The 144,179-nt window shown below is 36.6% G+C and overlaps 6 protein-coding genes and 1 long non-coding RNA gene across 19 annotated transcripts in view; 5 read left to right on the forward strand and 2 right to left on the reverse strand.

The window, feature by feature from the left end:
• Positions 1-4,964: 4,964 nt before the first annotated feature.
• Positions 4,965-12,082, forward strand: slc25a55a (solute carrier family 25 member 55a). Of its 3 annotated transcripts, none has more exons than XM_051896414.1 (10): positions 4,965-5,110; positions 6,297-6,406; positions 6,814-6,939; positions 7,337-7,392; positions 9,516-9,606; positions 9,774-9,892; positions 10,156-10,348; positions 10,440-10,594; positions 10,692-10,767; positions 10,883-12,082. In XM_051896414.1, exons 2-10 carry the CDS (start codon positions 6,390-6,392, stop codon positions 11,040-11,042), a joined length of 993 nt encoding a protein of 330 aa, XP_051752374.1. In that variant the 5' UTR covers positions 4,965-5,110; positions 6,297-6,389; the 3' UTR covers positions 11,043-12,082. The 3 variants fall into 3 exon arrangements, with proteins under 3 accessions (XP_051752374.1, XP_051752375.1, XP_051752376.1); XM_051896415.1 differs by lacking the exon at positions 4,965-5,110 and adding an exon at positions 6,084-6,204; XM_051896416.1 differs by lacking the exons at positions 4,965-5,110; positions 6,297-6,406 and having other exon boundaries at positions 6,808-6,939; positions 8,273-9,606.
• Positions 11,439-39,738, reverse strand: tspan2a (tetraspanin 2a). The gene is made up of 8 exons (XM_051896417.1): positions 39,462-39,738; positions 31,043-31,145; positions 22,733-22,830; positions 20,175-20,249; positions 20,003-20,080; positions 19,854-19,910; positions 13,936-14,019; positions 11,439-13,452 (listed from the first exon to the last, which is right to left on the reverse strand). The coding sequence occupies exons 1-8, from the start codon at positions 39,528-39,530 to the stop codon at positions 13,387-13,389; spliced, it is 630 nt and encodes a 209-aa protein (XP_051752377.1). The 5' UTR covers positions 39,531-39,738; the 3' UTR covers positions 11,439-13,386.
• Positions 39,739-42,097: 2,359 nt separating this feature from the next.
• Positions 42,098-49,695, forward strand: LOC127514745 (uncharacterized). The gene is made up of 3 exons (XR_007930697.1): positions 42,098-43,035; positions 43,175-43,280; positions 48,927-49,695. It is a non-coding gene; the product is annotated as an uncharacterized LOC127514745 (long non-coding RNA).
• On the reverse strand, positions 45,596-85,182 carry ngfb (nerve growth factor b (beta polypeptide)). Of its 4 annotated transcripts, none has more exons than XM_051897889.1 (5): positions 85,077-85,182; positions 68,278-68,360; positions 67,939-68,173; positions 48,540-48,652; positions 45,596-46,636 (listed from the first exon to the last, which is right to left on the reverse strand). In XM_051897889.1, exons 4-5 carry the CDS (start codon positions 48,613-48,615, stop codon positions 46,026-46,028), a joined length of 687 nt encoding a protein of 228 aa, XP_051753849.1. In that variant the 5' UTR covers positions 48,616-48,652; positions 67,939-68,173; positions 68,278-68,360; positions 85,077-85,182; the 3' UTR covers positions 45,596-46,025. The 4 variants fall into 4 exon arrangements, with proteins under 4 accessions (XP_051753849.1, XP_051753850.1, XP_051753848.1 ...); XM_051897890.1 differs by lacking the exon at positions 85,077-85,182 and adding an exon at positions 75,979-76,014; XM_051897888.1 differs by lacking the exons at positions 67,939-68,173; positions 85,077-85,182 and adding an exon at positions 75,979-76,019.
• Positions 85,183-100,259: 15,077 nt separating this feature from the next.
• On the forward strand, positions 100,260-111,587 carry kcna3a (potassium voltage-gated channel, shaker-related subfamily, member 3a). 6 transcript variants are annotated; one of them, XM_051897578.1, is made up of 4 exons: positions 100,260-102,042; positions 106,567-106,684; positions 110,491-110,608; positions 111,168-111,587. In XM_051897578.1, the coding sequence occupies exon 1, from the start codon at positions 100,438-100,440 to the stop codon at positions 101,983-101,985; it is 1,548 nt and encodes a 515-aa protein (XP_051753538.1). In that variant the 5' UTR covers positions 100,260-100,437; the 3' UTR covers positions 101,986-102,042; positions 106,567-106,684; positions 110,491-110,608; positions 111,168-111,587. The 6 variants fall into 6 exon arrangements, with proteins under 6 accessions (XP_051753538.1, XP_051753539.1, XP_051753535.1 ...); XM_051897575.1 differs by having other exon boundaries at positions 100,261-104,828; XM_051897576.1 differs by having other exon boundaries at positions 100,261-103,257.
• Positions 111,588-121,498: 9,911 nt separating this feature from the next.
• Positions 121,499-130,576, forward strand: LOC127514598 (potassium voltage-gated channel subfamily A member 2). Of its 3 annotated transcripts, XM_051897580.1 has the most exons (3): positions 121,499-121,707; positions 122,696-123,067; positions 124,193-130,576. In XM_051897580.1, the coding sequence occupies exon 3, from the start codon at positions 124,331-124,333 to the stop codon at positions 125,807-125,809; it is 1,479 nt and encodes a 492-aa protein (XP_051753540.1). In that variant the 5' UTR covers positions 121,499-121,707; positions 122,696-123,067; positions 124,193-124,330; the 3' UTR covers positions 125,810-130,576. The 3 variants fall into 3 exon arrangements, with proteins under 3 accessions (XP_051753540.1, XP_051753542.1, XP_051753541.1); XM_051897582.1 differs by having other exon boundaries at positions 121,499-123,067; XM_051897581.1 differs by having other exon boundaries at positions 122,696-130,576.
• Positions 130,577-142,649: 12,073 nt separating this feature from the next.
• Positions 142,650-144,179, forward strand: part of LOC127514963 (potassium voltage-gated channel subfamily A member 10) — an 11,246-nt gene continuing 9,716 nt past the window's right edge. Inside the window, exon 1 of the mRNA XM_051898254.1 lies at positions 142,650-143,189. The gene's annotated coding sequence lies outside the window, so the exon portion shown is untranslated. The remainder of the gene's footprint in view (positions 143,190-144,179) is intronic.

Here is a 144,179-nt window from a genome sequence, read left to right on the forward strand (position 1 = left end):
GCATACAGTCAACAATAATGTTAAAATGATCCCCGTTGACACGGATCTGCGAAAACGACTAAAAATGCTGCATTATTCATGCCAGGCCAGTAGTTGGCGATGTCACTTTGTAAAGAAACACTATGCGGCTATAGACTGAACAAGTACTATGCATGTGCATGTCACCTTTTCACAAATTCGTGTTTTTGTAGTTTACACAGAAAAGATAACAGTATCATTTATAAAAAACTTGCACTTTGAAATCTGATTTCAAAAGTTTGCATTCTCAGGCCATGGATGGCCAAAATGCATGAACATTTTTTTGTTCTTAGTTGAAAATTGTGTCATGTAAATGGCCCCTAAATGACTAAACGATGATAAACCAGTTCCTCAAACATTCCCCCTGTCCGCCATTAGTCATCAAACAAACAGTCCCACCTTGCAAATCAACAACATGTATGCTAGACCCCATACCGACTAAGCTATTGAAAGAGATGCTTCCAGAGGTCATAGATCCTCTTCTTAATATTGTTAATTCATCTTTATCACTAGGATACGTACCGAAAACTTTTAAGCTGCTATTATTAAACCTCTTATTAAAAAACCACAACTTGATCCTAGGAAATTAGTCAATTACAGGCCGATCTCAAATCTCACTTTTCTGTCAAAAATACTAGAAAAGGCAGTATCATCACAACTATGTTCCTTTTTAGAAAGAAATAGTATCTGTGAGGATTTCCAGTCAGGATTTAGACAGTACCATAGTACTGAGACTGCTCTCATTAGAGTTACTAATGATTTGCTCTTATCATCAGATCGTGGTTATATCTCTCTATTAGTGTTACTGGATCTTAGTGCTGCATTTGACACTATTGATCACAATATTCTTTTAAATAGACTCGAAAATTATGTTGGCATTAGTGGAATTGCACTGTCATGGTTTAAATCATACTTATCTGACCGTTATCAGTTTGTAGTAGTAAACGAAGAGATGTCATATCAATCACAAGTTCAATATGGAGTACCGCAAGGCTCAGTACTAGGACTGTTGCTGTTCACTCTGTACATGCTACCCTTGGTAGATATCATTAGGAAGCATGGCGTTAGTTTTCACTGTTATGCTGATGATACTCAGCTCTATATTTCTTCGCGCCCTGACGAAACTTACCAATTCACAAAATTAACGGAATGCATAGCTGATATAAAAAATTGGATGACCAGTAATTTCCTACTACTAAATTCAGAAAAAACAGATTCTAATTTTTGGACCAAAAACTTCTTCACGTAATAACCTAGAATACTGTCTAACACTTGATGGCTGCTCTGTTAAGTCTTCGTCGTCAGTTAGGAACCTGGGTGTGCTCTTTGATACCAATCTTTCATTTGAAGGCCATGTTTCTAGCATCTGTAAAACCGCATTCTTCCATCTTAAAAATATATCTAAACTACGACATATGCTTTCAATGACAAATGCAGAACAGTTAGTTCATGCGTTCATGACCTCAAGGCTAGATTACTGTAACGCTCTACTGGGTGGTTGTTCTGCTCGCCTGATAAATAAACTACAGCTCGTACAAAATGCAGCAGCTAGAGTTCTTACTAGAACTAGGAAGTATGACCATATTAGCCCAGTTCTGTCAACACTGCATTGGCTTCCTGTTAAACATCGTATAGATTTTAAAATCGTGCTAATTACTTACAAAGCACTAAATGGTTTAGCTCCCCAATACCTAAGCGAGCTCTTAATGCATTATAGTCCTTCACGTCTATTGCGATCTCAGAATTCAGGCCAGCTGATAATACCTAGAATATCAAAATCAACTGCAGGCGGTAGATCCTTCTCCTATTTGGCACCTAAACTCTGGAACAATCTTCCTAGCATTGTTCGGGAAGCAGACACACTCTGTCAGTTTAAATCTAGACTAAAAACGCATCTCTTTAACCTGGCATACACATAACACATTATCAATTTATTTTTTCAAATCCGTTAAAGGATTATTAGGCTGCATAAATTAGGTCAGCCGGAACCGGGAACACTTCCTATAACACCAGATGTACTCATTACATCAGAAGAAGAATGGCATCTACGCTAATATTAGTCTTTCTGTTTATCCCGAGGTTTACCGTAGTCAACCGGATCCAGGCCGTATCCAGGTGAGATTGAGGACCTACGCCTTGACACGACCACAACGCACCCCTGAAGTGTCAGCAGAGATTGAGTCAACTAGATCATCTATTGTGAAGGCCTCATCGACACGACAGCCAGTGGCACAGCTCCTCAACAAACCGTCCATACCGGCGTGATGAATACGATGGATTGAACTGGAATGAATACTTTGAATGTTGCGATCCTATCGGGCTTATGATAGCTACCTGAATCGTAACAAAGCACTGTTTGCCAGAGGAGAACTGGCCCTCTGACTAAGCCAGGTTTCTCCCAAGGTTTTTTTCTCCATTTTAACACCTATTTGCCACCTGTTTGCCACCTGATGTCACCTGTTGGAGTTTGGGTTCCTTGCCGCTGTCGCCTTTGGCTTGCTTAGTTGGGGACACTTGACATTTGACATTTGATATTCAACAGTGCTTTGCATCTGCATACATTGACAGCATTTTGTTTAAGAGTTGCTGTGCAGCCAAAATTATATACCATTTATCACTGTAAAGCTGCTTTGACACAATCTGCATTGTAAAAAGCGCTATATAAATAAAGGTGACTTGACTTGACCTTGAAAGCCTTTGGCTAAACCGATGTTGCTATGCTGAGAGAACCATTTGAATACTGATTCTGAGATTGTGCCACTTGGTAAAACATTATTTTGCCTAAGTGTTGTTCATTAAACGATCTGCTTTGTATTAAACCACCATACAGTGTCATTGACTTTTAATTGTCTCAGAAGCAGCCGTCAATGTGGTGTGTTTGTGTGTAGTAAATGAGCAATCATTGCTGGATAATGCGTATTTAGAGAGGCAAACAGCTGTGGGTTATTTATATTACAAACTCAGAGGATTGTTAATCCAAGTTTGCATTTATTCTAGACCTTTTGTTTCTGTCTTTATAGGACATATTTTACTTTATGAGTAACTGTAACCAGCCGTTACTATATCTTTCTTTTATGGCTGTCACGCAACAATATATTTTTCTTTTTTTACGTGTAAGAATATAGAGAAGGGTTACAAGGGAGGGTGAGGAGAGAATTGCCTAGAGGTGGATCAAGAACTGACACCATGGTCACATGCTTGGGGTTCATAACAGGACAACAAATGAAAAATGTCATGTCCCGCCTCTTGGTCAGTGTCCTGTCAACCAGTACAAACATAACCTACTCCAACTTTGAAACAAATGAACGGTACTGCATGTCCTATAATTAAGAGAAAACATAGAGTATGTTCCTTTTGTTCCTGTTCAAATATGTAACAGTAGCAAATCAATCAATTTTAATTTGACATGTAAGAATTACACAATGGCATAATGTGAAGATGTTCATCTTTCAGTTGTTATTTCATTATTTCTCCTTGTTAATTTTCCTTTAATGTTCATTCACATGTAGAGATGGCCTGTGATCCCCTTTATATTATTCAAGGATTCCTGTCGGCTTGGTCACAATCTGGCCAATCTAATTAGAATGGCGCAGAGGCTTTCTTGACAATAGCGCATGAGTCTGTGTTGTGATAATCCAATGCCCTGATATAATAATACATCAAACAATAAAGCTGGTGGAATCTGGCTGCTCAGCAGTCTTTTACAGGGTTGGTGGGACTAGAATACCTTACCCATGTGTTCAGTGTCCAGTGGAATTTTTCTGCTGCATTCCTCCTGCTAAAACTGGCTAGACTTGAAACATAAACCAAAGGTTGAGAAGCCAAAGGCTGAAATTCAGTGGGGGTTTTGTTGCTGAAGTTCAATAGTGTTGCATTCAAATTTAAGGTATATTCCAGTCGGTTCTTTGATGACTTTTCAGATGCCATTCAGGTCTCAACAAGTCACTCATGTTACTCAAAAATTTTTTGAAAAAAGCAGCATGACAGAAGAATACAGCTGTGAAATATAATAACAAACAATGTTTGCTTTTAGTATATCAGTATCTAAATTAGAACTGATCGATAGCTATGGATCACATGCAATGAGTCAATGAGCTAAATAAAGCAGTTACTGTGACTGTTAACCACCAGCTGCAGGCTTCATCATTTTAATGTAACACCTATAAGTTCATTATCTGTTATTTTAAGCATATCGGACAACTGTTTGTTTAATTTAGAACTGTATTTCAGTCTCAACCAGAGAAACAAAGATTAACATGTTGATCACTGATCTTTCTGGAGTTTTACTTAATCTCACTGAGAAGAAGTGTGTTAGATTAGTAACTTCCTGGTATTTACCTTCATCATGATCTGTAGAAAGAGGGTGGCAGTGTTCTACATCTCTTAGGCTACTTAAACCAAACAAGTAAACACACTGTGCTTCATAACAGATTATAATAACGGGGTTTCAGGGGAACTTGTAGAAGCTTGTTTTCATGTTGGCCTTCATACAGTGATTAGCATTTCTACACAAGCATTCTAATGTTAATCAGGGCAATCGAGAGAATTAGCTAACTAATGAGCTAACTAATGTCTGTGAAAGTATAGTTTATGTAATCGCTGTAGAACACATCTACTCTGGAAAAAAATGTACGATGTGTTAATGTTTTTGTTATGATTGTATATAATTTAGATATTACAGGATATAGTGGCATATATTTAGTTTGTAAGGGGTAAGCAATGTCATTTTCCTATTGATTTTTATATAAATTATTATTCACGCATATTGTGTTTAGCACAATATTATTCTGTAAGCGTCATGAACTGAAATACCCCATAGCCTTCCATATGGCCGGTGTAATTTGACACCGTGGCTACACGCACCCACTCAGCTTTGACTCATAGGAGGAGGTCCTTAGAACTGAGTGGCGAATGAATGTGGGTATGCAAATATATTGAGGCATGATTGGACAAGTAAATTTACACCCGCACAAAGGGCCCGCCTCCCATTTTAAAGCTAAAAGGAATTTTCCATTCAAACATTCATTCAAATTGCTTCGTCGTGGAAGGTTCTGGTACTGAATCTCATTAAAACATTTGAACGATTTCTGAGGTAAGTGTTTATTTAGGAAAAGCCTAAACTAGCTTTATGTTCTGGTAGTAACATAGAAGTTAAAATATAACATAGTAGAAATATAAATGTGATGCAGCAAGCTCTCCGCCTAAACGTTTACCAGTAATATTTACGTTTGTTAGTTGACTCACAATATCTTAACATCTTCATGGGTGGAGGTGTGTTCTCTTAAGTGTTTTACTTATTTAAACCGGCTTTAGTTTGCTTTGTAATTAGCCTGCAGTTTAGACGGTTAGGCGAACGCGGGTAATTCATTTCCGCTTTTCTAGAAATTTCCTTAAACGGCGTGTTGAACTTTCCGCTTTTTCATTCATTGCATTAGATACTTCGTTGTCTTGTTAGTACTGTATTTATTGCATTAAATATATAGACAATCACAAAAATGTTAAGAATAGGGAAGCGCATTTGTTGTAAATTGCCGAAGAAATAACATGCAGAGACTTCAGTTTGTTTGCAAGCCTGAAGCAGTGACCGTGTGTCAGAGAGGAATGTCACTGAAACATGTCAGGTCTTGAGTAATCTTGTTAAATTCTTGTAAAGTGAATTTGACTCATTCTTTCGGGCGACTCTTTTCGAGCCACTTCACAAAACTGGTTTGAATGATTCGTTCACGAAGCAGTCCGAGCGTATATCGAGTCAACAACAAATACGCTTTAAAAAAAAAAAAAAAAAACTATATATAATATATAATATAATATAATATAGCTTCATTGGAACGTTTTAGAACATCTAATCTGCACTTAGTCTGCAAAATGTTAGGGACAACGTGATGGCGTAACACGTCAGGACGTAAAAGAACTGCCCGCCCTTTGCAACAAACTGTTCGAAAGAACCGATTCGCGGAAATGAGTACTGACTACCACTATCTCTAGTCACCAGCAGAGCAGAGATCCAATTACACGCCACAAAGCCAAACCCCTGACTAAACGCATGCGTAGTGTACAGGCGTAGTATACATGCGCGCGCACTTACACGCTAGCCGCTAGTGACTCAGTGTCATTTGACCTTTATGGGTCGGTGTTTTAGTTAGTGGATTAAAGCGTCATGAGATGCGTAGGAAGAGCTTAATGACAGTGAGGTCTAAGTTATTTTTTCCGGTTGTAGAGTACGTGTAGACAGGCTTATATCAGTCAGCTAACCCTCATCACTGTCTCTTTACTTCCAGGTCTCATCACTCGTGGTCTGTACTTACTTCACTGATCACTGCGAGAAACTCTCATCAAACTCTCAATCTTTATCACGTCGCTGAAATTTCATAATGTCTCAACAGATCAGGTAAAGAAGAATATAAATGAGATATATATATATATATATATATATATACACACACACACACTTTAACGTTTTATGTAATGAATTAAATAATTGTTTGAGTGATTTTTGAAAGATTTCTTCTGTTGTATGTCTATTTGATGTTAATGAATTGACAAAAGCCACTTTGAATATATTGATTAAATTCAATAAATTAAAGGTGGTGATTGTTAATTCTTTAACATCAAATAGACATTCAACATGCCATTTTGAATGTAATGAATTTGATAAAAGACCCCTTGAATTTAAAGTAGCTCTTTAAGAATTTTGTAAAGCATTTTAGCTGTATTTTAATTTAATGTGTTTTCAACTTGGATATGCTTTTATTCATTCTTTTTTTTTTTTTTTTTTTTTTTTTTTTTCCCTCCTAGCCTCCCTGCCAAACTGATTAATGGTGGCATTGCTGGCATCGTTGGGGTCACTTGTGTGTTTCCCATCGATTTGGCCAAGACCAGACTTCAGAACCAGAGACCAGGCCAGCAAGTCTACAAGAGCATGTAAGGGCTCTCCACTTCTTTTTCTTTACACCTCTCAATGCTGCAAATTCTGTAACTTTTACATTCTATTTCAATTCACAAACACATCATTTTAGTGGTATTATAAGATACTCCTGTGTCAGCCCCCACTTTGATTTGATAAGCTGCCTTGCATTGGTAGCTAATCCTAGTGGAATGTGTGATGCATGGTCAGGCGTCAGGCGTTAGGTTCTATGTTCCTAGCCACTATGTTCACTGCAAAGCCTTATAAGGATTAAGGCCAGACCATGTCCCATGCGTGATGTAAACAGAAATGCATACATAGTGAACCAAATGCACATACCTTTTGTTGTTAATAAAGGATAATTTGTGGAAACCGGTAGTCTGTTCCATGTTAACATTTTTGTTTGTCCTTCAGGATTGACTGCCTCATCAAAACGGTACGATCTGAGGGATACTTCGGCATGTATAGAGGTAAGATTCACTCATTTATTTATTCGCAAGTGCCTTAAAATGTGTAGTATGCCCTTTTTAGATTAGTAGAGTTTCTTATATGGCATGATGGGTACACCTGAATAGACTTGTGGAATCCAGTCCATATGACTTTGGAGAATGAACTAGAATAGTTTGGCTGGTGATGGTAAACTCAAACTCAGACATTTTTGCTATTTGTAGCACTTATAGCAATATTTAAGCATTTCTCAACATCTAAATTGTTTTTTTTTTGTTTTTTTTAAAGACTGTTCAGAGTATACTTTGGTTGAAAAAATGAACTCACTCTCAACCTAGAGTATTAGATATCATTTATTTTTAACCCTCTGATGCATGTTGTTCACTATAGTGGCATTTTAACCATTCAGGGTGTGACGTTACATCTAAACCACAATGTGGTGAGTTATTCACCCTTAGCCATAATTCTACATGACTGTCCTTATTCATATATTAAACATAGCTCATGAAAGTGATGCACAAAGTACATCTGCAATATTTACCGTTATCTTTTTTCATTTTAAATGGGCCAGTCTTTCAAAATGCAGATTTTATTTTAAATTCAAGAAAAATATGTATTCAAATAATAATTTGGGAAAGATTAGATGCTGTTTTAAAGTCTTAAGACATGTGATTTTTAAATTTAATGCATCAGAGGGTTAATTTTAAATTTAGCCAATTAAACATGTTGCAATTACTACATTTGGTAGATCGGTTGTTTGGCTTCAGTTATTCAATAAACCAATATAAGTATCCTTGAAGAGTGTTATCTGTAGTTTGGAGGAGAATGGAGTCGGTGTTTTGTGCCGGGTCTCCATTTTTGTGAGGAATGCTGTTGTTTGCATCTGTGTTTTTCATGTTACAGACATGGGTCCCCGCTGGGATAGTGAAGGCTAGCCGATAAGGCGCAGCCACGCTGGAGGCAAATCATTTATCATGGTTCTTACCTACTCTGCTCTATTACAATTAGGCACCAATTTTTTTTTTTTTTTTTTTTTTATAGATAATTGTTGAATCATTTTGATATTTACTTTTTTTGCTTCTTGTTTCTTTGTAGATTATTTCTTTATTATTTTTTCCACTTTCTTCACTGTCCTTGCTCTTGTCTCATTCGGTACTAACCCATCTTGCCATGTTCTGTTAACATCTAGAATGTTTTGTTGGATATTATCACTTACATCTGTTTTCTTTTTCTTTTTTCTTTAAGATCAGTCTGATCATGTGAACAACTGCTGTGCTTCTTTTAAACACAGTGGTATCTTAAAATAACATGGTCCCAGTTAGGGGTGGGCAGTATGAACAAATTCTTACATCACTGTAAATGTATATCTCAATATTTTTGCCTGAATTAAAGTAAAAATATTTTTATATTACATAATCATGTATTAATGCCTGTTTTTGATGATAATGTGAATCTTAATCTTTTATTTTATATTAATTTTCTTTATTTAAACTTGATTGAAAAAGAATATTCACCTGAATTCATAATTCTGGCATTGGTGTAAAACAGATTATTTACTTCATTTAACGAGTTTAAAAACATCTGCGCAACATTTGAAGCTGTTGTAAAATAGCTGTGACCGCACATCAGATTTACTTTATTAATGCTACAGTTAGCACATGCAACACCAAATCTACACATCAAAGCTGTCTTCATTGGAAGCGACGTGTTTGCAGATTTAACGCTGCATAAACAGCATAGCAAATTCTCATTTCTACACTTGCACAGTATATACTGTCATACTGCACAACCCTACTGACAGTTTCTTCTGGAATGTGCCTGCATTCTTTTGTCTCACTAAATTGAATATTCTATCTTTTATTCCTATCCTCTGTTTGTTTATAAATTAGTTCATTTGTTTATTTTCATTTTGCTGAATTTGTTCACATTATGTAAAATCCCCCTCCATCATCATCTCACAGTTTTCTCATAAGCTTTGCTTATGTTCTTAGTCTTAGTGGCATTTTTCTTATCTGCTTGAATAGTACTTGATAAGGTCATGGTGTAGATTTATCTACTGGTTTGATGGTGGTGGGGAATGTGTGTTTGCTGATCTGTGATCAGTTGTGGTGTGGTTTTCTTAACCCTTTGTTTGTTTGTCTTTTAGGTGCTGCAGTTAATCTAACACTGGTCACTCCTGAGAAGGCCATCAAACTGGCAGCCAATGACTTCTTCCGGTACCACCTCTCCAAAGATGGGTATGTTTGCTTCTGCTGCACTTAGTGCTTATTCAACTCCTTTTTTCCTAACAATTACAATATAACACATATATATAACACATGATTATTATATGGTGTGTATATATAACATATAATGATTATATAACATCTTCTGTGTTATATAATCATTGCATTGTTTGTTACAGGAGAGGGCTGACTGTATTTAAAGAGATGTTGGCTGGATGTGCTGCTGGCATGTGCCAGGTTGTCATCACTACTCCAATGGAGATGCTGAAAATTCAACTACAGGATGCTGGGAGACTAGGTAGGTTTTCCTTTATGTGTTTATTGGAGCAGTGAAAGCTTGCATATGCCGTACTTGAATCGGATTGGTTAGTTGCATCATTTTCTTGTAAATTTATTTACTTGTGATTAATGTACAGTCAGTCGGTCATTATTGCAAAATAAACCCCAGTGCTGAAGGAGTTTATTTTGTGATTATGACCAACATTATCTCTTCCTTATTTACTCCATGTGCATTGTAGTTGTATTACTCACTCGTAACAACTTTTCTGATCGTCTTCACAGCTGCACAGCAGAGAAAACCAGGCATCATCCCTCCAAATAGACTGGCGACCACAAACGCAGTGTTGAGTCGCTCCTACAACGTGGTACCCAACACCTCACCCAGGGCAATATCTGCCACCCAGATCGCAAGAGAGTTACTACACACTCAAGGCATTCAGGGGCTCTACAAAGGCCTTGGAGCAACTTTATTGAGGTAATGCATTGTAAAATCTTTACAGTGGTGCTAAATTCAAAGATCCACAAGACCATAAATGCAACTTTTGCTTTCTCTTTCTCTTATTTAGAGACGTACCTTTCTCTATTGTCTACTTCCCTCTCTTTGCAAATTTAAACAAGTTGGGCAAGGCCTCCCCTGATGATGCCGCACCATTTTATTGGTCATTCATCTCTGGATGTGTTGCGGGCTCCACAGCTGCTGTTGCTGTTAACCCATGTGATGGTAAGCTTTTTTTGGCCCCCTCAAGCCTCATCTCATTGGTGCACTTTTAAAAGGAAACGCACATGCTCACCGGGTTTATTTATTTATTTTTAAACAGTGGTTAAGACCAGGCTGCAGTCTCTGAGCAAAGGAGCCAATGAGGAAACCTACAGTGGCATAATCGACTGTTTCAGGTGACACATCACTCTCATTACTTGTTTTAAATGTTACGATTTAACTGTTCTGTAATTCTGGAATGTGAGTATATCATCTACTTGTGTGTGACCTTTGCTCGTCTTCATCCTACAGCAAGATCTGGAAGCGAGAAGGGCCGTCTGCTTTCCTGAAGGGTGCGGGTTGCAGAGCTCTCGTCATCGCACCGCTGTTTGGCATCGTGCAGGTCATGTACTTCATCGGTGTCGGAGAGTTTATCTTGAGCCAGTCCCCGCTAAAGCTAATCTCTGACTGAACAGACACCAGTACCTTTGAGTCAACCAAGACTGTGGCAGCTACGCAACCAACTGTACATTTACAAAAAAAAAGATAAACATTAATCAAGATGGTCAAGTTGTCGAAAGAACGACAACGTCTACTCTTGTTAAGTTACTGTGAGTTTATCCAGCCTTACCGCACTTCCTCTATGGTTTACATGCTTATTTGATGGGCTGTAGCCAGTGTTTTGCACTTGTTGGTAAGGATATGTCTGGAGGAGAGCGCTTAAGACGTGCTTACATTTTCTAGAAGCATATATGGAAGTTTCCCCTCAATGAGGGAGACTGGTGTCGCTGTAATGACACTAATTTTGACTTTTTCTTTTTTTCTTCATCTACCCACTTTGTACAATTCTTTTTGTATTAATACTTGCTTTCTTTTTTTTTTTTTTTTTTTTCCTCCAACTTGGAATTCATTTCTTTCTGTTCGTCACTGTTTTTAGTGTCTAAACAATTGGGTTACTTAATGCTTTTGAAGCCTTCAGACCTTGTAACTCTAAATTGTTAATAGTTTTAAGGAATGTCATTGACTTTTATTCCATTTTGTTCCATCAGATGCACATGCCCTCCATCGTGCTCAATTTTGTTTTTGAACTGATTTTGGGGATGTGAGGTGCAGTCTAAAATTCAAGATTATCTTGATGATTACCTAAAAACAGACCAACATTTGATGCATATCGTATTTATGCAATATTTTGCAATTTTGTAGACTTGCATTTATTTTTCCTTCCATTACATGGACCAGCATGTGTTACAACTGTAGCTTCCTGAGATTTCTAATCCTAAAGCATAGGTCATTATTTTCAGGTCATGTGTTTGCCTTAAATTAACACAATTTACAAACTTTTCACAAAGGGACTTGGCCTTGAGCAAAAGGCTGTATATTTAAGTGCTATAATGTTATGACTACAGTATTAACATCAATCCACAATGACACTTCAATGCAACTTATTAATTTCTGTTCAATGGAAATTGTTTATTCAACATTGCAAAAATAAAAACGAATGTTTACTTGTGAGCTGTTTTAATATTGTTCAGGGGTTATTGCCCTGTGCCCATATTTTCTCATTCCAAAGCTATTTACATGCAGCACAATGCTATAAAAGAGTAAAAAAAAAAAAAAAAAAAATCTGAAGTTGAGAGGAACTACAAACACAAATGTGCATATTACTGTAACTGCAAATGGGACTTTGTCAGTTATAAAGGCACATAGATCAATAAAACTAGTGGGTCGTATTCCTGAACAGATGACTAAAAAGAAGCAATGGTAGAATAGTGGTAATATGTATAAACCAGGGTAGCATACTTAAAAATTTAAACAAATGCCACACTTGGAAAAAGTCAACATGAATCAAACAATTTTGAAGAGCGGAACATGGAGTCTGAAGGTTGAGTTTCCTCTCAGCAATAACACCATTTTTACAAATATATATTTGCTATTACTGCTGTAATATTTATTACATTACCATTAATCAACATTAAATTATTATTTGCAAGATTTTAAAAAGGTGGCCTACAACAGTAGCCTAATTAGGTATTTGTTTATTGGTTAACATTAACCAATAGCCTACAAAATAGCAGCAAACTCAAAAGGTTCCAGAAAAAGAGCATTTTGATGAAAAATTATGAAGCTAATTGTTTTTCTTTGGAATATCACGCATTCATGAATCTTTCACAATAGAACCAGAAACGTTACTAAATCAAGTAGGTTTAATTTTGAGTTCATGCTGACTTTAAGCGTGACAATCTGTTTGTGTCAGAGGTTTTTAATCATACACATCCACTCCTTGGCTTCATTCAGTATCTATATGATGTGGCAAAATTACAATAACCAGCAAAAAACAATAAGCATATGACCCATTATCTATCAGCACTGGTCTAGTTCACACAATAAATAACATTAAAAATAACATGAAAATAAGTTGATCAGTAAGAGGCATCAGAGAGCTTATTTACATCAGTAAGTAAATGCCCAATTCACTGTGAAAGTCTGGACCAAAGAAGGACTCAAGATGTGAGAACTCTATTACAGGAGATCAAGTTCAAGAGATGTACACTACGTACCCCTTGTGATGATTCAGTAATAAATAAATATAAAGGTTAATGGTGTTACAGTAGCAGTCCATGCAGTGGAGGTCATCTTCAAACAATGCAAAGAACAGAAAAGAGACATAATGCTTTTCACAAAACAGTACCACAAGACCCACACTGCCTCATGGGAGTTCCTCCACCCTGCTCCCAAGCCTGAATGTGATGGTCTGATGAGGTCAAAGAAGGTGGGCTTTGAAACAGTCCAATTGGGCGAGGGGAACTGTGAGGTGCCTAAATAACTTCTCTGCTGTTTCGAATAGCACAGCAAAGAACCATGCTGAAGATCATGCCAATTATCTGTTAAAACAGTGAGGGAATGTTCAAAAGTTATACATGATAAACACAGGCTACGGTGTTCCCAAAAAGCATTTGAACACAAACCGCACTTAATGTAAGAAAGGCAATGCATTACATAATATCAAACAAAGAGTCTTCTGTACTATAAAGCAAATCTCATCTTCCTTTTTTTATTTAATCGCAAAATTAAGCGATAGCTCTTTATATAAAGTTGCATATATAAGTATGTCCAACTTTATCCGCATATATATATTATTATAATAATATTATTATTATTATTATTATTATATTTGCGTAGGGCAACATACACTAGACAGCATATCTCAACTGCTTGATTGCTTGTATCTTCACAAAATGTAAAATAAAAATCATGTTTTTTTGTAAAGCTGCGTTTGTGCATTGTAAAAAGTGCTATACAAATAAATTTGACGACTTTAAGCAAAAGATTTCACAAAAAGAAGTTTGTTAGTGTCATATTCTTACCATAATTCCAGCAATGCCAATCCCAACGTATCCAATTATGAAGAGTTTTTCATTGAAGAACTCTTCTATAGCTGTGTCACACTCCTTGAAAATATTCAAAAAGAACATTAGTTGAGAGTGGCAAACTGATGTAGTGTTAAAACAATAAATGCACAACATCTGTCCACTTCTACTAATTTAGCTCTCATAAAAATATATCTCTGGCTCTGAAATCTGATTGGATGAGCTGTCAAAGCTGTTGTAAAATAGCAGAGATATGCACACCCTTTATAACTAACAATTATGATAAATTAGGTTATTGAAAATTAGTGTTTTATATCACATCTTGGTTACACTTAATTTTAAGGTGTCTTTGTTACACTGTAATTATACATTTAAGTACTGAGTAATATTAAGTAACTGCATGTACTTACTCTAGGGTTAGGATTTGGGTTTGGTTTAGGGTTAGCTGCATGTAATTATGCATAATTTATATTTATTACTATAGTAACTACAAGTAACAATGACACTGTAAAATAAAGTGTTACCCACATCTTTATTGCCAAAAAGCTTTGCTGTGTTGTGCATAAAAACAAATCATTTTGTATGTTATTTGGTAGGAATCATGGTTATGCATTACAATGATTCTTTTTTTCTTTTTTTTTTTCATAATTTAGGGATAAACAGGTTTGGGGTCAGTTACAAAGAAATGAACTTTTATCAAAGATGCATGTCACAAAATATTTCTATTTCAAATAAGTGTTGATAAAAAAAAACACCGGATCGGAATGCCAAAATGAGCATAAATTTAAAAAAAAAAATGTGCATGCTCAATTGAGGTGGATACATTTTTTATCCAATAAGAAAAAAAAGCGCATAAACTACGAAGGAAACATTTGTCGAATAAATCCCTCGATGCACAACAAAAAAAACTCATGTGACTTTGCCTCAACAGAGGATGTAATTGGATAACTGGCTAACCAGTGGACCAATCTCATCGCAAACACCAGCATCTGCCATGGTGAGCATAAGGGGCTTCTTTTAAAAACATTAAAATATCTTATCAACCCAAGACTTTTGAACAGTAGTGTGTATGTACAGCATATTCACACACACATATAAGGGGCTGCAGCTAAACAGAAGTCATTTTTATAGGCTATAGCCACTGTTAACACGCTGTTGCTTGCTGTACCTTTTTTCTAATGTGCTTTGCTGATTGGGATCAACTGACAGTATGAACTTGACAACTGAAGCACAATGTGACATCATGTTTCTCAGTCGATCAATGTCCCTTCGTGTCTGCTATAAATAAAAACCTGGCGCCTTTGTGCCCCTGTGGGCTTATCGGATCAAGTGACTCATGGGACATCTTGCCGCTGTCTGCTTCATTTCTCTCTCTAAGCCCCTCTTACCTTCTCACTCCACTGGTCTGTGCCCCTCCCTCCCTTTACACCGTACAGAGCAGCATGGCTGCCACCTAATGGTCTGTGTCAGAATTTAAAGGATTAGTTCACTTCAGAATTAAAATTTCCTGATAATTTACTCACCCCTATGTCATCCAAGACAAGCTCTTCAGTCAAAAAGAAATTAAGTTTTTTGAGGAAAACATTCCAGGATTTTTCTCCATATAGTGGACTTCAATGGTTACCAATGGGTTGAAGGTCCAAATTGCAGTTTCAGTGCGGCTTCAAAGGGCTCTACACGATCCCAGACGAGGAATAAGGGTCTTATCTAGTGAAACAATTGGTCATTTTCTAAAATAAAATAAAAATGTACAGTGGGTACGGAAAGTATTCAGACCCCCTTAAATTTTTCACTCTTTGTTATATTGCAGCCATTTGCTAAAATCATTTAAGTTCATTTTTTTTCCTCATTAATGTACACACAGCACCCCATATTGACAGAAAAACACAGAATTGTTGACATTTTTGCAGATTTATTAAAAAAGAAAAACTGAAATATCACATAATCCTAAGTATTCAGACCCTTTGCTCAGTATTTAGTAGAAGCACCCTTTTGATCTAATACAGCCATGAGTCTTTTTGGGAAAGATGCAACAAGTTTTTCACACCTGGATTTGGGGATTCTCTGCCATTCCTCCTTGCAGATCCTCTCCAGTTCTGTCAGGTTGGATGGTAAACGTTGGTGGACAGCCATTTTTAGGTCTCTCCAGAGATGCTCAATTGGGTTTAAGTCAGGGCTCTGGCTGGGCCATTCAAGAACAGTCACGGAGTTGTTGTGAAGCCACTCCTTCGTTATTTTAGCTGTGTGCTTAGGGTCATTGTCTTGTTGGAAGGTAAACCTTCGGCCCAGTCTGAGGTCCTGAGCACTCTGGAGAAGGTTTTCGTCCAGGATATCCCTGTACTTGGCCGCATTCATCTTTCCCTCGATTGCAACCAGTCGTCCTGTCCCCGCAGCTGAAAAACACCCCCACAGCATGATGCTGCCACCACCATGCTTCACTGTTGGGACTGTATTGGACAGGTGATGAGCAGTGCCTGGTTTTCTCCACACATACCGCTTAGAATTAAGGCCAAAAAGTTCTATCTTGGTCTCATCAGACCAGAGAATCTTATTTCTCACCATCTTAGCAAACTCCATGCGGGCTTTCATGTGTCTTGCACTGAGAAGAGGCTTCCGTCGGGCCACTCTGCCATAAAGCCCCGACTGGTGGAGGGCTGCAGTGATGGTTGACTTTCTACAACTTTCTCCCATCTCCCGACTGCATCTCTGGAGCTCAGCCACAGTGATCTTTGGGTTCTTCTTTACCTCTTTCACCAAGGTTCTTCTCCCCCGATAGCTCAGTTTGGCCGGACGGCCAGCTCTAGGAAGGGTTCTGGTCGTCCCAAACATCTTCCATTTAAGGATTATGGAGGCCACTGTGCTCTTAGGAACCTTAAGTGCAGCAGAAATTTTTTTGTAACCTTGGCCAGATCTGTGCCTTGCCACAATTCTGTCTCTGAGCTCTTCAGGCAGTTCCTTTGACCTCATGATTCTCATTTGCTCTGACATGCACTGTGAGCTGTAAGGTCTTGTATAGACAGGTGTGTGGCTTTCCTAATCAAGTCCAATCAGTATAATCAAACACAGCTGGACTCAAATGAAGGTGTAGAACCATCTCAAGGATGATCAGAAGAAATGGACAGCACCTGAGTTAAATATATGAGTGTCACAGCAAAGGGTCTGAATACTTAGGACCATGTGATATTTCAGTTTTTCTTTTTTAATAAATCTGCAAAAATGTCAACAATTCTGTGTTTTTCTGTCAATATGGGGTGCTGTGTGTACATTAATGAGGAAAAAAAATGAACTTAAATGATTTTAGCAAATGGCTGCAATATAACAAAGAGTGAAAAATTTAAGGGGGTCTGAATACTTTCCGTACCCACTGTATATACTTTTTAACCACAAATGCTCGTCTTGCACTGCTCTGCGATGCGCTACGCATTACATTAGAAAGGTCACGCGTGACACAAGCGGAAGTACCACAGTAGGGCGAAAAACTCCATCTCATTTTATCCTCCAACTTCAAAATCATCCGACATCATTGTTTTACCTTTTTTTTTTTTTTTTTTTTTTGTAAAGGGTGTTTGGCTTAAAGGGATAGTTCACCCAAAAATGAAAATTTGATGTTTATCTGCTTACCCCCAGGGCATCCAAGATGTAGGTGACTTTGTTTCTTAAGTAGAACACAAATGATGATTTTTAACTCCAACCGTTGCGGTCTGTCAGTCGTATAATGCTTGTCAATGGGAACTCCATCTATAAGAGTAAAAAAAACATGCACAGACAAATCCAAATTAAACCCTGCGGCTCGTGACGACACATTGATGTCCTAACACACGAAACGATCGGTTTGTGCGAGAAACCGAACAGTATTTATATCATTTTTTACCTCTAAAATGATATAATCCGGTTGGTGAGGTCTGAAAACGCGTTCTGATGACGTAAGTGATGTATCGCGCTTATACTTCAATGAGTGTGAGCGATCACTTCCGTTGTCAGAGCGCGTTCAGACCTCACCAACCGGATGCGCAAGGCAGATGGACATAGTGGTGTTTTAGAGGTAAAAAATGATATAAATACTGTTCGGTTTCTTGCACAAACCGATCGTTTCGTGTCTTAGGACATCAATGTGTCGTCACGAGCCGCAGGGTTTAATTTGGATTTGTCTGTGCATGTTTTTTTTACTCTTATAGATGGAGTTCCCATTGACAAGCATTATACGACTGACAGACCTCAACGGTTGGAGTTAAAAATCATCATTTGTGTTCTACTGAAGAAACAAAGTCACCTACATCTTGGATGCCCTGGGGGCAAGCAGATAAACATCAAATTTTCATTTTTGGGTGAACTATCCCTTTAATCTTTGCACATTCGCTTTGTAGACAGTGGATCTGTACTTTCACCTACATCACGCATGACCTTTCTAACGTGATTACGTCATGCGTGGCGCATCGGAGAGCTAGTGCAAGACGAGCATTTGTGGTTAAAAAGTATATAAATTTTAATTTTTTTTAGAAAATGACAGATCATTTCGCTAGATAAGACCCTTATTCCTCATATGGGATCATGTAGAGCCCTTTGAAGCTGCACTGAAACTGCAGTTTGGACCTTCAAACCGTTGGTAACCATTGAAGTCCACTATATGGAGAAAAATCCTGAAATGTTTTCCTCAAAAAACCTAATTTCTTTTCGACTAAAGTAAAAAAGACAAACATCTTGGATGACATGGGGGTGAGTAAATTATCAGGAAATTTTAATTCTGAAGTGAACTGTTCCTTTAAGTATGAAAGGTGTCCTTCCTATGAGTCTAACAGTGCTATGATGAAAAGCTTGTTAAAAGTAAAATAAATAGAAAAAAATTAAGAAAAGCTTAGCAAGAGTAAATAAAACGCATTTACTAGTCAATCTAACCAGGTGTGAACAAGTAGTTTATCTGTCTACACTTTTCCTGCCATTGACAAGTTTTTCTGGCAATCCGTGTTTTCACTGTTATACGGTAGGGGGCGCTGTTACACATCTTCTGAAATAGTACAGCATCTCTAGATCCAAAAACAAGCAAAGATGATCTGTGTAAACTAGAAGTCTTGGATAGACTTTGGTTGCGCACAAGTAAGCTAACGTGATCATCAAACATTCAACAGCATATAAATCAAAACTGCCTAATGTTACCAAATGAAATGTCGAGCCCAAAACTTATACTTTTAGTTAAAAAAACTTTTTGTTCTAAATGCTGTTTTTTTACCCACATTCAAAGTGTTAAAAAAAAAAAGAAAAAAAAAAAATGAGTGAAGCTAGAATAAAATGTGTTTTTGTTGTTGTTTAAAAGCTTGGCGGCCATGAAAGTTTTGTGAATATGATAAAAAAAAAAAAATGCTGCTGTTGGCTGGCAACTTTTTTAGAAAATGCTGGCAGGGAAAGACCTAAAAGCAATGCAGAGAGCCAACATTTACAGCGAATCAGAACACATCTGATATTTAATAAACATGTGCAGTGGAATTTTGCACCAATGTGATTTAACTGTGGGCGGGGCCACAGTTAAAATGTCCTGTTGCTCATTGTGGCTGGTTAGAACAAACACTTTTGTTTGCTTTTATCGCATTTTGCCTGGTTAGGTCACACTATAGATTGCACTGCAAATATAAATGAGAAAAACATTAAAATAATATATATATTTTTTAAACAAAATAATGCAAAATAATAGAGCTTCATGGCCTATACATAAATAATTATGGATGGCAAATCATCTCAAATCACCTGGCATTGGAACATGTGTCAAAGAGTTGAATTATATTTCACTTCAACTAATTCAAGAGATTCCTTCAGAATAGTGAACTGAATTCCAATGAAGCAGATGAAGCGGAAGAGGTGAAATGATATTGAGCATAAGCAATAAACATAAGCAATAAAAGATCAGATGGTGCATTTTAACATACCTTTTTTTCAGTGCACAGTTCAGCAGAGAGAGAGGATTTAGAATCACAGCACTTCAGCTGTGAAATAAGAACAGACATTACGGCCACACAGTCACTATGGCCACAGATCATTTACTATCAGTGTGTTTGTAACAAAATGCTTGACTGACCACATTGTGATACGTGGAGGCAATAGTCCCGTTACTTCCCATAGCATCCTTATAGTAGATTTTTACATCCTGAATGATCTAGAAACACATGTGCGATTATCAGCTCATCATTAGATGATAATTAATTTCATATTTATGCTCAATAAAATGATTGACACAGTGCATGAAATACCTGTTCCTTATTCAAAAAGCCAAAGACTCCAGCAGCGACCTCTGCGCCAAAGATCACCAGAAGGCAAGCAAAAAACTAGACAGTACAAAAGAGACTTCACTTTAGTTTTTCAATACTAATTGCAATTCAACAGGATATCAAGAAGGTTATTAATTCTAACCCAAATTAAATCACTATAGAATCATTTAAAGTCAATATAAAGTCAACATGAAATTGTAATTATGATATATTTTAAATTATGTAAACATTTTATTTTATTTTAACACTGTGCACTGATGGGTCATGCACAGTGAGACCAGGAACATGTATCCAGAAAGTAATTCCATTTTGATTTCATTTTGACTTTAAATGCATCAATGTTGACAAGAAAGTGCTCAAGACAGTGTTGGGTGTAACTCATTACTAAGTAATTAATCACTGTAATTTAATTAGTAAAAAGTAAGGGATTACTCTTAATTTTTGTGTAATTTAATTACAGTTACTTCTGATGTAATTGCATTAAATACTGTAGAACAATTCTATATAAAACAATAGCAGATTTAACATCAAAATTCAACGTCTAATGTTAAAATATACAGGAATTTTGTGGTCAGTTCAAGAATAATTTGTGCAATTTTATATAATTTATTTGAAAGAATTAAAAGAGCAGTTTCATGTCTATCCTTGTATTGTTCAAATGGTCATGCTTGATGTGGGTTTAAGAAAATAATTAGTAATAAGTAATGCAATACTTTTTAGAGAGAGTAATCACTACAGTAATCTAATTACACTGTTGAAGATGTAATTAGTAGCTAGTAATTAATTACTTTTTTAGAGTAACTTAAAAGGCCAGTAGGCAGAAGATTGGGTTTGTGAAACAGTATTTCAGTGCATTTCTTCATTTGCATAGTTCATACTAGAGGTCTTCATGGGTCCACTTTGATCCGAAAACCCGAGCTGGTTCGAGTCCAAACTTTGACAAATGCCTCGGACACGGTTCGGGTGTGATATTACTAGCCTCGGGTCTTGGGTACTTTTAAATAAATGTGCTTTTACAGATAGAACCTGAAAGGACCTGAATTCTTTCTAAATATGCCAACTTTTCATTATTCATTTTGGGCATTCAACAATATTTTATTATTTAAAACAAATACATATTAAATAATTCAGTTATCCCAGGCTTATATGTGTAACCAAACCCTCCTAGATACTGTCCTCTACAATACCTGAGGCATTCAAGAGAATGACAAATATTAACATTCATATAAATTTGGAATCGCTTGCCCCAGAGGAAAAACTATTTACCGTAAGTAACCAGACATCATTAACAGAAATCATCTATATGCAGCACTTAATCAAATTAACAAAAATGAAACCATAACTTTATATTTTGGTGTTTTTCCTCAAACAAAACAATTCGTGAAAATTTTCAGAAAACATTTTCACAAATTTCTGACATACTCAGGGTGTGTTCACACTTGTAGTTTGGTTCTCTTGGTTCTTTTGGTCTGGACCAAAAAAAGAAAACAATACATTTAGTCTTGGTTCGCTTAGTGTTCACACTGTCTTTTTTAACACCGAACCTAAAGAAACTAAACAAAAAAACCCAGCTTTTATGACATATTTTGTGACGGAACATCCAAAACGATGCTGTGTGCTGGGCTAAATGCGCTCGCTGTATGTGCGTTCATATGATAGTACTGAATATGATGGAGCTGACAACTCGTGAAGAGCTTATAAAATGAGTAAAGGAGTCAAAACAGCGGCAGGAATCCCTCCATCACACACACAAATGAAGATCCGCTGTGAGGAGAGGCGGTTCTTATGCCTGTACCGAACTGTGATGGGCAACATCGTGACTATGACAAGAAAAGACTGGTATGCTTGAGCATTCTGTCCTTTTTAGGGTCGCATCTTGTGACATCATGTCATCTTTGGTCCATGTTGCGTTCATATTTCATTCAAACCACACCAGAGTTTGTTTGGAAGAGGACCGAGACCCATTTTTTCAATGGTCTCAGTCCACTTGTTTGGTGCGCACCAGGGTTCAGATGGCAGCTTTCACACTTGAACCACATTAACAGAGCAATTGCACCAGGGTTCGTTTTAATCGAACCAAACATGCCAAGTGTGAACACATCCTTAAAGAAGCTATAGTCTACATTAGAGCTGCACGATTCTGGATAAATTGAGAATCACGATTTTTTGGTTTCAAATAGAGATTGCAATTCTCCCATGATTCTGAATATACAACTAAATAAAATAACATGTAATTTATTAGAGGTTCTGACAAGGATCAGAGGATCTACAAAATAAGAAGGAAGACTGGCATATTTTTAAATCTACGCCTGGCCTGGTGTTTCTTATTTGTTCGCTCTTATTTTGGTCAGGCATCGCTGACTCTTTTACATTCGGGTCCAGTCAGGTTTGAAAAAAATTGCCATCGGGTCTGTCTTGGGTCAGGTTTTTTTCTTTTCTTAATTAATTTATGCACGTCGGGTTTGGGTAAGAAGTGACTCGAGTCGATTCAGGTCTGGTACAGATCTTAGGACCCGAGAAGACCTCTAGTTCTTACCCACCGATCCCAGAAGACACTGTGACTCTCTCATGGCCCCAAAGCATCCGAAGAACCCCACCAACATCATGACACCTCCTGCTCCGATCAAGATGTACACCGCTGCGGAAAGAACAGAATATAGTGTAATGTTCAAAGTAAGTCCATTTTTAGTTTAACTTGAATCCTAGAAAATCCCAGCATACAGTTCACTATATGACCAGATGATGGCAGAACATGAATAGGTAATTAAATCATTTAGTAATTTTTAACTGTAAGTGTGCTCATATACTGTAAATACAGATGTAAAAATAAATGAATGTGGACCCAGGTGTACTTTTAGATGACTGAGAATGAAAGCAACTGATTCTAATTTCTGTAGGCATTTCCTGACAGATGTTCAAAATCAAAATCACCCTGCATTAGGTACTTTCCCACTCAATGTAAACTACAATCCCACACAAAAACACAATTCTTGTGTTTTGCATCGTCTATGCAGGGAAGTGAGAAGATTGAAAATGTGTGAAATGCACCTCCTCAAGTATCTCCAACAACAACAGTGTCAAAGGCCTCGGCTCAACAGAAACAAACAGTCTTTGTGTGCACAACACATACAGACACCACAAGCTCAACCATTGCTCCAAGGCCCTAATCGTATTTGCCGGTGCATGATTATTTTTCTTAAAACTGTTTAGCGCAAACCTTGCCCTGCAGCTGATTTCATTGGTCGTCTCGATTACACAGTCACCTGTGAAGAAAGGTTTAGATTTTATGGATTCAGTTCAGTGTTCAGAAAAATAATGGGCAGATCTGACTAAGATCAGGGCCATTTGCACTTAACTGGTTTTGTCCACTTAATGCTCTAAGAAAAGATGCATTCTGCAGAAATGCTATATGTTTAGGGAACAAAATCTAAGATCTGGAATGTGAACAAAACAGCCTGTTTTTAGAACAATATTATTGTTATTGCCATTATATTTATGCATCTAAATGAAGTTGTTTTATGATCTAAATATTTTAAATTGATAAAAAAAAAACAGGCCAGATGTTATATTTATGTATGCTTTTTGATTAAATGATCAGTAGAGTAATACAACATAATATACATTATGAATATTTTATTATTAATAATAAATAATAATCTAACTAACCAATAGACTGCATTATTATTAGACAGCAAAACAACTAATTATATTATATTGTATTACATTATATTATATTTATGTAAACTTTTCACAAAAAAGTTTATAATGTAATGTATAACAATAATATTTCACAATATAACAAAAATAATAATTGAAAATTACAAAAACAATTGATTATATTATTTTAGATTGCAAAACAACTTTGCACAAATATAATGTAATAAAATAATAATACTTCTATTATTATTATTCATTACATTACATTTGAGCAAAGTTGTTAATCATTTTTAAGTTTCATAATAATAATAATAATAATAATAATAATAAGTATTATTATGAAGTCATTACAGTTACGTTACTGTGTGTGTGTGTGTGTGTGTATACAGTCAAACTAAAATGTATTCAGACACCTTGAACATTTCATTCATTATTACAGTTTATTCACTATAGTTTAAAAAATATGATAATAAAATATGACAAGATCTCAGAGTTAAACTGTGTCAGAAAAAAATTTATCTTAATTATGTCAGATAACACTTAAGCAAAACATGGTCAGGTCAAAGTGTCTGAATAATTTTTGGTCCCATATTTGTATCAATTTTACTGGTAGTCCACTGTATGAAAATTTTTTGGGTATAATATGTCAGAGTTTACTTTATTTTGCTATCCTCACTTACATAAATGAACTATAGTGTCCTGCACCCACTAGTAAAAAAAATATAAAAAATTATATCTAGTGTCTGAATAATATATATGTATGTATATATATATATATATATATATATATATATATATATATATATATTATATCAAAATGGTCTTTCATACAAAAAATGGTCATATTTTCATATATAAACTGATAAACAGCCACCTAAAACAGTTACGCATTGTGGCGGAAGGTTTTGCATGAGCAAACAGCGCTCTAATTTTCTTCAGAGAATGTGAAACTGTAGTTAAAGACATAACATTTCAGGTCTATTTTGGACATTCATGATTACGGGATCTTCATGATCCTGTTGTCATTCTCCTCTTCTTGCCAATTATCTCACCATAGCAACAATTCAGCCACCCCAGACGCAGGGCGCTGACACGTCTGCTGTGCCACACTCACTTGAGACTGCCGTTGCTAGGATGGCGCAATCTCCCTCGTGAACAACTGCTTTCCCTTGCCACTTTAGGCAAGCTAGAGCCATACTAATTAATGGAAAAAGATAAACTACAGCAAAATCTGAGGGCCTGGTGAAGCTAAACGCAGCTAAATATGCAACAATCCCTGTTGTTTAATGCCAGACTATGAATTAAAAGCCAACTGCACATAGTGTTTAAAACAAGTTTCCACTCTTAAATACAGGTTTACATTTCAGATATGACTCCACTGACATTTCCATCCTCAAACGAGTCAAGAAGGCCAAAAGGCTTGCCAAAAACCACAGTGCTGCTTTGCTGAGGTTTTATTAAGGCTAAAGGAAGGCAAGCATCACAACCCACAATAATTAATCCCCAAGGGAGAAAATAATGTTGTTTTCCGAGGACAGGACAAAGGAGATTTGACATGAGTCCTCTGTGAGTTCAGCCAGCTAAAAACACCAAGCCCCCACTACTCTTGACTTCCTAATTGCCAAATGGATGGAAAACATGCTGGCATTTCATATAAACAGCCCTCCTGCTCTCCTTATACTATAAACACTGAACATCTCTAAATGTGCAGAGAGCTCTCTCTTCAACATGCCAGGACTCAATTCAGCTGGTCATTGCTTGAGAGTAGAGGTCGACCGATATATCGGTCGGCCGATATATCGGGCCGATATTTGTCTTTTTTTTAATATATCGGCATCGGCCGATATCCGTGTTTAGTAGCGCCGATTTAAAGCCAGGCACGTCCGCGGGCAGCCTTGTGTTATTGGTGCGGTAGAATGTGCTGCTGCCGTATGTGAATTGAAACTTTTGGAAGATTCAACAACAGTCCTGGGAGATAAAGGTAGCCTAAGGCTTAAATTCTGATATTTCAAAGTCCTATGGCCATATATTTACTATATATTACTAGTAATCTATGAAGTGTTGCTTCACTTAGTGAAAGAAACAACGGATAGCATAGAACCGTCGGGAACTGGCATAATGCTACAGCTGGTTGAAGGTTCGCTTACTTGTAGTTAACTTTAAGGACTGTAGTCCAAAACTACCAGCAGCTTGCTTGCTAACATATTAGCCCCAATGTTATAAGTTCTGTTTTATTTATCCTGTATCGGAGTCGGAGAATTTCACTCTGTGCTTGGGCTGGAGAAGGCGGCAGCTCTGACAAACACTGCAGCGTGATTGAGGGCTACGTTACTCCGACAAATATTGTCAATATTAAGAGGATTTTGCATTTCCAATTAATGTAAGCCTGTTACATTCTTCTAGTCTATTATTATTACTATTAGGTAAGCTACTTTTATTATTAAATTAATATTATAATAAATATGCCCCGCAATAATTTCACAGCGCATCACCGCATAACTGACGTGCTGTAAGGATAATAAAAGATTAGGCTATCAGCTCCTCTTTGAAAATGTTTTAAACATTTTTTAGGTCTATTATACAATGAGCTGTTTAACACGAAATACTGTTCTTCTCATTTTTTTCACTATATGTACGGGCCACAAAGGAAATTATGGAATAAATTAAGACAGTTATATACCGTTATCAGCATATTATGCTGAAATTCGTCTCTGAGAGAAAATGCTCCGTTAATGCAGCGTCATGCAGCTCCGTCACTTTTACCTTCACTTTGAATACTGACCGAGGTTAAGCTTTTACCGGCATAACTTTTCCGCAAAGTTTGCACGTTGCTTCTTGTGTGATATCCATTGGTTCCCCTTCTTGGTTGAACCTTCCTTCGGGGGGCCTCGGACTTTCGGCTCGCGGGGGGGAGCCGCGGATTTGTGCTACGCCACTGCGCAGAAGTGTAAGACATTTGTTCAGAAGCATGGTTTGATGCAGACAATAGCCGGGTTTCCATCCAACTTTGCATTAATGAAAATTCAGCTCAAGAATATGCGCATCTGCGAGTGTTTCCATCAACTGTGTAATGCGAATAAAAATGGACATCAGCCTAATAAAGTGATGTGTTCCGACCAATGCCTATATATATATGTTGCACAGTTATTATCCTCATCAAACCTGTCTAACGTTAACCATCAAGAATGTCAGAAATCACTAAGAGTTTAGCACTGTCCTTGCATACAAGGCTGTGCAACATGACAAAGTTTTTAATTGATTTTTATTTATAAAGTTTATTTATTTTATTTAAATGTATAGTAAAGTTTACATTTATGTTCCAACAAACTTGAAAAATTCAGCTTGATAAACCCTCTAAAACTTTTATGTAAATCAAGTCAGTGTTCAATAAATGATGTTAAGTTTAGAAATGTTGTGCATCCACTTATTATTAGTGTGACATTTTAGCATGCAAATGAAGGGGAAAACTTCAAGATATCGGCCCTAAAAATCGGCAGCACATATCGGTCATCGGCTGACCCTGACCTCTAAACATCGGCATCGGTTATAGAAAATCCCATATCGGTCGATCTCTACTTGAGAGCACGGAAAATGGGCAATTGTCAACAGCAAAAAGATGAGCAAATGGAAAGCCTTGAGTCTTCTGCAAAGATGTTTACTGGAAGATCACATGCTGTCAACTGGAATTATAAAATGGATTGTTACAGGATGCTAAATAGCACAATAAAGCAACCGCTATGATATGATGCAAAAAAGAAAAAATACTTTTCACCCAACTACAGCACCCATAGGAACTATTAACCTTAGCACTAGGCAGAGTATAAAATAACTACTGTTTGGGGGTGCTTGATTTCACTTCCATTATTAATAAACTAATAATACAAAAGTAAAATGCAAAAAGTATACATAATAAAAAAATTTAAACGTGACAATTTTCACATACAGTATAAAGTGAATTTTATCAGAACCATTTAATCAGGAACTCTTTACTTAGACAGTATATATGGGTCAATGGGTCATTTTTTTTGTCCAAAGGCCTTAATAATAATAAAAAACAAAGATATGACATTCAAAGTATATGTAAGGTAGTACAACTTGATCTCTTTTATTGAACCCAAAAGGTTTTAATTATATTTTGCTACATATAAAGGTCTTTTAAAGATTCTGAAATGTCAAAAGGTCATTCGGTTTAACCGTCCAAAGGCAAATACAGCCATTTCATTTGTGATTAAAATATCTTAAAATGTAATAAATGTATATATTTTTTTATTTTGCCATGATTTTATAACATCATATATCAACATAGTGCAAAATGGTATTAAAATTATGTGTAGAAGTCATTGCTTTGTTATGAGAAAGAATGTCATGAAAAATGATGTCATTCGGAGTAACCAATATAAAGGGATCATTTTGGATCAAGTCATGCGGTCAGTATCATGTGACAGGATGTCACATCATTCAGACACGTGCAAAGGAACATATGGTCATGAAGCAAAGTAACTAACTCTCTTTTAACTATTTGAAAAATTAATGTTTTCACTTGCTCATACGCATGTCCCGAAACATCAGGTCATTCGGTACAACCGCTATAAAACATGGAAAATGTTGTAATATTTTAAAAACTTGTACTAAATATAAAATGTTTAATTGTCCTTTTGCTACCTAGCTAGATATCAGCCTGTTAGCATTGTTTGAAAATATCGTCATTCGGTATAACCAAAAGTGTCATTCGGTAAAACCGAAATTTTGATTAAATTGAAGGACTGTTTTGGTGACAAATTTTGTCCATTTTGTAAAAGATGTTAATTAATTATAAAAACCACATAATCTCATTGTTAACACTTAATAAAACTTCAAAATTAATTATATCTCCATTATGTTTTTTTACACTTCTAAAAACCTTATTCGTCCCATATGTGTGTGTGTGTGTATATATTACACACACACAGTAGAAAACACATAGGCTATAACTGTATTTTTGCTGAATTCTTCATCTTGCTTCCTGTTTTTGTCTCATGCATCTGCTACATTAGCTTCATAGCACATAGTTGTTTGCCAAGGGATATTCTTCTGTTACTGGGTAGAAACTGTTTGTTCCAAGTATAAGCATATTGCCAGGAAATGCTTGTTATCTTATGGTGTACTAGAGATGAGTCTACAGAGCATCTCTCACTTCTTCTTTTTCATATTGGCTCTGTCGCCGAGACATCATTGAAAGCTGTCTGCTTTAGGTTATACCAGTGCTGATCAGCATCAGTGTCTGGGTATCTCAGCATATGATGTCAAGTCCCATTATTGCAATTTGTTTCATAATGGTTAGCACTTGCAAAGTAGTTGTTTGTCCATTATGAGAGTTTAAATGTAGGTCAGGACAGCAGTTCACATAGATCATCTCATTGCTGCCACAAGTGGAAAAACAGCAGGAAGCCAGGTTATTAATGTGCAAATAAATGCCCTTAAATACCGTTCTACAACCAGTGACACCTATCAACACCCTAACCATTCTAAATAAACGAATTACTGCACCACTCCTCTACAAGACCAATGAGGTATATGGAAAGACCAGCTTTCCAACCAACAGCAGCTCAGCAAACGGCTTCTCTGGGGACTAATCCAGAGCTAAAGGGGAAATTACGTTTTTATAATTCACCGACGCCAGTTACACACCTTCCCCTATGAGAAATCAGGTTTAGCCATTAGCAAGAACTATCAGTGTCCCTGCTCATTCATCACAGCCAAAACCAATATCAGATACGCCATTACAGAGGCCATTAGGGCTCTGTGACGCAGATGGGAAATTTCAGCTGAAATTGCTGTTGGAGCCTGGTGCTTTGTTAATAGCTATTGGTGTTGTGCTTATTTATGAAACTGTTAGGTATGGGTTTCTTTATGACAGTTTCTGTACATTGTTATTGATAATATAGATAACGTACCATAGTAGAATTAATGCTGTCTTCACATGCTATCGGAATTATTCTTAAATATGAGTTTCCTAGTTTAAAATTGGATATGAAAACCCTCTCATGTCGTATTTACCACTACGAAGCTCGGGGATCATTTTGATACCCAAGTTGGGCGGGCCACAAACTATAAACATGGCGGAGAGGAGAACGATTGCTGCTGTGACAGGTATGCTTCATTTGCTTTTTCCACAACAGCTACATTGCCTTGTCTTGTCCTTAAAATAGTGCATATTTACATATATAAATAATCATTTGAAGTTTATTGTATGTTTTATAAACAGCGAAAATAGCCTGTATTTGACTGAAATTCCAGAATCTAGATAGCGTGCAGGTGAATGTTTATATAGTTGTCAATGAATGGGATGCTAAAAAATCATTTTGGCTTTAATAAGATTTTCCCAAATAGGCCAGAATAAACCTGGTGTCCTCCATGATTCCTGCTCTTTCCAACAATAAAGCACTTGAATGCAACGAGCTCTAAATCATGACTTCAGAAGTGGGAAATAGGACATTTCTGATAGCACATGACGGCAGCATAATAAATGCCACATGAGCATAACAACACATACTATTTGTCCCTTGATGTAGTGCATATGGCATATATACAGCATGTTCAACCACAAGAAGCATTTAATGACTATTCACTGTCCTTCTGATCTATATAGGATCTATAATCTGACTGGCTGGCTTTATGCCAGGGTGCAAAGGTTTATTCAGTCTGCCTTTGTCACGTTTACAAAGTATTTTGCTCTGTTTTCTTAGTTTTTATAAGGACAGAAATTCTGATTACAAAATACTAAATAAAGTACTAAAACAAAATAAAGCTAAATATAAATATTAAAGTTAGAATAAAAACTGAAAATATATAAATAAAAGCTAATTAAACAATATTAATAAATCATACTATAATAGTATATAAATAATACTAAATTAACACTGGCAATTATTTTTCTTGCATGTTTTTTTCTTTATCTCGATCTACTATTGTAGTATCAAACCCACTCCTAAATGGTACAGAAAAAGAAAAGGAAACTGTAGTTGGTCATTTTATACGTTGGTCACATGGTCCCTTTTAACAGTTTCTCCTATTCATATATTTACAGGCCAGTTTCCTCTCCTAAAAACCCCTAAGTCCGCTTTAAACACTATATTTTGGCTTAGGTTTATAAAACCTGCAAAAACTGTTATGTAAACATTTGATGTGGGCTTTAACATTTTTTTGCGACTCACCAACGAAGAAGTGATCAGGGGCACCACTTTCGGCTAAGAGGTTGACCGTGTCTGGGTCAAACCTCAACCATAATCCCACAGCCAACACCAGTGAGCCCGACAGCTGGAAACAAGAGTGAAACAAATCAGGAACACATGTACGGAAATAAATTCACTTCATACTGTTTCTGTGACCTTTGCTGATCCTTACTCCATGTCTTTGATTTCAAATTCTGCACAAGTCTATTTAGTTACAAACACATGAATGCAGGGTTTGACTTTTAGAACAGGATACTTTATATTTTGCTCATCGCCGTAACTGGAAGAATAACCTTAACTAAAATAGAGCATTGATTGTAATTCTGTAAGATAAAGTGCTTTATTGTGATACTGGAAACAACCTTTTGTCCATCTATAAGGTCACCAGAGAAAGTCCCTTTGCCTCCTAGTTATCAAGTCAAAGGGAAACCTACTAGACATTTAGATTTGCAAATTTTAGTAGTGTTGTAGTCAAGACCACCTAAACTGAGACCAAGACCAGTGTGTGTTGAAACTAAGACAAAACCAAGACTTATGGGGGTTAAGACCAAGGCAGGGTGAGACCAAGTCAAGACCAAGACCAGACTAGCTCTCCTCAAAAAACACTATATAGAGAAAGAAATAATCTTGAGAATAAAATTGTTTATTGAACATTTGTAAAATATGATATTGTGCTTATATTTGTGAAAACAGCCCTCTTGCTCGTAATATTGCTTGATTATATAATATGTTATAAATATCAAGATCTAATACAAGTACTTTTTTGCAATCATATCTTGATTTTTGTGGACATTTGTATTCATTTTGGTGACATTTTTGACACATTCCTTTGAAGATATCTGACCCGGCACAAAAGTAACAAAATAAATTAAATTAGAAATAAGTTATTGATTGCATTTGAAACAGGAAGTTTTACACCCAATCACATTAATGATGTTAACAAATAAATCAAACAACGCAATGGCAATCCGGCAGTATCCCCACAGCTGTGGTCTTGACCGGTCTTGAAATAAAATCCTGAGCCCTCTCAGTCTGAGACCGAGGCAAGACTGAATACAAATGCAGTCCAGACCAAGGCAAGACCAAGACCTTCAAAAAATGGCCTTAAGACCGGTCTCAAGTACTACAACATTAATTTTAGCCTTAAAAATATTCACCCTTTTCAGTGAGTTAGTTAATGTTTGCTTAGTTAAATCAGCCTCAATCTGCAATTTTGAAATATTAAGCCATAATTATGACAAAAATTATGAGATAAAAAGTCAGTTGATATTAAAAGTCAAATTACATTACTACTCAGATACATTTTTTTCATATTATGACCTTTTTATCTCATCATTTTGATTGCTAATGTCAACTGACTTTTTAAATTTCATAATTTCTAGTTTTTATGACTTTTTTCTTATGTGGCGGAAACGGGCTTCCATTGAAATGACTGCATAATCTTTGTGGACCAGGTGATTATTGCAAAGGGAACTTAAGTACATTTTGACAAAAGGTCTCGCATCATGAAAGTTATTTGTGTGTAATTACATTTTTAAGTGTAACTTGAGAATCTAAATAGTTTTTCAGGTCACTGTGGTCTACTTTGGTGCCCTTCTCTATGATCAACAGGCAGGCTGTGCCAGTCTGACAGGCTTGTCCTGCTGGCAACCACCATCCCCCGGTGCCATTCCCTGCCCCCTCATACCCACCCTATGCAACACCAGGACATAAAACTGCACAGGACAACGACCCACTTCTTTTTTTGCCTGCCCTCTCAAAGACAAAGGCCTTGCTGTCCAGCGCAGTGAAACCACTCTACAGATAACCAATGACTGACGCCACTGTGCCCTACATTACATCTTACACTAACCATTTAAGCCAATCTAATGTGACCATTAGCGCAGTAACAAAATCACAGTGTGATGTGGTCTTTGAATGGTTCCTATAACTTTTGTGTGGTTTTGAGCAACTGAGACAAAAGAACGAAAAGAGGCTTTAAAAGAACTTCATTTAAACCCTTCATTAAAATAAAACTGAAATCCAAACTTACCTAAAACATTTTAAACGCAAATTAGACATTTGGCCTTGGCAATTAACTGAAATAAAATCAGTTTTATTTACAGTACTAAAATCACTAAAGCTGAAATAAAACTAAATTAAAGCTAAAGAGAAAAATAAAAATAAAAAACAAATTAATAAATGCACATAACATTACTAAAACTTATAAAATTAAAAATAAAAGGCAATTAAAAATATTAATAAATGATACAATAGTATATAAATAATACTTATATAACATTAATTTTAGGGTTGCGCCGATATTTATCGGCCGATTTTTGCTCAATTTACAACCATCGGCATATCGGCTGTAGCAGGAAAAAGGCCAATATAACAAACCGATGGTTTATAATTAACTGTGTGAAGGCCTGAGCTGTATAATGACTGTTGCATAATCCTAGCGCTGCTGTCTGTGCTTTAAAGTTAATCAAATAACAAAAGATCGCACACTATTCTTGACTAAATAACTTTTGTAACTTTCATAAGTGTAGCGGACCCCATCCGAACGATGACCAAACCTTTACTGATGTTTTATTAAGTTTATTGCGTCCGTTTTCACTCTAAACAAATCACCACAAAAGCTGAACATTACAGAGCACAAGAAGGGCGCATTAAACTCTCTCTCTCTCTCCACTGCATTATCATCAACATAAAGCGAATTACTCAAAACACTTATTACAACTAACAGTTAACAAATACATACAGATCTTATGCCTTTTCGGGGGATGCTTAATAAACGGACAAACTTTAAATCTGCAAAATATCTCTGAAGAACTGCGTGCTCTCCATTACCTGTATTAAAGCTTCGTAGACTAGAAAACCCATCAAAATAAGAGTCCCGCCTTAGTAAAGGAGATAGTGCAGATCTCATACATATTTAAACTTACAAAAAATATTAAAATGTATACAAAAACAAATTAGAAGATCAATCACAATAGTCTGTTACAATAAAGAAGGATTAATATGTATTTAATTTATACAGTGAAGAATATGCAGTGCTATTTTAAATTTGTTTACTTTATTTCTGTACCTGAAAACTTTTAAACCTACCTAAAAAGCACTGTTTATTTCATATGTATCTTTGTTCTGTTGTCTTTATGTAGGCCTGCTGAATGTTAAATGGATCCAATCCATGTTCATTAAAAATTATTTTATGATGCAGCAATAAACCTGCTAGTATATTTTAATGCAGGTGTTTTTGAACTTTGCTTATTTAAAACATGATCAAAATACTATCTATTTTGATGACAATATTTCAAATAAGAGAGGAAGTGACAAATACCGGTATCGGCCAGTAATTGTTTGTTAATAACGGTATCGGCCCCAATTACTTACATCCATATCATTCCAACTCTGTAAAACAAAACTAGCAACACCAATGTCATTATATGCATGACCAGATAAAATATAAACTTCCTAAGTCGCTTTGGATAAAAGCATCTAAAAAATGTAAATCATATTTCTTTACCACAAAAAACAAAAGTACAGTGTTTGAGGCTGAGTTTCATTTTTCCATTCAGCAAAACAGGATGGTGATTTATGCTAAAAAGGATAAAAAGCACCATAAAGGTATAAAAATAGTATTGTCTACTCATAATCTTTCCTTAGATTTTAATATGCGGCCATGTCTTGAGGCATAAAAACTGGTCAGGTGATACGTGAAAACCAATGGCACTTATGTCAATGACATCATGCAGCAGTAATGGAAGGCACAATATTTTATTTGAACATAAGCACAAATTAGGAGGTGAAGATTATGAGCGAATAACGGCTTTCAGTGCGTTTCTCACAAAAAGCTGACTTCAGAAGACTTGGAACATGATGCAATAATTGCATTGACAGAATAACATGGGGTCAGTGTGTCTCATTTATGACTCATCTATCCCTTTAAAGGGTTAGTTCACCCAAAAACTAAAATTCTGTCATTAATTACTCACCCTCATGTCGTTCCACACCTGTAAGACATTCGTTCATCTTCGGAACACAAATTAAGATATTTTTGATGAAATCCGATGGCTCAGTGAGGCCTGCATTGCCAGCAAGATCATTCCCTTTTCCAATGCCCAGAAAGCTACTAAAGACGTATTTAAAACAGTTTGATACGCGCTCTGAACCGCTGATTTGAAACAAAAGATTTGTAATGCTTCAAAGCTTCACAACGCAGTGTTTTGAAATCGCCCATCACTAGATATTGTTGAAAAAAGTCGTTATTTTCTCTTTTTTTTGGCACACAAAAAGTATTCTCGTCGCTTCATAACATTAAGGTTGAACCACTGTAGTCACATGAACTGTTTTAAATACGTCTTTAGTAGCTTTCTGGGCATTGAAAGTGTTAATTGTCTTGCTGGCAATGCAGGCCTCACTGAGCCATCGGATTTCATCAAAAATATCTTAATTTGTGTTCCGAAGATGAACGAAGGTCTTATGGGTGTGGAACGACATGAGGGTGAGTAATTAATGACAGAATTTTCATTTTCAATTTTGGGTAAACTAAACCTTTAAGTATCAGTAGTATGCAAGGAAAACCAATGATTTAGACAGTGGTGAATTTATGTGCTTATAGCACTAGGCTGGATTGTACTTTTATCAAACAAATAATAAAACGAAATGTAAAATGCAACCGAGACCATTAAATGATAAAATACTGACCTGAGTTCCACCTCACAGGACATGCTGTTAAATTATTATCTAAGGACACTTACTAGAATTACTTATCTCTCCACTTTGCATGTGACAAAACTTAATCATCAATGTGGCCTTGTCTTTGAAGAAATGACAGCACCATTATCTAAAAAAAGTTCAGTTTCAATGCACCCTTCAGAATTCAGTGCAGCCCAGTGAATAAAGGAGTGTTGAATGCAGCACAAGGGGGTGGTACACATTCAATAACTTTCCATAGTAACCCAATCTTTGAGAACTAGCTTTGAAGGTTTGCCCATTCAGCATGTGCAGCTTGCATCTTAAAAACAGTTTGAACAGCCACAGAGGAATTTCAAAGCCACTTATGATGGATTATGTATGTTGCTTGCTTCTTACGTACTGCAAGTAACAAGGTAAAAAGGATACTTTTAGTAAACTTGTCACATTCATGTGGAATGATGATTAATAAACTTACATATGAGTCATTCTATAATTTTAGGGTACATTTCACATCATCATAAAAGTGAAAAAACAATATGCTTTCTTAATAAACCAACTATTGGTTTCAGTTTATATATTTTATTTATCAGTGTAACTTGTCTGCTAGCTGTCAAGCGTAATTGTTAAACACCATTTTGATATTACAAATAAAAAGATGTCCCTGGTGAGTTTGCCAACTATGTTATGGACAAACTGTATGCCACTACATACACTTATTGAGTGTTACACTTTAAGTGACTCAAATATTCAATGTTTCTTTGGTCTGTTCTGCCATTTGTACAGTGATTATTTTAAAAGACTTCTTAGAGTTTTACTTTTTGCATTTATTTCTGTATAATTCCCAGCATGATCATTAAGGACAAGAATATTTTTTCATCAGAAATCTACCTTGAGGATCATTTTGATAGTTTTAAGAAATGTTATGCAAAACTCCAGTCTATGTGGATGTAATATATACTCTGAAAGAATATCAGAAACAGCATTCTAGATATTTAAAATGTAAAAAAAAAAATAATAATAAAATAAAATAAAAAAAACAGTTGACGCAAGTAACATTGACAAGTCATTTACATGTGAAGATCTCTTACAATCTAAAATAATGTGTTGGCTCAACACAAAAAATTAACGCAACAGTTTGCATCAATTTTTTTGAGTTATGACAACTTTAAGTGAATTTACGTTCCACCAACAAGCTACGTTGTAGAGGAACTTAATAATTTGTAGCATAAACACACACTTTTAAGTTGATTACTCAAAAAAATTAAGTCGGCCCAACTACCAGAGTTGTAGCCCTGGAACCAATTAATCATATCTGTTTCAGTTCAAATCAACAGCTATCATAGCACATGCTAACATAACTTATTTAACATGTATATTTAATGAACAAGTAAGATATTACTTGTCACTGGCATTAGCACAGTCATCGCTTATAGAGTCAATGTAGTGTTTACCTTCATGTATCTACTCTTCAGCACAATGATAACCACAAAAACTTTAACATTACAGAAACTCTTTTAAATATCAAACATAACAGCATTAAACACTAACAGGTCTTTCCCTTCACTAAAAAAACACATAAAATAACACTTAATTTCAACATTTATTCTCCTTATCCAGTTCTGTGCAAAGCATGCAGGGAACTAGAAACCCACTGCCTAATTTCCAAAGTTATCAAGACAATTTTATTATGTTACAACTTAGAAATTTGAGTTTGAATTACAGACGATATTAAGTTGATGTAATGATCAACATTATTATGTCAGCAGAACTTAACAAAATAATGTTTGCAACTTGAAATGTATTGTTTTTTAATTAAAACAATAAATTAGAATTTTTAATTTGCAACCATGCATATATTTAAGTTGTGGTAACAGCTCCCCTGAATTACTTTTTAGAGTATATGTTTTCATTTGCAAATAAACAATAGTTAATTTAGTAAAATTTGTGAAAAACCCCTTAATCCTTCCTCATTTTGATTCACCCTCATGCACGTACACACATGCTCATGTTCACATAAACACGGTCTCCTCTGACACATACAGGCTTAAATTATGATAAAAACTAATCAATGCAAATAATTCATTATCATCAGAGTACACAGTTACACAGTAGGGCCATAACTATTTATTCAAGAGTTGGCTCTACAGGCCAGGGTAACTTAGTTGACAGGTAACATAGTTGACAATTTCACCATTTTCACTCATAATTTCAATAACAGGCCTTGTCTGGTTCTGCTAGTAACATAGTTAACAGAATTTTTGTGGACATGAGTAAAATGAAATATTTTCTTATTTGAAAGAAAATTCAATTTAGCGAACAATGCAAAAACTGTCATTTAAGGGACATAAAGGCAATTTCAAGCACACTGAAAAACAGGGTGCACAAAATATGTGTGTGTGATTATAATATGTAGTCTCTTGATGGATAAAATATGATAGGGGTGAATTCAGAGTGATTGGGACACATTTTCCCATTGAGATGACTTGGAAAAAATAGTCCCAATCAACCTGAATTCACCCTATTTCTGAAGAAAATTGTTAGATATGTAATCATCATCAATGGACATGAACTAAGACTTGACTTGAAATCACATCACATGCTCAAATTATCCTAAACAAATAAAAGCAATTCTGTTTATCTGGATATTACATGAGTTTCGTCGAAAATGTCACAACAAACTGACAGCCTGTTAAATATTTGTCACTCTCAGCTGCTGGGGTGTAGGTGACTCTAGGAGCCAAATAAAACACACTGGGACTCTATCCAAAATGTGAGTGGATTGATGAAGAGCCAAAAAAAAAAACAAAAAAAACAAAAAAAAAAAACAACAAGCAACAGTTTTTCCTGTTATTTACAGTATACATACAGGGGAGACTGGGCCTATTCTCTAGGAGTGTGGTTTTTGTATGTTATTTTCAAACACCTATAGTTAAAAAACTGTCCTAAACTAAAATAATTTTGTAAATCCAAATTAAAATGCAAAACAAGTAAACACAATAAAACCACACCAGAAATTATTCAATCAAGAGTCAACTAATCAAGGTTTTACTATTTGCATTTTGCTTAAAAGACAATAAATAATACATGAATTAATAATGAACTAATTCATATTACATATAATTACGATACATATTATTCAAAAAGGCTTTTTCAAAATAAGGAACTCCTTTAAAATCTGTGTCAATAAACAACAAGTTCTTATTGTGACAACATGCGGTCACAAATCTAAGCTAAAAAAAAAAAAAGAGGAAAAAAGAGTGCAACTTGCCCCATAAACATAAAAACATAGCTTTCCTCTAAAACAAAGGCACATGGTGGCTGTTTCAAAACCTACTGAGTCTATCTAGCACAGAGTATTTGGGGGGCTTCAGAGGTGCTTGATGCACATGTGATGCTCAAAATGTCTGCACGTGCCTATGAGGCTCAAAATGTTGTCCAGATAGTCGGCTCACTAGGTATTGAGACAAAGCCAACATCTGTCATCTGCTTGTAGTTTGCAAAAACATCGGCATCCTAAATGTGTTGCTGTCGCTAGAGTCCATAGAAACCTGCACCATGCGAAATAAAAACTAAATTATCCCGAAACAGAATAAGCATCCTACAGATCTCCTAAAAACCAGGCGACAGCAAATGAACGTACATTTGCGTTAGTGTGTTTCATTATACATCAAAGCATGAATGTGTGACATCATATCATATCATCAGTACTGTTCGCACTTACCCAGAATATGAAGTTGAAGACGAACAAAAGGTATTTGACACATTTCATGCCGCCCTGTACTTTGCTCATCCTGCCTGCAGTTTCGTTTCGCGCGCTCACCGTTTCGACCAAAATTTTTGCTCAAATGTGCAGGCCTGTCTCGGAGATGTAGGTCAGTAATATTATTCAAGCAGAATCCACTCACGGACCGTCAACACCAGCGCTGCTCTCGTGTGCACTTCGCCAATGACAACGCGCGCGCGCGGATCATCACCGCCCATTGGTCCAGCAGGACATGGGGGGCGAGGGCAATGCTTTTTTCCCGCGCGTTTTCCTCAGACCTGAATGTCTATTAGATAGATAGATAGTTTTATTTAACCCAACTATTGTTTAAAAATTACTATATGGCTGGCTTAAAATGAACACAAAAGGGGAACATTTATTAATATGCAATTTACTAACAGTTTATTATTTATTATTCATTAAACTTATGAATAAATGTTGATTTATTAAACATATTAATAAATATACATTAAACATTACATTGGGTTCATTTTAAGCAAACAATACAGTAATTTATAAACAATAGTTGAGTTAAATAAAACTACCCAGCAGGTTGGGCAAACATTTAACCCAGCTGTTTGGTTAAAACAACCCATTCGCTGGGTAAAAACAAACCAATCACTGGGTTAAAACAACCCATTTGCTGGGTTAAAACAAAACAATCGCTGGGTTAAAACAACCCATTTGCTGGGTTAAAACAAAACAATCGCTGGGTTAAAACAACCCATTTGCTGGGTTAAAACAAAACAATCGCTGGGTTAAAACAACCCATTTGCTGGGTTAAAACAAAACAATCGCTGGGTTAAAACAAACCAATCGCCGGGTTAAACAATCCATTCGCTGGGTTAAAACAAACCAATCGCCAGGTTAAACAACCCATTCGCTGGGTTAAAACAAATCAATCGCCAGGTTAAAACAACCCATTCGCTGGGTTAAAACAAAGCAATCGCCGGGTTAAACAACCCATTCGCCAGGTTAAAACAAACCAATCGCCAGGTTAAAACAACCCATTCGCTAGGATAAAACAAATCAGTCGCCGGGTTAAAACAACCCAATCGCTGGGTTAAAACAACCCATTCGCTGGGTTAAAACAAATCAGTCGCTGGGTTAAAACAACCCATTCGCTGGGTTAAAACAAACCAATTGCCGGGTTAAACAACCCATTCGCCGGGTAAAACAACCCATTCACCGGGTTAAAACAAACCAATCGCTGGGTTAAACAACCCATTCACTGGGTTAAAACAAACCAATCGCCGGGTTAAACAACCCATTCGCTGAGTTAAACAACCCATTCGCTGGGTTAAACAACCCATTCGCTGGGTTAAAACAAATCAATCGCCGGGTTAAAACAACCCAATTGCTAGGTTTGTCCATTTTCAACCCAACTTGGGTTGTTTTTAACTCAGCATTTTTTAGAGTGCAGATAGATAGATAGATAGATAGATAGATAGATAGATAGATAGACGGACGGACAGACGGACAGACACACACACACACACACACACACAAAATCCAATGACTGCCAGTTTTAGAATTGCTTTTAGCCATTATGTTATGGTGTAATTTACAACGCCTTCATGATGTGGTCAGACATTCAGGGTATTCATTATTGAGTCTCTTTCATAAGGTTTGTCTCACTACACAATACATCAGTCACAATCACTGTCATCTCATCGGTGAGAGGATGCCATTGTCTGCTGGTTTGAGGTCAAACTCAGGACACGCTGAGATAATCTTGAGATAATCTTTCTCACATTTTCAGAAGAGACTGTCATTTCACTATATTTATCCAAACCCGTGGGTGTTTATGTATATTTACAATGCAGGCTTTATATTATATATACATTTTATACTTCCTTATATTTAGTTTTGTATAGGGTCTTTGACCTTCCCTGTTTTGGGTATAAACTTTAAAAATGCTTTAATACAATGATGCCAAAACACAAGTTTCGTCAACAAAGAAGAGATTGACCTTTTTGCATTCACTGAAGTACAGTGATGAGCTTGGGTTTATAAAACATTATTAAGCTTGAGTTCATGATCACACAGCCAGCAAAATATTAATAAAGTCTTCAAATACTTCAAGGACAGAGTTTGTTTGATAGGACTATAGAAGAAGAAGAAGAAGAAGAAGGAATATGTTTTAAATTTACCCAGACATAGTGGTAATGTTTTATTTATTTATTTATTTTTAAGTTTAATATATCTTAATCTATATGAATGAAGCATTGAGTTATGGTCTGAGGACAGATGGTTTTATGGATAATGAGTGATAATTATAATGCCATCATTCAATAAAATAAAACGAAAATAAAATGTGTTAAATGTACACTGTTAAGGGCACTATTGTGGTCATCTCTTATTGATTTCAAAGTGGAAATGCTGCTGTTTTAAAAGATTCATAATTATCTCTGGTTTAGTCAGGAAAACAGCTGCAATAAAATCATGGCATGGGTGATTTATATATTTTGTATATGAGCAATATATAACGTTACATTCATTTAAACAACACTAATATCATAGAGATAAACCATTTAAATTCGTTCTGTAAGAGCAGTGCTCCCTCTTGTGATAAAATATGTATAGGCCCTACAAACATGTGTGCTTTCAGTATTGTACAACAATATAACGTAAAATTGAAAGTAACTGGAAGTAAAAATGAGTGAAAAAACATTTAGAATAGAATTTTTGCATTAACTTTTCACTCGTTCATAATACTATTACTTACTACATAGAAAAATGCAAACAGTTCATCCGGGAAAAGCGTAAATTAGCGAATGAACCACTAGGGGGAGACAGTTGTTTGTTTTTGAATTGCTCCACCAGCGCTGTTTACTTTACACCAGTTCTCACTTTACATAGCCTAGCGTAATGCACAGTTTTATCTTGATTAAGACTTTTAGACTTTATCTGAATGTAATTGGGGAATTTTTAACCTTTCTAAATACGATAAATCCTACATTGGAGTACGCATGCTGAGGGGTGGCCGTAGCCTTGTTTGAAATCTCCATATTATGTCAGTACCATCCACAGTTCATTAATCTCATTAATATTCTTTGTGAATTAAACAAAGGGAGCTCTTTTGGATTTGTCACAGCAGACTCTCCATAGGGAGCTGTCCTACAAACAATCAGAGACACGCTTGTTTGTTCCATTTACATGAGCTTGAGGAAAAACCTCTCTCATTATTCATCGAGTACACAAAACTGTTTGAAATAGCCGATGACCGCAAAACATTATCTAATGAGAGCAAATGAGTGTGTGAAAGTGACTTTGTTTGAAATGACGACCCCTTTACCACTCCTTGACCCGCTCTATATCACTAAACAAACACGTGCTGATGAAGGACTCGCCCGTGGGTGATGTGATATATAAACCTAACAATCCTGTTGATTATTCCACCTGAACTTTGACGCCTAACCTCGCAGACTTAAGCCTGTGGCTTTCAGGCTTCCAGACATGACCTCATCATTTGGCCATGCACCTGACCTTTGGCATGTGGTCTCCTTCTGTTTACACAATCAAACCTGAGGTGGGTCTCGCAGGCTGCGGTCCATCTGTTTTTTTAAGACTTCCACATGCTGCGTAAACAAATGTATTCAAAGTCTGATTGGAGTGACACACCTGTTTGTGGTTGTTAGAATTGCTTTTTAACGATTTTCACTCTCAAGGCCAGTTCTCTAGGCATCATGTGGAAGCCTCTGGAAGGAGAAAATCTAATGCATTCCAGCGTAGATCTGTTTCCATGTGTGAGCAGCACATCTGTTGAGACGTGAGGTAAGCCCCACCAACACGTTCAACAAACTCTCCAGCTTACTCAAAGCGTCTGACAAAATTTGCCCTAACCGTTTAGTTTTTCTGCCACATGGCTGAAGGTCATGTCTGAGTCAGGTTTTTTTTTACACTACCAAAACCAGAAAAACTCCTGAAAGCTTAAACGGAGGCCTTTCCGGAAAGTTCAATAGTTTTTTTGAGCTTCAAGCACAATGGAAAATATTTAAAGTAATATTCTAAATTCAATTTAGGCTCTGTCAACATGCGGCATGCGGTCAATGACCACAGAAAATAAACTGGACATTCCTCAATGTTCAAAAAAATGATATAAAATATTTATAGTAAAGCGTTTACAATGGAAGTCTAGTGGGCCAACATTTAAAAGAAAAAGATCGTTTATGTTCCAATAACTTGCATGAAGTAACCTGTAAAATGGCCAAAAATCCACCAATTTAAGGTGGAACTACTTTTCTTGGTGGATAAAGTTCTGGTTATGCCCTACCAATATAATTCCTGGTTTCCTTCTATGTCCATTACTGGAATTCTTGTGCAAATACCAAAGTTTAACTGGGTTTAACTTTTTGATAAGCAATTCGATCAAACCAGTGTCATGCTAACATGTAATGTTTGGTGTTATGATTATACTTCTGAAATAATTGTGCAGGATTTTCACTAAATAATAAATTAAATTTTGATGTGTTTTTGACCAAACCCATATGCCCTCGGAACACTTGGAAAATATGACATGAGTCGTATGGGGTCTTAAAAAGAAAAGATATATGGCATTATAATGCCAACAGGGTGAATAAACAATGACTGAATTTCTGTTTTTGGGTGAACTATGCCTTTAAGCATTCCCTTTAAAGGATTAGTCCACTTTCAAATAAAAATTTCCTGATAATTTACTCACCCCCATGTCATCCAAGATGTCCATGTCCTTCTTTCTTCAGTTGAAAAGAAATTAAGGTTTTTGATGAAAACATTCCAGGATTATTCTCCTTATAGTGGATTTCAATTGGCCCCAAACGGTTGAAGGTCAAAATTGCAGTTTCAGTGCAGCTTCAAAGGGCTTTTTTTAACGATACCAGACGAGGAATAAGGGTCTTATCTAGTGAAACGATCGGTCATTTTCTAAAAAAAAAAATATATATATATATACATTTTAACCATAGATGCACGTCTTGAACTAGCTCTCTTCTTCTTCTTCTTCTCTAAAATTCCAGCAGTGTAGACGCTGCCAAGTGTATTACTGCCCTCCACAGGTCAAAGTTTGAACTAAATTGTCATATACATTATGCTAGTGCAAGTATATAACAATTAGTTCAAACTATAATTCACTTGGCAGCGTCTACACTGCCAGAATTCTAATAGAGAAGAAGAAGAGAGTTAGTTCAAGATGAGCGTCTATAGTTAAAACGTATATAATTTTTAATTTTTTTTAGAAAATGACCGATTGTTTCGCTAGATAAGACCCTTATTCCTGTTCTGGTATTGTTTAAAGCCGTTTAAAGCCCTTTGAAGCTGCACTGAAACTGTAATTTTGACCTTCAACCGTTTGGGGCCAATTGAAGTCCACTATAAGGAGAATAATCCTGGAATGTTTTCATTAAAAACCTTAATTTCTTTTCGACTGAAGAAAGAAGGACATGGACATCTTGGATGACATGGGGGTGAGTAAACTGTCAGGAAATTTTTATTTGAAAGTGGACTAATCCTTCAGGCATGCTTATCTACTAGGCTTCAGTAAGTGTCTCACAGAAAACATGTTTTGTTAACGTGAAATAATTTTCTTTGGTAACCAACTGCACAAATGCTGTCGAAAGACCTTAAGCTTAGGTCAACATGAAACAGATTTGTTTCATGTTCCATTTCCAAACCAATTTAATTTGATATGGTGACGTATTTTAGAGTCAAGTTATTCAACAAAAACAAAATGTAGGCCAACTGTTGGTTGCAAGAAATCCCTTAAAATAAGAAAACCCTTGACAATACACTTCTTGCAGCTGAGCCCAGGACTTTTTGAACTACTGGAAATTGACTGGCAAGTTCTATGTGAGAATTTGTGGACTGGTGGTTGGAGGGGCCAAAAATGAAAGTCATTCAGTAATTTTTTTTTTCTTTGAAATAATGTGCACCAGGAAAATGTATCAGGAAGTAATTTAAGTCACGTTTGTTAAGTTCATCCAAAAATGAAAATTCTGTCATCATTTACTCACTCTCATGTCGTTCCAAACCCGTATGGCTTTTTTCTTCCACAGAGAAAAAAAAAGGACAAAATGTCAATGCAATTACAATGAACATAGACAGAAGTTCTCAAGTAAGAGTAAATGATGACAACTTTAATTTTAAGTTGTATTTAACCCAGAATGTTCCTTTAAAAATGACCCGTGTCCTAATATGCACACTGAGCACCGACAGTAAACTGGACAATAATGCTGCAGTTTAATAAATAACAATTACCACACACAACTATGTATGTACATGTTCTCATACTGCTGCAAAAGAAAATAATTATTTTAAAAAGACAGAAATGCATAAAAAAGAACTGAAAAAACAAACTCTGAAGTCCAACTCATTCCATTGTAGAGTCATATGACAAAAACACATATCTCTCCTCCTTAGACGGCATGTTTTATGTCACAAGGTGTCATTAATGGTTTGCACAAGGAAAATGTCCACCATCACATTTGGAATATCAAGTTTGATATCATAAGACTGTTGCTGGTGTATTCAAAAGCAGCCAGTTTGTCATTGTCTCCAAGACTTTCGGCTCAGCACACACACACAAGCTACATTGATCCTTATGAGTCTCCACGCCACCAGGTTCTTGAATGAAGTCAGCGCTCGCACGAATGTGTGCGAATTGGTACAATATGAGTTCCAATGGCGCGCATCGATTCCCAAACACCCAGAACCTCCGGTCCGCCCGCTGCTGCAGGTCGTCTCAAAAAAGTACTGCTTTTTTTTGGAGTTGTTGATGATTACGTCAGGCAAGACGGTGACCTCGTTGCCTGATATGTCTGTAGCTTTGGTTTTGTTTCCTTCCCAAGTGCTAACGCTCTCACAGACGGAGTAAACTCCACGGTGTTGAGGCGGTCCTGCTTTCCTCTTTGTTCTGCTCCTCGTCTGGTGCCCAGCGGGCTCTGAGTCGGGAGGGTGTTCGCTGAAAAGTACACGGGGTGAGCGGTACCGTCTCTTGTTGAAGAGTTTAGGATCCACGGTCGGCACAGGGATGGCTGTGACATCCTGTCCACGGTCGTCGTTCTGTAAGCAGATGTCACCTGGGCGCTGGGCAAACATCTGGCTGCAGGACAAGAGCAGCAGGGCTAGCATGGACCACCGCATGGGCTCAACGTGACCTGAGTACAGCAAAGATTAATGTTAGGTTTGATAACACAGAATAGCAGTAGCATACAAACAAATATTTCTTCAGATTTTCTTTTGCATAGTGATGCACAGACGCTTTGGCTGATATAGGTATCCAGTAATTACATCATGGCAGCTAAAGAATGGTAATTAAATAATGTGATGGCTGCTATTTGTAGTTCTGTCATGACAACTCAAAACTCAGAACTGGTCTTCACGGAATAGATCTGCTACGCTGCTGCTGCTGAAGAGCAAGTACAGGAACTTGCTACTGCCAATACACATGCCAATACACTGCTTTGAGTATGTAAAGCCCTGGGTATACTTCGTTTTTTTAAGTGTATGCTAGTGTACGCAGTCTGAAAATGCTAGTGTACAGTCATTTGCACAGCCTTGCAAAGTATACTTCATTTCACTCGTACGCATACACAGCCGTTTGACACATGCGCAGTTTTGAGCAATCTCTCGCCACGAGTTACAACCCATGTAAACATCTTTGTATTTTTATGCTAGAGTTGTACAAATGAGGGTACTCATTTGCACAATCTCTCGTCTATGTAAGCCTCCATTTTCGCTGTAGCTTGCATGTGTTCCAGTCTGTTCTGTTTATGCAGTTTTTATTTGACTACCTTGTGAATCGACGCCCCTAGGGCATGTTTGCCACTTTGTGGATAAACTAATTACTGCAAAAAAAATTTATGCGCATGTGTACAAGTATGCGCGGTTACAAAAATACGTCAGTGCACGTACAGTAAGTGCGTACTCTTCTGATGACGTGCACTGTACGCTGACCCTCGCATAAAAAGTGAAGTAAACTTTGGACTTCAGACATACTTCTGCTGCACAAATAGCATATATAAATTACCCATAGCAGATTTATACAGGTGGTGCTGGAGAATGTGGAGGATTTCAGAGAAATCAGAGGTTCAGAGCGCCAAAGTCACGTGATTTCAGCAGTTTGACACGCGATCCGAACCACTGATTCGAAACAAAAGATTCGAAGCAGTGTTTTGAAATCGGCCATCACTAGATATTGTTGAAAAGTCACTATTTTGTTTTTTTGGTGCACAAAAAGTATTCTCGTCACTTTATAATATTAAGGTTGAACCACTGTAGTCACATGAACTGTTTTAAATATGGTCTTAGTAGCTTTCTGGGCACTGATCGGATTTTATCAAAAATATCTTAATTTGTGTTTCAAAGATGAATTAATGACAGAATTTTCAACTAAACCTTTAATGCTGTGAATATCATCAGTTTGCATTAAGGACCCATCAGCCTGCGCTATCTAGAGTTTCATGACAGAACTTGGCATATCTACACTGTTTTGTTCTTTTTTTTTAATTGAAAAATGGTTCAGAATAAAGGCATCAAAACAGTATAATCTACAATAGAATAGATGGGTAATGTTTAGTACTTTTGTAACAGCATAGAGATTTACTGTTTATCGTATTTATATATCTGTAGCTGATATACAAATATAAAATATTTTAACATTTAATATATATATATTATATCATATTATATATTATATAGTATTATATCGCAATTAAGAGAATATATATATATTCTATATTTTTTTTATTTTATTTTTTTTTTATAGGGTTTATAGATGTGCTAATCATTCCATATCATGGCATATATAAAAATACCATGGCATCACTAATCTGATATCATCATTGCATCACAGTTCTTTCGCAGACTGACTTCAACAGCTATTCAAGCAGTAGAAATCCCTCATACATGTGTATCAGCACAGCCTGAATGAACCTCTGTAAACTACCATGGCATAGCTTTTGCTTTATGGTCATGGCTTTTTTAAAATTGAAAATATGACATTTATATATGCTCTTTATACAAGTAATCTTCTACTTAGGGAAAAAAGAATGCGTTTACCTGTGAAATGTATCCAGGTGAACTGTTTTCTCCTGTATGTCTTTAGCGTAGATCTCCTGTGCTCCTCATGGTACATGTATCGACCAGCGTGGCATCTTCTGCTTCCAGCTCCTCTGCAAAGAGGTAGAAAAAAGTATGAAGCAAGCTGTAATTTTATATAATTACCATTTACCGTATACATAATACTCATGCAGCATTGGAAAGCCCGATTCATTCTAGTGAATCAGTTCATTTTACAAAAATGATTCACCAGTTCAACGCTTTTAAGATTAGGCCTTTTTTCTGAAGACAAAAATCTAAAATTGCTCTCAATGACATCTCACGGCTTTCAAGCAGAAATATTTCTCACATTAAAGAGATCTCCAATGACTTATTTCTTTCCTACAGGGAGAAACACCTCATCCGTCCAAATACATTCCTTCCACTGGTGAAATGTCGGGAGACAGATGCACATTTCAGACATCATAGGCCAAGCTTCAGTCAATGAAAACATCTTCTGTGAGTGATGTAGTAATAACTGTCAAATTACTGTTCAAGCATGACACACGCAGACAAACAAGACAGACCAAAAACCCAAATGTGACACACATCAACTAACACCCCACACCCAAACCATCCGACTGCCACAACATACACAAACCTCCAGGAAATTGCTTTGGATCGCACAGCCTTTCTGTGTGGCATGCGGAGGTGGTCTAAGAAATCCTCAGCCACTGACCTCAAACTCATTAGCTGTGATAGAGACAATTTAACACGTTCCGTCTGGCATAGCCGGTGTTATCACGCTGACACAAAGAGCAGAGCCAGGCGGTACTCTCCTTTCAAAACAGTCTGCTTTCAGATGGTAACAGTTCCTGGGTGGCATAAGTTTCAGCATGTAACGTGAGCCCTTCCAAAGCGCACATACGCCTTATCTCCAGCCTCCACAGGGCTATGAATTCCAGCGCCTGGAGGGCAGCTTTCTCTAAGCACTCATGTGTGGCAGAGCTCAAGAATGAAGCATGGCTTTGTGCTGGCCCTGGGCCTGTGGACTAGTAGTCCATGCACAGACAGCATCCGCTTAAGTGCACACTGAAGACTTGTGCTGGATTCTACAATTTTTTACAATTTTTCTACAATCTTTTACAATTTTATTAAAAAGAATAACATTACATATATATATACATATATAATATATATTTTATTATTTTATATATTGCACAATTACAAATGTGGAATTAATTTAAATTAATTTAATATTAATTTAAAATATAATTACTTATTTTTTATTTTACAATTTTATTACAATTTAATTCTTTTTTTTTTAGTTTTATTAGAAATGAATATATATTATATATATAGCTAATACATATATTAGTTTTTTTATTTTACAATTTTGTTACAAATTAAAAGAAAATTGTAAAATGATGTTTTACATATTCTAAAGAAAAAGGAAGTGAATGCTAGGCTTTTGTGGGTTTTTACTTAGTCAAAAGAGCCCTAGTCTCTATTATTTCCTGGTGTCTAGATATGGCTTGGGCCCTAGCTTCTATGTAACTATAATATTCTCCACTTGTTTTATCACCTGCCAGAAGAAAATCATAAATCTTATGGCCCTATTTGTATAATGAGTTATATAGTTGCAGAAGGAAATATGTTAGGATATAAAGAACATTTATTTAAAGGCAGTACATTGCTTGCACAAAATGACAACACTAGCCAGACAGCAAATAAAAATTATGATAGTATTTCATTGCCACCATCATAGTTTATCAATGTTTCACCGATAAATTTATGATTGTTAATAAAACCAACCAAGGACATAATGCACACAAACACACTCACATACACACATCCAGATGGCTGGCTGGCTGGATGAGCTCTGTTATGAGATGGTGTGAAAGACTTATCGCTGATGTTATTGACAACAGATGATGATGAATCCAGATGGGGCAATATAATCAGCTCTGCTTATAGAACTGGACATTATCGTACCTTCACATACGCATGCTGTTAGCAATTATACAAAGATATCCAGATCTCATTTCACTAAACATAAACATACATGTATGACTTCCATGTGAAACATGATCAAACCCCTAACCCTATGTATTAAACTATGATGAGTAACACCATACAGACATAAATGATATCATGCAGCTTGATGAGAGGTGTGCTATTATAAAGATCTAGATGAAACCATCTCATATACTTACACTGAAAAAGATTTGGGGTCAATCAACTACCCAGTATATTCTAGTGTAACGGAGGCCAGCTAGTAAGAGCTATGCGTGTAAACCTCACTCCCCTGGCCCCAAGAAGCGCACAAGCAACTGACGCTACAGACTGCAGTCTTTAGCTCCCTTGTTAGTGCGCCCGCCTCCCATGCAAGAGACGTCAGTTTGAATCCCGCTCTGAGCGGGTCAAGCAGGACTGGTTACATTTGGTGCCGTGACCCGGATGGGAATGAGGTTTAGCGCACACGTCTCCCATGCTGGAGCCACCTGTTTGAATCCCGCTCAGGGGTGCGTTTCCCAAAAGCATCATTAGCCAACTAACATCGCAAGTTCCATTGTTACTAACATAGTTCTACGATTTGGTGTTTCCCAAAACCATAGTTCAAACGAACATTCGCAAACTGCATCGCAAACTTGTGTGGTTGGAACGACAGCTCTCGAGCTGTGGTTAGAAGCATAGTTTCTTGTTTTTTATGACATGTGGACTTAATAAATCATCTTGAGCAAAATAAGCAAACTGACATTAAGTACAGTGTATATCTTATTTTGAATATATACATATTTTAGTTTGTCAAGAGATTTTAAGCATCGTTTTTTAAGAGCGCGCATGTGCGTACGTGCTTTGGTATCTAAGAACGAGCCTATGATAGAATCTGGAAATTAAGCAAAATAACTGAGAAAAATGAGAAATAGTCCTCAGATGCCATGTCCATTCGATCTCAAACGGATTCATTTGAAGTTATTACTCCACCACCTGCGTGACATCATTAACCAACGTGGTTTCAGGAAACAGTCGTGACTAATTAGTTGATTTGTTCAACAATGCATCGTACTATGGTAGTGAAGCAGCGAGTTACGTTGTACGTGAAACGCACCCCAGAATGGGTCGAGCAGGGCCAGTTACATTTGGTGCCGTGACCTGGATGGGAGTGAGTTTTATGGGGGGGTGGGTGTAACGGAGGCCAGCTCGTAAGAGTTGTGTGAGAAACTTCACTCCCTTGGCCTCAAGAGGCGCACTAGAGACTGTGGTCTTTAGCAACCTTGTTAGCGCTTAGAGCGGGGCAGGTAGAACAGGAGGGGTTACATTGGTGCCGTGACCCAGATGGGAGTGAGGTTTAGGGGGGTCAGTGTAACGGAAGCCAGCTAGTGAGAGTAATCCTCACTTCCTTTGCCTCAAGAGGCGCACTAGTGACTGACGCTAGAGACTGTGGTCTTTTGCGTCCTTGTTAGTGTGCCCGCTTCCCATGCCAGAAATGATGGTTCGAATCCTGCTTGGACCGGAGCAGGTAGAACCGGAGGGGTTACATTGGTGCCGTGACCCGAATGGGAGTGAGGTTTAGGGGGGTAATGCGGCTAAACCTCATCAGTTGGATATTGAGGCCCATGATGCCCAAATGTGATGTCAGTGAAACAGAAACATTTATCATAATGGAAATTCCTGGATGGACTACATTCATAGTTAACCACCTAATTGTATTTTAGGATAAATATATATATGAAAATGATGAAAAGAATGTAATGGAAAAAACTGAATAGCATAAGCACAAGTTTTCATTCAGTTAAAAAGACCTGAAGTACACACACTAATGCGTCTAGTGTTCTGGAAACAGCCACCCAGTAGATCAACATGATCAAGATGAACCACCTGCTCTTCCTGTGTGGACAAGCTCATCAGAGCAGAACACAGAACACAGAGTGAGTAGCCAGAGGGTGTATGCGTGTGGCACACAGTGTAAGGTTCAGGCTATTGTATCAGACAGTTGCTCGAGACTCTCCCAGGACCGCCTAAAACTGTTACATTTGGTCTCTTTGCAGTGATGAACAGATATGGCAGTTAAAGTTTAGCCAGGTCAAAATGTGTTAGTATGCTCAAAATTTGTTTATTTCTCTAGCAGGGAGATCAACATTTATATTTTTTTCAACATTTTCAACATGGAAAATAATCAGAAATGTTTCTTGAGCAGAAAATCAGCATATAAGAATGATTTCTTAAGGATCATGTGACACTGAAGACTGGAGTAATGATGCTGAAAATTCAGCTATATATATATATATATATATATATATATATATATATATATATATATATATAATGTATGTATATGTGTATATATATATATATGTGTATGTGTATATATATATATATATATATATATATATATATATATAAAAGGTTTTGAGATATTGAGCTTCAAAGTTTTTGCATTCCATTCAACTGTGTAGATAGAACCTTTTTGTTTTCTAAATAAAAAGTCATAAAATGTACACAACATTAAAAAAAAAAACATAACAAAATGTAAATAAATTGTCACAGAATAAGAATATGTGAGTAACTCAATTTTGACAAAAATGTCAGATAGAACCTTATAATTCCAAGGGGACGATATATATATATATATATATATATATATATATATATATATATATAATAGTTCAAAAAATACATTTATATTTTTTTTTATTGAATATTAACAAACAATTTTAAAAATTAAAAAATACAAATATTTATATTCATATTATATACTGGAATTTATATTAGATGAATTCAGGTTGGTTGGGACAGTTTTTGCCATTGAGAATGACAGGGGAAAAGTGTCCCAGTCAACCTGAATTCACCTATATTGAATTCCAGTATATAATATGAATATAAATATTTGTATTTTTTAATTTTTAAAATTGTTTGTTAATATTCAATGAAAAAAATATAAAATTATATTGCAACATGGGCTGTAATAATGTAGCTCCATCACAGCTGTAATTTATAAATGCATTTTTACTGGAAAATGAGGACATACATTCCAAAACATTACTCATTTGTTTACAACTTTCTAACAATGCTAAATGATGCTTCCAAGACTATCACAAATCATTTCGACAGAACCCAGTCTATGTCAGCCAACTAGATAATGTTACTGTGATGACGTGTTAATTTGCAACAACACAGTAAATTAAATGTGTATGTTTGCATAAAACACAATGAATGCAGCACTATAAGAACAAAAATCTGTAGAAAAATGGAAAAGGTGCAGGTAATTTTCTGCCATGACATTATCAGTTAAGTTCACAGATGGGTAAAACACCTGTGAAAAAGCAATATAGAAAAATTAATTTATATTTACAGCATATTGTGCACTATTTTTACTGACTTTTTTTCATAGTGAAGATATAGTGTAAATGCAGCACTGGCCTGAAGTCCCTCAACTCACCCTAAACACTTCACTGCCATCAGGCTATCCACACTGTTAATCCCCAATTAAGATTAAAAATTAAACTAAAAACAGTTCCCAAAAAAAAAAAAAAAAAAATGCAATATGTATATAAAAGTATAAACAATGTCAAAACAATACAGAACAGATATTCAGTAGCAAATGACATCTATAAAAATGTTGTTCACTTATTAATGGCTGCTGAATTATGTTTTCAGTGTGTATAAAAGTAACATGTGGGTGAACAGTAAACATTTTAAACGCATCAATGGTCACATAATGAGAATCTTTTGATGTTTCCTTTCAAAAACACAGCTGACACTCTACTTTGTTTTCAGACTAAAGAAAACAGGTTGACTTTTCCCACAAGAGAAAAAGCCATGCTGAAATGTGAAGACATCAATGTAAAATATTACTCACATCTCCCAACTGTAAAGCCAGATCTCTTCTGTACTTCTCCAAACCACCAGCTGTGTAATTTAAAAATCTCAACAAATTCCCTCAATGAGAAACAGAAGTTACATCATTACTTAGACAACAATGAAAGAACTGGCGTTTGGGACAGTCCTGTGCGGGGGCCCCTCTCTGTCTTATGAGTTATGGCTACATTTGCTGATTTTTACTCTGCATAGAAGCTACATCTAAGCAACAAATACTGAGTGACTTTTTAATGCAGTACAGAGAGGTGTGAAATGTATTTACACAAAACTACAACTATGCTCAAATGTTGAATTACATGCACATCAGACAGACAACAAGACGTTCTTGTCAAGTTCGCCGGTATAAAGGCCCGTTCACACCAAGGACGATAAATATAATGATAAAGATATAGTTCTAAAAATCATTGTAAATATAAACGAATAGCTGAGTCCACACCACAACTATAACGATAACGGTACAAAAAAACAAAATCGTTGGGATCAGTTTCAGAATTATTATAACAGCTGATGAACGACAGCCAATCAGAATCCATCATGCTTTAAAGAGCTTGAGCATTTAAAGGTGCAGTATGTAATATTGTGGTTGTATGTGGTTGTATGTAACATTGTGGCTATTGGTTGAAATGGGTACAGCAGTCCAAATTAAAAAAATATTGGAGGGTTGTTTCTCCCGCCCCTCCTTCTCAGATTCGACGCTCACAAGGGTTGCTAGATTGATGACACGCAACTGGAATGAGCGCAATTGACAATGGAAGGCGACGAGCCTTACACTGTAAGTTGATTAGTTGATTTTTCCACGTTTTAAACAGCCTTTGGACAGAGAGCTTTTTAGATAGATGCTGAGGCTTTTTTTTAGGTTGAATCTGCGCTCTCTGACCTTGTTTGTTTGCTGGCTTCCATGGCTGCAGTACGCTATGTTTTCGCCAACTGGCAACCCGGGGTGCCGCAATACTGTTGGGTAAATTGGCAGTGGGCGGGATCATACAGACCAAAACAAAAACAGACATTCTGAAATGGGACACAAATTTCAAAGTAGAATAACTGACTGTAGCTTTGATTTTTGGAGAAACAAGTATGTGAACTTAGCATGTTTCCTAAATCTCTGCTAACATATGGTATTTTTGTGCTTTAGTACAGTCAAAAAATTACATGCAGCACCTTTAAAGCAGCAGCACGTGCTTAGAATAAACAGAACAATATTGTGCATTGGTGTGGACACTAAGTTATAGTATCATTATAGTTATCGTTCTTAATATGAACTGACCTTAACACTGTGAACACCTTGCACTTTCTAAATTAAAGATTATCCAAAACCATTTTGGTACAAAAAAAAACATGAGAAGATATTTTCAAAAATAACATCACTGACTGTGTTCGGAATCACATAGCCTACTGTATAAGTGTAGGGACTATATTTGAGAAAGAACTTTGTGACTATTAAAAAAGGTATATTATATAAAGTATGTGTATAAGGCATTTATGTTATGAATGTGAGTTTCTGAATTCATTTGCCCGCAACACGCAAAAGGAAAACATAAATAAATGAAAAGAAACAAGTTAAAAGACCTTTTAAGGAAGTGGGAAAATTATTTTTGTTGTTTGGATTTCCGTTACCACAGTATCCAAATGTTTGTCTCCATCAGATACCTTGTGTGTATATATATATATATATATATATGTATATGTGCATGATGGTCATAATTTAATTAAATTATTTTTTAAAACATATTTTTAGAAATAAATATAGGCTATTTTTCAGAAGAAAAAAAATTATTTGTGGTGTGTGTGTGTGTGTGTGTGTGTGTGTGTATATATATATATATATAATATAGATACACATACACACACACACATTACATTATAGATATTATATATTTCTATTTTTTTATTTAACAATTTTCGTTACCATTTAAGAAACAATTTATAAAAACTCAACACATTGAATTAAATGTGAAATTTTGTAGAAAGACCGACATTATATTTTTTTTTGTAAAACGTACTCTAATAATCTTCGGAAAAATCATTTTTTACATTCACGATAGCTTTACGTTTTTCAATTATTTTTTAAAACATTAAGACATTTTTTTTCTTTAATTTAACATTATTATTTTTTACCATTTAAATTTCATCAGATACTATTTCACACCTGAAATAAATGATCATGCATCATGTCACTATGTGTGGGCATGGCCTAATCAAATGGCTGCTAATTATATGGAATAAAACAAGGATTTACGTCATAAGGAATCATGTAGAAAACGCTAACTACATAGGAAATGCTTTGGTCTGGGAATCCATTCAAATACTTCAAATGTCTTGAGTATTATAAATCATGTTTTAGTAAATTTGCTTGCACAAACTGACAGTCAGCTACTTAACCCACAACTGTAATTGAGAAAGTTGATCAAAAGAATAAATGCACTAAATTGATGCTCCAGGCCAAGCAAATATTTCTGTTGGATTGCGTGCTGATGGCTAGCTCTGGCTTGCTTGGAATCCAGAGGCCAAGATTTTGTCTCGTTTGCCCTCTGGACGTTATTTTGCGGAAGCTGTCTTAAAAAGTATAATAGCAGGCAATTTAGACCAACTGTCAGCTGTCCTATTTTTTCAACCCTTCCTGTTTCTCTGTGCAGAGGTGTAAGCTCGCCAATTACTGAATTACTGGTATTGAGTAACTGTGGGGAAATCGCAGGCATGGAGACAAAGATACCTAAATCTGACCGCTTCTGTCAGGCTATTTCAATCTAAAACAGATGTGCTGGATCTTTTGACCAGAACCAGGAGGTCTTGGTAGGTTTAAGAATAAGCTGAAATATTTCCCGTAGAGTAGTGGATTTAAAGCCAAAAAGGGCTCTGCACATTATTTCATTATTAAGTAAGGTATAATCTATTAATGTACAATGTTCCTGTTGGTATTATACACATTACAAATTTCAGGCTTTTCCGTCTGTTAAAGCCATGCAAAATGTTATCATTTAAATTCCTCCATATTAATATTTATTCATTTATGCAGATGATTTTATCCGAAGCAACTTATAAATTAATGCAAAAATACACATGATTGCATTTTCTGAATCTGAATGCTTTAGTCCCAATAGTTCAGTGTCTCGTCTTTGAAAACAGCACGGAAGACCTTTGCCAGGACAAAAGACATACAGTATTTACGTTGTTTCAAAACTTTTGGCAGGTGAGGAGCGACTTTACAAGCAAGTCTGAATAAGGCTCTGGATGCCAGTAAAAGAGCAAAATGACATCAGAAACAGAAACAGTTAGGTATGAATTGTTAATGGTCCTGAAATAAACACTTGGACATTCTAACCCTTGCAGTCACGAAAACAGCTCTCTCTATGGCTGGAGAACACAGACACGAAAAGTATTTAAAGAAACTGCTGCAGCTCACGAGTTTCACCTGGACAGTCTCATCACTCGCTTTAAACCATGTTTGGTATCTACCGTGACAGGGTACAGACAGACTGCACTTGTGCATGATGTTTCTGTAGAGTAATTATCATGGGTGGAGAAGAGCAACTATTTTGGAATGCAGACTTGATACCTTTGGTCTTAGGGATTTGTGAGATTTGGCCTCAGACTTGTTTACGGCTACACTAGTGATATACCATAGAAACAGACAACGTTACTGGTCTCGGCAGCCAATTCCACTGCATGTGAACTAAACAACATCTCTGTATTATCTCTTAGCTGTCAAACTCTGTAAGACCACATCATTTTGGACTATGGTAATGGTTCCAATAATAAATATATTTGAAAATATTTTATTATGTTATAGATGTTTTGCCTTTTATTCAGGGCTCTTAAAAGTGAGAAATATACTACTGCTACTTCTACCATATAGTAGAAAATAATATTTTTATTTATATTTTTTTTATTTAATTTATATTTTCATTCATAAAAATATAAAAATTACTGTAAATAAATTATTATTATTACTGTAAAAGTAATAACTTTTAGTCCATTTCACGTTAAGATAATACTTATTATATAATGCATGATTCTATAATAATTAATGTAGTTTTATATATATATATATATATATATATATATATATACAGTCAAACCAAAAATTATTCAGACACTAGATATAATTTTTTATATATTTTCACTAGTGGGTGCAGGACACTATAGTTCATTTATTAAGTGAGTATAGCAAAATAAAGTAAACTGTGACACATTATACCCAAAAATTCTTCATACAGTGGACTACCAGTAAAACTGATAAAAATTTGGAACCAAAAATTATTCAGACACTTTGACCTGACCATGTTTTGCTTAAGTGTTATCTGACATAATTAAGATTAATTTTTTCTGACACAGTTTAACTCTGAGATCTTGTCATATTTTATTACCATATTTTTTAATGAATGAAATGTTTAAGGTGTCTGAATAAATTTTGGTTTGACTGTATATATATATATATATATATATATATAGCAAAATAGAGCAACTATTTTGGCATGAAGACTTGATACCGTTGGCCTTAGGGATTTGTGAGATTTGGCCTCGGACTTGTTTACGGCTATACTAGTGGTTTACCATAGAAACAGACAAAGTTACTGGTCTTAGCAGCCAGTTAAATGATGTATAAAAATTCTAGGTAACACTTTATTTTTAGGGTCTTTTAACTAGTTGCTTATTGGCATGCATATTACTGGAATATTGGCTATTTATTAGTACTTATTAAGCACATATTAATGCCTTATTCTGCATGACCTTATTCTACATTCCTAATCCTACCCAATACCTAAACTTAACAACTACCTTACTAACTATTAATAAGCAGTAAGTTACGAGTTTATTGAGAGAAAAGTCGTAGTTAATAGTTTATATGTGTTCCCTATACTAAAGTGTTACCAAATTCTATAATAATAATTTACAATAATATATATTTATATGCTGCCTTCAACATCACAGCTCAGGATAGTCACTAAGTTTTCCAAAGTTACTAGCCACTGGCCAATTTTCACTGGCCACAATTTTGACAGTGATACCACTGGGAAAACTGCCATATTCTGTAGATATTTTTAATATTATCTCATAATTTGTCAGCAGGTATATTAGGCTGCTGTCACTTTAAGACCTGACGCATGGATCCATTATACTGTTACACATGCGTTTTCTTTCTCAACTGTTTACGATCACTTAAAACATAACTGACTGCGTTTACCTGAATACTCACCAAGACAGCCATTTTGACATTATTTTGTGTGTATTTGACTGTTTAAGCACAATAAGCAGAGAAAAAGAACTTAATTTATTAGAGAGGCGGCTTTATGTGTGAGTAAAATTATGCACAATGCCATGCCAAAATTCAAGCCCGGTACCACCAACAATATTCACCCGGAGCAAATGAAACGAGTGAGTGATGGAAGGCGGGTTTCTGTGTCAACTCGCTGTCGGAGAGATGAGAGAGCGAGAAAGCGCAGCTGCTATCGTGTATCTATTCTGCGGAAAATGAGTATTGAAAGCATTTCAGATATTTCTGTATAGATATGTATAGAAAAATCAATATTTTTAACAACACTACATTAGACTTAGTTAAATATTTCAGATGCCTTTTTAAAAGACCACAAGTGAAAAATGTATATTATATATAAAATTCAACCTGCCAAAGTGGCTAGTAGGAGTGACTGTGTTACACGCCACTGCTGAAATCCACCCACATTTGGCGGGTTATGGGGTGTTAATCAAGCCCCGGTGAAGTTATATCTATTAACAAGTCACAAGAGAAAACACATTTGGAAAAAATTAAGGGCCAAGGATGTTGAGAATGTGTCACAATCAAACAGCCTGGCTTTGCTTTGTGGTCCACAAACCCTGAGCACAAGGCTGCATGGTTAGTGGTCCTATGGCAAATGAATCCCTACTCTTGTTGTTTTTTTTCACATCACAGTTCCCCCAGATGTTCTGATTTACACTGTGCTTCATAGTGGATGTATACAACTGTCCTCAGCCGCTCTAAATATTGAAATTTGTTCCAATGTTAGGATGGCGAAAATAAATCCTTGTCACATTGGAAAAGATCATTCTTCCACGAGTAAAATAAACAGGGCTTAAAAGGTACTGTAAGTGATTTCAGCTGTCTTGCTAACTTCCGTCAACTTGCTTCAACCACGTTCCCGCTTTCCAAAGACATGTCAGCAAACTGGATGAAAGGTGGTTTATAATACCTGGAGAAAGCTATTTGTTAGCAATCCCACTCATCTCAATGGCTCAGCTGCTGCATGCACCCTGGTATGTGATTTAAAATCTGCCATCTTTGCTTATGGGCTAAATGCCATGTGGCTAATCACTCTGGAGGCGCAGGAAATGATGTCATAGACCTTATTCACATCAGCGCCATCTTTGATTTTTAACAGGAATGAAAGCGAGGCTTTGAGGGATAGACACATCTCTTCAGTGTGTTGTCCTGTTATTAAATGTGTTTTTGGACTGTTCTGCTGACGAAACACTGCAAAAAATATCTTTCCAAGAACTTTCAGTAGACAAAAAAACTTCAGATAACATGAGCGGTGGAAAATTACAAGTGATCTAGGAACTTTATACAGCGGATGCCATTGAAACACAGTAAGTCTATCCCTCACAGCCTCACTTTCATACCTGTCATGGCGCTGCTCTAAATAAGGAACATTAAAGCCACGTTTCCACCGCAGGAACTTTCCCCAGGAACTAGGAAATTTGGGGTGGTACTCGGTGTGTTTCAACCGCAGGAACCAGGGTCTAAATGAAGTTCCGGGTAAAAAATTCCCCCTCTGAAATTACCTGCTCGCTAAGTAGTACTTTTTCAAAGTTCTGGAACTTTCGGAGGTGGGATTTGGGCACTGAACATGCTGATTGGTTGAGTTCATGCAGCATTTTGATTGGTTGACTCCATGCAGCATTTTATTTCAACCATCGTCTGTTGCAGTGCGTGTAGTAAGAGTTGTTTGCTATTCGAATCAACAATGGAGTTTAAAAAATACGACCGATGGACCAACGATGAACGCTGTCTTCCTGTAACAAACAACCACTTATCTTGTTGAGAGCTGGGATAATCATTAAACCACGTAAAAATAAAAAAATAAAAATACTGATTTACAACCATTAAACAGCTACCAAGAAGAGTCTGATCAAATTACTGTATACGCTATAAAACTGACTCTTAAAGTAGGAGTGAGGGTTGGGCAGCATGACAGTATACACTTGTGACTGTAAAAATGTGTGTACTCCAATACAATGGGGTTCAAAAGTGCAAAAACTTTTAAACACTTAAACAATTTGAGTGAAAGCTTTATTTCATGCACTCGAGCTTCATGAAGTTTGTCATAAATATAAGTCACATTCTCTAGTATGATTTGAGAATGCTAATAAGAACATCTTTTGGAAGCAAGAACATCTGAAATTACAAAGAGTCACTTGATCATTGTCTCAAATTTGTTCACAATAGTGCCTATAAATTAATATTAAATATTTCTTCTTCTACTAAGAGTCTGATTGGTTGACCAACGTTCTAAAGTGTGCAATTATTTTCAGGGAAACGCACGGCTAAAGTAGTTCTAGGCTCTTGACCATAATACAGTTCCATATCACTTCGCCAAATGTTTTTGGTTATTTCAATAGGTCCTACAGCCTACAACCGCAAAAGAAACAAAACCCACAATGACACCGACAAAGCAAATAAATATCATAAACAATAGGATGAAAACAACAAATTATTGTCATGATTTTTGCCACAAAATACGTTTTATTGTGTCCTGAAAGCACATACTGTCTCCCGCTCTCTCTCTTTCAAATGTACACACGTACTGTATAGTACGGACACACACTTGCACAGAAACGTTTTGTTAGCGCTGCTCTGACGAATTAATCAGTAAAATAGTTTAGCAACTTAAAAGATATATGACTCACCAGCAAGGTAATAGCTGTGTGGTTCTTGAGGTAGATAAAATTATAGTTTCACTATTAGTAGAGACACTGCTGCCATGAGAGACGCACAGACTCAGGTAGGCTAATTCACAAATGCTGCTTATTATCTCTCACTCTCTCTCTTTCTCTCTCTCTCTCTCTCTCTCTCTCTCTCTCTCTCTCTCTCTCTCTCTCTCTCTCTCTCTCTCTCTCTCTCTCTTTCAACTACATTATTAACTGCATAAACTATATTAGTCTGCTATCAAGGCTCAAGCCTCCGTTACTAGTTCTGAATGATGTTTTAGAATTAGCAACAGAGGCTTGGGATGAGATGCGTAAGAAATTAGTCCCACACAAAAGAGTGTTTTAAGGACAAAAACCTGACAAATGTCTTGAAATACAACATCAGAACAGTGTCTTGAGGTGTGGTAACTGTAGTATAAGCAGAATAATTGACTCCAGGCTGTTGAATTCTTAGAAAATAATGCACACCCGAGGTGTAACGTCCACTCCGCTTTGTGTCGTGTCCGCATTACAACCTCGGGCGTGCATTATTTTCTAAGAATTTAACGGCCCATCATAAATTATTCCTTACTTGTTTTTCACGTACATTTATTTTGTTTTGTGAAGTTTCTGTAAACAAAGTTTATGAATGTTGAGTTTATTTCAATATGATGTTATTATATCAGATTTAAAAAAAAAAAAAAAAAAAGTCCTTGGCCCTCTCTGTGAAGCTATTAGTGTTCCGGACAGCTTTACATTCACTCTAAAAAGTAATTCAGGGGACCTGTTACCACAACTTAAATAAATGCATGGTTGCGAGTTAAAAAATCTAATTTATTGTTTTAATTAAACCTTTTAAGTTGCAAACATTATTTTGTTAAGTTCTGTTGACATAATAATGTTGATCATTACTTCAACTTAATATCGTAAAATACACATTTTTTTCAATGAATTTTCTAGTCATTGAATTTCCATATTTTAATATATACATCATTACTGTAATAAAAAGTACTCATTTGTCCACCACTACTAGGAGTGCCTCGTTTGTCTTCTTCAGATTTAATTGTGCAGATATAATTCTTTCCCTACAGGTGCATTCCACTGACATCATTAACACTGAGCAAGACATGACATTGCAATTATAGCAACTACAGTAAGAGCTTGTTATGTCAGATTTGAGAGCTAAACTGCTGGGGAATTAGAAGTTCAAGTCCTTAAACACACAGCACCCTGAAGCCAGGTTGAAAAGAGCAAACGAGGCTGGCGGTGATCCAGGCCTGAGAAAAAGGCCTCCGAATTGTTCCAATAGTTTACAGAGCACGGCATAAAAGGATGTGTCAGAGAATATATCACGGGCAAACACCTGTATATCTGGAAACTATTTGGAGGAGAAATGGTAAATATGCTGGATAGTTTACATCAAAAATCCGATTTAGAACTGTATAGGGACTGACGGCATACATTTAGAGCGCTATTTATTGGAGTGCTTTTGAATTGAAACCACGTGTTAGGACACTTTAAAGCTCCGTCGCTATTCTTCAAAGGGAACAAAGACAGAAATTACCCTTGCCTGTTATACTCTACCACGCTGGTAACTCGTAAGAACACACATGAGTCCCATTTAGCACATGCTTGAAATATATCATACGATAAACAAAAATTTCTCTTCTGTGCACCTTAGTCCTTGTTTCAAACACCTCTTGAAACCATTCTGACATTGCAAATCCAGCTGTTAATTCCTATTTAGTCTGAGCCCTGATAATCACCTCTCAGTTCCCCTTCACCTCTCGCTCTCGGGGTATTTGCTTTCACAGTGCTGCGGATTTTTTCGCCCCATTTTTCTTGTTATTCTTCAGGTAATCCCTGGCTCAAAGGAGGAAGCCCCAGGGTCATCACCAATAACCCCCTCAAGGCTGACACCATAAACCCTTCTGAAAAGCCTCAAACGGTTGTGGGAAAGAGGGCAGGTGGACTAAAATCCCAAAGAGGGTGATGTCTTGAGAGGGTCTATGGCAAGACAGCAAGTCAAGTTTTTCCTTTTGTTCAGTTCTTGAATTTCAGGCCAAATGGGAATTCTTTCCTGTTGCGAGTATGTGTTGGCAGATGTTGAAATTTGAAAGTTACAGCCAATTTTAAAATACCTGACGGTCCCGATAAACATGTCAAAGCATACGGACAGAAGTTGGGAAGCAGCTTTTGATTTTACAATGTCCACATACACACTGCAGCTAATTATGGTTGTCACTTCTCTCTGGAGTATTTTATCTCATTCTGTACTACACAGAGTTTGGCTATTTACTAACTGAAAAACTCATTTTACAACCCAATTCAGTTCTGAAAAGTAACACCACCATCTTTGTGACAGCTTGCCTGTGGTGGTAAGACATGCTGCTGCTGTACAATAGCATACATGAATTACCCGTAGCATATCTATACAGGTGGAGCTGGGGAAGGTGGAGGGTTTCTGAGAGTGCACTGCACTGCTATAGCAAATGCTAACCAAGTATTTGAAGGTTGAGCAGTGAGCTTATTGGCTACTGATACAGCAGGAACCAATCAGCTGTGCCCCATAGAGAATGATGTGATTGCTATTAACCTGTGCCATCTAGAGTTTCATGACAGAACCTTGTATTTCTGTGATGGCAAAGTTGAATTTTTAGCATCATTACTCCAGTCTTCAGTGTCATATGATTCTTCAGAAATCATTCTAATATGCTGATTTGCTTCTCAACATTTCTCATTATTATCAATGTTGAAAACAGTTGTGCTGCTTAATGTTTTTGTGGAGACCGTGATACTTTTTTTCAGGATTCTTTGAATAGAATGTTCAAAAGAACATCATCTATTTGAAATAGAAAATTTTGGTGACAATGTTGTCTTTACTGTCACTTTAGATAAATTTAAATGATTAGTTCACATTCAAATGAAAATTAGCCCAAGCTTTACTCACCCTCAAGCCATCCTAGGTGTATATGACCTTCTTATTTCTGATGAACACAATCTGAGATATTCTAATAAATATCCTGATGCATCCGAGCTTTATAATGGCAGTGAACAGGGGTCACGAGTATGAGCTGAAGAAAATGTCTCAATCCACATCCATCCATCATAAACGTGTACTCCACACAGCTCCGAGGGTTAATAAAAGCCTTCTGAAGCGAAGCGATGCGTAAAATATCCATATTTAACAAGTTATGAAGTAAAATATCTAGCTTCTGCCAGACTGCCTTCCGTATTCAAGTTACGAAGAAAGTGTAAACTGGCGTCGCGTCAGTTACACTTTTTCCATAAGTTGAACAGGGAAGGTGTAGGACGTAGCGTAAGCTTTTTGAACTGCAAGAGTTTTACACTTTCTGCATATGTTGAATATGGAAGGCAGTCTGGCGGAAGCTTGATATTTTACTTCATAACTTAAATATGAATTTTTTTTTACACAAACGCATCGCTTCACTTCAGAAGGACTTTATTAACCCCTTGAAGCCATGTGGAGTACACGTTTATGATGGATGGATGTGGATGGAGACACTTTCTTCAGCTCATACTCGTGACCCCTGTTCACTGCCATTATAAAGCTCGGATGCGTCAGGATATTTATTAGAATATCTTCGATTGTGTTCATCAGAAGGAAGAAAGTCATATACACCTAGGATGGCTTGAGGGTGAGTAAAGCTTGGGCTAATTTTCATTTGAAAGTGAACTATTTAAAGTATTCATTTATTTCAAAAAAGAAGATAAAACATATTAAACAAACATTTAACAGTAGCTTCTCTTATTCAGTTAATATTGCTTCAAAATAGCTCACACCAAAAATTTTAAATAGTGGGCATCCATGTTTCTTGTTTACAACCTTGAGAAGCCAAACTGTTTCTATGGTTCTCACTATGTCAAGATGTAACACCTGTATTTTGTACACACAGAGAACAATTTACTTTTAAATTATTCTCACTCCAAAAACTTGTGTGTACATGGCCTGGTAGCCTTAAAAAGCCTGTTGAGTAGGTTAATAGTACAGATCACTTGGCTTTGAGACGATAAGCTTCTCCTACCCAAACACTGTTCTTTCTAAAAGAGAAATGGCACAAGAAATTGGATCATCATTAAAGGGCAGAAGACAACCTGTTGTGTTCAAAGTATGAAGCTAAAAGTGTGTCAGATGTCTGGAGAACATCAGAGTCCATGAACCTGGCTTTCTATGTGGCAATTGACCCGAATAAACATCTGGCTAAACAGCATGAAATGCAAGTTAGTTTAGAGAGTTAAATAAAGGGATAGTTCACACAAAAATGACAATCACTATCAATGTCAATGTCAAACAAACTCTGCAGAACACAAAAGCTGAATATTGCAGGCCACTATTTTCAATATAATGAAAGTGAGGGCTGTCAAGCTCCTAAATGATGAAAAAAAAACTTAAGTACTATAAAAGTGGTCCATACTGTATGACTCGTGCACAACTAAAACATTTTCTGAAGTCATATGATAGCTTTGTGTGAGGATATTTCAAATCATTCACTGAAAATCAAAAATCAATAATGACTTAAATTTCAGTCTGTTTCTCACAAAACTATGGTTTTGTTTTAAAAGACTTTAAATGTAGAACACAAGTCATACATATGGACTACTTTTATGATATTTTAATTATTCTTTTATGGTGCTTTTCCTTTTTAAAGCTAGAAAACTCCAGTCCCCATTCATTACAAACACATTACAATACCTTTTGCATTCCACAGAAGATAGAAAGGTTATTAAGAGTTTGGAATGATGGGAGCGTGAATAAATGAAGACAATTGTAATTTTTGTGTACACTAGTCCTTTAAAAACATTTTCAAATAGAAGCACTTAATCATTTGGAAAAATATTTTCCCTTATTTATGAATGTAAGCTGCACTGTCCTTACAAAAAGCTAAAGCTTGCTTCACAATAATGCTTTCATGGCTGCCATGTGTATACTGTACTGCACATATTATGTCTTGTAATGACTGGTACTCATGAATCAGTAATGAGTGATGTAGGTAACTGAGATGGCTACAGTCATGTCTGCCGTACAACACAGAAAAAAAAAATTTTTTTAAAAAAAAACAGGCAAGCACTGACAGTTGCAGACTTTCGTGATATGAAAAATATGGAAGGTATGTCTGACCTGATGCTACATCCTCACCAATGTATGACTGGAAGGTAATATGAGTCATGTGTGAGTAGAGGTTTTGTGCATGTGTGCTGCAGCTGAAAGCACTGCTATTGCCCGTATCGCAATGGTAACCTGATGATCCTGAAGTTTAAAGAGAGGGAGACCCTTTAAGCCCCCTAAAGAAGGGACAAATGGGATTGTTGGTTGCCCCTGAAGACTGTGAACTAAGCTAATCCTATAGGTATTGTCATAAACTCTCCTACATACAATTACATTCACACACTTTGGCTCTAAAAATTGTGGAATTTTTCTGTGTAAAGTACAGAGAAGAATACAAACTTTAGATAAAAACAAGATAAGATTATGCACAAGAATTTTAAAGAAATCAGTCCAACTTAAAAATGGACTAAGGTTAAACTAAAAATCAAGATTAGTTTTGTTATTTTTATGGGCACAACTTCACTTCTAAAGTATTATATGCATACATGCGTTATCAAACTGTCCTACCTCTCTCCTCTTCTTCACTCTCTATCACTTCAGAAAGTTAATCAGATGATGCCTTGATTATATATTTCAATATTCCACTTTTGCTCCAATGCTTAATCCTGAATTGGGGAAACAGAATGCTCTTGTCATCCAGTCCGAAGGAGCTCCTGTTGTTGAGAAATTGATTGCTGTGGTAGTTAGAGCCAGAAGTCTCCTGTCTTAGTGCCTCCTCTGTGGAATCCACAGGTCCTAAAACCTGACATGTTCAAGCGTTTAGTTTACTATGGGAAGAAAAGTCATTTTCACTTCTTGAAAGGGACACTTCAAACAAAAATGGAAATTCTGTCATTATTTACTCACCCAGGCTGGTCAAAACCTGCATGACTTTCTTTCTTCTGAGGAAATAGTCCAAGGTGCTCTTTTAAGAAATACGGTGATTTACACTGCAACACAAAAAAGAATAACAAAAGTAGTTAAACGACTCTATTGCAAGTCTTCTAAATATGATGTGCCATGCAATAGAGGAATGCATTGAATTGTGAATGTTAAAGTATTTTTTAAGGAATAATCCCTTAATAAAGCCACCTCTACTAGCCAATAAAAGTGCAATGATCATTTTATTTGAGAAATATGGATGTTGAGTGCAACATATGGAAGCTTGTTTCCACCACTGAACAAAAAATAAAGTTAATTGCGACTTTTTATCTCACAATTCTGATTTTTTTTATTACAAGCTTACATCTAGCAATTCTGACTTGCATGACATAAACTTGCAATTGCAAGAAAAAAAGTCAGAATTGTGAGATATAAACAAATAAAATCAGTCTTTTTTTCCTCAGAATTGGACTTTTAACTCGCAATTGTGGGTTTATATCTCACAATTCTGTGAAAATAAGTCAGAATATAAACTCGCAATTGTGAGAAAAAAGGCGCAATTATCTTTTAACTTTTTTTATTGACAGAAACAAGTTTTCATAGCAACACAATATTCAAGGAGAAAAAAATCTTAGGGTTTTATCCATTTGCATTTGATTGGATTGTGAAAAGTGTCCATTAGATCCTAGAAATTAAAAAATTAAAAAAATATACGAGGTCTTGGTGATGTCAACCAAAAAGGAATGTTGTATGAGAGGACAAGCAATGCATCAATAGAGTGGTGCAAACAAGAATCGATACTAAACACATGTTGACGATACTCGGTAGACTAATTCGCTAGTGGTTCCTTTGAGATTTTCCTAAGGGTTTTTATAATAGGGTTTTTCAATTTATGAGCAAAATAAGGTCTGTGGTAAACATAATTTGATGATACTTTGATGTTTTGTTCTACAACATAAATTACACACACACACCCCAAACGTTCTTATCGAGTTACTTAACAGAAACATACATTTTTGAAAATAAACATAATAGCCCCAAAAATTGTTTTCGATATTAGTGTGTGTAATTTATGTTGTAGAACAAAACTTCCAGTTATCGTCAACTTATGTTTACCACAGACCATATTTTACTAATGAATTGCAAACCCCCATTATAAAAACCCATAGAAAAATCTTGAGGGAACCACTGGCAAATTAGTCTTCTTGGTTTTGACGTCATCCCTGCACCGCTCTATGTGGAGGTGGAGGGTCTCCAAATGATTATCTCAGTAACAAATAGAATTCAACTCAAGCATATTAAACAGACAATTTAAATGTTATGATTCATAGTACTTATATAGCTTTATAGCACACAGCAGACAAATTAGCTAGTGACTAAGGCTTAAAACTTCTAGACTTAACTTCTCACTTATTGAAGCGTAGAAATTAAATTCTTCTCAGCTAGACTTTTGAGTCTGCATATGGTTGAGTCAAATGTGACTCAACTAGTTGAAACCCTGTGATTCGTGTGTGTTGATGAAGGATTGTAAAGAGTGCATATGCTAACTGCTTAAAATAGAAAGCTGAAGACTAAAAAAACACAAAAAGACAACAGCAATCATTGGAATTTCACATGTGACACCAGCAGTCATAAATCTAGTGCCGAGCGCTGTAGATAGACCACATGACCTCAGACGTCACCTGAACATCACTACTAGTAGTATAAAACAAAGAGGGAAAAAAAACTATAACTACCATCCCAATCCTATTTATAGCTACTGCTATTTTTTTATATTGCTTTTCCGAACAATTTAATAGATGTTATCATTATAATCACTGTGGTTCCTTGTCTCTAAATAAATAAAAAAATAATAAAAATTATATATACAAAAATATGGGTCAATACATAAAATTCCATTTCTATGGTTTGCCATATCGTACTATAACTGAACTATGGTTGGTGAAAAAAAGACAAAATAACTAAATACCAAAAGCAGCATTCAAAATAGCATATGGTTGATATTAATTTCTTGTTTACAGAACTGTATAAATGCAACTCATGTAATATTGCGTAAAATAAAACTGTGTGACATGACACATTCAGAGAGATACTTGCACATGATTTCTGAAGTCTTTGCTACATCCTAAGGTAATTCCAAAAATGAAACATAATTATAATGGGATTCCTTCAACAAATGAACATTAACTGAAACATTGCATTGCAAGTCAGTCCTTGTTAGTTCTATGCCATTTTGCAATATCCAGATTCGTCAAGGCTCATTTGCACAGTGATGAAGCTGCCCAGCAACACACATTTGTTTACATTTTGGGGCCAATCAAAGACTCATAAACATGTGTTTTTCCATCTGAAGACTGAATTGCAACACTCTCTAAAACACTGCATTTCAGATAGAAAATAATTTGTCAGTTAAAAAAAAAAAAAAATCAAAATGCAACAACAACTAGTCTTGGCAAACACCAAAAATAACTTCTGGATTTTTTATCTCCAAGAACAGAGCTTCCTGCTGCGGACATCCAACTCAGATCCTCAATGTTCAAGCAGTACAGTCCATTTTTTAATTTGACTGGATCAGTCTGCGGATATCATGACACTGGAGGATGTAGGTCACTGTCAGCTTACAGTTTGTGTTTGTCAAATAAATACATGACACTTTCTCTCCATTTTTCCTTCAGGGTGTTATACAAAGGTCTCGCCTTTCATTGGTGGAGACGGAGTGATAGATTCTCGCAACTGCACGGATGTACAAGGTCATGTGAGGTGATGCACAATGATGTCAAAATCAAAGCCCATCACAATCTATAAAACTCCCTCAAAGGTTGATGATGTTGCTTGCTGCATGAAAAGGATTTAAGGGAATACGTGAAAGAAAATTGTCATGTTTGCATACAGAAAATCAAGTAAAAGACTTCAGTCAACTGTGTAAATGTAATTTTGAGGTTTGCAGCCCATGACATTCCAAACAGTATTGTTTCTTGTTGATGTTGGCATGGGGTTCAAGACTCTTTTTTTCTCTGCAGTTTTCAGCAAAAACAACAAGGATAAAGTAAGCTATTGAGTGATCGGCATAGTTTCAATAAGCATGTAAACAGACAGTGGTACAGACTTGCGCTGACTAATATGACAAAATTGATGTGACCACTCTGAGGGAAATTGTGTTGAGTTCCTTTTTTTTTTTTTACATCTAACCATATTACTCTTGAGCTAGTCTGTTAGATGAAATCAGGCCCACTTATGCCAGGTACAAAGTGCACAATTTTTAAAGTCGTTGGATCGCTGTTCTTCTCACACTACATGACTGTCTGGGGTACTGTTTACTTGCTGTTGTGCACACGTTACGTGACGATTCGGTGACAGGAGGTCACACATTACACAACATTTCAATAGAGAATCGACGACAACGTTTCTCAACCAAACACACGTGAGAATTGATACAACAAATAACAAGATCATGAGTGAGATAGGAGTTCTTGTGGGAGACTGGATTTCTTCTTGTCAAAATGATGCACGCAAGAAGCTTGTGATCCAAGTTGCCTGTGCATCGATTTGCAGAGAAAAAGAAAAGAGGAACCGGTTGCTTTCAGAAGCCATGCATGCTGATGTTCTGTTGCAGGTCTATGGCTCATCCTTTATATAAATATCTCACGGGCATCGGTGATGCATCAGCGCTTTGTGTCTTTGATCATACACATTATGGGATTCTCACTAATGTGAACAAGCACCGATTTGCCTCCAGCGATTTCCACAAATGGCATTAGCAGCTTATTTTGGCTAAGAACCAAACATATCTGAATGACCTGTAAACGTAGTAGCCAAAACCCTCTAATAAGTGCCCCAAAGCCCAGACAAGTCTGACTAAGCAAACAAACCAGACAAATAATGTCATCATTTACACACACTCATGTAATTTATGCAACCTGTATGACTTTCATTTTTTCTGCAAAACATTTTTTTAAGTCCTTTCCATTATACAAAACATTCTGTATAGTGTAAAAAAGTTCTTCAGATTATTAAAATGTTCTTTCACACTAAGAAAAAAACTGTTCTTTTAAGAACTGATCACCGAAAGGTTCTTTGGGGAACCCAAAACGGTTCTTCTATAGCATTAGGGGCTTTCGCAATGGGTACTTCTACGAACTAACAACCAGGGTGGTTCCCAGAGAACTAATAGTTTCCCTAGGGCTGTTTTCCTGGTTGTATTTGCACTGCCAGTAGAAACTCTGAAGTGACGCAACCCGCACTTGTTGTTGTGAGTTATATTTTGATGGCGTGCCGGACTTTTATTTTGATGACGCTGAGAACTCCAGATCCTGAACACACAGCGCTCCTATTCTCCATTTGTTTATGATCTGTTTAACAGTCTCGTCTAATACGTTATTAGATAGAACTGTTATACCAAAAAAGTAGACAGTATTTGAAAAATTATTTGCATTTGCCGTGTGGTTGATGCCCAATGTCGCTAGCTGAGCATAAGTACAGTTTTGCTTGGTCCAAAGTTGTGTTGGATTTTCTCCTTAGCGTAAAAGGTTGAGAGGTCCATCTATCACTGTTTTCCATGTTCATAGAGTTAGTTTGTGGAGTAAATATAGGCTATAAACTGTGTGCCTACATGGTTTTTTAAAAAAATGGAGGGTGTCGGTGTTTTGCGTCCGTTCGGCCAGTCACTACACTCGTCACTGGTAGTTCCTATTGTGCTGGTTTAGACCCTACTCTGAAGGAGTTAATTTAGTTCCCCTAAAAGGAGTTCCTAGAACTAAAATCATTCCTAGTTCCTGCGGTGCAAACATGCCAAAATCCGGGCACTTCCCCCAATAGTTCTAGGAACTATGAAAAGGATTGCTGTGAAAACCACCTTTTGGAACCTTTATTTTAAAAATATTTGGATCCCATTGACTTTTACTGTATGGACAAAAACAGTTCAGTCATGACAACTCTCGGAGTGGATTATTTCAACCAGAATTTGGCATGGGGCATGGAATATACATAGGTTTGATTTTGGCGGACAATATCTGCTGCTGCTGCTGAGCAAATACAACAATTTGTTCAGCTTAGTCAAAATAACAAACAAAAGGACAGGCTGCTGCAAGAAAATGGTAGAACCCCCATAGCAGATCTCTACAGGTAGTGCTGGGGAGGAGGAAGAGGGATAACAGAAGCTTTCATAATTGTGCAACATGCCGATCGCAGGCTAAGGTACAATATATATGGTTGTGTGGATTTGGAAGTACTCTGATTGTCTGGTGCCACGGCTTTGAAAGAACCAATCAGTTTCATGCCTGAACTATGTATTTGAAAGATACCTGAATCAAACCTGAATCTAATTCCTGACAGGTTTTCTTATAGTCAACCATTGTACACGATGCTTTTATCTCTTCTAATATCCTATTCAGCCAAAAACAAACAATTCTTTTCTTCATAATTAAATGGAACTATAAAAAACAACAATCAATGGTTGTAAGTTCCTCAAAAACAACGGTTGCAGGTTCCTCTTCATTCTTTTCAAGAATCAACACTCGTATGCTCTATTGTGTAAAACAAATTTTGCAGGTTTTGTTTCAGACCAATCTATTATAGCTCCAGTTATTTGCCATGTGATCTTTAAATGTCATCAAATATCTTAGGAGGAGTGTGAAAAAAGTAACTGGATAGGAACATACTGAACATATCTCTAACAAAGACAAATTGCTTTGCGTCACGTATACAGATCTCAAAAGCCACATCTCTTTTTTTGTGCATGTATTATGTGATATGTAGGAAGCAGCTCAACTTTCACAGTTTTCAGGAATAAGTGCAAACAGACCCTTTGAATGGACACAATCTGTTCGCATTTACCGTCCACCTCTGACTTGCAGTCAGATGAAAAGAATTACAAGATCATTTCCTATTAATTTCCCTCTCAAAAATACACCCAGAATGGATGAAAAATAAATTCCTCGGTTGTTTGAAATTCTTTCATGAAAATAATCAGTAAGGATTTTAAATCAAGCATGAAAGAAGGATTAATATCTTCAAAAGACTTCAAAGGCAGTACAGTAGCGCACAAGGCAAAGAAAAGGGGGGAAGGAGTAAAAATAGTGTAAAACCGCAGGCCTGAACACAATGGAAACTGCAAGGTAGATAAGAAAACTACTAAGGACTTAAATTCTAGTCTTAACAAATATAGTCTACAGTTCGGTTTCAGAAAATGCAGGTAAAGCTAGGATTGATTATAATTCACACACTTGGAAATCGTTAAACGTTATGGAAAAACATGCCACTCTGTGTTATTTCCACATTCCTGGAACGCTCCGAAAAGGAAAACCTGGAAATATCAGGGAGTTTCAGACCAGGAAATGGGTTGTACTCTGTGTTTTTCAGCTACAAATGCTTCTATAAAATTATTATTTATTAATAATACATTATTATTATTATTATTATTAAGAATATATTATACAATATTGTACTATTAAATTAGCAACTAACCCTGACCCTAAACTTAGGTTATCAGGTTTTTCACATTATGATCTTGCTTTGCATGTAAACACACTTTCTGTCAGCTTATTCAATGTCATTGACGTCAAAACTGGAGATAAAACCACAATGATTTCAAAGTCTCATGTAAATGCCTTTCTTATGGCTATCAGCTTTCTGTTATACATGCAAATACACTCACTGTGACAACACAGAAAAAGGATCCATAGATGGAAAATGACACAGATGTACTACAGCAGCATACTGATCTCAACAATACCATTTATGTAACTCAAACACACAGCAGTGTGAACAATAATGAACTTATGTACCCCCCCCCCCTCCCCCCCTTCTGCACTTAAGATGAAGAGTGGCTAGGAAAAGTCATTTCCTCTGGACGCGACTATGAGCCAAGTGTTGTTCATAAGATGAGAAGAAAGTCTCATCAGCTCTGCAGATTCTCAAGACTCTGCCATACAGTCAGAATGAAGGAATTCAGGCTCCGAAGACCAAGAATCTGCTGCCAAAAGACCCTTTGACCTTCTCCTTGAGCCATCAGGACGGACATCGTTTCGCTCCTGACACATTGAAAGACAGTATCTGTGCTGTGTCAGATGTAAAGGTCGATTTCCATGCTGGATTTCAGTTCTCTGACAACAACATAGATAGCTATGAGGAATTCACCAAATCCCTCCATTTTATGTTCTTTGGAACAGACAACAGCCTCTTTGAAAATATTGACTTTGAACGTATTCGGTTGATTACGTCAATGAGAAACTGCCAAAAACAGGGCTTCAGTGCTGTGATTGCAATAATGACTGGAAATCTACTACTTGGTAGAAAGGAAACTCTTCACATTGACATATATTATTAACAGAACACAAAACAGAGCACACTTGTTTTATCAATGTTCTGATTTTTTTTTTTTTTTTTTTTTTTTCCTCGAATGCTCCTGACCTTTTTACCTTAAACACTATTTATAGCCTACACACAGAAACGTTTTAAAATATAATCTTCTGGAGAATGTTGAAGAACTAGTGTTTAGCCATTAAGCCAAAGGAGTTTTTCAATTAATCTCAGCATTATGACAATTAAAGCTGAAGTTTGAGCCGGTGAACCTACTTTGTGGTTGTTAGTCGAACAATGGAAGACAGAGGGATGTTTGTAGTGTTTACACACTTCAAATTTAAATGGATAGTTCACTCAAAAATGAAAATTAGGTCATTGTTTACTCACCCTCATGTTACTCCAAACCCGTATGACCTTTCTTCTGTGGAACACAAAAGAAAATACTTGAAGACTATTTACATATTACACTATTTCATATAGACTAGATGTATTTGATTCTATTTTTTAAAGCTTTTAGAGATTTTAGGGATGTTCTCTGCATTCTCTGCATGAAAAATACACCATCACATTTTCATCATATTAAGTGCTCAATGACCTTTAATATGAATAGTGCCTTTAATATGAACAAAACCTCAGCTATACTGTTGCTCTGTATGAATATGTAGCATAGTTTGAACAAAATTTGCATTTTTATCCTGAGGGGGAATAGTATTTTTATGCCACAATAATAGAATTTTTAATTCACACTCTAGCTGTCTGCACATGGCATCCTTTGTTCGTTTTCTTCAATGTAGTCATTATTTCCTGTCGAGTTCAGTGCTTCCCTAGACAAAAATGTCTTTCTCTTTCATATGAACGGCTTACAAATCCATGAGAGGTTTTAAAAGAATTAAACCTAAGTGTTTCAGTTTGTGGCGTTACACTAGTTGTCATGCTGTATACATTATTATACGAGCATCTGAAAGACATTTTAACAACTGCTAGTTAAGTGTTAATGATTGTTTTATCTTTTGTCCCATTTTTTAACTAGGCTAAAATGAGACTGAATGAGGGTTATCATCACTCAACAAACTGTCTTCTGAAGCGGTTGTTCCAGTTTATTTAAAGGGAAGGTCATATCATATGGAGTGTTGACATATGAGCATATACTAAAGCAATTACACAGAACGTTGTTTTGCGCAAGAAGCAGGGCAGTGGAATGAAAAACACAAGAAGGTCTAGAGAAGTTGCAAAAGACGCAAAACGCAAGTGCAATGGTCAAATATGTTCATCTAGTGCACATTTACATAGAAAAACTTTTTTTTCCCTGTGTATACGGTTTTGGTTGTAAGCACGAATACAACACTTTGTACATTAACTGACACATATGTAAATAATAAGTAAGGAAAAACAAAAGAGTATGCCATCTTTTCAGTGGAACTATTTTCTTATTAAGGTGCTCGCTAACCAGCCGAAAAGCCTCAGTTCGAAAGTGATGTCTGAGATGTCTTTGTTACAGGTGCAGTAAGTGATCAATAAACAAGACATTAATGATGAAAAACTTACTGTACATTTTAGACACAATAATGTCAGTTCATTTGTGTCTTTACTCCGCAAGGAAAATAGTTCCAAACAAAGTCAAAGCAGAACCGCTAGATCACACAGTAGTGGTGTTTCATTCCTGAATGATTTGGCGTTTTTGAATGAATCAGTTGAATGACCGATTCAGTGACTCATTCATAAAAAACAGCCACTTGATTTGTTCCTAAATGAATCAGCACTTTTGAACGATTTGAATGAATGATTCAATGACTCAGCATTTCTGAATGAATCAGCGCTTTTGAACGAACCGACTGAATGAACGATTCAATGACTCAGACGGAGGTAAGTTCGCGAGGAAGGGGATAAAAAATTGGACATTTTGACGCAGCCCAAGTCGAACACACCTAGCCACTTGATTTCTTCCTTACATATGGACCCAAAAACACGGCCATTTTTCAACGATATAAATTAAAGGAATGGTAAATTAACACAGTTCCGTTCTGGATGCTTTTAGTAACGAATATCTACTCTCAAAAAATTGGAGAAAGAAGACAAAAGTGGTCAGTTAAAAAAACTCTTTTATTGGAGATGTTTCTAGAGAATAGAAAGACAATACCTCCACCTGTTTTGTCAGTTCAGATAATTGTATTTTTCCAGATGTTCTAGTGATTTCCGGTGACACACAGCCACGGTACAAACATCTGCCCACACACATCATCAGCTTGTACAGGAAACACTTTGATGAGGCCCGTCTGCCCGAATCACCGGCTTATATCGCTCAGTACTTAAGAGTTGTCAACACAATGTGATAAGTGAAACATGATGGAAGAGCATAAAACAAATTTGATTTGAACAGCGGTGAACAATCCTCTCTGGTGAAATGAAGTAACAGTTTAGAGCAGGAAAAGGAATAGAAACATTTGTGTAAAATAAAATAATAAAATAAAATAAAATAAAATGCTAACTGTACATGCTTGGCTATGAACTTTGACAAAAATGTTATCTAACTTAAAGCCTGGTTTACTTTAGGATTTAATCTAGAGTAATAGGATCTATAGGATCTAAAAACTAAACAAGACTCCAGGTATTCGTTCACTATCATTGATTTGACCTCAGTGCTTGAGATGAATTGAAAAATTCCTTTGGCTCAATGGCTAAAGACTAATTCTTCAACATTCTCCAGAAAAATTTATGGTTTAAAATGAAGGCTATAAATGGTGTTTAAGGTCAAAGGGTCAGGTGCATTTGCATAAAAAAAAAACAAAAAAAAAAAACAAATTGCTAAAATATTTGAATCCAAAATATAGTCTCAGGTGTGTCAGTTCCTCAGGGAAGATTAACCCTTTAAACCTGAAGTTTCTCAGCATGGGAATGTCCAAATGTAATGAATTTTTTTTCCTAAAAATGTGTCATGTCACTCAGAAAAAAACCATCTCTAAAAATGCAAGGGTCATTAGGAATGTTGAAGGAATAAATAAGCTTCACAACTAACTGCTCATAATGATCTCTCCAATCAGGCTGACTAATGAACAATGTCAACTAGTGTTCTAGAATTCTCTGGCAACTTAAAAACACACCAATTTGTCTAAAGCTTATCACTTGGAAACTAATTGGAAGTCCAACTTGTAAGATGAATTACCAGTTAGGGGATTAGGTTTGCCAAGCTACTATTCCCACCCACACCATATGTGCGCACACACAAACACTATACAGACATTATTATAGAAGGGCTCCTAAGCTATTGCATGTCATGAAGCCCCTCCTAACAAGCACCAGCAGATCAGGTGAACCCTCTCACCTTTGAAATCTAAGATGAGACCCAAAAAGCTACCATCTCTCAAGGAATTAGCACAAAGACCCTCTCCATATGAACGTGCATGGCTCCCGAAGAGTTAAATGACCCTCAGGCACTGCCTCGATTGATTCAGCTAATAGTGTACTAACTAAACACTTTCTAAAACAGGTTTATGACAATTATAGTACAAAAATAATAATAAAAATAAACAAATAATTGTTATTTTGGTCAATGTGAAGCCAGGCTATTGTTTGTCCATCTACTTTGAGATCTAGACAATGGGACATCCAGCAGGTTTCTTTTGCACATGTGATGACCCATGTCATCTCCTGGGTTTACCTCCTACTGTCATTTACACTCCTCTCCAATCTGTCCATTCAACCTTCTCTGTTCATTGTTCTCCTCCGTCACTGGGGGAAAAGGAGGGGAAAATTCCTTTGTAATTAATCTTACAACACTAGCCAGGGATTTTGGAGTAAAACTAAGGTCACTTGGCTGGATAAATGAGGCAATAGGTTTTGTCTTTTGCTCTAATACTCTCTCTAAATCATATGATAAAATAATTTCCAGATTATAAGACTTTGTTATTGTTAGTCTTTGTATTTGCATAAGTCTGATGTTGTAATACGTTTATTGACAGAGTAGATTCAAAATATGCAAATATATGCTTTTAGTGTCAGGGTTATAACTAAAACTAAAACCATAAAAACAAATTTTAGTTACTTGGAATAAAATAAACGTTAACTGAAATAAAATAAAAAATATAAAAACTTGCATATTTAGTTTAACTTGATGTACTAAAATAAATTAAAACCAAAATAAAAATTAATAAAAAAAATTAAGGCTTATAAAAATCACAAAAATTAAAAAATTAATTAAAATTAGAAAATATAAAAATGAAACATTCAAAATATTAATAAAAATTATAATATCTCAATAATACTAAATATCACTGTCTAGTGTAAAAGTGAATAACTTAAAGAGATCAAACCACAAAACAAATTTCTAGATTTTCTAAGAAAAATATAAGTGGTGTTTTCTTATGAAAAACTCGCCAACACGGTGATAAGATATTGTGCACATTTGTATAATAAAAAGGAAGAGTTGTAGTTAAAAGTCTCTTATTGGATTAACCGAGCTCTAAAACAAACAAAACAAGCCCTACAATTTAATTAAATAACACATATTATAAAGACACTTCATATTTATTGGTATTAGAAGAGTTGTTTACTGCATCTAATAGATTAAGCCCTCAATAAAATATTTACAATAGTTTTGTAAAAGGTGTTTTTAATTTTATGTATGTTTGAGCTGAGTTTTCGTTGCATTTACATCGTTCTGACCAGCAGGCGTCACCAGCGTATGGAGTTTCGAGCGATACGTAACAGTGAATCACTTTGTGAAACAATTGGTTCAATTGATTCAAAGTTTGGAAAAGCTTCGTTTCTCCCATCACAGCCCGTGCAACTTTTCTCTGTATTTACGGATATGAGGAGGCACGCATGGGCGAGTGACATATGTACGCACTTTCCCGCGAAAACCATCCCGCTCGGTCTAAATTATAAACACTTATAATAGTCTTAACATGAATCAGGGTAAGACAAAAACATGTTATGGAAGAAGAATTGATGATGTATTGTCTCATTTAATTTTTTAAATTTTGAACAAAAAAGTTACATAGTGTACCTTTAAGTTAATAAACTTTGATATTAAATGATTACAACTTTAGATTTTGATTTTCTTGAACACAAGCACTTAACTCGAAGTAAGCTTACTCATTCAATTTGATTGTAGGCTATGTGATTGCCAAGGTGATTGGATTGCTAAGGTATTCTGAGTGGTTGTTCACATGTTGCTATTGCATTGATAGGTAGTTTCTGGATGGTGTGTTCAAATCCCAAACATAAAGCTTGAGTAAAAAAAGAAAAAGAAAAAAAGAGAGAGAGTTAAGTGATGCTTGCTTTAGCTTATTATTTAATAATTACAACACAGAGAGCACTGATGGATTGCAAACTCATTGGTTATATATATTTGCTGCCTCCTTGTGGTGTCCATCAAACATATTCTTTGTTGCATCTAAAAATCTGCAACAAATGTACTTGTAGCAATACTTTACTGGGTGGTGTGAAAAGGTTTATACAAAAACAACTGTTATCTCTAAACCGCCCAGCTGCAGTGTTTCACATTAAATAAGTCAATAACATTTGTTTCCAACCTAATAGTTGTGTTGCAGCCAATCCTCCCTTGCCATTTATTTTCATCGCAGGCTCCATGTTCAACCACAAGAGGGCGTTGATAGCTTTTTGGACACTGGACTGCCCCCAATTGAGTGTTTATTAGGGCAATACATAGCCTACATAAATTAGGTAAAGCTATCAACACAACCAGCATGATGCACATTTCATATGAACAGATGACTGTATTTCTAAACATACTTTGCAAAAAGTAATTATGCATGCATCTTGTTTTTGAAGTCCTCTGAAGGGAGCAGATTTGACCCACCGAAGGCTTGTTAGCAGAGAGAGTAAATTAATTCTCACCGGAGACTCTCAACAGAAGATTCCAACAACAGATGCTGCAACCAGCAGCTGGAAGTTTCAATTAATTAGTTAATTAAGCTCGACTTCCACTTGCAGCCCATCTACAGGACAGTGTATAATGCAATATGGTAAACTCATGTCCACTTATGCATGCTGAGATGGTCTCAGTTATATGAGATAAACCAAGCTTTTATAAAGATGTTGCTATGTATGCTGTGCAAGCTGCAAAGTCAGTTCAGAAACATTCATAGTTAATCATTCCAAAACCTAGTGAGATGTCAAACTTGAAAACATAAATTTAAGGCATTGTAGTCAAGTCAAAGTTTATTTATAGAGCACATTTAACTGTATTTGACCCAAAGTGTTTTATACCAAGATATACACAGTAGCAAATTGGAACAAAAATAACATATATAAAATTGCAATTGGCTGAAAGGTGTGAAATAAAACCATTTAATGCACAGATATGTGCTGCTTTCATTGATTCACACACAATCAAACGTCACTCACACACAGAACTTCACTACTGAATTGCTATATTATATTACTCATAAAGGAGGTTGCAGTGTCGCTGTTTTTGATGTAATTAAACGTACAGCTTCGTTGCTAGTAGAGAGATGCTGCACAGACGCAGGTAATTCATCTCTCTCTCCTTCGCTCCTCTCTCTTGATAGGCTAGTTCATTCAAATAAATGTTATAATTAAATCAAATATATGTAACCTTACCGCGTTTCATCTATGTATCTGATTTGGAATGCTAGATCCAATAAATGGTAGCTGTCGAAAATAACCATCATTTTAACCCTTCCAGTCAAATTTAGCGCTGCAAACATCAATGACAGCTTTAACGGGATAGTTCACCCAAAAATGAAAATTATCCCATAATCTACTCACTCTCAAGCCATCCTAGGTGTATATGACTTTCTTCTTTCAGCCAAACACAATCAGAGTTATATTTAAAAAAAAATAAAAATAAAAATGTAAATTATGAAGCTCTTCCAAGCTTTATAATGGGAGTAAATATTACCCTAGATTTTGAGGCCCAAAAAAGCACATCCATCCATCCATCATAAAAGTAATCCACGCGGCTCCAGGGGGTAAATAAAGGCCTTCTGAAGTGAAGAGATGCAGTTTTGTAAGAAAAATATCCATATTACTTTATAATATGGATATTTTTATATCCATAAACCATATTTTATATCCATATAACTTTATAAACTGTAATCACTAGCTTCTGGTAACGGCCATCCGCGCATTCATGAGTTCACGGAGAGTCGAGTCCCGGCGAAAGGGTGACCTCTGACCCGACGCATGACATATGACGAAGGCGTAGCGTAAGCTCAGGTAAGAAATCATGAATTAGAAAAGGAAAAGGATAGAGCAAAACAGAATGGCTGTGATGAATTAGAAGCCTGAAAAGAGTTTTAAAGAAAAATGTCAGAGCTACGTCATAAGTCGGGTCAGAGGTCACCCTTCCGTTGGAACCTGACTCACTCGTGAACACGCGGCCGCTGCCGGAAGCTAGTGATTACAGTTTATGTTAAGTTATAAATATGGAAATTTTTCTTACAAAAACGCATCCCTTTGCTTCAGAAGACATTTATTAACCCCCTGGAGAAGTATGGATTACTTTTATGATGGATGGATGCACTTTTTTGGGCTTCAAAATCTAGGGTACCATTATAAAACTTGGAAGAGCCAGAATATTTTTAATATAACTCCGATTGTGTTCAGCTGAAAGAAGAAAGTCATATACATCTAGCATGGCTTTAAGGTGAGTAAATTATCAGATAATTTTCATTTTTGGGTTAACTATCCCTTTAAAGCTGTCATTGATGTTTGCAGCGCTAAATTTGACTAGAAGGGTTATTTTTGGGTGAACTAACCTTTTAACTTGTTAATGCTGGCAAATGACCATGGTATAAGTGGGATAATCCTGTGCATTAAATGATTTGAATCATTTTAAATCATTTAATGCACGGCTAGCCATGGATTATCCATTACATGTATATATATATATATATATATATATATATATATATATATATATATATATAAGGCTCGATTTTTGTCCATTGGGGATCGATTGGATCGTTTGCTATAATTGCTGCGATCTCATGTGAGTGACAGGGTGCTAGAAGGGAGGGATTATTGTCAGATGCTGTTGCGAAGGGAAGATAAAGTTAATGCTTTTCATTAAATATTATGAGGAAAAATGAATTTAAAAAATGATAATAATAAATAAACACCGCAATATTTCATAAAGGAATAAGAATTGTGATTTCATGGTGACTTTAAACTCATTTAGAAGGGGTTAGTGCCTTTGAGGAGTGTTCCACTTATGCACACTTGTGTTACCATCTGCCCTATTTTTTAATTGATGGTCTGTGTAAACATGCAGTAGACGGACAGTGTGTCTTGTCATGTCAAGTTAAAAATAGTTCAATTTTTGACATGCATCATTGTCAGTTGTAAAACAATGGACCAATCAGATAAATCTGGAGATGGGATAGCCATGTTTAATAATGTTAAAATGCCTATAAATGCAGATGCTATAGACAGAAGACGGCAAACCAGCTCACTGGGTTTTAAAATACAAAGATAATTAGATTTAAATCAGTAATTAATTGCATGCAAGGGATTTCAAAGGACATGCATGCTGTTTTTATTGATTTTTATAGCATGGACTGTTCATACACAATGAAAAACTCTGTGATATGTAATGGATGTTCTTTTCAATTAGAAATGATCAAACAGAATCACTAACAAAGACTCAATACGCACTACAAAGGGGCAGCTGTGCTTTCAACTAGCGCTTTTCCTCTCAAAAAACAATCCCAGTGTCAATATTCTAACGGTGAAGGTGACAATAACAACACCCAGGTTATGCTAGAGAATAGTACACAGGTGTGATCGCGAGCGGTTCCACATAATTTGCTTTCTTTGTCCCTGTAACATGCAACCACGTCTGGTCTGGCACTAGATAGAAGATATAGCGTCTATTACGGTGGGACCTCAGGGGCAGCTAAATACGTCCCTGCTTGTGATCAGGAATATTTATACCTCTTTCTAACCTCTCAGTCCCATCTGCACAGAGATTTTTCCTCCTTTTCATAAATCACTGAGTTGAGGCAATTGCACACAGACACACTGGAATGGGATTTTACTGCTGGGAGGGGGATTGTATGGGGGGATGGAGCGGAAATGGGAACACTCGTTTGTTTCTCAAATCTTAACATGCAGGGAAATTTAGGCTTTGACACATTTACGTGCATTCAAAAACATCCCAGATTTGCAGCGCTTGGTTGTTTCGTCTCGCAGCTACCAGAATGTTCTGCAGATTTGGTTTACAGAGCAACAGACTACATTTTTAAAGACAGTAATTTATGTCTCCATTGTTAATGCCTCCTTTGGTAATTTGCATCTTGTAGCATGCTGTGAGCTCGTAGAGCTCCTTCTTACTTGTATGTTGAGAGTCATTTGTCAGAGTCGTTTAGATGAGATTTGTGGGCAATTTTCCTCTCTGTTTTGGTGATGAACTCTGATGGCGTACTGTGATGTCAAGCTCTTATACATGTCTGTGTCACAATCAATAAAGTCATTAGGATTCCCTGACTGGGCTTTCCTACCTTCCTCTCCTCGATTCATCACTCTACCCCTTTGAGATTAACAATGCAATTCCAGATCCTCAAATCTAGCAGATTAACATTGTAGTTCCTCAAAACCAATCAGCACCTGAAAAACAGAAAAAGAAGCAAAGTATCAGAAGCAAATATCTTATTGGGCCATTGAGGAAATGCTTATTAGCTATTGAAAGCCCTTTTACCTTAAAGGGTTAGTTCACCCAAAAATGAAAATTCTGTCATTTACTCACCCTCATGTTGTTCCAACCCTGTAAGACTTTTGTCCATCTTCAGAACACAAATGAAGATATTTTTGATGAAATCTGAGAGATTTCTGTCCCTCCATTGACAGCTACGCAACTACCACTTTGACGCTTCAAAAAGTTCATAAAGAGATTGTAAAACTACTCCATATGAATTGAGCGTTTTAGTCCAAATTTTCTGAAGAGACGCAATTGCTTTATATGATGAACAGATTTAATTTAGGCTTTTATTCACATATAAACTTTGATCAGCAAACATAAACAGAAGCTCAACCGAACTTGCTTGACGCACAAGAACATTCATATAGATTAGTTTTACAATCTCTTTATGAACTTTTTGAAACATCAAAGTGGTAGTTGCATAGCTCTCTGAGGAACAGAAATCACTCATATCTTCATTTGTGTTCCGAAGATGAACGAAAGTCTTAAAGGTTTGGAAAGACATGAGGGTGAGTAAATGATGACAGAATTTTCATTTTATTGACTGCCAGCGACATTTATTTACTTTTAAGTAATTTTGTTTTTTTAATTATTTTTTTTACTTTTTTCTTTGATATCAAAGAGAATGCTGTAGACTAGAGGAAGAGGGAGTTATATTTCTTTCCAAAGAACAGACTTTTAAAATGATTTTATGTTTCCTTTTTTGAGGGTTGTGAACTGTTCAAAAATTCGGAATGGCATTCTAGATCCCGTTCAGTTACTTCCTGTCCATTTTTATGTTAATGACATTTCCGTGGCATTTAACAGATGGACGAAACTGACCTTTCGGTGTCTGATGACTCCAGGGGTCAGATGATGGCTCTACTCTAACATTTAACAAATCCTCCTATGCCGCCTAATGAGTGCAGCATCAAAATAGTATATGGAACACAGCCCAAAAATCAAGCATCCTCATCCAACCCCAAGCCCACTGGCCTCTAGTTAGTTTGTTCACCCTTTAGCTGTTTCTCAAGCATGGGCAGAAAGTGAGACGACTGCAATAATTACCAAGTAGCCTGTGGCTTCTGTGACACGAAAGGAGAATATGATAGAAAAATCCAACTTTTCTCAAACAAAACCATGTTCACTTCAATGTCTTGGGTTTACGGTAACATGCACTGACCTCAAAAGCACCAAACCAAGCATTTGTGTCACTGTGCCCATGCTGTCAGTTACTGTTAGTCCATTTTTCAGTTCTTTTCTGCTTTGAATTTCTGTTTAATCTTGCAATAGCTGTATTTGTTTGGTGTTTTAAGGACACCGTAGTAATCTGACCGTTGCACGGTAATTAATGTTGACACTGTTAAGAAATTAAACATGTTTATGTAATAATTTAAGGTGTTTATATCTTTAGAATGGAAAAGACAAAGCATGTCTCCTGGTGCTACTTTCTATTTATATTACATTTTGATGACATAACGCATGCATTTGTAATGTACTTCAAAGTCCACACAATAATGTGACATAGATCCTCATAGTGCTATGGGTTTATAAAATCCATTGTTGCAAACTATTTATAATGCACCTCACATTGGAGGTTATGCTTCACTCTGTATAGATTTTCTGCTGCTATGTCTTGAGTCTGGGACTCAGTGTGCATGACAACATTTCTTGATGCATTATACAGATACATTTCCATTGTAAATTAAATAACAAAGCTGGAATTATTTAAATTGCATGCAGCTTCAAATGCTTTGTGCCAGTTTCATTATTTTTAGTGTAGAGCTTCATTAAATTACGGTTTTATTTTCACCGGAAGATAAACATCTCACAAGACTCAAATGCCAGAAAAAGATCCATGTTGCTTTTAGAACATGGAGTCGACTCATGAGATCTAACCCACTTTTCCCTCCACTCAAGAGAGATGCCGATGTGAACTGGATTAAAATCATTAAGATGGAATCAAAATCATTTGTGGTGCTTTTATCAATTGTGCCTGTCTTGCAAGACAGAAAAAAGGATTTGTAGTCCTTCTTGTAGAGGATTATGCATTTCACTACAATCAATTCAAAGAATAATCTAAGGGTATTTATGGGTTGGACAATGACACAACATAATCTCTCATATCATTCTAATTGTCTCATTCTTCATGCCCTTAAACCACCATATCCAAAAAGCCTCCTTTTATAGTTTATAGCCAGAATTCACTAAAGCTGTTCTTTAAAAAAATATTTCTTCTATAATTAATATACATGCAGCTTTTATGACCTTATATTAATTGAGGTTACTGGAAATAGTTGGTCACATGGTCACACCACAGGACCACTTAAAATTAACTAAAGCACAAAGGCGATTAAAATGGTGTGAATTCATGTGTGTGTATACACACACACACACATACCATTCAAAGGTTGGTAAGATTTTTTAATGATTTTAAAAGAAGTCTCTTATGCTCACCAACTCTAAGGATACGTTTAACCGACATGATGCATTCAAAACTGAAAAGTTTTTCCTTTGCATTTTTTGTGTACAGACATCACCATTGTCAAAAAGATCCCCTTTCACACAGATCTGTGAAAATGATTAAAATGCTGTATTCTGCTGCCAGGCCAGTAGATGGCGATGTCACTTTGTAAAGAAACACTACGCGCCTATAGACCTTATGCGCCAGAGAAACAAGCGCGCCGCCATCTTTATAAAATTGTCTTTGAACTTCTGTTTTTGCAGTAGCTCTGTACATTTCTATGGCATTGCTGTCAAAGAATAATTAGCTGGTTAAGTAGATTTACTTGTTGTAGAGTTAATGAAAGTTATCGTGAGCATTGTAATGTTTAAAGCAGATGTCTTAACAAATGTCAGTAGACCGGGAAGATTTTAAAACGAGCAGTTCATTCATAAATGTAAGATCGCTGTGGAAATACAAACCGGAAATCAAAAGACAACGAGCGCAACGCTGAAAAGGCGTGGGGCTACATAAGGTCTATAGATTTTTTTTTTTTTTTTTTTCTTAACGCGCCTATAGATTGAACACATAATACGCATGCACATGACGTCATTCACCATTTCATAAACACACATTTTTGTAGTTTACACGATTACAATAACGGTATTGTTTTCAAAAACGTCCCAAAAATGCCATTGTCCTGTAAATGAACATACAACGTGCATAAAATGTCAGTAATATCGTGAAATATTAGACTTTAAAATAACTGTTTTCTTTCTCAATATATTTTAAAATGTAATTTGTGTTGGCAAAGCTGAATTTTCAGCATCATTACGCCATTCTTCAGTCACATGATCCATCAGAAATAATTTTAATATGCTGATTTGCTGTTCAAAAAACATTTCTTATTATTATTAATGTTAAAAACAGATGTGCTGCTTAATATTTTTGAGGAAACAGTGATACATGATTTTATTTTTTTTTTTTTTTAGGATTCCTTGTTTGAGAACATTTATTTGAAATAGAAATTTATTGTAACGGTGTAGTATTAATTTCAGTATTAATTTATTTTTTTCTTATCTTACTGACTCCAAATGTTTGAATGGTAGTATATATATATATATATATATATATATATATATTTATAATTAGAAAATAAATAAATAAATAAATGTTTCACAGTTTAAAAGCATCTAGAGTACAGGTCTCGCACAATGGGCTTTCATGCATTAAATCAGGGCCCGTTTACTTAAACTGCAAAGACTAGTTTTACAAGTTAGTCATCTTTTTTTTTTTTAAGTCAGTTACATAAAAGCGTAAATTGGTCTAATTTGATACCGAAAAGTAAGACCGATTACTCATAAATAAGGCCACATTTACACTGCAGGTCTTGAAGCCCAATTCCAATTTGTGGAAAAAAAGTGACCCATATCCGATATCTGCATTTATATACACTTAGTCAAACAACCCAAGGTAGGTGTAGTGACCTGGAAAAGCAAAATGGCGCGATTTGCAATGGGCGCAGGCGAAATGATAATACAAGCTTTTGCTTTCCACACCATCTTTAACTGTCAGCTGACATTGGTCTCTTAAGGTGGAGAAAAAAAGAGGAAAGCCCTTGTTGAAGCCTGGGTGAATGTAGCCATGATCACTGCGGTTGGTGTCCACCTGAGTCGACGTCATTCGTCACGGTTGTTTTTTCAATGGCGTACAACTCACATTGACAGGGGAATATCCGATCTGTCCACTTACATGGCATACGCAAATGCACATATCACGTTCGTGGGTCATATCCGATCTGTGCCACATGGGAGGAAGCCTAGATAGGACCTAGTTAGGATATGAAAGCTTGGATCATTTAAATGGTAATTCTTACCTTCCTTTCAGAGGCAATTTGGTTCCTCCCACTGCTATTAATATCACTTACTGATTGACTTCAGTGTAATCTGAAACACTTTGAATAAAATCAGGTGAGTCTACTTTAACCTGAGCCAGTGATAACAGCTCTCTCTTAAACATCACATGAAGATGTGAAAAGACATTTAATCAATATAATATACACACAGCTGTTATGAACATACAGTAGAATCTCTGTCAGTCAATGCAGTTCAATATGCTACAGTAATAATGCACAGCTCAATCCAAGTTGCACAACATATCTCAAGTGCGTCATTATATTAACCAGAAACCTGAAGAGCGATCTGAGATTGTTTTTTAAGTGCGTTATTTCAGGAACTGGAGCCAATAGGAGTCCCGATGTTTTCCTTGCAATCAGTTCATTATGGAGAAAGTCAATTCTGATAACATTTCACACAGCTCAACTCGATTAGCAATTTTAACACGTTACCTAACTTATGAGCACTCTCGTTTCATTAGTGCAGGGTATTGCTATAGACCCACATAGCCACACTTTTGAATGAGTAAGACTAATCCATATGAATTGAGTGGTTTAGTCCAAAATATTTTGAAGAGACACGATCGCTTTATATGATGATCAGATTGAATTTAGGCTTTTATTCACATATAAACATTCATCAACTCACACATGAGTTGTGGTAAACGAAAGCTCAAGCATGTTTGCTTGACGTGTGAGAACCAATGAGGTTGATTCTCGTGTGTTACGCATCACGTTTGAGCTTCCATAAGAACCAATGAGGTTTGTTCTCACGCGTCAAGCAAGTTCGGTTGAGCTTCTGTTTATGTTCGCTGTTAAATGTGAATAAAAGACTAAAATAAATCTGTTCATCCTATAAAGCGATCAAGATCATCTCTTCAGAAAATCTGGACTAAACCACTCAGTTCATATGGATTAGTTTTACAATCTCTGAAGCGTCAAAGTGGTTGCGTAGCTGTCAATGGAGGGACAGAAATCTCTCAGATTTCATCAAAAAGATCTTAATTTGTGTTCCGAAGATGAACGAAAGTCTTGGTTTGGAATGACATGCAGGTGAATAATTAATGACAGAATTTTCATTTTTGATTGAACTATACCTTTAAGGTGTATTCAACTTGAAGTGGCACTGTGCAGACCGATCGGTGTATCGGTGCTTTCACGCCATGTTGTAATTACCGTAATTATGAGATTTCAACTTGTAAAAAGTGTTCACGTCATTGTACCACCTGACCACTACAGATTAATTTAGGCCACATAAATTCCCAGTCCAAGGACGTAAACAGCTCTGAATAGAATGTCACGTGTTGTCATCTCAAGACTACAGTAATTATGACATGGCATGAAGGTAGCATATGACATCAAAGTACCGCAAGAGCAATTCGAAAGCATACAGAGCTTTATTTACGGTAATTACGACATTGCGTGAACGCAGCATCAGGTCCACATTGTAGCTTATGCTGCATTCACGCCATATCGTAATTACCATAAATAAAGCTTTGTATGCTTTCGAATCGCTCTAATTTGATGTCACACACCGATTGGTCTGCACAGTGCCACTTCAAGTCAAACACACCTTAAATCTGCAGTGGTCAGGTGGTACAAGTCGTAGCTCTCAGAATATTACGAGCTGACACATTGTAGTTACAAGTTCTTCAAGTTCGCTAAGGCATTTCAGAATCTTTATGGTAATTACGTGCCGTGAACGCACCTTTATTCTAAACACAAACCACCCACTCAGACAGGAATACGCCACCTGATTGATATGTAAAGATTTTGTGGGCGTGTTTATCTTAAGTAGATGAAACATTAATCTGTAAACTGCTACAGAAACCACAGAAATAATGTGTTTAGACTTTGTGATTGGAATTATATTGTCCATCCAAAAGTAACACAAGTTTAAACAGTTCTTGTGAATATTTCTAATTTGCTCACTACTAAAAGGCCTCAAATAAAACAGCTAAGATTTAAAGACATTAATCTGTGAAACTTCGGCAAATCCAGTTCTTCATTACAAGAAATTCCTTACCAACTGCATAGCAGCACACTAAAAAGCACTCAGAAAACAGTAGTAACCTTTGTTTTTCATTAGAAGCTAGTTGGCCCTTTTGAATTAGGCTAGTTTAATCGACCACCTAAAAATACCCTAGAAACTACCCAGAATACCCTAGCAACCGCATAGCAGTGCCCTGGCAACCACCCACAACAGCCTAGCATCCTAGTGCTGACTTTTGTACGTGCAAACCTGCACATTTCCTTCAGAAATGTAAAAAAAAAAAAAAAAATGTATATGTATATGTAGACATTTTATGCTTTTTTTTTTCCCTTTCGGCCTTTCTTATCGGGTCTCCTCAGCTCGCCATTTACTATCTTTTATGATAAACCTGTCCAGCATTTTTTTTTTTTTTTTGCATAATTCACTGTGATATACCATAATTGTTGTATAGGGCATGTGTTCTTGTTATGGCAGTCCCTACGTTATGTAACCCAGTATTGATGTTGAGCTGCAAGTGGAGGATTTTGCCGGAAATTGTTTATTGGCAATAACCTCACACATCCGCATATAAACACAAGGCGTGTATTTGTTATGTTATGGCTTCAAGCCTGTAGAGCATGTCCAGGGTAATCTCGCTCTACATAATGAATACGATCACATGGCCTGGCTCTGTACAGCGCTCAGCTGCCAGTGTTTCCCAGCTCCGAGGTGCAGGAAGGGAGAGGTAAGAGGAAGAGGGGGCTGGGAAGCGTGAGCTCTTTAATTCTGCACCAGGGGAAAACCCTTCTCACTTTCTGTGTGGGTGGATTATGGGTTATAAGTGTGCGAGCGTGCGCTCATGTATTATGCAGGAGCATGTGTGTGTGTGTGCATGGCTTTTTTTTTTTTTTTTTGCACACAAATAGATGTTGGAGTATGTATGTCAACTGCGAACCACCACAAGTGTTTGTTTTTCCGTACGTTTGCAGTGTATGTATGGAAGGCAAGTTGTCTACCTGTGTGTCTATGTGTGTGTGTGTGTTTATTGGACACCTGGTGTGATAAATGAGACACAGGGGTAGGGGATCCTTTTCCCCCCTCTGTGGAGCAGATTGCATGTGTGTCTAGGCTTGCCTGTCTTTGACAGCTCCTATAGGAAGCATCAGGAGTATTGGGGGAGGGGCGCAGTGATCCAGTTGTTTTGAAGCACTCAGAACATTGATTAAAGCGTTGTAGGTGTTTTACACCAGTGAACAGGTTTGCTTGTCAGCTTTATATATACTTTATATTGCTGTTTATATCATCTACTTAATATATAATGCAGTTTTAAAGGGATAACTCATCCAAAAATGAAAATTCTGTCATCATTTACTCACCCTCATGTCATTCCAAACATGTATGATTGTCTTTCTTAGGTGGAACATGAATGTTCAGTGCTCTGTAGAGATACAAAATAATACATCATAAAAGTAGTCCATACAACACTAAAAACGCTACTTTACTCATTCACTTCGAATAAGACATTCAGTATCAGGATGTGTTGTGCAAGGTTTGATGTCAATAACAATACACACAAGAAGCACACTGATTTTTAACACTTTTTACATTTCTGTCTTTTCCTCACTTTCAAAGTGCTTTTTATGGACATTTAAAAAATTAAAGGTTTTCAGCCCCAGTCCCCATTACACTATTGTTCAAAAGTTTGGGATTAGTAAGGTTTTTGTTGTTGTTGTTGTTAAAAGAAATTAACACTTTTCTTCAGCAAAGACACATTAAATTGCTCAAAAGTTAACATTAAAGACATTTGTATTGTTACAAAATATTTCTAATTTAAATCAGTGCAGTTCTTTTTTTCATTTCTAAAATGCATCAAGGTTACAAAATATTAAAGAGGTCCTTGATTATGATTTCACTTTTTTTTTTAACTTTATTAAGTGTGTAATGTTGCTGTTTGAGCATAAACAACATCTGCAAAGTTACAACGCTCAAAGTTCAAAGCAAACGGAGATATTTTCTTTTACAGAAATTGCTTTTTAAGGACTACAACAAACGGCTGGTAGAGACTAAAACAAGCTTCTTCCATCAGCTTCTTCCATCACGAACCCCAAAATTTACATAAACCCTGCTTCACAAACGAGGGTCAATTCAACGCTGGATTTGCACAAAAGATTAACATGACAGCACGTTAGTCGATGAGTTGAATCAACTCCACAGCAACTACATACATTTATCCACTAACCATTCAGAAACGCCCAGATGCATTCTAAAAGTTGTAACTTTTTCCTGAGTCTCTCCATCAGTGTCCGACTCCGGTTTGAACAATGTATGGCACTCTTACTGACAATCGTCGTTGTCGAGCAACCGAAGCGCGAGTTGTTAAAGCTCCGCCCTCTTCTGGAAAGCTGCCGGGAGCAGCAGCTCATTTGCATTTAAAGACACACACACAAAAACGGCGTGTTTTTGCTCACACCCAAATAGGGGCAAATTTTGACAAGCTTTAATAAATGATCTGTGGGGTATTTTGAGCTGAAACTTCACAGACACATTCTGGGGACACCAGAGACTTATATCTTATGAAGGGGGCATAATAGGTCCCCTTTAAGCAGCACAGCTGTTTTCAACATTGATAATAATTGTTTCTTGAGCAGCAAATCAGCATATTAGAAGTATTTCTGAAGGATCATGTGACACTGAAGACTGGAGTAAAAAAAAAAAAAAAAAAAAAAATCTTAATCTTCTTAAAATCACTCAACTTTTTGTGCACTGAAAATGTGTAGAAAGACATTGATACTTTCAATGTTTCGTTGGCTGACTGAACAACACCGCAGGTACACAACACTACAACATGTTCAAAGCACTAACATCCAAATACAGCATCTACATCTATTTTGTATGCAAGAGACATTACAACAAATTTGTTTAAAAAGCCAAATAGCATGGAAAACATTAACTCGGTTCTGCTGTAGAAAATATATATAAAAAAAAAAAGAACTGTATATTAGCACTTAATTGGCATGTTTATCACACAGCAGTCAAAATGTTACTCAACTGAATCTTTGGTTTATTGTTGGAAGTGAAAGTAAGTGTCAGTCATGATGAGTCACTACAAAACATCTCTTTAGGAAATAGCAGCAAATGAATTTATTTGAGCAACAGAATAAAGGAAATGTCATCCTGTTTGTTTTTAAACTACTAACCGCAGAATGATTTTCATTGACATGCCTAATGCCAGACGTTCAAATGCATCTCATCCGCAGCCCCACTCCACGTCAAGCATTCTTCGAAGCCATCTGCAGCTGATGAATCGAAACAGTTGATGTCCTCTGGCAACAGCAGCATGTAACTCTCACTGATGTTCTGGAAGAATGGATGAGGCACATGTAGACATCAGTGGAGTGTGTCTCACACAGCACCCCGCTGTCAGGATAACGTTACGGGAGGTGCATTCGTGTCGCATACACACATGGCCCCCCAAAGGGCATGATGAGATATAACCTAATAGCCAGGAGGGGGATTAACCAATCTCAGTCCATTCATTACACTGACAGAGCCCTAAAGAGGAGAGGTGTAGAGAAGAAATAGAGAGAGGTGAGTTACAGCCACTAATCTCCACTGCTTCTCCTTCCCCTGACCTTCACCCTTCATGTCTTTCTTATTTTCATGTTTTTTTTTAAAAAGAAGTCTTATGCTCACCAAGGCTGCATTTATTTGACTAAAAACACAGTAAAAACAGTAATATTGTGAAAAATTACCTGAACTGTAGAATATAATGTAATTTATTCCTGTGAAGCAAAGCTGAACTTGCAGTCCAAACATAAAACAAGGTTCAAGACACAGGCAAACAGGGAAACCAAGCAGAAAGTTAAAAAACCAAAACACTGGTAACCACAGGGAGAGCGCTAAGAAATGCAGTGTAACACTAAACAAGACTTTGCAATGAATGATAGAAAACACAGGGCTTATATAGGCAGGGTTAACAAGAATAATAAGACACTGGTGGATGTAATCTGGCATAATGAGTCCGGGCAATGGGTTGTGGGAAATGTAGTCCATGGTGAGACAATATAAGACAGAAGGAGTGCCCACTGGTGGAAATCAAGGGCACTCCAGCGGGTGAATGTAACAGTAACATTATAAATGTCTTTACTGTCACTTTTGATTAATTGAATGCATCCTTTCTGAATAAAATTATTTATTTCTTTTAAAAAAGAAAAGTCTTACTGACCACAGTGCAGTGTATATTAATACTATATAAAATAAATCCCCCTCTGAAGACCACTTCAAAGAAATTGACCAGTTTTTTATGATCATTTTCCATCCTCTCTAAGCCTGTTCGTGTTTTGCTGTTTAACAAACCTTTAGGAAACACATAAGGAAGGCAAGTTGTCACATGTCTTTTAAATGTTTACAATTGCAATTAGTGGGCCAAAACTGTTTTATCGTTTTGCACATTACCTTAAATTTTCCATAATTTTTTTTTTCATGATCCTTTCGAGACAACTTACTCCATATATTACAACAAACCCCACAAATGGCCATGCACACTCAAGTGCAAGTTGATTGGAAAGTGCTTATGCAAATCACTGCCAGACTGGTGTTGTGTAAAGGTATTTGTTTTGCTTTTCTCATTTAACAAGAATAACACATACAAATGAAAGCCATAATTACAAAGGATAATGTGCTTCATTTTGCTTGCTCATTCTCTTCTAATTGCAATATTCCTGTGTGAGATGTTACATTGTTTTCAAGACAACTGTGAGTTTGTGTGTGGATGTACTTGTGTGGGAGCATAGCTGGATGTATATTTCCCCATGGTTCAAATGGTTGGCAGGGTTGAGGAGGTGTCAGTGATTACTCCCATGGAAATAGGTGTCCATTGATGTATGTTTGTTTTTCTAATTACCATGGCAGCAGATGTTCTGCCTAATTAGCAGGGGTAAGAAAAGAAGATGCTCAAGATGCCATATACATTCAATAATATTGCCAAAACATTCTATGTAAAAAGAGAAGATGAGTTTGGAATGAGGAATTTAAATTGAGGAAATGAGTCTCACAAAATCATGAAGAAAATTAAATAATTAAGATAATTAAAACTGTTCATTTGCATTGTGACATTATTTTCATTACATATAGCTCCCAATCTTAACTTTTGGGGTGAAATGTGACCTGGACATGTTTTATGAGACTCACTAACACAAATTCAGTATTATTGGTGGTCCACAAACGTTACTTAACCAAAATGCAAGTCTTTGACCAAAAAATAATTACATAAAAGACAAAAATTCAAAACAGCATGTCATACAGCCTGGCATAAGACTCTTTTTAAAGGCGACCTATAATGCCCCTTTTACAAGATGTAATACAAGTCTCTGGTGTCCCCAGAATGTGTTTGTGAAGTTTCAGCTCAAAATACCCCACAGAACATTTATTACAGCTTGTCAAATTTGCCCCTATTTGGATGTGAGCAAAAACACACAGTTTTTATGTGTGTCCCTTTAAATGCAAATGAGCTGCTGCTCCCGGCCCCCTTTCCAAAAGAGGGTGGAGCTTTAACAGCTCGCTCTTCGGTTGCTCAACAACAACAAAGCTGGAGAATCTCACGCAGCCAAAATGATGATTGTCAGTAACGGTGTTCAGCCTTACATTGTTCAAACCGGAGTCGGACACTGATGGAGAGACTCAGGAAGAAGTTACAACTTTTAGAATGAAACTGGACGTTTCTGAATGGTTAGTGGATAAATATATGTAGTTGCTGTGGAGTTGATTCAACTCATCGACTCATCGTCATGTTAATCTTTTGTGCAAATCCAGCATTGAATTGACCCTCGTTTGTGAAGCAGTCCAGCATAAAATGACGGCATGGCAACAACACTCTACTACAACAACTCTAAAGCAGCCCAACATGGCCTCACCCTATTTGTTGCGTGTTCCCGGGGGTGGGGTTTATGTAAATTTTAGGGTTTATGATGTCACCAACCCAGAAAGAAGCTCGTTGTAGTCCCTACCAACTGTTTGTCGTAGTCCTTAAAAAGTGATTTTTGTAAAACAAAAAATATCATCCTTTGCATTGAACTTTGAGCATTGTAACTTTGCAGATGTTGTTTATGCTCTAAAAGCAACATTACACACTAACTAAAGTTAAAAAAGTGAAATCATAATCAAGGATCCCATAGTATCCTATTCTCTCTTTAAAAGGTTCTTTATTAGCACTGATGGTTCCATCAAGAACCTTAAACATCCACTGCAAAAAAGTTAGATTATTAAAATGTTCTTTACAGTATACGAAAAAAAGGTTCTTTTAAGAACTGCTCACCGAAAGGTTAATTTGGGGAACCAAAAATGGTTCTTCTATGGCACTGCTGCGAAAACCAATTTTGGAACCTTTATTTTTAAGAGATGTAGATGATAACTGACCATCCTCTGAGGAGCACAGCCGTAATGCAGTATAAAAACAGACATTCAACAGATATCCACACAGCTCATTTGCCGTTCTTATGTTATTAGGCCTGACTGCTGGCAGCTCAGGAAATATTTCTCCTATCCTGCACTGACCTTGACCAATGTGAACATGTAATGATCTCCAGCTTACGCGTTCACTGGCGGTAGCTTCCTGATCAGTGACCCCAAACCCCCATCGATTTCTGCTTTTGCTCAGCGAGTAGCAAATTAGTGGCACAGAGGCCTTACATTTCACCAAGCTAATATTTGCTGGACAGTCTAGACACATTGTCTCAAAGTACTTAATCTGTATTTTATTTCCCTCACAGTCATGGTCTGTCGTATTTTCTGCTGCACTTAGTGCGCAAGAATTCATCTCTAAAGCCATCCGGCCAGTCATTTAAAGAATAGATTCACTTAATTTACATTCCGATTAATAATGCATTACTATTTGCAGGCTCATACAAAGGGCATGACCAAAAATGCTCATGAATATTTAATTACTCTGAGCTCTTCTTTTACAAAGATGAATCACCCCTGTGCTCTCCTGATGGCTCATGCTGTGCAAATAACCTGTTTAATCTATGGCTAGCCAATCCCTGCTTGTGCAATCATGACAGACACCAGCTACAGAACGGATTCCATTATCAGAAATGGGGATTGCTTAACATGAGCTCAGGAATGAGGACGCACATACATAAAGATAATTACGGACACAAGTTCCCTCTTGAGTTGAGGACCAGTACGTACTTGAATGAGATAAAGAGAGAGGACGAGATTGGGAAGCTGTTGGTGTAGGAGAGAGCTGCCATCTTAACAGCTTTGTGATGACGATGGTGAAGGGTGAATATGAAGAGAGTATTTGTACTCACCCTCTCCTCCCTGTGTGTCAAACCTCTCATTTATTGAAGATAAGATTGAGTGCAAGGGACACATCAAGGCTCACAGCATCATTCTTCTCTTATCTGGTGGGGGGAAAAAAAGCTAATTTAGTACTGTTTGATGGATTTATATGTGTCCTTGCAAAAAGATTTTTCCGTATAAATGTGCTTTTATTGATTTTGCAGTGGTGAATGTTGTTCTACTGAACACTATAAAGAAGCATATAAGCAGAAATAAAGAGGCTTAGCTGAGAAAGTTTACACTTTGTTTATATTTACACTGTAATATTCATACTGTACTTAAATATTGTTTGTTTGTGTGTGTTTGTGTCTGATTTAATAGTTAATGATAATAGCCTAATAATAAAAATCACCAGACTCTGATTGCCTTCATAATTTGCCAAAACATCGCGGTATAAAGGTCTAATTGCGAAGATGTGATTCCCTTCAGCAGATACAGGTCAGTCTACATGTTTTCCACCCTCTCGTGCTCGCTGAAGCGCGCGCACATCTTCAGTACCATGGAGAGCTCCGTTGTCTTCATAGGAACGTTCAGCCAATCAACGCTTTTCTCAGCCACAAGACAATAATTCATGAGTTAATAACCATCATAATGTATATAAACGGGAAGTAATTGTTTACGCTAAGCTATTTTTGCAAAAAACGACAAAACAAGTATTATGACATCATTTGACATCATTTTAACACGCTCTTCCTTTTGTAAACAACACATAATGGCATTTTATCGTGACAACGTACGTGAAATTGTTGCACTATGAGAATTTTATGAAGACGGTATCTGTTTTTAAATCACTTTCTGTCATTAATGTTCTGCTGAGATTTTTGAGAGACAATGAGTATCAAGACTTTACATATTGTATTTGTCATTTGCAAGTGATAATGAGAGTTTTGTCGGTCTGCAGTCTTATATGAAGATTAAAAACTATCATATCGAACTAAATAAACTAGTCGCGTTCGCCTGAGGACGTAACCGTAGCAACAGTATGCTTTAAGTTTAGAAGCAAACGTAGGCTACCTACCACTATATATGCTAATCGCCCAAAAAACGTTAGTGTTTTGTAAAGCGTTTTTAAGATATGTGACTGTTAGTTGCCTGTCGTAGAGGTGTAAGGTTTTGGTTGCACTAAAAGAACCTCAGAACAGAAAAATAACAGACATATTGTTTTAAAAAGTCTTTGTATAATTCGCACACTGTGTGAGAGAGCACGTCTTTGCTATTGTGTCAATCATTTAATCTTGAGTCGTGTTTTGTATACTTTATGTGAATGATTTCCGTCGTGCGCGCAAGGCAAAACACAGTGGCGCGCGCGCGGAGAATCGATGATCTTTTTTGTTTTGCTCCGATTGGGCGAGTGGTGGAAATGTGTCAGGCATATGTTTGCCGTGGGCGGGAGTAGACATGTGTTTATAAAGCTCCGTGGGGCGGCGACAGTGTGTTAAGAAGCAAAAGAGAGCGCACGACAGAGAAACCGTCAATTCACCCGATGTTAGGTAGGGGAGGCGGGTCGCCCTCTGCCGCTCCGTCTCCTCACCTGTATGGATGACCACTACAACCTTATTGACTCGCCCTCAGCCAGCCATAGAGGGAACAACGCCGACAACCACGGGTACGCGGAGACGGAGAAGGACATCATGACAGTGGTCGCGTGCGATAATATGCTGGAGGAAACCGCGGCGCTGCCCAGTCACCTGTCGCTGGATCGATACGAGCCGGACCACGAGTGCTGCGAGCGAGTGGTCATCAACATCTCGGGACTGCGCTTCGAGACCCAGCTGAAAACTTTCAACCAGTTCCCGGACACGTTGCTCGGGGACCCGAAAAAGAGAATGCGCTACTTTGACCCGCTCAGAAACGAGTATTTCTTTGACAGGAACCGACCGAGCTTCGATGCCATCCTGTACTACTATCAATCAGGGGGGCGTATTCGGAGACCCGTGAATGTTCCCATTGACATATTTTCGGAGGAAATTCGCTTTTATCAACTTGGCGAGGAAGCCATGGAGAAATTTCGCGAGGACGAGGGATTTATCAAAGAAGAAGAGCGACCGTTGCCAGACCACGAATTTCAAAGACAGGTTTGGCTTTTGTTTGAGTACCCAGAGAGCTCTGGTCCTGCGAGGGGCATTGCTATTGTGTCTGTTTTGGTCATTTTGATTTCCATTGTTATTTTCTGTTTGGAGACCCTGCCCGAGTTCAGGGACGACAAGGACCCAACTACTGTCTCACCTATTGTAAATGGCACTGGCCCTTTTGTGTCCAGCACTTTCACAGACCCTTTCTTTGTGATTGAGACCCTTTGCATCATCTGGTTCTCTTTCGAACTGCTCGTGCGATTCTTCGCGTGCCCCAGCAAGGCTACTTTTTCCAAAAACATCATGAATATTATTGATATTGTGGCTATTATTCCTTACTTTATCACTCTGGGGACGGAGCTGGCCGAGAGGCAAGGCAACGGCCAGCAAGCCATGTCGCTCGCCATCCTCCGTGTGATCCGTCTGGTGAGGGTCTTTCGCATCTTCAAGCTCTCGCGACACTCCAAAGGCCTCCAGATTCTCGGCCAGACCCTAAAAGCCAGCATGAGGGAGCTGGGACTCCTCATCTTCTTCCTTTTCATTGGAGTCATCTTGTTTTCCAGCGCAGTCTACTTCGCGGAGGCAGATGACCCAAGCTCGAGTTTCAGCAGCATCCCTGATGCTTTTTGGTGGGCTGTGGTTACCATGACCACTGTTGGCTATGGAGACATGCATCCAGTAACCATAGGAGGCAAAATTGTGGGTTCTTTGTGCGCCATCGCTGGTGTATTGACCATTGCGCTGCCCGTACCTGTCATTGTGTCCAATTTCAATTACTTCTATCACCGGGAAACCGATGGGGAAGAGCACGCACAATACCTCCACGTTGGCAGCTGTCAGCATCTCAACTCCACAGAAGATCTGAAACGGACACAGAGCACATCCTCCCTCAGTAAATCGGAATATATGGTGATAGAGGAAGGAATAAATAGTGCTTTCAAACAGCCAAACTACTCCAACCAGAACAATCAAAACTGTGTGAATATTAAAAAGATTTTCACAGACGTGTAAATCATGTGCAGTGCCAGACGGTCTTACAACAATCATCATGATGGCACCACTGCAAATGTAAGGTGGCGCGTTATTAGGGTACAACGGGGCTAAAAGCCCCCCTTTAAAGGGAAAATGTATGTATGTCACAGAATTTTTTTTACTGAATATTGGAGAAAACTTATTTGTATAAAGTAAATGCAAGAAGTAGTAAGTTTTGATTTAAAAGGCAAGGGAAGAATTTGTCACCATATGCAAATATTTTTGATATAGCAAGATATTTTTTAGAGTAGTGCTTTTAATCGATTAATCGCGATTAATCGCATCTAACATAAAAGTTTGTAAATATATATACATATATACATATATATTTACAAAAGTAACAATTCATTTTATGTTAGATGCGATTAATCGATTTGACAGCACTGCTTAAATGTTACTCTAAAATAGTGCTGTCAAATCAATTAATTGTGATTAATCGCATCTAACATAAAAGTTTGTAAATATATATAAATATATGCATACATTATATATTTACAAACTTTTGTTAGATCACATCTAACATAAAAGTTTGTAAATATATATACATATATATTTACAAACCTTTATGTTTCGCGATTAATTGATTTGACAGCACTATTTTAGTGTAACATTTAAGTAAAAATACCACTTCAGCGAACCATGTAGCTATTTTTAGCACCGTCATATTCCCTCCCAAAAACTATTCCCTCCCAATTACAGAACACAGTTAGTTGGACTACAGGTAGTCTCCATCATCATCCTTTACCAACCTTCTGTAACAGAGTTTTTGGTTAGGTTACACTTATTCAACAGATACTGAAAAATGAAAAAAAATTAAATCACCTTCATCAAAACTTAAAATCATAAATCTATAAGACTTTTACCTCGAGATATATGTAATAATTCCAAAGATTTCTATTAGCTACATAAATCTGAAAGAAAAAAGTCTTTTTTCCCATTGCACACCTCATGAATCAGGACAATTTAGCAGTGCATAGAGACAAACAGGTGTTTAGGAAAGTACTGTGGTAGTTTTTGTTGCTATTCAGAGCTTTGGGAGCAAATAAATCACAGGGCTTTTTACCCCTGAGGGCCTTTAGATCCGTTGTACCCTACATGTTATGGACAAGCCAGCATATTACACTGAAGGCGCTTTTTTGGTAGAAAGGTGCCAAACTCCGATTCACGTGTTGCATTTGTCTACAGCACAAAGGATAAGGTTCAGGTCAGGGACTAAAAAGAAGCACCGCTCACACTGCAAATATTGTGCTCGTAAGTCTGCGTTTGTTATCAGTGTTAACATATAATCATCATAATACATTAGTATTTGCAATATCTATTGCAAAGTGAAACAACTGAATATGTGTCGCTGTTATTGTGAACAAACTGAAGATAATGCTGTGTTGATCACATGTATTTTGTTGAATATATATATGGGTGATTCAATTAGGGGAACTTTTCTGTCACTTAAGATGATTTTACAGAAAAATGCTTTTATAAAAAAAAACAACAAACCAAAAATCCTATCCTTGTTTCAAAGTTTAGATTAAAATAGATTTTAATGTGTCTCTTTAATAGAGTGCAACAGTTGCATTCTGGAGGTAAAAACTGCATTCATTTTCTTCATGGGGAAATTGATTTTGAATGATAACTTGTAATGATAACTTGATTTTCAAAAACATTTTTTGCTTGAAATTAAAGTTTGTAGTGTTATGAGTCACCTCGTAGCTGATTGGCTTGGTTCATGGCTTATAACGCTTTAACAAGGGCTTTTTTTTTTTTTTTTAAATCCCTATGGGAAAAATGAACGGAAAAATACTTCCAAAACCAGCGCCGCTGAAAAAGGGAACGGGCACTGTTGCACTCTATTGCTTTTTCCTCATTTAATTTGCCAAAATTGTCTCCTACCTTGACTTTTTAACTTCTCTTCTACCATAAACATATAAAATGTTCAAACCATTTTTTTTTTCAAAACCATATTTTTAATTAATTTGCTATTTTTGTACAAGTAGATTTTTTTATAACAAAGAATTGTTGTCCTCAATAGTACTATAATTACAGAATAATTTTTAAAAATTAACTAATTTTTTGTTTTTTCCGAGAAAATATTTCTACTTGGTTAGGATGATATGTGAAAGAATATCAATAATTTTAAGAGTTAAGAAGAAATCATGACCTTAGAGTAGATTTATATTAGGTGTAAACATTATTTTAATTCTGAAACAATCCATTTATTATACATTTTTAATTAGGTTAATTGGCTCATAACTGACAAACTTTTTTCTCAAGTTATCAAAGCCATCTGGTCTTTATTCCACGATAAATAGCATAGATTACGATTTTCATTAAGTGCCCCTAATTGAAGAATCACCCATACATTTCAGTGCAGACTCCATTTAAACGCAATGAATGTGAAAAAAACAATACGTTTTGTTAATAATGTAATCAAAGATGTGTGTCTATTGAATTTGACTTGCCTGTACCAAATGAAATTGGTTAATACTGAATGAAAGAAAATAGATCTTTATTTTGTAATCAAGTTATTCGGTGTGTGCAAAGATGTAGTCATCTCCAGATTATGTAAAACTCAAATCACGTCTAGCCTAAAAATAGTACGTTCACGATTTCCCTCAAAGTGAGACGTCACAGTGGTTTTGAATTATGAAAAAAAGAAGCAGCTGAAAAGGTGGCTTGGATGTTAGGGGAAAGAAAAAGCTGCTGGACTCATCGCCTCAGTGGCATGGGATGGGAGACTACGAGATCAGAGACTGACTGAAAGACTGAGAGATCACGCCTTGAGTCCGCCTTGTGATGCAGTCTCCATGGCGACTACAGTTTCCTGGGTAACCCCCGTTAATGTTACCATGACATCCTCCCCCGTTGTCAGAGCAACGCTCCAGATGGTTCACAAAGCCTGACTGGCAAAATAGAGCGCAAGAATTGTGATCAGAAAAGGATCTCTCTGAATCCTTTAATGGATTTATCTCTTCAACATTTTGCAGCCTTATACAATGATGTAAATCAAATTATTTGCATAACCTTGGGTTTGCAAACCATCGAGAGCTGATGCACTCCCACATATTTCCATTTTTTAATCTTTAACAAATGACTGAATGTGTTGCATGTGGAAAACGATTGATATTAGCAAGACGGACCGACAGATAGATGAAAAACACGAAATGTTGTGCATGAAAATTGCAAAGTAGGTTGTGGTGGATTGTTATTATCGCCTGTGGCTGGGGTGCTTTTCCTTTGTAGCTGTCAAAGCGTGATTCTGTAAGGTTATGGGCTCACTCAGGCGTTCCCTATTTCGTTCTCCTGTGGAGAAAACAGGACGCAAGGTGCAGCGTGAGCTGATTACCGGAGGTTTCACGCTGACACTCCCGTTGACGGGTGTTAGAGGACGCACGGCAGTCCGCCAGACACGTTCCAAGCACTCAGTCAGAGAGAATCTTTCTCAACCTGTAGACCTGTGCGCTTCCGTCACAATCATCTTTGCTTTCCACCCTAGTTGTCATTTCACACTACCTAGAATTATAGAAGACACAGAAGACAAGCATGACTGTTTTTGAATTCATTCATAAAGAAAAAAAGTACTTATTTTAATCTACAAATCTACTATTGCTCAATTAATTTTTCTTGAGCCTCTTTTAATCTAATTACTTTTACACTTTCATCATTTTGGTCACCATGATTTTAAGACATGTTCCTGGGTCAACATGTTTTGTTGATCCTGGAACAACATTCTTGTCTGAAAATTAAGTCCTAATCCTAACCCTACCCATAATTTATCCCTAAAATCAGAGGGAAATGATAGTTGAATAACACTGATGTTCAAGCATCTAACCCTAGTTGTAAAGCTAAATTTGACATAAACTGTAAACTTGTCCCTCAAATCTGATTGGTTGATTGGAATGTTGTTCCAGGATTGACAAAGTTGTTGATCAAGGAACATGTTGTACTTGGTGAAATCACGTTCACCACAGATTTGACTGGTTTGAATCAAAATAAGCACTGGGTGACTCAGTGCTGCCATCAAGTGACATGTCGATGCAACTGCTCTGTTGACAAAGCATTCCTGTGCAAACCTTTGAAAACACTTTAACTTTGCCATCTAGACAATGGACATAAATTAAAAACACAAGAATTTACCATGAAATTAAATATGTGGCATATTTGGAGGCAACTTTTTTTGTTTGTTTTCCTCACCAAAGGTTTTATCTGTCTTAATGCATGTGAACAAAATGACCGATTTGATGTTCTCTCCATACTCAGTCCTCCGCCTCTCCGAAACGTTCAAGCATCCTTGTGACTAGAAAGGGCTCGTCTGATGATTTCTTATTATAGAGTATGTGTGTTAGTTTGGTGCCTGCTCTGACTCTCACATTTGCTAGCTGTTATACTCGAGGTGTTAACACAGAGAGCTTGCCGTCTGAGGTGTTATGGCTTGCATGACACCTCTCAAAACTCAGGTTGGCATCTGCATAAGACTCACAATCCATTAACGCTTTCTTAAAAGGTGCTGATGTTTAATCCTTCTTCGATAAAGTTAACTTCCTTCTTATGTTTTTGTTTTTCAAGAAAACAACATGGAAGTCTGTCCACTGGAATTTGCTGATGATGGATATTAGGCTAATAAGACAAAGTGAAATACTCTTGTGACGTACTCCAAAACAACGAAGGCAACAGGATTCAGAAGGTAAAGTGCTTTGCTTTTTTTCTGGGTATATTTTGCTGACCAATATTATTGGGGTGATTTATTAACAAAGTTCGGGAGGAGCTTGTTCAGATAATCTAGGTTTTGTACCATATTTATGCAGATGATACAGAGCTCTACTTTACTCTAAAATCAGGTACAGATACAGTGTCCTCCTTGTTAGCGTGTTTAAAGGACATTAAAGGTTGGATAGATGAAAATGACCTCCAGCTAAACCAAAAAAGTTATTTTGTTTGGCCCCCCAACGCTTCTTAGATAATTTAAGTCCTTCCCTGGGTCAGCTTCAAGAAAACATTCGTGATAAAGTCAAACATCTGGGGGTTATTTTCGATCCTGACTTAAAATTTGAAAAACAAATAAATTCCGTAGTCAGGGGTAGTTTTCTGCAGCTTAAGGGGCTTCGCAAGCTTAAAAATGTTCTTACTTTTAATGATTTGGAGACTAGATTAATTTATGCTGGAATTAAAGGGATAGTTCACCCAAAAATTAAAAATTCTGTCATCATTTACTCACTCTCATGTCATCTCATGTTTATTTATTGCCCTACTTCTGTTTGCATCGTTTGTATTTTTGTTTTTAGTTGTTTGCATTTGTTTAGCCTGTGCTAATGTTTTGTGACCTTGTGTTGTAAATTGTGTTTTATGTCTTATGTTCTGCAGAACAGGAACCTGCTGGAAACCAGTTTTTAAACTGAGTCAGGCCCGTTTAAATTGTACCTTAATGTTACTTTTTAACCTTTCCTGTATAATAAATGAAATGAAATGAAATTCCAAACCTGTAAGACTATGTAAGACAGCTATGCAACTACCACTTTGACTCTTCAAAAAGTTTATTAAGAGATCGTAAAACTAATCCATATGAATTGAGTGGTTTAGTCCAAATTCTCTGAAGAGACACGATCACTTTATATGAGGAATAAATTGAATTTAGGCTTTTGTTAACATATAAACATTGATCAGCGAACATAAACAGAAGCTCAACCAAATCTGCTTGACGTGCGAGAACAAACCTCATTGGTTCTTGTGGAAACTCAATCGTGCTGCGTAACACATGAGAATGAATCTCATTGGTTCTCACACGTCAAGAAATCATGCTTGAGCTTCTGTTTACCACTACTAATGTTTGAGTTTATGAATGTTTATATGTGAATAAAAGGCTAAATTTAATCTGTTCATCATATAAAGCGAACGTGTCTCTTCAGAAAATTTAGACTAAACCGCTCAGTTCATATGGATTAGTTTTATGATCTCTTTATGAACTTTTTGAAGCCTCAAAGTGATAGTTGCATAGCTGTCAACGGAGGGACAGAAATCTCTAAGATTTTATTAAAAAAATATCTTCTTTTGTATCTGAAGATGAATGAAAGTCTTACGGGTTTGGAACAACAAGAGGGTTAGTAATTGATTACAGAATTTTCATTTTTGGGTGAACTATCTCTTTAAACAGTCCTCACTCGGCATTCTCAACTAGTAGAGAACGCTGCAGCTCGCTTTTTGACTGGGACAAAAAAGAGGGAGAATATCATGTCTGTGTTAGCATCACTTCATTGGTTACCTGTTCAAAACAGAGTTGATTTTAAGATTTTAGTATTTGTATTTAAAGCACTGCATGGTCTTGCTCCTACTTGCATCTCAGATCTTCTTTATCCCTATTTTTCCCAGAGAATGCTCAGATCCTCCTCTCAGCTGCTACTCACTGTTCCAAAATCTTGATTAAAAACCGAAGGTGGTAGGGCTTTTTCAGTTCGGGCTCCAAAGTTTTGGAGCACCTTACCTCGCTTCATTAGATCATCCCAGACTATATATACATTTAAATCACTCTCTTAAAGGAATGGTTCACCCAAAAATGAAAATTTTGTAACATTTGTATTTAAAATTATTTTAAATTTTATATTTCTCAATAATGGTTTCTATCGTAGGGTTATTTTATGTCAGTTGTGCAGCACTTTAGTCAGCATTCAGGTTGCTTTTAAGATGCTATATAAAAAAACCTGACCTTGACCTACCCAATCAGCACGAGAGGAGGCCTATATATATAGTCGACTTACCTCCGTCCTACAACAGTTTTTCAGCATCCCTCCACCACCCCAACTTTTTTCTCTCGATTGTTCCTATCCCAGCCAGGGACGGGTGGGGCGGGAGTACTCTGGGATTCGAGCCAGATTTTTTCATGTTTTTGAAAGAAGTCTCTTTTTTATATATCAAAAATACAGTAAAAACTGTAATATTGTGAATATTATCAAAAATGTATTCTATTCCTATGATGCAAAGCTGAATTTTCAGCATCATTACTCCAGTCTTCAGTGTCACATGATCCTTCAGAAATCATTATAATATGCTGATTTGCTGCTCAAGAAACATTTCTGATTATCATTAACAATGTTAAAATTGTTTTTTGCTGTTTGTTTGTTGAATAGACAGTTCAAAAGAACAGCATTTATTTGAAATATAAATCTTTTATAACGTTTTAAATGTCTTTACTGTTGCTTTTGATCAATTTAATGCATCCTTACTGAATAAAAGTATTAATATCACTGTACTAATATAGCACATGCCAACTGATTTTAAATATATAGGGCATTTGATTGCTTTATTTTTGTCTGTCTGGATGCTGTTATATTGGCGTTTTTGTTCTGGAAGACAACAAATGTATTATTTGGCATGAGATTGTTTTGTGGTGAATGGAATGTACTATGCATGGTATTGATTTGCAGATGAATTGCCCTTTGCCCTGCAGAGCAAAAACAAACAAACAAAACTCCACTTCTTTCCAACCTTAATTTGATTTCACATTAGATTAATATACGGTCACAGAAATGAAGCACATCTCAGATGATGCTATAATGAAGGCTTTCCCCATGTTATACGAACCAGACTCCAATGCAAGTTTGAGTCCTTTCCAGATTCCATTCCAGATTTACTGGCTCCTCTCTACAATTCTATGAATAAAAAAAAAAAACAATTATGACTGGCATTATAAAAAAAACTATGTGGATATGTCAAAACTATAGAGGATGTCAGTCTCATATCTTCTTTTTATTCAAGCAGAACACATACAGTATTTATATGATATACACTACCGTTCAAAAGTTTGGGTTCAGTAAAAAAATTATACTTTTATTCAGAAGAAATTTATTAAATTGATCAAAAGTGGCAGTAAAGACATTTCTAATATTACAAAAGATTTGTATTTCAAATAAATGCTGTTCTTTTCTATTCATCACAATTGCACAACTGTTTTCAACATTGATAATAGTAAGAAATGTTTCTTGAGCATCAAATCAGCATATTAAAATGATTTCTGAAGGATCATGTGACAATGAAGACTGGAGTCATGATGCTGAAAATTCAGCTTTGCCATCTCCAAAAATAAATTAAATTAAATTAAATTGTAATAATATTTTACAATACTATGTTTGTTTGTTTTTACTGTATTTTTGTTCGAATAAATGCAGCCTTGGTGAGCATAAGAGACTTCTTTCAAAAACATTTTAAAAAATCTTACCGACCCTAAATTTTTGAATGGAAGTGTACTACATTAATAAATTGATCTATTTACTGCATGTTGCGACGCACATACAGATGGTTTCAATATCTTGCATTAGAGTAAATGAATGTGTAAATAAGTTTATTTTGCTGGCAAGAAAGACTACACACCCTCCAGTGGCGAGTCGCGGTGCGTCAAACCGTGCCTGCTGTAATTAACAAAACTCATCACTACTTTTTGTTTTACTTTTTTTTAAAATGACAATATTGCAAGCTATTAACAACAAACATTGTTATTTATAGCTTTCGTGAATCATGCACAGGCCATAGAATAAATGCCTTTCAGAGGGATTCAAAAAATCAAATTGCGGAGGTGCTGGATCCATATCCAACCTATTCCAGCACAAATTACGCCCTTCAGGTGAAGTCATTTTTCCTGTTATAATATGAAAACAAATATTAATTGATACCCTTTGACAGATAATTATGAGTACACTAAAGTTTTTGTTTACTTAACCCTGCAGGTTCCCTTTAATAGAGCACATTCTTCTCATTTATACTTGTAATTCTGCTTTGATTCTTAAAGCTTTTGGCGTTGTTGGGTTACTGGAGTAATTTGCCGCTGTATTCATTTTGGTGCATGTGTTCACGCTCAGAATGTGTTAATAATCTCCTCTAGTCATCTCGCATTTGCTCTTGAGTGATATAACTGTTCTATCATTGTCACCGGAGGTGCCGCATCTGCTTCAGTTCATTAATTAGCCAGAGACAGAGGTCGACTGAAAGGGAGAGAATCATGACAGAGAGACATTATAATGCAGATCTGTGCTCAAGTAGGCGGTTTAATATAAAAGTCTTTCAGCCTGAAAGATGTGTTTCCCTCTCACTTGAGCGTGTGAATAAACTGCCTCATTTCATCTGTCACATTCCAGCAGCGTAATGTGTTTGTGTGTGTAATGCGTTGCGTGTTGTTTCTGCAGGCTTCGGGGGAGATCCACGCAGTGCCTAGGACCGATGACCAATAGAAACGGAGGCCGTTAACCTTTCTGCTACCAAAACAGAACTGAACTCACCTTCAAACAACACAGAAGATGCCCGCATATCTCTACTGCCACTTCCCATTTACGTCTGGCTAAATCACAGTGAGCCGCAACACTCTAGAAGTGGCCTTTTCTGGGGTAAATTCTGCAGGTTCACATTTAATAAGAAGAAAGCAATATGAAGTGAACTGAACTGTTGAACTGTTGGACATGAGCTGATCATCTATGAATCTACTGCCCTCTGCTATCTGGCAGATATTAATCAAGCTGTTTTATGGTGTCCATCATGTATTTACAGTTTAGCTGTTGTTGTGCCAGATGTGAGAACTGTGTGAAAACTAAATCTTTCTTGCTCTTTGACCATATAGTCAGATTTTTTTTGTCATGTATTGCCTATATAATATGATAGAATCATCATGCTAAAGTACTTCCATATACAGTACAGTGCTCTAGAAAAGTATTTGGACACTTCAGCCACACTTAAAAATGTGTGAAGGTCACTGTATTAGATAACAAAATCAAACCGTGCACACTTTAAGCAGAACATTTAGCAAAAAGATGTTTGTTAGGTTTTAAATGATAAAATAATAGATGAACTGTTCAAAAAGACAAAGTCTTGAACACTTTCTGGTTATCAAACGTTAGTGTATCATCTTCATGGTCACCATGATTTTGTCAAGCAAGACAAAATCCTAAGTTTCTGGATAGGGTTGGGTATCGTTTGAATTTGAATGATTCAGATTCAGATTTTGCTTATCGATTCCAATTCTTAACGATTCCTAATTTCGATTCCAATAAGGTAAAAAAAAAAAAAAAAAAAACTTAGATATCATTCACATTTATTCTAAGTCTTATTGCAAAACATTTCATTGTAGCTGAATACCATAGGCAAAAGTTCCTTGTGTAAGTGTTCTTTAGCCTGTTGATTTTTGTTTATGGTTTAAAAATACCACAGCAAAAACAACTGCCTAACTAATATAAATTTCAAGCATTATTATATACAAGTAAACACTCAGTAATTAAAAAAGAACAAATAAACAAATTAGCAATCACACAAATAAATAAAACTGAACAAAGATCCGAAAATGTTGGTAGCACTTTATTTTACAGTCCTGTTCTCCATGTACATACGATGTACTTATTACAGTAATTACAATAACTGGGTAATAACTCGGTACTAACTCTGAACCTACCCCTAAACCTAACCTTAACCACTGTAGTTACCTTATATTACCCAGTATTTTCTTAGGTAAGTACACTATAAGTACACGCAAGTACACGTACCAAAACGCGACCAAAATGCTTTAAGATTTTCAGGTATTCAGGTACAGAAACTGTAATCAAATGTAAAACAACACTGCACTTTATAAATAAAATATACATTACAAATATAGTTACAAAAGTTATTCAGTCAAGAACAGCAAGTGAATTTTCTCTTTGTCTTTTGTTGTTTGATTAACATTATTATAGAGATGACAGGAAGAAATTTAGGCTGCTGTCACTTTAAGAGCTGCACGGATCCAATATACTGTTACACGTGTTTGCTTTGTCAACAGTTTACGTTCACTTAAGACATAACCGACTGTGTTTACGAGGATATTTTGACATATTTTTGTGTGTTTTTGTCAGTTCAAGTGCAAAAAGACACAGAAGAGAACTCAGTTTAGTATCACGCACTATGAGAGGCGGCTTTCTGTACGCACACCTTGGGTCTTCTTGCGTTTGAATGGTTAAAGTCATATTAAAGTGCACACAAAGAAATCAATAAGAGGAATCAAAGTTTGAATTTTATAACAAGTATCCGATTCCTGACCTTAAGTATCCAATTCCAGAATTGGAATCAATTTTCGTATCCCAACCCTACCTGGATCACCATATTTTGTTGATCCTGGAACAACAAATCGGTCCGAAAATTTAGTCCTAATCCTGTCCCTAACCCTACCCATAACTTATCCCTAAACTCAGACGGAAATGATAGGTGAATAACACTGATGTAGAAGCACCTAACCCTGGTTGTAATGCTAAACTTTACATAAACTGTAAATTTGTCTCTCAAATCTAATTGGTTGATTGGAATGTTGTTCCAGGACCATGTTGTTGGTGAAATCACTTTCACCTCATGGGTCATAGTAGGCCTAAATTTGGTAATATACACCTGTGGTTACTCTGCTAGGACACCCATGTGAACTTTAGGAGAACTAATTTCATACATCAACTAAAAATCACCAAAAACACCAGCTGATTGAAAGACATTGAGCAACAATGGTTCAGAGAAGTGAAGATAATTCTGCAGACGACTCTCGGTTTGTATTTTGTATACTATTCAGACTTTTTAAGTGTGGTTTAAATGTCCAAATACTTTTTGGGACTAACCTATCTTAAAACCTAAAACACTCTTTTTTGGGACTAACCTAACCTAAAACACTCTTTTCTCTCTGAGAAAGGAGACGCAGAAGAATGGATTCAATTTCACACAGGCTCTGCCTCAAAAATGAAGTAGATGAAAACAAGGCATGATTAAACTGAAACATAAAATATTAATAATATTTTTTTTATTAATCACAAACCTGAAATTATAATGATCCAGGTCCTGTAGTAGGGCGTAGGAGGGGCAGCAAATCTTTACAACAGAGCTGAACTTTAAAAGTCACAATTGAGCCTCTTCCATTACAAACGGCAAACCAAACAATCTTTCCACATCCCTCTTAAACAATATTTGAACATCTGAGCTCAAAAAGAAGAATTAGACAAATATGGAACATTAAATACTTCTTTTCTCAAATACTAGAGTGCAACGGAGTAGTGTTTGGCCCCTGAAGTCACTGAGTGAGTCTACTAGTTTCAGTCCTACAGTGGTCCCATATGGTTGGGTTTTCGCCAGAACAACCCACAGAGCCTCAGAACTGCACGATCTCATGTTTTTAAATGAAACAGAGAACATGTTTTTATGTACCTAACATTACCATTTCACACCACTTTATGCTGCCTCATGTTCTAAATAATTTGAATTAATTTGATGTTTTCAAATAAACTGAAATAACTAGCTGTACTTGATAAGGTAAAAAAGTATTTATAAAACACCATAGCTACCACCCAGAGCATGCTAGCAACCACATAAAATAGCAACATCCTAGCAACCACCTAGTAACACCCTATAGTGACCACCCAAAAGAGCCTAGCAACCACATACCAAAGCAACACCCTAAAGGCCCTGATATACTTCAAGCGGAATAAAAATATGAAGTGATGTGATACCATTTCGAACAAAATCAGGCCAAAAATTTCTTTCGGGAGTTTGAAATAGATTACCAGAGCAAACTTTCAGAAAAAATTTGCTTGTAAACACCTTTAAACTACCATTGGTCCGTGGTGATGATGTAATAGGTAGGTGTGGCTCAGAGGCTCCGCCTTCTTTGACATTCATTTCTTCTGCTCAGTCCATCAAGGTCAGACATCTGTGAGTAAAACATGAACACACTTGAGAGCTGCTTATAGTAGAAAATGAAGTTGTAATTCTAATCAAAAACGACAGTTTTTTTCATGTTTGGAACTGTAAAGCTGCTGCTTTAAAGCAATCTATTGTATAACGTCCTATATAAATAAACTAGACGTGACTTCACTGGGGTGGCGAATTGCAGATCTTGCGCAAACATCCACAACGCTATGATCAGATGCTTTTGTAACTGCTGTTTTCTCACCGCTGTCATTTTTGTTGTGTATTTTGTTATTGAGAGGAAAGAGCACAGCATATATTTACATATTCATATAAATGCCCCTCTCAGCAGGATGTTCGCTAACAGTATCCCGCTGGTCATGAATTTTAAAAATTGGGGAGAACGAAAAAGAACTTTATTGTGTGTATAAGGTGTATAGGACCTTAAACAACTACCTAGCAACACCCTAACAACCACACAGAACACCCTACCCAATAGTGTTCACCCATAACACCCCACTGTGCATCTATTAAACCTTTTTTTAGTGTACAGAAATAGGTATCCTCTAACACTGACTACAGAGGCCTCAGCAGGTGTATTCCCAGTTATGTGTATGTGATAATAAGATACTCCTTCACTGCTTGAACGAAACAGCTGAGCCTCTGCACATCTCACCGGGGGCCAGCTGTCATATGTGTGTTTTTGCACACAAGTATACGTGTCCTCCTAAAGCTCTCCCACAAAGGCTGCGGTCTTCCTCCTCTCTCTGTCCCGCTCTGTCATGCACAATCCCAGAACAGTGTCATTGTAGCGCTGCAGTAACTCTCTCTGACAGGCTATTAAACCAGTGGAGATTGGACTCTACGATAACCACTTTAAGTCTAAAAGCTCGGAGATGTTAAACCCCCCTCTGGCCATATAAAAAAAATTGTGTGCTTATCACATTTAGTCAAAACAGCAATCTGATCTGATATCTAATTTCATGCCACTTTGTTATCTTCATGTAAGCGTAGCAACATGCAGTGATGGTTAATCTCCCTCCACTGTTAGTGAGTGAATTCCTTCACATTTCACCACATAATTGAAGACATTACAAATATTTTACCTATAGAAACGCAAGCCTATTTTAAGGGTCATTAAGGTATATCATGATAAATAAGGAAATTTTCCACCCAATTTCTCATGATTTTCCCCCATTATTTTTATTTCCCATTATTTTTTTGTAATGGTGATTCACATTAGATTCTCATTCAAAATTACTGTAACACAGTGATTTTATCTGCATAAATTTAAGGCAGTGCAACAAATTCTCTTATGATATATAATTATTTTTAAATGCAATTTAATGATGAATTTAAATGAACATTCTTATCACATTACTTAAATGAGTTTGTTTCCACCATGGAATAAAAATAAATAAAAGATAACTGCGACTTTTTATCTCACAATTCTGAATTTTTTTCTCACAATTGCAAGTTTATATCTCACAATTCTGACTTCTTTTCTCAGAAGATATAAACTTGCAATTGCGAGTTATAACGTCCAATTCTGAGGGGAAAAAAGACTGACTTTTTTCTAAGAATTGCGAGTTTCATTCATAGCACACAATTGCAACTTTATATATCGCAATTCTGACTTTATAACACTCAACTGAAAGTTTATATCACACAATTCTGAGAAAAAAAGTCAGAATTGTGGGATAAAAAGTCGCAATTACCTTTTTTATTTTTTATTCAGTGCCAGAAACAAGCTTCCATAAGAATGTGCCTAATCATAATACAAAAATGTCATAGTGCAACCAAAAAAATCATAATTTTCGTTATTGTCCTATTGATTCTTTTGATTTTTGGGTAAAATGTGACCTGGTTTGAAGTGATTTACTCTACTAATCTTGGCCTGGTGATTGAACTTTCAGTTGCAAGTAAATATTAACTTTAAGGACAGTTTCTTAGTATGGCTGTACATCAAAAAGAAATTTTTTTGTTAACATGGAATTTCATTTTCCATGGTGTCACAGATAGTGGTATTTATGGCTGCGGGCTGAACAGGAAATGGAGTGTGAAATTGAAGGGAGACTCCGGGAGCACATTACAGGTCTGCCCTTGATGATACTCTACACTGAGAGAACAGACTTTATTATCCATGAGGTCCGAACTTAAAAGAAGAAAAAACTTTACTTGAAATAAATGTTTGTGGTCCTATAATGTACCATAGGAACAGAAGGTCAATACTGACCAATACAATAACAGATAAAAAGTGGAAATAGTTGTGAAAAGTGAAGGTCAAATGAAGGAACCTCCTCAAAATGGTTTAATAAAGAGCCATTACTCACTCCTGTCTTTTAGAAGTGAACAGTTTTGTGTTCCAGGTGGTTGCTGGGTAGTTGCTTACTGGCCCAAAATAAAAGAACCCACCTCCAGGTCTCTGTCTGTAGATGGGGCTTGGGTTTCCCCTTCAATTATTTATTTCACCAATTTTATTATCTGGCTAGCAAAAATGAGGTAAAGTAAATCTGATTGCTTGGACAAGGTGTTGGATGATTTGAGATATTAGTCACGTCCTTAGCAAAAATAGTGTGAGATGATTACATGTCAAAGCTTAACACTTAGATTTAGAAGTCTGTTCAAATCACTAACCTTAAGAATGAGGGCTAATAATAGGTTATTGAGTACAATCATTTTACTTCATGAGGATGTCCATTAAATGCTGAGTCATGGCTCTTTTTTTCCGCCTCTGTTGTGGATCACTTAGAAAACCCTGCAGGCATGACATCACATCTGTGGCCCAACGCCAGTGATTCTTCAGTCTGTGATGTCATCACAGCTCTCATCCCCTCCAGTCTGCCTGTGGAGGGGCTCTAGGTGCCTGTCACCATAGTAACAAGAGGAGCACCATCCAATGATGGCAGAATGTAACAGTGGAGACTGTATCTGTAAACGTTGGCTTTCACAATCTAGTTTAATTCACAAAATTATCTTGATAATATGAATGTGATTTTAAGGTGAGTGTGTACTGGATATAATCAGGTATATTAAATGGGATCAAGACAAATATTCTATTATTTATGTAAGATTTGTTTCTTTTCTTCATTACACGCAGTTAAACAAATTGTAATGTCATGGTCCTTATCTGTATGTGGGTGTGCTGCTGCAGGTTGGGATGGATCTGCTGCAGTGAGTAAGTGACCTTGAGTTGATTCCGGGTCCTGGCTTCCTGCCACTATCTGCTGCCTCCTGGCTCAAACTCAAGCAGTGCTGAAAAACAATGAAGAGTCACTTAGATTTATGGAATTATTCATCATAAAATTGAAGTGAAATATACATGATGAAATATTGTTTGTTTTGGTAACGAACACAAAGAAACCTGCTGCATAAGAATAAATCAACTTGACCACTGCTGTAATTATTCATGCAAATCAGTAGCTGGGTTTCCAATCACATATTTTTTGGGATATCACATTAAAAAATGCTGGACGGAACCATCGAGATGCAAAGAAAACGCATAAAAAACTCAATTGAGGTGGATATTTTTTATTCAGTAAAAATACTTGCCCATAAACTATGACTTTGCTTCTACAATTAGTGGTGGGCTTTTTAGTCACCCTAGTGACTTGAGTCTTTTGAATCGGTTTACCAAAAGATTGCTCAGATTTGTGCACTGATTCAGTGAACATTTATTACAGATCTTTACATTAGCAGGTAGTCTTTTATTTTTTATGCGAGTTTAATATGTGTCATTGAATTGATTAATTAAAAAAACACTGCATCACTCAGTACTAGTTATGCTTTATTAAAATGGGCATGTTTACAAATCCATTTAAAGGGATAGTTCACCCAAAGATGAAAATTCTGTCATTAATTACTCACCCTCAAGTTGGTTCAAACCTGTATGAATTTCTTTCTTCTGCTGAACACAAAAGATATTTTGAAGAATGTTGGTAACCAAACAGTTGATGGACCCCATTGACTTCCATAGTATAGAAAAAAAAAATACTATGGAAGTCAATGGGGTCCATCAACTGTTTGGTTGAGGGTGAATAAATTATGACAGAATTTTCATTTTGGGGTGAACTAACCCTTTATTAGAGACTTAAAGGATTAGTTCACTTCAGAATTAAAATTTCTTGATAATTTACTCACCCCCATGTCATCCAAGATGTTTATGTCTTTCTTTCTTCAGTCGAAAAAGAATTTTGAGGAAAACAGTCCAGGATTTTTCTCCATACAGTGGACTTCAGTGGGGTTCAACGGGTTGAAGGTCCAAACTGCAGTTTCAATGCAGCTTCAAAGGGCTCTACATGATCCCAGCCGAGGAATAAGGGTCTTATATACGCCACGCATTACGTAGTCACTTTGGAAAGGTCACATGTGACGTAGGCAGAAGTACCATGGTAGGGCATTTTCTCCTCCAACTTCAAAATCGTCCGACATCTTTGTTTTACCTTTTTTGTAAAGGGCGTTTGACTTAGTCTTTGCACGTTCATTTTGTAGACAGTTGCTTGGTACTTCCGCCTACGTCACACGTGACCTTTCCAACATGATTACGTAATGCGTGGCACATCGCAGAGCAGTGCAAGACGAGCATTTGTGGTTAAAAAGTATATAAATTTGTATTTTTTTTAGAAAATGACCAATCGTTTTGCAAGATAAGACTCTTATTCCTCGTCTGGGATCGTGTAGAGCCCTTTGAAGCTGCATTGAAACTACAATTTGGACATTCAACTTGTTGTACCCCAGTGAAGTCCACTATATGGAGACAAATTCTGGAACGTTTTCCTCAGAAATCTTAATTTCTTTTTGACTGAAGAAAGAAAGACATAAACATCTTGGATGACATGGGGGTGAGTAAATTATCAGGAAATTTTAATTCTGAAGTGAACTAATCCTTTAAGTAGAGTGTTTAAGCATCTACCAAAAAAAAATGACAACAAAGCAGATCTTTAATTTTTCCTCCATTATGTGAACTGACAAGCCACATAGTTTGCTCAAATGATTGGCTACTATTACTGCCCAGAACATCCAAGTCAGGCCATATTTGATTTTACATATTCTAATCTTTTAAGCAAATTACATTGAATAGTATTTTCTTGTAAAACATACTCCAGTAATGTTGTATTTACAATATTTTTTACAGTGTACCTTAAAAGATTTGTTTAATTGTGAGTTGAAAAGCTTTTTGTTGTTAGAAAGCCTGGCAAAATCTGTTCTTCCCAGCATCACTCCATTAAAATAAAGATGAAGTGAATATAAGATAAAGGAAAGTCTGATAAAGCAAATCTATCTTCACTCCTGGTCCTGTACCTCAGCTCAAAGCACCACTGCAGACAGGACAGGACAATCTTTTTAATGTCCTTAAAAGCTTTTCCTTCCTTAACTTAACTACTATACATCGACTGTATTGTCCCTTGTGACTGAACTTGTATATTTGTGTGACCGTGAGAGGGCTTCCAGATTGACCCAGGATCAATAGGACTTGGCGTGTGACCGTGTGAGTGTGCTTCTAGAGTGACCCAGGATCAATAGGGCTTGGCTCACGCTTTCATTTCCTCTCTTTGGCCAGTCTTAAACACACATCTCACCCAAGCACAGAATTACACTAACTTCTCAGTTTTAATTAAAGCGTGTGAGCTAATACAAGGCGAAGTGCATGAACACTCCTTTGTATTGGCTCTCTCGTGAATAATGGCTCAGCTGTCAGAGAGATTCCCTGAACATGTGTGCATGATTGACATGCAAGCTCTGGCTATAAAACAAACAGCGCAGAGCCTGTCACAAACCCCTTAGCACAATTTGTATGCAAAATCATCCCTTGAAAGCATGCAGAATTCAAACAATGCACAAATGAAATTAAACTGATATCAAATAACAAATAATTCATTTGAAATGCGACCTAGGATAATCATTTGTAAATCAAACGTGGAATGCAACAAATTTAGATTAATTAATCAAATTTCACAGTGAAATGAATCCGGTGTTACTGCATGAGCTGTAGGCTATAGGGAAGTAAAAGATGCCCTTCTGATTTACCACTGCAGCAAATGGCCAAATCGGTTGCTTTTGTTAGCAGCAAGACAATTTGTCTGTATTGTTTTCATGCCTCAACCTTCATATCCAATCAGTGTAAAATCATGGATAGACAGAAAGGTCAAAAATGTACTCTACAGCTGTTCGGAATACTACCATACTACTATTTCTGCAATATAAAGTATGCATATTATGCAGTAGCCTATAAAGATTTACTACATTTATGGAATACACAGTATCACATTTGTGCATAACTGCATATACTGTAAACAATTCCACAATTGGACAAGTATAGTGTGCAGTATGCAGTAAACAGTACACTATTCCATTTTGAGTTCTTCAGTGTTTAGTTATTTCACTGGCATCAAAAGAAAATGGTACATACAAAGCTGAGAAACATTGAGAAGTAATACTTATGTTAATTCTCAAACAATAACATAAAAATAACAGCTTTACTTAATACTGTAACAAGGGATTTTAGTGTATTTACTTACAGAGTATGTACTTAATTTGATGAAGAACTTCTTGTCTTGACCGTTGATGAAAACTGAATATTGTCAATTTGGACGTCCTACATATCTGGGGAAATACACACATGGAGACAAAGGTTTTATAGTTTTTAAAACGCATCAAATTTGGTCACTACAGCAACTGTGAGAGACAATAACAAAACAGAGAGCACGTATTGTCTTCTAAAATATAATGTATTTTGTACCATATGTAGTAAGGTAACTTAGTTAACAATTAACGGGTTTTACGTTTTAAAATGGATAACATTTTTACAGTGCGGGTCGTGGAAACACCATTTGTGACGCGTCCCCTTTAAACTGCCCACTCTGCGGATAAAGTGAGGAGTGGTAGCGCGGACCGGGCGCGCGTGTCTGTAATCCAAGAGTCTCTTGGTATGCACAGCAACGATTGACTGCAGATTCCATTTAACGCTTTAACTAACCGACTAATGGTTTGTTGCGTGAACATAACGCAACGACTACTGAGACGTCGGCATGCGAGGTAGACGGACAGGTAGGAGGAGATTCGAGATGTCTGTCGCTGCAGACTTCTTATGTATAATGTTTTGCATCTGTTCCCATGTCAACATGACATCGTGATAGAATTTGCATTTGTCCTGTATTGCAATCACTGTAAAAAGAGGTAAGGTGCAGCTGTTACATTTAGGATCATTTTCTACTAGATCTAACCTTTGATTCATCCTATACTCAGATTGATTTAGTCAAATGAAAGAAACATTTTGGCTTGAATAAAACTATTAATATAGTAAGTTTAGGTTACCAGACAACACATTTTACAGTGGTAGTGTCATCACTTGTCATTAAGAGAAGATATCTTTGCTAAAATATTAATAATTTTTATTCGATTGGTTTATGAGTCAGTGATGTACAATTCATTTTTAGTCTGGATGTATTAAGTAAAAATATGTTTAAAAAAATGCAATTCACACAGACACTTACTACAATACACCTCTTCTATGAACATTCCGTTTCTTAAAATTTCTTTTATTTGTTAAAAAAAAAAAATTTAAAAAAGCTGTAAAAAAGGGGGAATGTTTTCTAATATTATGTGGAAAAACTTTTGCCAACTCAAAGTCAGTGGGGTGTAACCATCATGCACATAGCCATTTTGTTGTCATGTGACAAAAAATAAATAAATAACATTTTGTTCAGAGCAAATGGAATAACCTTATTGACTATTCATACATTTAAAATCTTATTTGCATATATATACTAAAATAGGTTTGAAACTTTTATTAAATCACATATTCAAGAAAATGTTTATCTCAGACATATTTTGTCATTGACCCTCATAAGTTGTGCAAATTCTGTAGTTTATCAGTCACTTAAAAAGTGTGTTCCCATTAATTTAAAACACTGCATGTCCAATTAATGGATGTGATCACTGCAAGACCAATACTTACTTAGAGGACAAGCCTGACCTGTGCCTACTGCAAATGTTTCACATTCTCCTCTACTGTCATTTGTTGCAACCTGTCTAGCAAAGACCGTGGCGACCTGCTTAATGCATCCTTAAATGTGGAATGAAGAGACCCCCCTTCCTTTGCATCATTTGCTTTTTTCCTGCTCTTTCCTCCTCGTCCTTCTCAAACAACCTGCCGTGAGGAAGCTTTGGGGTAGACGAGGACACACCCGCATACTGTACCTCTCTGCCCCTCCTCCCTGCCTGCCCCGTTATGCACAATACGCCGGTGTGCCGAGATCTACGGCAGACAGTCGCATTCAGGATTTAAGGATTGTCGTTTTCATCACGGTCACACAGATGCCGGATTGCCGGATTGCTATCCTCACTTCGAGAGGGCTGTCGTGACTTCTCGGAACCTGAGGGGTGATTTAGAAGTTTATCCAAGCAGGTATAATGTCTCAGTTCTGATTATGTACTCTGGACTATTCAATACGTGAATGCTTTATTCGTTTATTTGCTATTTGTATGTGTATTTCATTATCTACAGCTATAAATCATGTATATAATGTATAATATAATGTGAAGGGATCTCAAGAGTAAAAAGAAAGAGAGACCACTAAGTCTTGTTTAGCCTAAAATGTATTTTCCTGCAGTTTAATATTTCATAGGCTGCTTCTGCTGAATATTTTAGAGCATGCTGGCACCGTTTGGGATAAGTAACATTCCATTGAAACCCGTCCAGCAAATATGTACGAAATGCATGCCATATGCGGTTCTTTGAATGTCCGGGTGTTTCATGAAAAAGGAGCAGAATGGGATGGGGAACACACGCTTGCATGAATGGATGCAGCATGGTTATGTAGGATGTGCATGTCTCATAGAGAAGGGCCTCTTTCACATGACTGCACTGTGAGAGATGCAGTTTTATGTCAATGGATATTTGTCCATTGCCGAACACCGGACAGAACTGACAGGGCTTGACGAAGAGTTTCATTATATGGTGGTTTCTTTAAGAAGAGAAAGGAACTGCTTTGCATGTGAATGCATAACTAAACATGCTGTTTTATATAAATTGTGCTGTATTTTTAGATCTTCTTTTTCCTAAGCTTTGCTATTTTTTATTGCATGTGTGGGATCTCTCATTACTATACTAGGGACATACTAGAATTATGATAAACATATATGTTAACATAAATAATGCGGAAGATTTACCCGTTTCAGTCCAAGAAACGTCATTGTTAACATTTTATCCCTTATTCCCCTCTTAGTTCTTTTTTCCTTTAGAGTGAAAGTAGGCAAAGTAGTAAACTTAAGTGTTTTATACATGTAATATTTTGTCGTTTTGTTCTCTATATAGTGCATTGGAAACATATTTAAACATTATTTTGACAAATTAAACAAATTATTTAGATTTGTAATATTTTTAAACACTGCGACATGACGCATTATCAGAAAGTGTATCACTTTACCTGTATTCACTCTACTTTTGTTGCAGAAAGCTTTTAGACCCTCTATAGACACAATATTAAAGATATCTGCATGTTGTCTTCAGATATCTTTTGTTGTCTTTCAGTCGACCCATCCAGTAGCACGCTGTGGCCCTTAGTGCTCTACGGTGTCAAGCCCCCTTCTGTGTGGATTCCCACCCTGCATTTTCCCACCCTGTGGTGCCCTGCCTCGGTGAAAAGTGCAGGCCTCACCCTCCTGCATTATGACTGTGGCCACGGGCGACCCCTCAGATGAGGCGGCAGCACACCCAGGTCTTCCTCAGGACTATGACCCCGGAACGGAGCAGGACTGCTGTGAGCGAGTGGTCATCAACATCTCGGGTTTGCGTTTCGAGACGCAGCTCAAGACCCTTTCGCAATTCCCCGAAACATTACTGGGGGACCCCAAGAAGCGCATGAGGTACTTTGACCCGCTAAGGAACGAGTATTTTTTTGATAGAAACCGCCCAAGCTTTGACGCCATCCTTTATTATTATCAATCGGGCGGAAGGTTGCGGCGACCCGTCAACGTCACTTTGGACGTGTTCTCGGAGGAGATCCGTTTTTATGAGCTTGGAGAAGAAGCGATTGAGATATTCAGGGAGGACGAGGGTTTTATCAAGGAGGAGGAGAGACCGTTGCCTGAAAATGAGTTTCAGAAGCAGGTCTGGTTGCTGTTCGAGTATCCAGAAAGTTCTGGGCCAGCCAGGATTATAGCGATAATATCAGTCATGGTCATCCTCATCTCCATTGTCAGCTTCTGCTTGGAAACCTTGCCCATCTTCCGCAGCGATGAGGAGGAGATGCACAAAGTCCCCACTGGCGTCAACACCACAACCATTTACACATCCAACTACTTCACAGACCCTTTCTTTATTCTAGAGACGCTATGCATCATCTGGTTCTCCTTCGAGTTCTTGGTGCGCTTCTTTGCCTGCCCTAGTAAAGCCAGCTTCTTTGTGAACATAATGAACATGATTGATGTGGTAGCCATCATTCCTTACTTCATTACACTGGGAACGGAGCTGGCGGAGAAAGCGGAGGACGGGCAGCAAGGCCAACAAGCCATGTCTCTTGCAATTCTGAGGGTCATAAGACTTGTACGAGTCTTCAGAATCTTCAAACTTTCCCGTCACTCAAAGGGACTTCAGATTCTTGGCCAAACCCTCAAAGCCAGCATGAGAGAATTAGGTCTACTCATCTTCTTTCTCTTCATTGGAGTCATCCTCTTTTCAAGCGCCGTCTACTTCGCAGAAGCAGACGAATCCGAGTCGCAGTTCTACAGCATCCCGGATGCTTTCTGGTGGGCTGTGGTTACAATGACAACCGTTGGTTATGGAGATATGGTGCCCACAACCATTGGAGGAAAAATCGTCGGATCCCTCTGTGCCATCGCTGGTGTCTTGACCATTGCCCTTCCCGTGCCAGTCATTGTCTCAAACTTCAACTACTTCTACCATCGAGAAACAGAAGGAGAGGAGCAGGCGCAGTATCTCCAGGTTAGCGTCCCCAAAGCCGATTCCCAAGAAGAGCTGAAGGGAAGTCGAAGTGGATCCACCATCAGCAAGTCCGACTACATTGAGATCCAAGAAGGTGTCAACAACAGCAACGAGGACTTTCAGGAAGAGAACCTCAAGACAGCCAATTGCACTTTAGCCAATACAAATTATGTTAATATCAAAAAAATGCTGACAGATGTGTAGTCATTTGGGGAGCAGGTCCAAACTGAATTTAAAAAGGACTAGTAAACCATGTTCGAAGGAGGATTGTGAGGTCAGAGAGCCTCAGTTATTGACATGAGATTTCCGATCTCCAATACCTCATTGAAAGTCCAGGTCCGTCCACAATCCAAGTATTCATCAGTGTTCGCATGGAGTCCTCTATATCATCCGACACCTTATCCGGAGCAGGAGCCAAGTATTTATATGGAACTGTGGAACACAAATAAACAGCACACGAGTGTCAATATATTTCAGTCAACATCTTACTCTCAAAGCCAAGCTTCGCCAAAGAAATGTCTTTATCTGCTGTTAAAAAGGTTTGCAGACACATTCAGTACACGTATATGATGCAAAGAATACTCACAGGAGTTTCATCCACTCTGCTGCTTGTTAACGAACACCAATATTCACAGATTCAAGACGGTTGTCTATTATTTTAGCTGGGAATGTCATTGAAAACTGCCTGCTTCTGTGTCGATAGTTGTGTGTGGATCCAAAATACGTATGTATGGACAACACTTGTATCAACTCCTTCACGATTATTCTACTGCAAAGCTTTTGAAGACAAGATGAATGTCTCTACATGTCATATTTTGTTATTTATAGTCTACTGTTGTTCAATGGCTTTTCTTTTTTCATCTCATATCACACTTTAACCATTGTTATTTGCAGTTCTTCAGGATAAAAAGCATACAGAACATGTTAAAAAGGAAAAATAAGCAAAATAACACCCTAGTGCCACAGAAAAAATGCTTGATGTATTGTGTAAGAGCATACTGTTCATTGTATATTCTGCGAGCTGCAGATAGTCCAAAATGTAGTTGATATTCAAATAACTTTGCCACTTAATGAGCCATATTGTAGTTCACACTTTAATGTCCCCAAGCACATTTGTAGCAATGATGTCATTATTTTTAATCACTAGCTTGTCTATCATCTTGAAATCATTTTCAGGTGTTAGAAAAACCTTGATAGAGTGTGTTAGATGTTTTGTCTTTTCTTTTACTGGCTTTGATCGAGAAAAAACACTGGTATTATAGTGTTGCATGGCCTCAAAATCAATCCTAATGGCATGGATTTTCAGCTCAAGAGAGAGTGATATACAGAAACTAGTTAGCTAGATATTACAACAATATGTAACTTGCTCTGTAAATATACATATATACATCTATTTTTATCTGTTTTATTGTGATCCAAAGGTGCTGTTTTCAGGTTTTGTTTCGCAAGTGAAACTATAAAAAGACACTCAGCATTGCATTTGGACGGACAGTGCAGCATTAGGGCATTGATTGCTGGGACATTGATTGTCTTAGTTTCAGGTGACCTTGAAATCTAGATTTACTTGGCTCTTGCATTGAAGACTGTTTAATAGCTAACAATGAATCAGCAGAGAGCTTTGGAAACTATGTAAGTCAATATCGTCTTCTTCTGATTGACCTTCTACAAAAGTTTTGGCTCCAGCCACAGTTGTTGCATCCTCTCCTTAAACGTATATTATCAAGTATAGCCATTATCAAGGCAGTATAGCCATTATATCATATCAAGTATAGCCATTATCTCGAGCATCTTATTGTTCTCATGCTCCTCTTTAGACAGAAAAATTAACTGTTCATGGATGGATTGACGATTTGACTATTATTTGATGTGGCACATGATTGCGTACCCTTAGGTTTCTCACCCACATCTATTTCAATATCTCACCTGGACTGCAGGTGCCTTTGTCTTCATTCCTCTATTTTTTTTTTTTTTTTTTGCTTACTATGTGCTGATGCTGCTAATTTAGAAGCAGATACTGCTTTCACAGCTGCTGCTAATTATGTTATCTTTTTTTAATTCAGAGTATAGACATCACTGCAACACGCACAGTTCGGGTAGGTTTAACAAAGTGTATGAACCTCAATGTCGCCATACGGTGCACAGCCAGTGCCTAAGATATGTACTAAACTTGCGTTTGGATGCTTTAAAGCTGAAGTGTGAATTTTTTTTTTTTTTAAATAGTTTCTTTCGTCTTAGCTGCAAGTAATCCTGGTCACACTTTAGATCAGGGTCTAATTCTCACTATTATAACTTACTATTAAAGGAACACTCCACTTTTTTTGAAAAAAGGGGCTCATTTTCCAACTCCCATAGAGTTAAACAGTTGAGTTTTACCATTTTCGAATCCATTCAGCCGATCTCCGGGTCTGGCGGTACCACTTTTAGCATAGCTTAGCTTAGTTCATTGAATCTAATTAGACCGTCAGCATCTTGTTAAAAATGACCAAAGAGTTTCAATATTTTTCCTCTTTAAAACTTGACTCTTCTGTAGTTACATCATGTACTAAGACCGACGGAAAATTAAAAGTTGCGATTTTCTAGGCCGATATGACTATTAACTATACTCTCATTCCGGCATAATAATCAAGGAACTTTGCTGTCGTACCATGGCTGCAGCAGGCGCAATGATATTACGCAGCGTCTCTCACAAATGTCTCCATGGTTGCAAGGCACGCTCCCTGTGCAAGCAGGGTCACAGGCGCTGCGTAATATCATTGCGCCTGCTGCACCCATAGTACGGCAGCAAAGTTCCTTGATTATTACGCCAGAATGAGAGTATAGTTCCTAGCCATATCAGCCTAGAAAATCGCAACTTTTCATTTTCCGTCAGTCTTAGTACACGATGTAACTACAGAAGAGTCAAGTTTTAAAGAGGAAAAATATTTAAACTCTTTGGTCATTTTTTAACGAGACGCTAACGGTCTAATCAGATTCAATGATCTATGCTAAGCTATGCTAAAAGTGGTACCGCCAGACCCGGAGATCGGCTGAATGGATTCAAAAACAGTAAAACTCAACTGTTTAACTCTAGGGGAGTTGGAAAATGAGCCTATTTTCAAAAAAAGTGGAGTGTTCCTTTAACTACGACTTTTGCATCAATAAACTTCTAATTACTGCTTATTAATAGTTAATAGGGTAGTTGTTAAGTTTAGTAATTGGGTAGGATTTGGGATGTAGAATATGGTCATGCAGAATAAGGCATTAATATGTGCTTTATAAGTATTAATAAACAACCAATATCCTAGTAATATGCATGCTAATAAGTAATTAGTTAATAGTGAGAATTGGACCATAAACTAAAGTATTACTACTACTTTGTTCTGCTTAAGCAGCCCAACACCACAGCATTGGCTCAACCAATGGTGTGATATTAAGGTGAAGCTATCTGTGTGTCTGAGCAATGGCAGATGAGGAGTGTTTGGAAGATCTGTTCTGAAAATAATCATTTTTGTAATTCTATTAGGAGAGCAGATATTATACCCTTCAGCTCTAATGCAGGCAAACAGCATGTTTCCTATGCATGACATTGGACAGTATGCTGTTGGTGAATCAGATGTATCATCCTTATACACATGGTCATTGTAACTTCATATTTAATGTGTGGCCATAACATATATTGTGCTTTTGGTGCTAGACCTGGCAGTATGAAATGTCAGGGCTATAACAGTACCTCTTTGAAGCCTTCTTTATTCCTCGTTGGACAGGCACTTCTGTGGAACACTGGAATACCGCAGTCATTGCTTTGCTTGCAGGTGCACTGGCTTCTCGCATTACGTTTGCATTGTGTTGATTTTCTAAATGTCATTTGAAAGGCTAAATGACAGCATTGAATGTCACAAAATCATATTTGTAAGCATCTTATAATCAGTTCACGCATTGTCACGGTTTAGAACGATGTGAATCAATTTATGCAATCTATTTTTTTTTTTTTTTTTGTCTTCATAATGTTTTTGTTTAAAAAAAAATTGTCAGGAGGAGAGAGAAAAAGCTTGAAGGCCAAATTCAATCAAAATTGTATAACCATGAAACCACCTTTCAATACAGCTATATTGCTATTATTAATTCTATTACATTTATCACACTGATTTACACCAGTAATTGAATTTAAATATAAAATTAAATACTAATAACAATTTTAAATTCAAGTCAACATGAAGCAATATTCACAAGCCATTTTACTTTAGTAATGTGATACATTTCCAGGTGACATTGTATTTTCAGTGGGGGAGGGAGGGGATGTAGGCTGGCACTTGATTTGAAAAGATACAAACCTGATTGTGAGTTTGCCAAAACAATGTCTAAATAGCTATTTGGCTATTGATTAATGTTATCCAATGTATGTTGCAGAAAAGGAACACAATTTCAGGGCACATTTTTTTTTCCTTCCAATCATACACAATAAATCCAGGAACATTATTACTATAGCAAATATTTAGATTTCATGTTGACTTAAAGCATAAACAGGTACTATGGGAGCTTGATTCCGCCGTGAAATAAAAAATTAAAAAGGTAATTGCGACTTTTAATCACGCAATTCTGACTTTATAACTCACAATTGTGAGTTTATATCTCGCAATTCTGAGAAAAAATGTCAATTGCATGATAAAAAGTCGCAATTGCGAGAAAAACAAATCAGAATTGTGACTTTATAACGCAATTCTGACTTTATATCAAGCAATTTTGAGAAAAGAAGTCAGAATTGTGAGATAAAAAGTCCCAATTACCTTTTTTATTTTTTTATTTAGTGGTGGAAACAAGCTTCCATGGGTACTGTTGTGAGAATTTGATAGGTTTAAAATACAGTGAAGTTGCAAGAACATGTGGTACCATGCTTTGATTGCCTTTGGCCTTGAGTACACGAGTAGGCTGCTGTGATTTGAGCCCTGCATCTGTCCATCCCATATTGTTGAGACTGCAAAGAAAGAAAGAAAGTCTCTCCTATTGCTTAGTTATGCAATACAGTGTTATATGTGTGTGTGTGTGTGTGTGTGTGTGTGTTTGGGCATGTGTGTATATCTGTAAAGCTCTTCAGACCCTATAGCCTGTGCTCAACAGCCAGACCGAGGGAGTCTAGACTTATACAAACACCTCGATTGGCAGAGAGTTGAATGTAGTCTATTTCAACCCATTCTGGCTGTAAAGGACAAGCCCCAAGACACTGAACGTTTTACACTCCTGTTAGTGCGATCCAGTCTGTAATATTCACTCTATAATGCAGCCATGTTTTTTAGAATGTAAGCACTGAAAAACAAAATGTCCTCAGTGTTACTGGATGTAAAAGATGCACTTTACAAGCATCACCAGTGGACAATCTATGGACCGAGACATGCATATAACCCTTCCAAATGATCAATACTGTCTTAAAGCAAATACAACAATGAAGATGATATATGAAACCCGAAAGCTGTGTCGCTTGTTCCTTTCAACCGATCTCCACCATGTTGTCGTGCATTGTCTAAATGTCATTGCTCAGAGCTACTGTTTGGCAGATAATTTTAGAAAAGAAAATAATGACAGCAATGCACTGTTTCAGAACACTAGGAGCTTTTTGATGTCGATATTATTAGCTCATCCAGAGGAAAAGGTTGGTAGCTTCAAACCATTCAGGGAAAGTTGCCTTTTGGCATCTTTGATTTCACTCCGCTTTAAGTGCTCAGCATATAGTCCTCTGCACTTTCCACAGAGATGAGGGTGTGCTAAAAATAGCCATTTCTTTGGGAGCAAAATAGATGGGGAACTGTATGCGTCTAAGAGGAGGATATAGACAAGGCTGGTGTATAAAGACTCAATGTATATTGGCATGAGCTCTAGAGAGTTTGAGGCGCGGAAGGTAAGAAAGGGAGAATGTGCATGTGTCTAAGTGACAATAGGAGGAGGACAGAATGTTCAGAAGAGACTAGAATAGATGACAGGGAACGGGAGGTGTGGGATTAAATATGACACCTATGGTTAGGTTAGGAGAAAAATTTTGTCCACCAGCAAATGCTTTCTAATACGCCCTATTCATAGAATATTGATTATGTTTGTCGCTCACATATCACAGTATAATGTATTCCGGAGCCGTTTAGATACTGAGTAAAGATTGATTCCTTTCTAATGCATTTTTTTTGACTGAATATAGATTGGTTTTATCATTTATATGAATGTGGATTGACACTCAATGGGGTCAGGAATAGGTACAGAGTCTATCTGCATAGGCTATAAAAAAGATATTCTAGCTCGTTTTCTTTCCAATGCTTGAGTAATGCTATAAGGCAACAAATATGGATTCAAATTCCAGAAAATTCTACAAGCTTGTTTCATCTCAATCCCTCAGTGTGCTGGTGCTGACCAAGGTAATGTTTCATTGAAAAGGAGAGCATAGATGCCCTCTAAAGGCGGTGCCCTGAAATATACTTTTACTGTCTAACAAGAACATATTTTTGGTTGTATGGGTGAATCTCACTAAGAAATGTCTGGGTCATATTTCATTCTACAATCAAAGAAAGAAAGAAAAATATTTTAGAAAAGAAAACAGACAATTTTAAAAACTTAAAAAAAAAATATATATATATATATATATATATATAATGACAATTAAGCACATCTTGACCTAAATTTTCATTATAATAATGAAAATCACCTTGTTCGGTCATAATGTTTTGTTGTTTTGTTATATTTTTCAAATAAAATTTCATTATAAATTAAATTAAATTTAGTACAACAAATATTACCATGATGTATACTTACAATTGTACTTGACAGATTTACTAAACAACTTAAATATTAATCTAACAATAAGTCGCAATGCAAAAACATAAATAAAATTATATATATATACACACATACAGTCAAACCAAAATTTATTCAGACTCCTAGAACATTTCATTCATTAATGCAGTTTATTCACTATAGTTTAAAAAAAAAATGGTAATAAAATATGACAAGATCTCAGAGGTAAACTGTGTCAGAAAAAAATAATCTTAATTATGTCAGAAAACACTTAAGCAAAACATGGTCAGGTCAAAGTGTCTGAATAATTTTTGGTCCCAAATTTTTCTAAATTTTACTGGTAGTCCACTGTATGAAGAATTTTTGGGTATAATATCTCACAGTTTACTTTATTTTGCTATCCTCACTTACATAAATGAACTATAGTGTCCTGCACCCACTAGTAAAAAAAACAAAAACAATATATATTATATATATACATATATATCTCTAGTGTCTGAATAATTGGTTTGACTATATATATAAACTGTACATTTTAATCTTTTGATTTTGGGGTTAAATTTGACCCAGCCATTTCAGAATGCTTCAAAGCATTGATTTGCAATTCTGAAAACCACTTTGACAAGCTACATCATATTGTATGATTATTATTATTATCTGCAAAACATACTCTGACAGTTTTTACAGTGTATGGGTGATTATGCCCTAACCTGGAAGTAACAAACTGGTAGCTGCTTGTAATGTAGTTCAGAAAAAAAAAAAAAACTTATATTATATAATGCAACACTGCACCAATGACAGTATTCAAATCTCCTTTCAGCTCCCAAGTGTTCAGTTGCCATATGGCCTGGACTCAGATCCAAGAACACGGGCTCCTGAGCCACACCCTCCACCCTGAGAGATGGAAAACTGCTGAAGCAGAGGGAGGTCGGGGCATACTTCACTCTCACTGCCCTAACCGGCTGTGTTTGTTTACCACAGATATGCCACATACTGTTGGATTTAGCTGCTTATGTCAGATATTTTCTAAAAAAGAAAAAATCAGTATCAACTAAATCACTGAGATTTTAAGAATAAATCCATGAGGTATGTTATATTAATAAATACAAGAAGGTATAAATGGGACAAAATGGGAAAGAATATGGTAAAGAGGGAAGGGCTTTCCCTGACACAGACTGAGTCACAACTCTAACCTCTTAGTCTAAACTCTTTTTAGTATTCTTTCAGTCTGTAATCATAAACCTCCTCAGATTTATAACTTCCATCATAAATCTATATGACTGTGTCTCCCGCTGAGTCTAGTGATGTAAGATGCAGCATGATTCTTGTAACCTACCAGAGATATGAGAAGTCTTAAAATACCCACCATGAGTTAATATTTCATCACCAACTGCAAGCTCAGCATCGTCTCTCTTCAACAGGGAATCTTTCCTATGGAGAGCAACAGAAATATCATAGATAATAATTACATTTGGTTAAGGTAACAAGAATTAAAATAATAAAGAGAGACTTATCAGAGACTATAGATACATAGTTTAAGATCAAGGTGAAGAGGTTTAATTCTCTCTTGACTTCCTAATGTTACAGGGATTATGATGTATACTTATAATTGTACTTGACAGATTTACTAAACAATTTAAATATTAATTTGCTACTGTGCTTAATTGCTATAACAGTAAGTCACAATACAAAAAAAAAAAAAAAACAGTTGACCTAAAATGGCCTTAATTTTTTTTATGCATGAATTTAAATACATGTTAAAAAAAAAAAAAAAAAAAAAAAAAAATCGTCATCATTTATGCATTTGTTTCAAATGTGAAAGTGATCAAATAGCATCAAGCTAAAAAAAAAAAAAATCAAATAAAAGTACAGCAGTGGTACACTGTACACTTTTCCTGTAAGTAAATACTTTATGTCCACTAGGGGCAGTGTGCAACAACACAAGGACTCCTTGGATCAAGTTTCAGCACCACACAGTATCTGTACAAGCAGCATGTCTACTACAGAGGGAACGTCACTAAGAAAAGGACAGAAATATGTAACAATGTGTCAAAGGACCAATTTAAACAACACTTTTGTTCTCGCTCATTTTTAAACATGCTTCTCTAAGTAAATAATTATAAGCTGAATTCCTTACATAGGGGACTGTTGTCCCAAAGGATATGTAAGGTCCAACTTCATGAAAGCTCTAGCAGTTGTTTTGTATTCAGGTTTCAGATCAACAGATCAAAACTATTATATTTTGGTTAATTTTGTGAATTCTATCCTGCAAAAATTGTATTTTGTAATGTATTTTTGGGGAAACCGGTGTTATACAGAAAATGAGAGTATACATTATTTTTTGTGGCTAAAAGCATAATCAAATTAGCCAAAAAATTTATTTATAAGTCTGCGGAACGTTTGGAACTTTGTGAATGACAGACAGTTCTATGGGTGGAGATTCTATTTGAGCCTGACCATGCTTGAAACAATAGCCAGAGGTTGTATCTTTATGTACTTCTGAGAGTATTAGATAATTACTTACTTTTTTTAATTATCTTCAAAAGAAGATGAGTGTTTTTTCTTGTTAATTACCTAGAAACGTAACTCGAAAAGTTTATATGAAAAAGACTGTACTTCAAACCCCAGAAGGGCGATTTATAAGCTACCATTATTGTTCCCTTGAGCAAGGTGGAATGTTGGTAATCAAACAGTTGACAGTAGCCATTGACTTCCATAGCAGGAAAAAAATACTACGGAAGTCAATGGCTACCGTCAACTGTCTTGTTTCCAACATTCTTCAAAATATCTTCTTTTGTGTTCAATAGAAGAAGGAAACTCACACAGGTTTGGAACAACATGTGGGTGAGTAAATGATGACAAAATTTTCATTTTGGGGTGAACTATCCCTTTAACCCCAGGTTATTCTCAGGTGGTTGCCCTCTAGTTACAGGATGTACAGTAAATCTCTGATAAACAGACAATTATATATATAATATAATGAACACCACCCTCCAACATGCAGCAGTTTCAATGTTAAATTTACCACCTCACCCATTTTCATAACCAGCCAGTAAACAATTTAAAGAATCAATGTGAGCAAAACTAAAGACCCAAGAGGTGTAAATGTTAAAACCCATTTGTTTATAGAAAGCATAATCTCGTTGTAAGTGAATTGGACTGCATGAAATCAATGGAGCCATTCCATTACTCTCAGCCCTATTGATCGCATACAGCAGAGAAGAGCAGCCTGGCCTGTGTCAAAAGGAAAGTCCCTAAGTCTGTGAGAGTCTGTGAGAGTGTTGCTAAGGTGATAGACAGTCTCCTTCAATGTGGGCAGGACTGTGAAATACTATAGACAAACTGTACACCTTAATAGCCAAAGTCTCATTTCACAGGTAAGACTACACAGGCGAGAGACAGTTAACTCCTGACACGCCACAAAATAGCCATATTACAGTGGCCCCAAAAAACTTTTTTGGACACTTAAGCCACACACAAAAAATGTATAAATGTCAATTATTTTTCCCAGTCTGGTGAACTTTATTTTAAAGAGGGATAGCAGAAGAAGAATTTTAAAGTAAAACATTTTACATAGGTTTTAAATGATAAAGATTTGTTTAATGTGTACTTATTTGCAGTGCTCAAAATTAAACATTTAGACACTTTCACTCTATTATAAAATAAATAAAAAAAATCGAACAAAATTTTGTGTGAAATGTTTTACTACATACTGGATAGTATAGTATACACTAGTTTTGGGTCAGTAAGATTATTAAATGTTTTTAAAAGAAGTCTCTTATGCTCATCAAGGCTGCATTTATTTGATCAAAAATACAGTAAAACAGTAATATTGTGAAATATTATTGCAATTTAAAAGTGTAACCGACTTATTGACCCCAGACGTTTAAATGGTAGTGTATATGAATACACTTTCTGGTTGTCCAGTTACAAGGTCTATCATCATTTGACATTGCATTACACTTAATTTAAATTACTTTGCAATTCAAATTCATACATTTGTATGTGTACAACTACTTTTTGGGGTCACTATAAAAAAAGCTAATATTTGTAATCATTCTTTCTGCACATAGCAAAGGACAGAATGAGTACACAAGCATGAATGTTAGAAGTTTAAAGATGGAAAAAAGTCAAAAAGAATATTGCAATATATGCAAGTTAGTGTGAAACAGTTTGTTCTGGGAAATCTGCCCTAAAAACATCAACCCATGCTTTCCAGCTATGAATAATCAGGAGGGGCACGGCTACCTTCAGGCACCATTAGTTTCAGATGTAGCTCAGTTTAAACCTTGATTCTCTAATATGCTTCTTTGCATGCCAGATTGCTTCTGCTTAACCAACGCAAACAACACCGGTGTTGTGCTGCTGTACAATAGGCCGGCCAGATGGCCGCTCAGAGTGAGACTGATATAAGTGTAAACGACTCCGGAGAGCTGGCGCGCACCTGTGAGAGCCGCTGCGGAACTAATTAAGAGGGTTGGCCGCGCTAACAGGCTGCTTCCAAAACTGGCAGGTAAGCTTCCAAAATAGGTGGGAATCTTAAGTGTATCTTGGTCTATTTTATTGAGAAATCTTTAGCTGATGGGATGACACTTCTGTCACAAATGAGTGGTCTCTGAAAAAAATTATAAGGACATTCCAAAATCGCCACATAAACTACAGCCTCTATCTCTATTTATAGAGGCTTTTGCTAATTTATACCGTCTGAGTGATGCTCTGGACTACATCCAGAACCCTTTATAGGCACGATCCCTCTGGGCGAGTGAATCTTTCCTGGCATCATCGGGAACCTGCAGCTCAATCCTTTAATGGGTGAGATGCGGCAATGCAAACGAAGCAACTGTAGCCAGCTTCACTTTACTTAAGACAATTAAAAAGAAAAACGGTGGTTGCTACACATTGCTTACAATTAGATTAAATTTACTTAATAATAATAATAATTTAAAAATTAAAAAAAAAAAAAAAATGTTAATACTAACCCTTGCAAAACATCAGTCCTCCACCTTTTCCATTATGATTAAAAAACATGCACCTCTGACTGGAGTTTTCCCTCTTTACTGTTTTTTGTCAGGCAAGATTGCAGTAGATTACATTCTTTCTCGTTTTTATCTCTTTCTGTCTCCCCTTTCAAATTCATGACTGGGCGTTCATTCTGTTAATCTAGTGAACCCTCGCCTCCTGGCACCAGATCTGCTTGAGTTGGCAAGGACGTCAAGAATGAATTACAGCCAGCCTTCCGGCGTGCAGGAACCCTGGGATGTAGAATGAGGGATTTTGCTCTTATATGGAATATGACACTGCACTAATTGCCCCTCACAGTCCTTTGTATGCCATTATCATATGCATAGACAAGCTCAAATTAATTCACAGTAGCGACTTTAGTTGACACAAAAACTGCCAACTGTGTTTGAATCAGCTTAGATGAAATTTGACTCGTGACTGTTTTTCCCAGGTGTGGTTATTGTGCGTCAAACAAAGTCACGTGTTGTTTTAAAGCACGTGTTGTTGAAAACGACGACAAGAAGTAGAAACCTCAGCTTTACAATGAATGATGTACACGGTGAATGAGAACAAGACTACTGAATCAATTCAGGTGTTATGTAACAAAATGAGTGGCGAAGGATCAGTTCTCTAGCGCTTTGAGTGCACAGGCCTGGGTGGTCCATCAAATGCAGGGGGCAACAAATAGGACATTTTCTTAATAATATTGATTGTAATTTTGACACTAATATGTTTGAGGGATGTAGTTTCACATAGTGAGACTTTAACATGGTACAGTATACAAACATGGTACATTTTTCAGCTTATTCTGGCCCAAATACAAAGGAACAGCCCATGTGAACAGAATGTTTTTTAAAAGTTTACAAATTGTGAACTGCTCATGCCTTCATGAAAATGCACAACTTATGCCACAAATTTGGACGACTCAACTAATGTTCAATGTAGCATTTAAAAGATACAGTGCAAGAAGAAGGGGAGACTGTTGTGGTACGAAACTTCACAGAAAACAAAGCAGAACTGTGCTTAAGGATCCCATTTATTTCAAGTGCCCCAAACAAAACTCTTTTAAATATGCCACTTGCAAACTTCCTGAAGTGCTTGTTGTATCAGCTAGAAATATAATAATATAATCTACTGTTCATATTTTTTTTAAAGTCTCTTATGATAACAACATAGATTATTTGGTGTACAGGAAACCAAACAGATGCACTTCTAAAGCCTGGAACACACCAAGCCGACGCCGACGAACTAGTGGCGACGAAAGCAGACTGCAGGGTTGGCTCACGGCGGAAGCGTCTGGGTCCAAAGTTGCCCTGACACACCAAACCGACGCTCGACATCGACGGCCAAGTAGCACGTCCATTCTGCGCCTGCTTAAGAAGAAATGCCTTTCCGTACCAGCAGGTGGCAGTAGCTGAACAACCAATCAGAATGATCAGATTGCCCGACTGACGGACGAGCTCCGACGCCGGTTCAACATGTCGAATCGGCCAAAAAAAAGCTGACGAGGACCACTTTCAGCCGACAGTGCGGAACACACTTAGAAAACTTAGTCGGCCAACGAACAAAAACTGCCCGACGGCTGACCGTCGGCTTGGTGTGTTCTGGGCTTAAAGGGGAGCGTTCACACAGAACAAATTCCTGTGACCAAAAACACCACAACAGTATGGTTTTTAAATATTTAAACAATTTTGAATTTCACACGCCATCTTAAAGCTGCAGTCCGTAAGTTTTGCCTCTTTGTCGCCATCTCTGTTTGAAACCTGCAATTGCAGTTATTTACGGAATTATCATCTTTACGTGGGTTGTGCATCGGCACGACTCCTCAGCGAGGATGAAGCTAATGTTTTGAGGAGAATGTGTGGCTGTCACCGCACCGGTGGATACTGTACTTCGGAATCACAGATTGTAGTCTTGGAAGTATGTCCAAAATAAGAATTTTCACCGGAAAATGTCATCTGAACAAGTAAGTAACAAATCTGCCTCTTTTGTTCTGATCAACTGAGGAAAAAAAAGCATTACAATAAATCACGCTACCGATGGTGATTAAATCTATCAATTGCTTAGCTCATATCACATCAAACCGTGCAAATTATTATTGTTATACTTTGTTCTCAAACTGTTAATGTTAACAACATCAGCATTACATGACTACATGTATTTAGTGTGTATTAGCGTTACCAGTAGATTTCAATTTCTGTAAAGTCTCATCTCTAACATCAATTTGTCATACCATACAATCCTCCATCAAAATGATGTTTAATTATTGCAGCTGCTGTGAGAAAAGGCTATAAATTATCCGCCTCACATGTGATATAGCCTACTAGCTGAGATTCCTTCTTTATGTAAACAGACGTAACGTAATGACGAAAAGACGAACAGCGGCATGCTCGAATTTCCCGCGGAAACCTACCAGTACCACCCGAATTATAAAACATTACTACAAGCTTACCGTTGTGAATCGGGCTAAGGTAAGGAGATAGTTTTGAACACTGGCTGGTTATGTATTTGCTCAAAAATTAATTTTGGATAATTTTTAACCAAAAAATGTTATGGACTGCAACTTTAAAATGTCAAAATTCATGCACGAAACACAAATTGAACGACTAGTTGACCATCACAGCAGTAGCCTGTTACGTACCTTTGTAAACATGACAAGATAAAGCAGTCAAAAACCTGTGCACCCAAACTTTCGGTAACTGCAAAACACCAGCCACTGTTGTTCAACATGCATCAGGCAGTCCATGAACGATCCGTGGTGGTGTCATGCCTGAAACTAAAGCATGACATGAATTCACATTGTTCAAAGTATGATGGGTTAGCACATATTCAATCAACTGATACAGCGAACACTTAGGACACCAATGTCTCACGGCCCTCCGTCAATCAATAATTGGGTGACATTCAACTTCTTCTCACCTTTTGTTTGAGTTTCAAAGTGGACCATTCAGCACTTTTTGGCGACCTACTCAAAACCCTTACTCAGGCTCTGCTGAACATTTATAGAGACATGCAGATTGTCTGGAAGCAAATCAGTGTCCTGCAGCAATTTTAGATACATTCTTACCTTTTGTATGTCTCATTTGCAGTTGCCAGACATCAGCAAATAGCTAAAAGAAGACTTGATGAATGGCCCCTTTCACTTCTGCCTCTGGACCCTAAACAGAATTGCACTGGATCTCCTGTATAAGCAGTTTAAAGTTCTGGACAGCGCCGTGTAGCTGAATCGCTGCCGAGCACTGCTGCAGATGTTTGTGTGTGTGCGAGAGTGTACACGCCTGTGTGTGTTTGACAGCGATACTGGGTGCCGAGTCAGGTCTCCTGAGCTGATGGGGGAGGAAGGAGCCCGAGATGTATGTGAAGTGATTTGTGTGAGTTAAAGTGTGTGTAAATGTGTGTGCTTATGTGTTAGACAGTGATGCCAATTCAGGTCCCCTGAGCTGATATGATGAAAAGAGGCTGAAACATATGTGATGTGTGCGCTATACAAATGTGTGTGTGTATGTGTGTTTTCCTGTACATTAAAAAGTGTGGGAATGTTCAGAATAGAACACTAGCTCACTACTTACTGAACACTATATACTGTAAATCATATATTATCATTAAGTGAAACAATATGCTTTGTTCCACAATAATTTTTATCAGTCAGTTGTATACCACATTATTGTCATATGACCTTATTAGTGTATGTTTATTTCAGCAAGTGCTGAATTTAAAGGGGTGGTTGATTATGATTTCACTTTTTTAACTTTAGTTAGTGTGTAATGTCGCCGTTTGAGCATAAACAACATCTGCAAAGTTACGACGCTCAAAGTTCAATGGAAAGGGAGATATTTTCTTTTACAGAAATCGCTTTTTAAGGACTACAACAAATGGCTGGTAGGGACTACAACGAGTTTCTTCCCGGGTTAGTGACATCACTAACCCTAAAATTTACATAAACCCTGCCTCCAGGAACACGCAACAAAGGGGGTGAGGCCATGTTGGGCTGCTTTAGAGAAGAGGAAGAGTGTTGCTGCCATGCCATCATTTTACGACGCTTCACAAACGAGGGTCAAATCAACGCATGCTAGTCGATGAGTTGAATCAACTCCACAGCAACTACATAAATGTATCCACTAACCATTCAGAAATGTCCAGTTTCATTCTAAAAGTTGTAACTTCTTCCTGAGTCTCTCCATCAGTGTCCGACTCCGGTTTGAACAATGTAAGGCTGAACACCGTTACTGACAATCCTCATTTTGGCTGCGTAAGATTCTCCAGCTTTGTTTTTGTTGAGCAACCGAAGCACGAGCTGTTAAAGCTCCGCCCTCTTCTGGAAAGGGGGCCGGGAGCAGCAGTTCATTTGCATTTAAAGGGACACACAAAAACAGCGTGTTTTTGCTCACACCCAAATAGGGGCAAATTTGACAATTTGATTGATATTTCAAATAAATGCTTTAAATTCTTTTGAACTCATTTTTTAAACTTTCTATTAATCAAACAATCCAAAAAAAAAAAAACCACGTCAAAGTTTCCATAAAAAAATTAAGCTGTTTTCAGCACTGATAATAATAAGACATGTTTCTTGAGCAGCAAATCAGCATATTAGAATGATTGATCATTTGAAGGATCATGTGACACTTAAGACTAGAGTAAAGATGCTGAAAATGTAGCTTTCCAAAATATAGAAAACAGTTACTATAAATTGTAATACTATTTCCCAAATTTACTGTATTTTTGATCAAATAAATGCAGCCTCTGTGAGCATAAGAGACTTCGTTCAAAAACATTTAAAAAATCTACATTTAAAAAACAGTAGTGTATATAAAAATGACCTTTTGGCCATCAAATGAGTCAAGAAAGAGAATGTAATGGATATTACTTCCTTTTCATCCATCACTGGAAGGTAAAAGTCAAAGCACATTGCACTGTGAAATACAATATTCCACACAATAATGTTATGTTCCATTCAAAGCCAGATGGGATAATCGTACTTGATATGTCATCCGTCTATACAAATATCACGTAATGTAAAAATTAACTCATAAATGTAATTTATTTGCTTTAAAGTCAGTGTTTACCATTGACTGAGTTCATCTTTCTCAGTGCCAGTATGTTTGCAGTGCAATTCCGTGAAACTAAAGGTTTCCGAGTTGGAATTTTAATGTTGAGTGCTGTTTCTTTGCACTTTTCGAAGTATAAACTTGAAAATTTCCACATTCCAAGTTGATTTTCCAACATATGCAGTACATATACAATAATAGTATTAGTACTGTAGTATGCTAGTGTCTGTGACTGTACGTCTATGTAACTTACGAGTGTGAGTGAGAGTAATTGTGATTCTGTGAGTGCGTGTATGTGTGTGCGTGCTCTCGCGCCCTGGAGATGTTGCTCTGTTTGCTTACTCTGCAGGAGCACAAGTCCCGCCGTCCTTTACTCAGCGCTGTTTGCCCCGCAGAGCTCTTGCCGGCTCCAGCACTGTGGGTTCCTCCTCTGACACCCCAACACTTTGGCACCCGAGTAGAGACAGACAGAAAGCGAGAGATACGCACACAGAAAGGAGAACCTGGTCTAAGGTTTAAAGCCAAGCCAGATGCGAAAGGTAAGGTGTGTGTGTGTGAGCTCGTGCGTCTCCCTGATGGCAGCCGTGGGTCTCAAGTTACTCAGGAGGCATAAGATTACTGAAAGAGAGCGAGCTTAAACAGAACACAAGGGTGTGCAGAAATCTGATTGCAATGCAGGCTGAGAAGAGGAGCAAGGCTAGAGAGGGACAGAGGCAAAAAGAGGAGCCCCACTCATCCTGGATCAGAGTGCTCACAGAAGGACCGTCCTACCCCAGAGGTTCTTCCTGGTGGGTATTTCTTTGAGCGTTTGTCCGTGTTTGTTTTTATAAATGGGCTTAAGCATGTGATTTCTGTCCTTTGGATGCTGTTATTGAAAGGATATGGTTCTTAGTAAGACTTTCGATCAAATTTTGATAGAAAAGAATTCAGTGGATGTGAATGGAGCTGTTACGGAACTTTAGAAAGATAAAATAAGATCTTGTGTTCTCTCTGTCAAGCAACATTATTTTATACAGTATGTGCTGTGAAATCTGATTGTATATCGAGCTTTAAGAACTGAGGAGTGAGATAAAGGTTAGAATTAGAAATAGTTTGTTGTTTGGTTTGATGTTGGATTTGAGCAAGAAGTTGAGGGATATTTGGAATTAAAATTTGGTAAGTCTTTAGTTTAGGGTCCAATTCTCACTATTAACTAGTTGCTTATTAGCATGCATATTACTAGGATATTGGCTGTTTATTAATACTTATAAAGCACATTAATGCCTTATTCTGCATGACCATATTCTACATCCCTTAACTGTACCCAATACCTAAACTTAACAACTATCTTACTAACTATTAATAACCAGTAATTAGGAGGTTTTTTTAAGGCAAGGGTTGTAGTTCATAGTTAGTTAATAGTGAGAATTGGACCCTGACTGAAAGAAAGTTCATGACTTAAACGTATATATGTAAATTTAAATATCCGTGTTAGTAAATCTTTGAATTACGTGGTTCATTATAACCAGTAGGTTTGATGCTGGATTTGAGCAAGAAGTTGAGGGATGGAATGGTTTGGAATGAAAATTTAATTAGAAATGTAAATTTAAATATCTGTGTTAGTAAATCTTTGAATTATGTGGTTCATTATAACTACTATATACTTAAATTTTAAACTTTAAAGGGATAATGTCCCTTTATCAGATAGATATTACATGAGGTCTAACATATACATTTTCAACTTAAAAGGAGAGTTCATCCAAAAATAACAATTATGTCATCATTTACTCACTCTTATG

The sequence above is a fragment of the Ctenopharyngodon idella genome, chromosome 6 (genome assembly GCF_019924925.1).
Source record: "Ctenopharyngodon idella isolate HZGC_01 chromosome 6, HZGC01, whole genome shotgun sequence".
NCBI classification, from domain to species: domain Eukaryota; kingdom Metazoa; phylum Chordata; class Actinopteri; order Cypriniformes; family Xenocyprididae; genus Ctenopharyngodon; species Ctenopharyngodon idella.

What these genes read in the sequence shown, in the direction of transcription:
- slc25a55a (XM_051896414.1), top strand. An exon ending in CTTGGAGCAACTTTATTGAG is followed by an intron (nt 10,349 to 10,439) that starts GTAATGCATTGT and finishes TCTCTTATTTAG; the next exon opens with AGACGTACCTTTCTCTATTG. An exon ending in GGCATAATCGACTGTTTCAG is followed by an intron (nt 10,768 to 10,882) that starts GTGACACATCAC and finishes TTCATCCTACAG; the next exon opens with CAAGATCTGGAAGCGAGAAG.
- tspan2a (XM_051896417.1), bottom strand. Translation starts at nt 39,530, where the DNA reads ATGAGCAAAGTACAGGGCGGCATGAAATGTGTCAAATACCTTTTGTTC. An exon ending in AACTGTGCACTGAAAAAAAG is followed by an intron (nt 14,020 to 19,853) that starts GTATGTTAAAAT and finishes AATATTTTCAAG; the next exon opens with GAGTGTGACACAGCTATAGA. An exon ending in TTGGCATTGCTGGAATTATG is followed by an intron (nt 13,453 to 13,935) that starts GTAAGAATATGA and finishes CTGTTTTAACAG; the next exon opens with ATAATTGGCATGATCTTCAG.
- ngfb (XM_051897888.1), bottom strand. An exon ending in GCAGGTTTTGACCAGCCTGG is followed by an intron (nt 48,653 to 68,277) that starts GTGAGTAAATAA and finishes ACCTCTTTGCAG; the next exon opens with AGGAGCTGGAAGCAGAAGAT. An exon ending in CACCTGGATACATTTCACAG is followed by an intron (nt 46,637 to 48,539) that starts GTAAACGCATTC and finishes TGCTGTACTCAG; the next exon opens with GTCACGTTGAGCCCATGCGG.
- kcna3a (XM_051897578.1), top strand. Translation starts at nt 100,438, where the DNA reads ATGGATGACCACTACAACCTTATTGACTCGCCCTCAGCCAGCCATAGA.
- LOC127514598 (XM_051897582.1), top strand. Translation starts at nt 124,331, where the DNA reads ATGACTGTGGCCACGGGCGACCCCTCAGATGAGGCGGCAGCACACCCA.